Genomic DNA, 121,896 nt, shown 5'->3' on the forward strand with positions numbered 1-121,896 from the left:
GCATTTATGTATCTTAGTTTATCATCGTTACTAATTTGTCTTCTTTATGACTGTTAACTTTTATAAATCTTCTAATATAATATTTTAACACTCTAAATTTATTTATTTATAACTTTTGCATTTCTCGTCAATCATCAGAAATATCTATTTTCAATTCTCATACTTTGCACAAAGGACAAGGGCCTCGCAAAGATCTGTCTGGAGCCTCGCAATCATTAAGGCTGCTGCCGATGTTTATACTTAATAAATTAACATCATCAAGCCGAGTTTCTTATCTGGTCTACACAATCATTATTTTGCAGTTCTTTACAAGATGGTTAAATTTTTAACTTCTATTAAATTGCAATTATTACAAAAGAAATTAATGCATACATTAAAATATTAGATACTTTTATATAAATGAAATATCCAAATATGATTTCTGGAAAAATTATTGACTTTTTTGTAATTTTACATAAATTCCAAATAAAAATGGTATACTTAATTTAAAACAGAAATTAACAATCTAAAAGTTCAAAATTGTTTTAATTATGTAACTCTAAAACACAGAAATCCTTAGAAGAAATTTTTGTCCATTAAATCCAAAATTATAAGGGAAATATTCAGAACCCGTTTCTATTTGTAAATAGAATATACTAAAAGGTTGAGTTCACGAGTATAAATTACTCAATGTACATTATAATTTATTCATATACACAGGTTCATGCACAGTGTTTTTAAAAGCTCTGTGATAGATGTGTTTATTGCTGAATTATCTTTCTCAATTAGCAGGATAAGAAATTTAGAAACAACTATATGAAAACTACATATTAGTTTTGAAATTCTGTTAGTAAATTTTTTTAATTATATGTTCTAATACTATTATATTCTAATGACTATATAGCGAACCAAGCCCAAATCTGGCTTCCTCATTCAATTATTATGATGTAAAGCATCCACCAAACACCAAAACTCCAGTTTGAAAATGTAAATTTAACACAAAACAAACATTTTCAATTACCTTAACCAATTATCTGATACTGTGAGGACTGAACCTTTGCTACTAAAGGAACGTTTTAAGACAATTTTTCTTTATAAATTATAACATTTTTTCTAGTTATTCAAAAAATTATCTGATTAATCCGGTAATTAAAACTGTTTCCTACGGACTTAGTTCCTTGTGGGGAGTGACACATTTGATCTGTCACTCTGACTCAACGGGCAAACTTGTTGAGTGGGCCTAAAATACTACAATTCCAAATGGAGTAATGGGAAAAACCCAAGGAAGACGCCCGTGTAAGAAGAAGGGGGCGATGACGTGTGTCCCACCATCATTGCTCCTTAACCCTACATCGGAATTGTACCTGAAATCAACCTGGATTTGTACCTGAACACAACTTGGATTAACACCTGAACTCGAGCACTTGAACTCTTATCCAACTAGCTCCTGAACTCAACCTCAGAGAAGATCCATCATGGAGGACTCTCTCTCTCTCGAGCTGCCAAGATTTCTCTTAACTCCTTATTAATTGTACTGATAAGCCACCTTGTATGTAGCCTAAATAAATGGGTATTTGTTAAACGAACAACATTGTGGAGTGCACTTCTTCCGGAAATCTTCCGTCTCCATTCCGAACCCAAAATACTACATATGCGACTGCTCGCACAAGAACAGTTTCTGTGTCTGTGCGCAAAGACACAGTGGTGTATCCTGACAGGGTACCAAAGAGGTGCCAACCCTGCGGTCACAGGTACCACACCACCATCTACTTCAAGCTAGTTAACTTGGTATGCTTCAATTTGTATTTTCTATTTGAAGAAGTTGTTTACCATCGGAATAGAGAGGTACCAATGGGAAGCCTCATTTTCAGAACATTGTGTGAGCTAGTAATACATCAACTTGAGGACAAAATTATTCCCTTGTTTGAACAGTAAATAGCCCTGTACACCAGAAACGTTATTGATGATCTTATTATATGGGATAATAGATCACATATCAGGGATTTCTTGCATTCCATTAATTCAAATCTATTTTGGCCTGCAACTGTGTGTTAAACATCTTGTTTGCCTATTTCCTAGACATCAATTTCTCCACAATTGATGGTACTATCTCATCACTGATATACAGAAAGCCCAAATATAATCCATTGTTATTCTAGCTGTATCAAGAGATCCACACTCATATAAACAGATTACTTTCAGGTCATTTATGTGAGCATGGATGGAAGGACACATACACTTATTTCCAACAGTAAGAACAGAATAGTCAAATTAAATTACATTAAAAAATGCTTTAAGAGATGCTATCCTTCATCTATTTCAAAAATTACTCCATGTTGAGCTCCAAAATCATCAATGGTATTTTTAAGTCAGTGGGGTACACTGAACAACTCAAAAGAACTTACAAAGAAATTTCATGAGTCATTAACATCTCTATTGCTTTTAGGTGCAACCTAACAGTATACTCATGAAGAATTCTAAAGATCCTCTAACTACAACTCCCAGGAATTTATTATTTTGATTACAAACAGCAGAGATGGCTAGAATTTGCAGTACATGACCTACTCACTCAACATTTAAAAGGGTATTTAGTATCACTGGAAAAAGAAAAAAAAATCACAACTCTATAGCACTGGCCATATTTGCAATGAATCAGTAAGTTCATGTGCATCTCAACAGAACCAAACTTTTATACCATACAGGCCAATTAAACCAACTCAAACATCTGAAGAAATTTGAAAATTATAAAGCTTAAAGGGAGAAAACATCGATCAATTTTAAGGATAACAACACATTTCAAAAGCAAGTGTTTCATTATTTGAAGTCGGTTTTTAATTTTAACCAATCAAATGTAGTCCAACCTTTCAAATTCATCTGTTCCAAATTTATATTCATATTTAGAGCATTTCTGTAACCTGATGATGATTGCTTAAGGCAATCAAAAACATTTTATTCTTCATGAAGCTTACATATATCTATAATGATTTGCTGAGTGCTTTATAATATTATTGATGTTTTATATTATAATCCAGTTTGTAAGCTGTTTTATTGACTATTATAATGTCTGAAATACCTAGTATCACAATATCATATTGTGATACTAGGTCAAACTATCCATAAAAATCTGAGGATCCTGCCAAGATTTAAATCCAGATATCTCATGCTCATATTCACGACAAATGGTGTAAGTAGAAATTAACTAACAGTAATTAATTATCATTCACTTCATTTTTAACAAGTGAACACTTATCAGTTAACCCTATCTTTCGATCCTTTGTTGAACAAAAGCATCAGCGTGGCTTATTGACACTGGTACTACTACAGACAGCCTAGACAATACATTTTTTAGAAACTCTTTTCACCCTCTGGGCACCAAGATAATCTTTTTAGCAAGCCCACAATGGGTTGGCTGAGTGGTGAGAAATTGGACCCAATTTATCCAGACAGACAACCCCAAAAAAATTCCTGAGGTTTTTCAATCCACCTGGATTCGATCTCTGGTCCCCAGAGCATAGGCTGTCACCTTTACCACTCAGTCATCCAGCCATCAGACAATACATTAATAATCCATAGTGAGATTTATTTAATGATTCCATATATCTTTTAAGGTTAATGTTACCTTAGGTAGCCAAAATGGTGGCTCGTCTCCAATTCCAGCAAGGAAACAGTGGGACGCACGTTCTAACCTAACCTAACCTATTCCTATTCTAATAATGACGGCTGGATGGCTGAGCGGTAAAGGTGGCAGCCTACCGCTCTGGGGGACCCGGGATCGAATCCGAACGGGTCGATTAATCCCCAGGAATTTTTCGGTTGGTGGTCCGTTCGGATATGTCGGGCCCAGTCCCTCACCACCCGGTCGCCCCATTGTGGGCCTGGCCGAACCCATAATGGGCCTACTAAAAGAGGCCCTCTTAGTGCCCACAGGGCGGAAAGAGTTAAAAAAAAAAACCTATTCTAATAAATTACCATAATTATTAGAATAGGTTAGGTTAGAACATGCGTCCCACTGTTTCCTTGCTGGAATTAGAGATGAGCCGCCATCTTGGCTACCTAAGGTAACGTTAACCTCTTTGAACACTTTCTATGCGACCGTCGAAAGAAAATGTTGCACGATACAGAAATAAAATCAATTACAAAGTTGTAGAGCATGATCGATTTAATACAAAAGGACCCCGAGTACATGAAAATCACAAAGTGAGAAATGCTAATGTGTATGTCAAGTACAGACAGTAAAATGTATGTTTCCCATATGTTTATACATATATATATATATATAATGTGTATTTCTCATTTTCCTGTCTTTGGGCTGCACTCCTCACTGTGTTGTATATTGTGCATTGCTCATATATCAGTGTGTAAGGACTTTATTAAGCACCCTGTATAATGTAATCTGTTGTAAAAACAATTAAATGTTACAATATGAGTGAATACAAAATGTCACAAGGCCAAGCATGAAAAGTTTTAAAAACAATTTTATTTTATTTTAAAAATTATGAAAAGTTCTCTTATGTTTAATTGGATCCAAAATTAAAACATATTTTTAATTAATTTTCAAAAGAAAGAAAAGTATTTTAGATTGAAAACATAATAATAAATTATTAAAAATTAACAGATATAAGGAAATTACAGAATATTTTCAATGACATTTTACTTTGTCACAGAAGAAAAATAAATCACGAGAAAGTATTTGGCGAAACTTTAATAAAATATTTTTAAAGTTTACATGGTAAACAACTAACAGAACAATTATAATAATGTGACTTGTGCTATTGTTTGTTTTGAGCCGCTTCTTTTCTGGCAGCATCTTGTAGTAATTGCGTGTCTACTTCGTCTGCTGGTAATTGAACATATCTAATGACCGAACCACGGATGAAACAATTCTTCACTGATAACTAAAAAGATTAAAATTTTACATAAAAGAAGGAAATTATTTCTTAAAAACTTACTGAAAAAAATTCATCTTATAAATGTGGAAAAATGGAAATTAATTAATTAATTAGTTTTTCAAAGTTTACTTACCATATGAGGATATTTCTCTGGATCTGTTACGCTAATATCTGTTAATTTAATATTTAAGTATTGATCCACAGAATGTAGAGTTCCACATATACTATAATTTAAGAAAAAATTTTGAATTTAATATATTAATAAGATTGATAATATACATATATAATGGGTCAATAAAATACAGTACGACATCAATTATCCGAATGTCGATCAACCGAAAGTTTTCCAGTCAGCAAATAAATTTCTGCTAGTGCTGTGGTGCTGCAATCTTCAGCTATGTCTTGGGCTACTGTTATTTCTGTTGGCGAGCGTGTTTTGGCTGGCAGCACTGGCACGACCATGAGAGGGTACTTAAGGACGTGCCAGGATTTGAACGAATTTCAACAAGCAATAGGTCAATATATTTTTTCGTACATAATCGGTTATCTGAAAAATCGATTTTCCGAACAACCCCAGTCCCCAATTAATTCGGATAATCGACGCTCTACTGTATTTGCATGCCCTGAATTTTGTTGTCCGTAATGTATATGTCAAGTCTTAGAAGTTTATTCTGCAGACATGGTTTGCGCTACTGACAGGTGCCACAGCTTAGATACACTCAACATATCATTCACTACTTGCATGCTGCCGCATTAAGGAATAATTGCACACACTTTCCTGACTGCTGGATAGGTTGGGTTGATCTCACTGTCATAACCCTTCTAGATTTTTTTTCTGTGTGGGTTACGTTAAGGAAACTGCAGAGTATATGTCATATGCATAAGAGATGTGGATGTATTAAAGAAGTGAATCATGGAAGTCACTGCAAGTATGACATTGAATATGCTGACAAAACTGAGTATTTTCTAGATCTGTGGTTCTCAATCTTTTTGAAGTTGGGGCACACTAAACTTTGACATTTTTTTCCTGGAACACTTAAAATACATCAGCTTTAAAGTAGGGATGGCAAACATTTTAAAATCAAGAGTGCACTGAGTCAAGTATATGAGGTCATTGGCCTTTGCTGATTACATTCCCATACAAAAATTATTTTACATTGTATTGATTTTTCTTTTGCAACAATTTCTAATTGTATATTTGTTTTTCACAAAACACTTGGGTGCTCTGTGAAGCCACTTCATGTTCCATGAACTGAGAACCACAGGTCTACATATACTACAGGTGACGAAAAGTGCAGCGTGCGGAAGTGTACTGACATGCTGACTAAAACTGTGTTTGCTTACCTTTCGATGCAGGAACTGCATCTGTAAGTTCCACACTGTTTTAAAAATAATTTCTAAAACTTGACATAGACTTTACAGACACCTTGTACATTACAATTGTAAATGAAAAAATGTTTAAACTCTCTTACATTATTATTTTTTTTTAAATATGACAAATAATACTAATTTACAAAATAATATAATTTTTATCTCAAAAGTTTCACAAACAATATGAAGAAAATACAAAAACTATAATCAAAAAAGTCCTTAATACTTTGTATGAAATTCTTTTCTTTCAATCATTCACAACCTTTTTGGCATGGACAAAACTAAATTCACAGTAGATTTTTGTTTGATTTTCCCCATTCTTTTGTCAAATATTTCTCGAGATCATTTTTTGTTAAAAATCTTGTATTTTCTTATGGTTAGATCCAAAATGTGCCAAATTCTCAATGGACTGACTTCTAGACTTTGATGTGGATTAGAAAATTTTTTCTTTTTAACTTATACAGAATTCATAAATAACTTGTAAATGTCAGAACTTATAAATTTAATTTATGTGGAGACCGGACTTGACAAAATTTTTGAGAGAAAATTTTTTGTCTTTCGAGTGCTAAATTAGTTCAAAACCCAGCGAAAACAAAAATTTTTTCAATTTAATTACTGGAAGACGATCGCATCTCTCTCCCCGGAATCACTTCCTTTCCCAGGGGACTCACCGAATGTGTCAACAGGAACTAACAACAAATATTCACAATTGGTTGAAATTAGTAATGTGGCTAAAAATAGGGCATCGAAACCAAAGGGGGAGGACCCCCAATATAAAAGGATTAATTCGAGGACAAGAAGGTTGTCGAGAGTCCAAAAATTTGCCGAGCCACCTCCTTTTGTGAGTGCTCCATCGCCGATCCTTTCGTCCGACCTTCCACCAATCCCTTGACCACCATTCCTGATCGTTTCTGCCGTTCTCCAAATATGACAAGCCAACATAACAAACTTGAATTCTCTCCATGATCCAGGACAATCCCATTTATCTACGATCTTCAATCTACGACCTCGATAATCCTCTCTCCAATCAAAGTATTTCGCATTGCGCATAATATTGTAAGCTCTCTCTCGGCTAGGAACTCTTTAACTTAAATATGAAATCATGTTACGCTATATAGCTTTGTCCGATTTAAGCCGCTCTTTGGAGCTAAAGAGAACTCCCTGTTGTTCTATATACATGTGAATAATTTATATAAATAAACGAGTATTTTTTTAAAAATAAGTTTGCGTGTGCACTTCTTTTGGGTGCGTTGTCTCTCGGTCTGTCAACATCCCAACTCAATCCGCCTATAGACGTGACTGCTCACGCTCAATTGGAATAGCAGCCGAAGGTTTCTGTATCAGTCTTAAAGGATACAGTGGTGTCAGTCCTAATGTAGGCATCACCAGTCCGGTGCCGACCCTCTGGCCACATTTATAAAGACCGGAGTATGGTCAAAAATGTTAGTTATCCATTAGTGTTGTTGTTATTGGACTCCTAAGGTTCTCAAGTGCAAATTATACATTCCAGTAATTCTGTAAGTTGTTTTTAAGAATTCATTCTTTTACAATCTTGGCAGTAGGTTTAGGATTGTTGTACAGCTGAAAAATGAAATTGTTCTCTCATCCTATTTGTCTTGCACTTTCCATTAAATTACGACACATTTCCAGTACTCTATTCATTTGTTTATGAAGCTGTAGCAAAACCTGGACATTTACCCATTCTGCTATGTTCATTTAAAAATAGTTTTACATGCTTCTTTGCTTTTATATCTTCCTTTTCCAATCAATTTTCTTCCTGTTTCTACACATACCTTTTTCCAGATGTTGAAACAATGTCACTTGCCAGTATCAAAGTGCTAATTTTAGGATTTTCCTTCATTTATTTCTCTTCTAGTATTTTTGACAGCATATTCCAACTCATTTTGGTTTTATTTCTTTATAATAGAGCAAACTTTTGGTTCAATTATTTGGTTAATTACCGTTCAGAATAATGCCAAACGGTAATTAACTTTAAATATTAAAAATCAAAGATGCAGTCCGTCAAAACAGAAATCACACTTTATTCAACTTTAGAGTTCTGTAATATATTTTTGACGACCCACCTTTTCTCATAGGCTACTCGGCCGTCAAAATTAAAAACTTCTCTTTAAAAACAACAAAGTAATAATCCAATTAAAAACAGAAGTTTTAAAATTAGAACCGGTGATGCCGCAGACTTCTTCCATCGGCCGCGTTTGGCAGACTCAACGGTTCCGGAGCCATCGAGTATTTTTCTGCCGAACAGTAGCACCATTTAGGAACATGTTCGGTATTTTGATGTAACATTTAGTAGCGTCTTTCATTTACGCTACCCGAAACCGACCAATGACGGCTGCTTTCTGTTCCAACGCACACATCACTCGTCATTCAGCAGACATAAGTACATAACAGCTACCGACCGAAATACCTTTGCTCGGTTACCGCTGTTGACACAACCGAATGCACCATTTTCCATCATTTAAACTCGAGGACCACGTAGAGCTTATACCGACGCTTACTTCTAGTGGATATACATGTCTACCAGGGCACACTTCATGACACTTCCCATGTAAAACTTAAGTATTCATAAATTTCCGAAAATTATCAGTAGAAGTTACTTTTAGGTCGAAATCTATATACTTAAACACGTGCAACTTAACTAAAAGTAACGCCTACTTGATTATCCAGTATTAAAGTCTATAATCAGTTTTTTGTGAAAAGGTATCAATATTTCAGAAATTTATAAAATTTAAGCTTAGAATGTATGATTATAAAGTAAAATCTCAATAATTTGAACAAAATTCATAATTAAAACTGAAATACACACATAAAATGAACCTACCTGAGGTCATTCTTGAGTTCAACTACAACATCTTTACCAACTAAAGACTTGAAAAAAGAATAGAAGAGCTAGAATAAAATTCGATAATATTAATTAACGAAAGATTCTTTCATTAAAAAAATAGTAATAAATGTTAACAAAACGTGCCATTTTGCTTGCTTTCGACAGTCAAAGATACACGCGCTCATTCTCTATAACCAATAAGCCTTTTTTCTAAGAAATTTTTAATTAGAAAAAGTATTACATTTGTATTATAATATTAATGACTACAACATCGATTAAATAAATAAAATAATTAAACAGAATTTAAATATTTAATATTTAACTTCTCGGGTTACGTTCTATTATAACAAGTTTAAATGCGTTTCGGTGCGTACTCCATCGACGGGATTATCATACCGATACGGTTTAACGGAATTTATTAAGTGATACGAATTAAAATTTCGCGCGGATGAAATTAAAAACATTTAAATACGTTTTATAACTTTTATATAATATTTAAGAACGAGTTTATTTTCGTAAAATTACTTTTAACGGGTTATATTTAGAATATGTGATAATTCGGTTCGTTTAGTCGTATCGTAATGTTTTCGGAGTGACGCGCTGAATCGGTGTTTGTAGCTGTCGATGAATTAGCAGTTTACACTGTAGCAAAATGATGTCGGTACTTTCTCAGCAAAACTTTACGAATGAAACGATGCAACATCAGTTTCATCCTTACGATAATAATAGCGGGTAAGTAATGATTTATAATCTTAATATTTAATAATCGTGGAGATTAGACACGAAAAGCTTCGATTAACATTGGAGTAGAAGTGTCTTTTGGGTGTTTCGTGTGTAAACTGTATGTGAATAAATGAATTAACCTTTTACCAAAATAACTTCTGACACGAAGATTGTACTACATAAATAACCATTATTTTCAATAGACACTTGAAAATTAAAGTCATTACTGTAGATTCTTATTAACATTCTGGTTTTATCGATATTACATGAGGATAAGAATTGGAGTTTTGTATCAAGGCTGGCAAATAATGCCCAGCATTGCAGTGGCGTAGTGAGGAGGTGTATCATGCACCGGGTGCCACTCGCAGAGGGGCGCCCAAATGGTCTCCAAGACAAACTGTGTGTTTCTGGAGGGGGGCACCAGTTATGTTTTCTACGCCACTGCAGCATTGTCCAGGAACTGGGGAAGAGAGCAAGTGGTCTTTGTTATTAGGTAGGTACGTTTCTCACGATGGCGGAGAGTAACTGTGCAAAGTTTGGTGTAAATTGGTCAAAGGATTTCCAGATGTTGCAATTTTCAACATTGAAGTGGCGCTGTTGTTGACGCCGACTCGACAGATATGTCGACTGCTACTCTCTGACAAATTATGGGTAATTGGTGTGACATTTGAATGAAATTTGTCTTGTCGAGAACAGAATTATGGGAACTGAGCATTTCGTGCTCAAAGTTGGAACGTCGTCGATGGTGTCAGATTGTTGGTTTCGACACTCGACACTCTTGTTGAAAATTGGAATGTCCTGTTTTTCTGTTGGTGGGAATGAAATAAGGGATGCTTGACCCGTGCATCTTGTGATGGCTGCAATTTCTTTTAGGCGTTTTATTGCCGATGAGACTCGCTCGCTTGTGTATGCCCAAAAAGTAAACAAAAGAACTTGATTTATGTAGGGTAGATATCTTGTAAGACTGATTCATATTTTTATATAATAGTATGATATGATTAATACTAAAACAATGAACACAAAAAAAATACTATGGTCTAGGTACAAAAGTTTGGTTTTGTCTAAGGGAAGTAAATTCGCTCTTTATAGTTGTACAAGTCAAAAGACCTGATGCCGGCATCAGGCCTTTTGACTTAAAGCTCTCCTGGACACTTGCTGGCGTGGTGATTGTTGCCTAGCAGTAGACAATCGGGATGTAATCATCTGCCTTGATATTGGTTCAAGGAATGGAGAGATGTTTGTGCAAGATGATTAACTTTGTGATGTGTGGTGACACTGCTATAATGACATGCCAACAATTTTCCTTTACCCTCTCTTTATGAAGGCTAGTGCTTATTTTGCAGTTGGAAAGAAAATCCTCCCTGCTGACCTCATGAAGCATTTTGTTTTGTCCATAGGATGAAGTTAGGACGTCATCATCATCATCAACAGAGTTTGGCACGTTTGGCAGACTAATTCTTGGTTGCTTCCCTTTGGATGTTGAACACTTTTTTGATTTATATCAGGGATGATGTTAATTGCTGCCATGAGAGTTTCACTCTCCTCTTGGGTACCAACCCGGATACAGATGCCATCGTTTCTTATTTCTCTTATTGATTTGACACTTACTTTAAGTTGCTGTGCTTACTTTAAGTTTACATGCTTTTCATTATGGTGCCTTTAATCTTTTTTTAATTTCTGGCTTGGATTGGGACTCATTGTCACCCTCACATGCCATGCTGTGCTTGTGGTTGCTTGTGCATTCTTTGTTTATTTTCTTTTCAAGAGTTTGATTAATTGCTTTCGTTGTGTTGCTTGGCCAGATGTTATTGTTTTTATTTAATATATCAGCATAAGATAGCTGTATATCACTTCTTTCACTCGGTCTAGAAGTGGATTCCTGCTTTGAGCGTACCTCATGCAGAATCCCAAAGAACTGGCCTACACGGGAATGAAGTTGAGAAACCCTCTCTCTGAGTTCCATTTTCTCCACAATTTTTAAGTTAGGGCGGCAGGACTCTTGAACTAAGTCCAATATTTTTACCAGTTGTAGGCCGGCCTCGTGAAGAATAGTATCTTCAGAGTAGCAAAGTACCTCTTGTGAGGTAGCCTGCTGGTCTGAGTAAGAGGTAATTTGGAAGATGCCATCATGAATGGCAAACCATGCAATCACAACACAAGGACAAATAATTGTAAGAATAAATGATAAATAACACACACCCCAGCAAAACGGTATCTTAAGGACCAGTGATAAGGTGAACGGAACGATAAGAAGCACGAAATAAATCAAGACCGACACTAGGTCCAAAACAGAATAATGTCTCGCTTTACAACTGAAATCTGTGGGCTCCACTTATAGAACACTACAGAAACATGTTAAGGAATATATCTGACACCATTAATAAGAATTCACAACCAGGTACTGTGTGTAGTGGGCACTCTGTAAAAATGTGCTTGTTCACTGGAAAAATCCTGACTATCAGACAATTAATGAATAGTGCCCCCATCTAAATGGTGAAACAATTTTACATACACTTTGTTTCTTGATACTATAATATTATAAATGTGTAAGACTTGCTAACTTTGGATCCTAGATGTGCTGCTGTTTTAGATATGTGCACCACATTAATTATTATTAGAAAACTGCTCACTAGATTAATTACAAACTTTAACCTTTTTGTGCATCTTTCCTGCATACCTCCAATGTACAAATGGTGTATTTGTGCGAGTCCTTTTTTTTAGGCACATATGAGTCCTTTTTCTTTCACATATGACATTGCTGTATGAATATATTAGTATGGATCCCCTTATATTTTTTATTTTTTAGATTGTCATGCTTATATATTTTCTGTACATTTTTTAGTTTTAAATTTTATTCAATTTAATTTTTGCGTAAAAATTTAATGAATATTCTATATGGGCTAGTTGGATAATGGTATTTATCATCATTGAATGTTAGCTGAAGCTGCTGTAATGTAAGAACTTTTTATGTAATGCTGACAGACAGTGGTGTACATTATCGTTTTCTAATAGTATTTGGTGTGTATAGCTATTTAAATTTTATTCTTGACTCTATACATAAGTAGAAAACAATTGTGGCTTTTTTTTTCTTTTTTGCTGTAATTTAAAATTATAATTTAAAGTCCTTAGTAAATTATGTAAAACACAAAATGTCCACTAGTGATTAGGTAATATTATAGAAATAAATATGTTATATTTAAAAATTCAGGACACTAAAAGAGCAAATCTCAATGTACAGTAGTAGAGCATCAATTAACCGACCGCGTTCTAGTTGGCAAATTCAAATGTCCGCTAGTGATGTGGCACTACAATACTTGGTTATGTCTTGGCTACTTTAATATTATTTTTGTTAAATTTTTGCATGTTTTAGCTGGCAGCACTGGCTCGACCATGAAAGGGAGGCTAGTATTTAAACCAGGCCTAATACACTATACTAATAATGTATTTTCTCATACTTTTCAGTTATGCGACCAACCCCAGTCCCCAATTGAGTCGGATAATCGATGCTCTACTGTATTTTATATTAGTTCTTGGTCTAAAAAAAGTAGTAGTGAAGATTGGATAGTCTATGTTCATGGAAATGAAATAGCAGAAAGATATGTTATCGGGACGAGAGAGACATTATTCATAGTGTGTTTGCTTCACTAGGAGTCTTTTATAACTTTTAAGTATGGGACAGGTTGTTGAAAAGGCGTTATGGTTCGTCTGTTGTTTGCATCCATCCTGTTCTTTTTTGTTTGCTTTACTGCAGTTTGTACATTTAGGCTCGTCTTTCTTATTCGGGCAATCTTTGTATTTATGTTTCTTCGCACAGTGGCTACACCTTTCAGACGAGTCACGGACTTTTGCAATATGCCCGTAGCCTGTGCATTTATAACATCTCAAGACTTGGACATAATCATCAACTATAAATGAGCCCCATCCATAGCTTATGAATTTTAATTTAATTAACAGGTTGCGAATATCAGGGGATACACTCAGTACCACGTGCCTGCAATCCTCTCTTTTCTTAGAGGGAATAGTGTGGCTTATATTTGTCTCCTTCAAGAAGCCATCTAGAGATACTCTTTCCCAAATGTCCTCATTTTGTTCGTAGATGTTTGACAGGAATGTCGCTTTTTCCTCCTCTTTAGGAACATTGAGAATGATAATTTTTGGTTTTCTCAGTTTTGGAGTTTACATCTTTACTTTATTATTCATTTCTGGAAGTTTTTCTATTGCTTCCTTTAAGTTTCCTAAATCTCTGGCTGATTTAACTCGGACCTTTAGGCTTCCTCCTGACAATGATTGGATTGTTTTAATTCCCATGTTTAGGCTTTTGGGATCAATGTTTTCCCGCAGTGTGTCCATTACCTCCTCTGGACATAGTTTTTCACCTTCTTCAGACTCCACCGGATGTATAATCAAGTCATTATTTGTGTTGTGTTTGGGACTTTTGCCTACAACCTCAGATATCATGCTTGTAGTTTGGCTACAGTTTGGTAAACCTTTCCTTACTACATTTGCATAGCTTTCGTTACTTGTTTGTGGTTCAGTCTTAAGAGCAAGGAGCATGCCGTACAAACTATTAGCGGCAGCATGCATCTTCATGGCTGCTTCCCTCACACTTTTACGACACTTTGTGTTCACCGAACCTTGTGAGTTGTTTGGTATGTTTTCCATAATCACCTTTAAGCTGGAAGTGATTTGCTCAAATAATTCCTCCTCAGGGAGAGTCATTGTCCAGAAACGCAAGAAAAAATAGCTTACAATAATGAGAAAAACAGAAATCGCCGACCAAATGCAGAAAACGCCGATCAGCTCACTACACGCCAAACGGTTTACAACACGCCGAATGGCTTACTACACGCCGAATGGCAACACTCGGCCGAAACACGTGTATACTTCTACTTTCCTAACTTTTCCACTCTAACCCCTCCCTTCCCCTCCCCCTTTTTTTCTACAGGCTAAGTTGTTAAAACAGCCTCTATCTTTATCCTAAAGTCTAAAGTCTATGTTCATGTTCTTAATGAACTTAAGTGAACACTATAAGACCACAAATACCTTTAAAATCGAGTCTGACATTTAATCAAACAGTGAGAAATATATACACTGATAAATGTTTTCAATCCTGATCGGATCATCTTCAAATCAAAATGTTCTAACCGTTGAATGCTTAGAAAAACAAGACATTCAAACCCTCCAAAATAAGGTCGACTCTCCACAAAATTATATTCTGATGGTGTATGAAGGGAAGACACTTTTAAAATCCATTGAAAATTTTTGTAAATTTTCTAAGTTTATACAGTAATTTTTACAATCACCAGACCCTTCAAATAGGACATCTATTATATTTACCTTTAAATAGCAGACACTAAATAATGAACACTGTCGTCCATAACCAACCTTACAAAACCCCCAATGCCCTGCCTTCAATGTACCGAAAGAATTAATTACATATGAAATATTTTAAAACAAAAACCAATGAAATGGTTCAAATACTCTTTCAGAGTATGAATTTTGACCTAGCTTAAAATAGGAATAGGAGAGTAGGGCAGGTTATAAAAATTTGAATAATAATCTTTATCTAATTATGTACCCCAAAGCCTGTTACCAGTGTGAAATTAACATCAAAAAAACCTCCATATATGGCCTCCAACCACCTTTTGATATTCTGTGTGGTGTGTTGGAGGCTGGAGATTGGAGAAGTGTGTAGGTGAAGGTGGTTGGAGGCCATATATATTTACAAATACAGTATTAACAACAACTGTATTAACCACAAAGAAGAATTAAATCTATCCGTAGCATGGCAAGCACTAGTGGACAAAGAACTATAAATTATCGTCAATTGCTACCTTCTATAGTGCACATGCCTAATGAGACATCATCGGGTAACATATATTCGAATTTCGAATGTTCTTTCTTTCTAATGGCATTCTAACGGAAAGTTGTTGCCACCTGAAGAAGAACCGTTGGAGGTTCAAAAACGTTTGTGGAAGTCTATTTCTTTTTTTTTTTTTAATGTTAATTTTACACCAGTAACAGGCTTTGAGGTACATAATTAACTTTACTCTGGTGTTTAGTGTGGAATTGTAATATTTATCTGTTAGAGAAGTTTAATCTGGTTAAGTTGTCAATCACCATTTATCATTATACATATTGTTATTAAACTTCTGTCTTATTTGGAATTAAGCGTATGACACCAAAAGACTATAAACTTTTCCAAAGTTATTCATTTGTTCAACAAGAACTGTAGTATAGTAGTAATGAAAAAAAATTTAAGATCATAAATGACGTCATAAGTGCAAGAAAACCGAATCTCTTCTCATAGCCTTATAGAAAATCACTTCCATGACATGACCTTTGAACTTTCACAAACAAATGCCGTTGCCATAACTGTTTTAACAGCTTTGTGGTGGCTAAAGTGTAATTTTTAATAAATCACTTACTGAAAAAAAGGCAAAAAGGTTTGAAAAGTTACACCTACTTGATAACTACAAAGCAGACAAATTCCTGTGTCAATTTTTATTAGTCGCTTAGATCATAAATGACATTATAAATGTAACAATTCCGAATATATTTCCCACCCCTTGAAGTAGATAACAAGTTGCCTTCGTAATTCGACATTCGAACGAGATTTCTACAACTAAAAAATAATGTATATTTATTTTTTAATCATATTTGCTACATTTAATTTTCAGTATATTCACATTCCTAATGCAAATTTGATGTTTTCATAATCCATTGTATTCTTCACTACATGATGACCAGATTAAGATAGTGTAGCTGCCAGCACGTACCTCCAAATAGCGGACAAACTTCTTGGTCCTGACGGTGTCCGCTATTCAGAGATCATACAGTATTTATCCAATATCATGCCATAATACAACCACGGTGGTAGATCCAGAAGTACTCAAAGGAGTCTAAATCAAAAATTATTAATTATTCAAATATTTTTAAGTACCTTTTATTAACATTGCACAATGGTTGTATTATAGATTGTCTGGTAAACTGTATTTGTTGTCATAAAAACATTTCAAAGTTCAAACAAATAATTTTAATTTTTTTCATATCAATGGTATCTCCTACTGCAGGGATGGGCAACCCGCGGCTCTTGAGCCACATGTGGCACACAGTAATATTTTTTGTGGCCCACCTTGCATAAAATATGAATAAATATATCAATTTCCCAGCTTAAGGAAGTATGCGGCAAAAATGAAAACGTTATTTTCTATAACTTATGTTCGTGAATAGTTTTTCCGCAATGAATTTAGTAAAAATTAAAACAAGAAACCACGTAACAGACAGAACGAAACTAATTTAAAACTAGCAGTGACTAATATTTAACCAAATATTTCCGATATATTACGTTTACACCAGTTCCAGAAGCTAAATTAAGTATACCTGTGATAATTTATAATTATATATGAATAAATATTTGTGATTTACTGACATTTTTTAAATCTTTTCTCTTGTGTGTGGCCCTTACATAGAAAAAGGTTGCCCATCCCTGCCCTACTGTGTAATGCGTTTGGCCTAAACCAGAGAGGCCAAACACATTATAGACAATGCGTTTGGCCTCTCTGGTTTAGTTGTAACAAGAAAAAAGGCAGACGAGATCCCAAACTAAGTATTTGGGGTCAAATATTCAAATTTGAGAAAAGTGATATTTGCCCATCATTAATATTTATTATTAAAATAAGTTAACTTTCAGAACAAATAATTTTATAACTAGATACTGCAATAATATTTCATTAATTTAAACTATATTATAAGATTGTTAATGCAAACGTAATTAATTTTGTTTCTTTTTTTGGAATTATATAGAAGTATCGTTGCAATTGCTGGAGAAGACTTTGTAGTAATCGCTTCCGATATGAGATTGACAACTGGATATTCAATTTTCAGTCGAAATCAATCCAAATTATTTAAATTGTAAGTTCATTTAGAAGTTATTTTGTCAAAATTTGGTTTAAGTGTTTATTCATTTATTCTTAATTTCTCAGGTCTAATAATGCAGTTTTAGGAACCAGTGGATGTTGGGCCGATGTCTTAACATTTCGTAAATATCTGGAAGCGAGAACTAGTGTAAGTTATATTTAGGATTAGAAAATTGGTGAAGAATATCCCGATCTTAAGACCTAACCTAATTTTAAGTTTAGAAACATTTTAAATTTAAAACAGTGCAGCAATGATGACCAAACTTCAATTGGTGGGCTAAATTGTGCATAAGTTGTAGATCAGAGGCCACAAATGTATATTCCATTTTAATTTTAACAACAAAAATAATCTTTCACTTACAGACAGTTGCATGAGTTTGTTTAAAGGTTAACCCATTTAGATTATACTTCTGTTAATTCCTTTTTTAAATTGAGAGGGAGACTCCCTCTCACCTTTCACAGAAGGAGTAAGTGATCGTGGGCACTTGTAAAAATGCATGTCCCACTTTTCAATATTATGGTCTGTTCAGTTGAATGAAGTTTATTTGATTGGTGGAGATAGCGGCTACGGCTCTTTCAGACAAAGTGTTCGAAGAAAGTTTCATTAACAAAGAAAACAACATAACATTGGCACTCACTTCTTTACAAATATAAATATCCATAAACCTGATTAGCATTAATATAGCCTGATATACTATTAATAATTAAATTATAATTAATTTGGTCTAGAGGTAGGCATTAGGCACCATCTCTTGATAAATTTAATAATTATAATTAAATTAATATTTTAATAATTAATTTAGAAGGTTCTGAAGAAAAGAATTAGCCTGAAGCGGGACTCTAACTCGCAACCCCCCCCCTGCTTACTGTGTGGTTATGCGCATGCTGGTTATGCTACCCAGTATGCTGTCCAATCTTTGCTTCCAGATCATACTGATTACTCGCAGCACCATTGGGAACACCTCCGCACCAACGGTCTATAACTCCCACTATGGCAGTCAGCCAGTCATCACTTGACCCTGGTGTGGTATATATGTACAAATTTAATCTAATAATTGGGTTTATAGACATTTATAAGTTACAAAATGCTTTAAAATTTAAATGTGCCAATCAATAATAGTGATACAATGTAAATTCTAATGTTTCAGTCTTTATAGACCATTCGGAATAATCAGCTTGTAAGTTACTGTAATTAACAAAATAATGGGACATATCAGTAAGGGTGTTGCCACCTTTTAATTTCTACAAGGAGAGAATTTTTGGAAATATGCAAGATTACCACAATTCTCTCCTGAAAAATTAGCCCCTGATAATTTTTAAGTTAAGTTTTTTTTTAATCAGTTCGAACAACGGCTGTGATGCATTTAAGAGTCTAAATAATACTCCCATGCATTTGGTATTGGGAATGTAATCCATGTTGATGCCTGCTCCTCATATGTCAGCCCTATAGATTTCTGCAGCCTCTAATGCTCTTATGAGTTGTCTGTTGAATACCCTGTGTATTAGGGTAGCTTCGTCCCATAAGGGGGAAATTCCTGGGTTTGGTGGCATACCAGGTCAGAGCTGCATTGATATTTCCTTTTGCCACATCATAATTATGATCTCGTAACTGGGCTTGTAATGATCTGTATGTGGAACCAATGTACATTCGTGTTCTGTTGAACCTACCATCATCCTGTAGTGGGATGCGGTAAACTCCAGGTGCTCGTGTCCTCAGTGTAATCCTCCATGTTAGACAAAAGGTGGAACACTGTGGGTTTCCTTTTGTATGCTATGAGTATGTTTAAATCCTTGGCAATCCTCCTGTATATGTGATGGAGGGATGGTTCGTAACTTAGGACTACCCATTTCTCTTCTGTGTTGTTAGTATTGGTGTTGATTGACCTGGCCTGATATGTGGACGTTATATTATTGATAAACAAGTGGCTGTATCCATGCTTGGATGCGATATATTTCAGTTGTTCTAGCTCATTGTTAGTATCTGAGAGTTGCATGCAATGTGAGTGGTCTCTAGCCATAAGTGTGAGGAACGCAGATGTCTTATATGACCAAGGGTCAGCAGAGTTGGCGAGTATGAATGGGGGATGTAAGTGGGTTGTGGTACACTGTGGTGTTGAATTTATTATCCGCTACATGAATCTTGATGTCCAAGAAATTAATGTCCATGTGGCTTTCTTGATCTAATTTTAGTGTTAATCCATAGTTGTTACTATTAAACACTTTTAACACATCTCTCAACATCTGGTTTATTTCTCCATATAATCAAAATGTCATTAACGTATTGGGTATAAATGAGGATATTATGTTTGAAGTTTACTAAGGACCATTCTTCCAATTGTCATACAACCAGTTCACAAAGATTACCTGAAATGGAGCTACCCATCGGTATCCCTCTATTTTGTATGTAGGTACGCTCATCAAAGTAAAAACATGAGGAATAGCACAACAGGTGTGCTAGGTCTAATATCTGAGTGGAAAGATTGAGCATCAGGGGTAGTGCTTAAAAAGAAATCTCTTAAAACTCAAAAACACTGTTCTATACGAATAGATGGAAACATGGATACAAAATCAAATACAGTGAGATATTTGTTCCCACTTAAATTAATAGCAGCAAGTTTGGATAGAAATGCACCTGAATCGGAGATCGTATATGTACAAGTATATGATTGAAGGTGGCACTTTAACACATGATGGATCTGATCTTCCAGCAAAAATGTTGGGGATCTGGCTTTATCGATCACAGGATGCAAGTTTTGACCTGCATTTTTGCAAAGGCGAACAGGCAGGATTGTCAGGAGAACTGACTATTGTGTGCTGTAGGCCTAGTGCCGTCACTAGGCTAGTGCATGTGAGCTACCGACACGACTTTGTAGTTTCATTATATATAAGGTCTCAGCAAGTTGACATTGCATATCTACTATGTACTGCTTTAACAGATGGATGTAGGTGGTCCTTGAATGTTCAAATGTTGAATTTGAGTATGTTGCTGGAAATTTGATGTTTAGGTGAGTCTAAGTAATAATTAATAAACAAAAAATTAAACCTTTCATATTTATTAATTTAATTAATTTTACAAGGTTTAATTTTCTATGTTTATTAATTATTACTTCTTAAAATTTTCATATTTGTGACTTCGTTATTGTGAATTTGTAATTATACATTCTGAAGAACTCAAAAAGCTTGGAACTGATGATCATCAGTAAAATCTGATTGAAAACATTATTATTTCAATAAATTTGTAGCTGGATTTATCAAGGTTTACTTTATTTAGGATTTAGTATATCAGTTGTCTTCTAGAATGGTATTTCTTGATCTTTTTGTTTTAAGAGAAATTTATTTGTTTAACCCCTTTATTATTTTCAGATGTATAAATTTGAGCATAATACTGACATCGACACCCCAGCTTTGGCACAACTGATATCAAACATGCTATATTTCAAACGATTCTTTCCATATTATATAAGCACTATCCTGGCTGGCTTGGACGAGAATGGTATGTTTTAATTTTTGGAAAGTATTATGTAAAATCTTCAAATAAATATATAAAATACATTTGAAATGTCATTTAAAAAGGTAAAGGATGTGTATATCATTACGATCCCATCGGAAATTTTGAAAAAGCAATTTACAAATCTGCAGGCTCGTCTAGTGCATTGCTGCAACCTCTGCTCGATAATCAGGTATTTTGTGTGTGAAATGCCATTTTAATAAATTATTTTTGCATGCTGGCATTAAACTCTACCTTTACAGATTGGTCGTAAAAACATTGAGGGCGGTGTCGAAACAAAACCATCTCTTAGCGATGCCGTTACCATCATCAAGGACGTTTTTCTCTCTGCGGCAGAGCGGGACATTCACACCGGTGACGGTGTAAATTTTGCAGTCATAACTCCCGACGGAATTAAAGAAGAAGTGTTTCCGTTACGTCGTGACTGAACATTATTATTAAATTTTTTTTATGTTAAAAATTCCATTTATAAATAAAAAATTTATTTGAAAATTTACTTTTTTATTTTTGCAATATCGTATTTACTAATAAATTGAATTCCGTCCTTATATTTTCCAATTTGACAATTGAAATTCTTAATGCCTTTCTTGTTTTTCCTCCTCCTGAAATAAAATAAATTCATTAGTTTTATGTATATTTTACAATAAATGTTGTACGATAAACATTTTTGGATATTCTACTTACGATTTTTTATTTTGTTTTGAACCGAATCCCACTTTCTGGTTCTGTAGAGGAAAAAAAAATATTTCTGAATCTTTGCTATTAGTGTGCAAGTAAGCTAAGTTATATTTGATATGGCACTAGAACCACAGCACCAAACCTGTAGCTTGTGAGCCATTTAAATGTGGATCGCAGCTCGTGTATTCAGATTTATCATGTTTTTTAAAATTATACATAAATTAATTTTTTATTAGTGGCCGTTAAGATATTAGAAATATAAAATAACACAGTTACATTTTATGAATTATAAAACAGATTTGCAGACATTTGAGCTGGATAAATGCGGTTCCACTGTACTGTACATGCAATTATATTCAGCATTAATTGCACTTAACTATTTAATATTTAGATATTATAAGATGCTTTTATATAAACCAATCAAAAGCCCAATAAACACAATCTAGTTTAAATATCATAATACCGTAATGTACAAAATACTAACTCTCTTGTTTTGTTCGGTCTCTTCAAGCTTCTGTTTTTTGTTTTCTTCTAAAATTTCCTTATAATTTTTATATTTTCTCTTAGGAGGCTAAAAGTGGTATAACAAGTTTTAATATTAAAGTGATGCGAAACTATATAAATATTAGTGGAATAGCACCAATTTACCTTGGCTCCTAATCTGATGGCCAGAGCTTCTCTGGCATTTTCTGCTTTCTCTTTGTCAAATCCCGAAATGCCGAACCTGTAAACTTCATAACGTGCTTTCTCTATGTCAATGAGCGATTTCGGATCTTCGGATACATCTGGGTTGACGGTTTCTTCTTTGATATCCTATGAAATTTTTAAAAATTATAAAATTACTTAAATACTTTAAACAGTGAGTATTTTATTAATGTACAGTACTTTGAATATGTAAAATACACTCAAAATTTAATAGCTCTTCTGTGTATTTTCAACCTAAATTGGATCTATGCTTAAATTGGCAAATTTAATAATCAATAAATTTATCTGTAGAATTTGCAATTTTTATATTGTGAATACATTGTTTATTTAACACTTCGCTCGTTTGTAACACATTTCCGTGTACGGTACGGTACTTTTGAGTATACGGGGTGCATAGTAAAGTCATTTTATACACTGATGTAAATGACACACAATATATGACAGTAATGAATGCAGCATATGAGAGCACAGGAATGTGAGATGTGCACATTAGCACATCTCGTATTCCTGTTCTCATATGCATTAGCACATTTCATGCTTTCTATCTATGCTATTCGTGTATACAGGGTATACTTTCTTACTAAATCAATTTCTACAACTTTGTAATTGACTTTTTCCATATAATGCATTATTTTTCAGATAGGACTGCTGCAAGCAGGCTCATCTTATAGCACAGATGATGAACATGATGTAAAGTGACTATGTGGTTGTACAGTACAAGGACTTTAATAATATACTCTCTCTCTTATATATATGTATGAGATAGCCCTGGATGCCCCTACTGAGCATTCTCGGTATTCCGTGACAGATATATATAAACCATTGATTCCAGTTTGTATATGATAACATATTTTGGCTTTTCTACAGTTATCAAACTGACAAATTTCTCTTTTTGTAGACCTGTAATATTTAAAGTGAACACTTTTACTTTGCTATAAATCTTACATTTAATTGTTTCTTAATGTGTTCATCTTTTGCATGCTATATACTTCTCACTATGTAACTAAGCCTTTTAGAGCCTAATCCATCATCTCTTGGGGGACTTTTGTAATTTCTTCCCGATTGACACATTTCAATCCATTTATCGTGTGATTTCTTTACTCTTTATATTTTTTGAGGCTACTTGAAACAATCGGAGAGAGCAGTATCGGGATTGTTTGGTGTAACCATTGTGAAAGTTTGATAAATGCAGTTTTACTTTCCTATAGGAATGGAATTGTAGCCTTTGCTGTGTGTGAAGGCACAGTCTTGATGAAATGCAAAGTTGCCATTCAGAAATGGTCTCTTGGCATCTGACCGGAAGAAAGGACACAGGATCTTCTCGATGTAGTATTTTGATGATACTTTTGCCCCAGGTTCCACAAAATTTGGCTTTGTTGTTCCTGTAATTAATCAGGCTAATATCTGGAAGAAGAAAACTAGCCAGAAGTAGGACATGAACCCACTCTGGTCTAATTCTTTTCTTCCAAAATGTTTTAAATAATTTAATAGATTAATAAATTATAATTAGGTGCCATCTCTTATCTAAATTAATAATGTCTTCCTCTAGTACCAAATTACTTATTACGTTATAATTAATAATTAGAAACTATTAGCCTGATTAACTATGGTCATCATTTGGCTTAGTATCAATACGTCGGGCTTTGGGATGTTGATATGTATTTGTTGTTCCCTTCACTGAAATTGCAGCCCAAACCATAACCTTTCGCAGATGATATGCTGAAGTTGATGATGGTGCTTTGGAGTGATTTTGGCTCCTGTAGCCGACCTTGAGATTTAGTGAGAGGGTTCTGAACCAAGCTTCGTCAGTTGCGATTAGGGAATTCGATCCCGACCTTTATTTCTGATTTCAGGATTATAATTAGTCAATCCCGGGATTACTTCGGTATTGAGGGTTAATAAAAAATAAGAAAATCTTACAGAAATCAGCTCTTTAATCAACAAATCAAAATTTAGACATAAATCAATGCATTTTACAGTATACACCTAACTAATTTAACTAACCAGACTTAAAATCACTCAGTTTTCATGTTAAAGTAATTCTTTTTCAAGCATCAGTGAGATCTCTTAAAGGTTTTTTTCAATTTATGTAAGTTTAATGTAACAAAATATGCAAATAAATGTTGAAAATTAACAAAAATCTCTCTCAACATCGACTAAATAGACGGCTTTCGTGTAACAACCTAGTAAGTAGGTAGTAAAGTAAGTTTCTTAGCAAAAAGTATTTTAAAATAATATTAATCAGTCGCATTTTTCTTAAATATAAAGAAAACTAATCTAATACGAACATTCTAATTTGAATTGCAAAAATATGACCTGAGAAATAACAATGTATCCATTGTCTCCTTAATTTGATGCACATATATGCAGCTGCTGAGAAAGCACTTAGAAGCTCAAAATTTTAATATAGACGAGTTCTCGGGCATATTATTTATGTTCATTCTTCAATTTAAATTGGATGCAACGACCAGAGGCTGGTGGGAGTGCTCACTTAAGGGTGATGATATTCCTCCATTGAATCTTATTAGAATTTTTGAAGGGTCAGGTTAGAACTCTACAGCCGACCAAAAGTGCTCTCGACTGCGCCAGCGAAAATTCAAAAATGAAGTATATTCCCAAGTAACCCAGTGAGAACTTGCTTGCCTATCATTTTAGTTCAGAATGCAAGAAGTTTTATATTAAAATGGTAGGCAAGCAATTCTGTTAAGAGCACTGGCGCTGAACGTTTCACTTCATGCAGCCTATTTTGCAACTTTTTTAAAATGATGTCAATCTCAAAAATCCCAGGATCAAATCCTCTAGTTGTGATAAACTTTTGCCACCTATTTTTCTTCAGCATGTAGCAGAATGGACAAGATCTGCAGTATCTCTCCTGGATGGATGCATTTGAAAGCTTATGGCATGCAGGTTTCTCGACGAGTTTAAGGTCGATTTTCTTCATATTATTACTGGCCATAGTCTTTAGTCTCTGTAATGTTGTCTTTGGTGAGATATACTGTATTTTCAATCACCATTGCTTTGCTTTGATCCTTATCTGGATGCTGTCTGCTTATCATTTTAAATGTTTGAAATCTGTCCAATGGAAATGCATTGTCCTTTAGTCCTTCAATTCTACTGAACTTGCCTGAAGGACCACCCAAGTTCTAAAAGAGTCCTAATTCCAACTGTTTCATCACTTATTTTCATATTCACTATTTTTACCTACATAACTGATCTGGACACATAAACTTGCTAGACTTTCTACTATTAAATCATTCTCGCATCATTATCCAAATCACTTTCATTACTGTACAACATTCGCTTAAAAGTGTTAATTTTGATTCTTTGTAGACCTGTAGATGCATCCTGATATTAAGTACAGCTTCCTGCTTTTACAATGATGTAAATTCTTTCTTCTCCATGTCGGTTCTGAAACTAATGAGATCTATGAATCTCCATTAAAAATAATATATGTCATATATTTGTGTGTGTGTAATCATCTGGATCAGAAATCAAACAAATGATGTACATGATATCATTGAGAGGATTGAACATTCAAAATGGCAATGAACCAGACATATTGCTAGAAGACAAAACAACAGATGGATTACAAATACCCTAGACCTGTGGTTCTCAATCTGTGGTCTGCAGAACAGGGTGCTCCATAAAGCCACTTCAAGAAAAATCAATACGATGTGAAATAATTTTTGTATGGGAATGTAATCAGCAAACACCAATGACGTGATATACTAGACCGAGTGGTATAGAAAATGTACAACCGATAAAGTAACTGCCTTGAGAGTTCACATTTGAGCAGTCAATGTGGTTTATTTCACTGATTTCCAGTAATTGTAACGATTTGATTTTTTTAATCATAGTTTTGCATCATATTGTCAATTAATTTTAATGAAAAATATAAAGGTAATGGATAATTTCATGATAAAGAAATCTCATCTTCATATTAATGATGACAATGCCACTCGTAGCACTAGCAGAATTGAAGATGATGCAGAAGAGATAAAAATTGTGAAATCAACTCTAAATGTCAATCGCTCATATGACAAAGAATGCTTAAAATTCGGATTTACCTGGACTGGAAATACAGATTGTCCAACTTCTCTCTGCATTGTATGTGGTGCCCGCTAAATTAAAGCATCATTTTTCAACTGAACATAAAGATCTTTCATCAAAAAATAAAGAATACTTCAAAAGACTTTTGAAAATGTAAGGTAAACAAAGAAGATAATTTGAAAAACAATGAAAGTAAGTGATAAAGCTCAACTTGCATCATATAAAATTGTTGAGATAGCAGCATTAAAATTAATGCCACACACAATAGCAGAAGAATTAATGACATGTCTGCAAAATTGAAAGAACAGTTGAACTTGTGAACATACCATTTGCATTAATATCTCAGGATGGGGAAAAGATTAAGTAACGAAATTTGGCATGGTGGCCTGTATACGAGGGGCATTGATGCTATTAAATTTCGGTGGTTAAAGGTCAAAGGGGTGGAGAGATAAAAGGGATTGCGTGTATCTCCAGTAGGGTCAGACTTAATGACAATTTTACCTTGTTATTAACATTTATAAAACTCATCCATATCCTCAAAATTAAGTTTTTTGCCATTTTACAGTAATTAATAATATAAAAAGTTTTTTAAACAGATGGCACCACACACAATTTTATTGTTATATTATAATTAAAATTATAAAAGTTATTTTCTAAAAATAAGATCTCATAATAGCCAGAAAAGTTATGCAACACACTGGATTTTTTATATGGCAGTTCTGTTCTACTGAAGGTTCTGCAAGTTGCTAAAGTGATACACAAAAAATGATAAGCTTTCTACCTAAGGAAATTATCATTTAAGGCCTTGAGTGCATCCATTACTAGAATTCTGACCATATCTACAGTATATACAGTAGACCCCCCTATAACACGGTAGATACGTTCCGTGTTGTACGAGTCCCTTAAATATATGAGCCAATCACAGCCCGGCACGTGTGCAGTTTAGGGGCTACGGCTGTTTGAAAGGTTTTCTTCCATAAAATTAATCGATTCTAGAATAATTTGACTCAACATTTCTAAATCACGTATAATTTTTTGGGAATAATCCATATAAATTATGCTATAAACAAAAACTTATTGGATTACTTACCGAGTGTGCACCGTTCGAAGATGCCATTGCCTAAGCTTGTTTTCGTCGTGGAGCGACTCATCGAATGGCGGATGCATTTCCTGATAAGTTATTCTTTCTGCAAAGAATTCGCTGAACTTTTGAGACATCATTAATAGAAATATAATTTTTATGGGCGTTGAATAATACTGTTAATGTTGTTTTCACAGGAACTGTATAAAAATTTATCAATACTTTCCCGCCTAAACTCTCTGTATATACGCGTGGTGCTGGACGGCGGCAAGTAGTTCGGCTGCTAGTCCACTATTGGTCTAGATTCGACCAATCTTGTGACACGAGTCAGCGATGACGTTTTACCGTGTTATATGAGTCTCTTTTAGCATGTTATACAAAACCGATCGCAATTTTTTTGCCGTGTTATATGAACCTGTGTTATAGGGGAGGTCTACTGTATATATATATATACTGAATAAAACAATAGGAACTATTTCTGATAATAGCTTATAATTCTTTAAGAAAATTTCTATTACAATTGCCTTAACTAAATTACTGAACTACAAATTTATTACATAAATGAATTTAAAAAAATCTTACCTGTTTTTTCTTTGGACGACTGTCGAAAACAACAACTTCAACTTTTTTTTTCCTCTTTGAGTTTTCTTTATTTATTATATTTTCCATTTTAATTCTATCCAATTAATATCTAAAAACAAACAATTGCCCATTATTAAAATAATGTAAATATGAAATTTCCATTATTTTAACACAAATATTCTTAACATAATTATTTTAAATCATCATAATTCATTTATTGTTAAAAAAAGAATTAATTTAATACATTGATTAATGTTCCGTTTACAAAAGTTACGTCTGAAAAACATTATTAAATATTTGTAATTGATTATCAAATTTTTATAAAAAACTTTCTATAATTTTTATAAGTTTATAAGTACATATAAACCCTTGAGAGATAGATATGTAAAGACGTTTTAAATTCGAGCAAAATTACTTTATCAAAATAAAATAAAATTACTGAATGTTTTTAAGATTTCTAATCATTTTCAGCAATTAATATTAATAAACAGTCACAAACAAAACCTTTTACCAGTGTTGTACTTGATACAAAAACCTACTAACGTTTTCGGCCTCCACCAAGGCCTTCTTCGGGTGCTGAACTGACCGGAATCCCCCTTGGACCGTTAGAACGATGCTTCCCGAGTAATAAACGTTATACGTATCACGTTTCACCCCTCCGCCTGGCTCCGTTCGAATTCTTCGAACAGGTACCTCCACGCACACGCGATCGTATCCTCTTCCTTAAAGTTGATACGGGTGCCCCAAGCACCTGTATCGACTTTGACGTTAGTAGGTTTTTGTATCAAGTACAACACTGGTAAAAGGTTTTGTTTGTGACTGTTTATTACTCTCTCCAGTGTTGATAGTTAGAACCCATCATGTCCAGATGTAAAGCTATTTTTAAGTTTTAAACAGTAAAATACAGAAAAGAAATTTTCATTTTTGCAATACCCCAAAGTGAATTATCCCTTGTTGAATGTCATGGAGGCCATACTATCAGACCCACATACATTGAATCTTTCATACTAACACAAAACTTTTTTTTTGAAGAAAAGAAATTTGACAACTGGATAACCTTGATCAAATATATAATTTAAAGTTAAAATTTAAAATTATCTGTAAATAAAAAAAAAACAAGCTTTTAAAGATATTTGGCAAATTTTCAACAGGTCACTTGAGATATAAATACACTTTTATTTGTTAAATCGGTAAAATATCCAAAGTTAAACGCACACTTGTAGAACTCTCTTGATCTAATTTTAACTTGAAGCCATGTGGCTTTTTGATGACACTGTAAATATTGTTAGGCATTAGGTTTACGTTTCCATGCTATCAATGTTTCATTTGTAAAATGTCTATATTCTAATTTGTATACATAAAATGTGTATTAAATTCTAATTTGTATATGTTATTCTGTTATCCAAACATTTAAACAGGACATTAAAAAAATTGTCCAAGTTTTACATTTGCCCATTACAATTTCTCGATGCATGCACCTTGTGTCACTTGGCAGACATCCAACCAATACTCAAATTCCTATGCTCACGGCAGCAATTCTGTTGTCACTCCTCCTGCAGCAACCACAATTCTACAGATTACTCATGTCGCACGATGATGAGCGATTCCAAATTTATGAACTGCAGAACACAAAATGCCTTCTGTGCTGCTGAACTGCTATTTTTGTTGACAGTGCTTCCTAGAGGTAATAGACTAGATTGAATGTGAATGGAGATGAAACTTGGCAGTTGGTAGCAAACCCTATTGGTTGATGTAGTGGTACATTGCATACTTCACAGACAATAATTAACACAATTACAGTAATTTAAAATGGTAGCATTCATTTTGGAAGATTCAGTATAATCAAAAGATAAGTGGTGAAGAAATACTAGTTCTGTGATGTCCTTGGAAAACATAATGAATGATGTCAAAGGCTATAGCCATACTCTTGAGTTTAAGCTACTTATAGCTATCTTATACTTTCCATTTCCATAGTTTTGAAATAAAAAAAAGTATAGGCAAGCAATACAGCCTATACTTTTTTATCTCATATATTGTACTGTCATATGAACCACATCAAAAAAATGATGACAAACTGGCAATTCGCATCTACTTTGTATTAGTTTGTGTGCCAAAGCAAACCTAGATTTAAGCTGAAACATAGCTGTAATCTCAGATGTTTACCATTCATCCATATTTTCCAAAGGAAACATGGAAACATGAAATGTGATTTCTGAAATCACATTTCTCCATTACTAAGAGTTTAAAAAATGAAGCTGAAGATGAATAATAGAAAACATTTCATTATTAAGGATAGATTTTATATCATCTTTACATTAAATATATTTTTTTAATCTAATAGGACTCAAAAATTTTAAATTCTGCTTATGGCTTTAAAAATTTGAAAACCATTTTTTTTTTTTTAAGTCGGTTTTTGTATAAACCCTAGTAGATGTAGAATGATTCACATTAGCTGCTACTTGTCTTAATGACTTGCCAGATCCATATACAGGTATACCTTGAGTTACGTCGTTCCCGATTATACGTTATACGTTTGTCAAAAAAGTATACGGAAAAATAAAAATCAAGTTTAAGTCAGTTTATTCGACTTTAAATCTGTCCGCCACAAACATTGAAATCGTAATATCACTACAAAAGCGTTGAAAGCACATAAAATCATATTAAAAATTATGTACATTTACATTAAATGTTAATATAATCATCATAAATCCTAGAGAACGAAACATGAAAACATCTGTGTTTCTGTGTTGTCGTCTTATTTAGCGGTCTTTAAGTGCTCATTATTGGCGTTTACTTGTGTAGTTACGACGTAAGTCGTAACTACACAAGTAAATTCGACTTACGTCGCCTCTCCTGGAACCAATTACCGACGTAAGACGAGGTATACCTGTAGTAAATGTATTTTGTGAATTTCTTGTTCTGTTAGACTGCAAAACCACAAGACGCAAGACATTTTTAAAATCCCTTCAAAATTTCTACTGTTTAAATTTCCACCGTATTTGATTTCAAAATTATTATTGCCCTCTATTGTTATTAATAAGAATAGCAACTTAAATTTACATTTTTTAGCCTGTGTTTATAATTCTGTTACAAACTTAAAAGCGGTCAGCAAATAAACACATAAGCACTTAACACCTTAATTTGTTGCTGAGAAGACGATTTGAATACAAACGTTCAAATTGTCTTCTCCGACAAATTAAGGTGTTAGGTGTTTATGTAATTCTGTTACAGTCCAAAATTAAAAAATTGAAATAACTTTTAAACTAGTAATCATTTTAATATAAAAATTTACCAAAATGTAAATTATATTTAAAATCTGTAGCTAAAAGTAATTTTTATAGATTTTAACCTAATATTTAAAATAATTCAAAAAACAGGCATGTTTATACTTTTGATACACTAATTATCCTAGTGCTTTCAAGTTCTTCCAACCTATCTTCAGAAATAGTCAATTACCGTGTAAGCACTAAAATGATCAATGGAGTTTATAACTGGGATTGGTTTTTTAGAAAAAGCCATTTTCTGATAGGTGGTGGCATATTGACCAATATTCTTAGTATGATTTTTAACTGTTAATGTTTTTTTTTTTTATATTGACTGTTCCTCAGGATAGGTTGGAAGAATCCAAAACTCTACAAGTTTTCAAGCAACTTATTCTATTTATCATATCATAAAGATGCAAAATGAATAACTATATTGTAAATTAATGTTATCTCAGTGTTAATCACTGTATCTACATAAATGTTCCAAATATATATCGTGTTAAAGCTAGATTCGGCCTGTTTTCTAGCGGTAAAATCAAAGTAATTACCATCACATAGTGGAAAACTGAAAATGTTCTTCTCTCGTATTTTCAATAAAGATATAATTATTGGCTACATGCAAGCTTTTTATCATTCCACACGATAATTTGCTATAAAGCACACAAATACGTAGAATGATAAAAAACGGTACTATATTTTTCCCTTTATGGCCTAGTTTTTCTATACTAATACAGGTATACCTCGAGTTACGTCGTTCCCGTTTATACGTCGTTTGTCAAAAAAGTATATGGAAAAATAAAAATCAAGTTTAAGTCAGTTTGTTCAACTTTAAATCCGTCCGCCATAAATATTGAAGTCGCAATATCACTAGAAAAGCGTTAAAAGTGCACAAAATCATATTAAAATATGTACATTTACAGTAAATGTTAATATAATCATCATAAATCCTAGAGAACAAAACACGAAAACATCTGTGTTTCTGTGTTGTCGTCTTATTTAGCAATCTTTAAGTGCTCATTATTGGCATTTTTCACTGTAGTTTCGATTTACGTCGTAACTACACAAGTAAATTCGACTTACGTCACCTCTCCAGGAACCAATTACTGACGTAAGGCGAGGTATACCTGTAAATACAACCAATTATCCATTTTATAGAATATGTCCAATATAAAGCTGCAGAATCTAAACATTTGCAACTCTTAATTGAAATTTTTTGAAACAAACTAATACAAACAATTGTATGACATTAAATTTATTATTTATACATGAAATTACATATATTTCATCCATTTACAATTTCATTATTTAAAATACAAATTAATGTCTTATCTTTCCAATAACAAAAACAATCCTTTTAGGAAAATTAATTCATTATATTAGCGAGGTTGAGACCGAAGTTTTAAACGTGAAAACAAGTATGTCGGATGTTCGGCGCCACTTTCCTGTAAGCCTAGAAGTTTGACAATGGCGTTTGGAAAGTCAGTGGAATCATGCTCGACATTCCAAATGCCATTGTCAAGCTTCTAGGCTTACAGGAAAGTGGTACTGAACATCCGACGTACACATTTTCGTGTTTAAAACTTCGGCCTCGACCTCACTATTAATGCATTTAATTTGACTGGTATGTCAAATTATTAACAATATAATAAACTGCAGCAATATATTAAACATAACTAAAATATGGATATGTCTACATTACTACTGTTCATATTGTAAATATTGCTGCGAGAAAGTTTCCAGTTCGCTTCCGAGATAACCGGCTTTGTTTCGGAAAATTCTGGCAGCCGTTCCGGACTTGTCCAACTTTTCTATATCATTATCTAAATCTTTAACTTCTATTCGCATATCGGTAATAACTTCATCAACCAAGTGGCCAAGTCTTGCAAAAGTGCTAGACAGTTCTTGCTGAACCTGATGACTGCAATTTGCGCTTGTCAAGTCAACTATTAGTCGTAACTTGCGTGTTGCATGATTGACGTACTGCTTTTTAAATGCTCTCTCCTTCGCTTTATTTGTCCACGTAAGTCGTTCGTATAGATACAATAATCCATAAATTCCGAAGCTCACGGCTATCACTCTCCAACCCACAGTTCTGACTAACAGACCACCAATAGCTAATGCACCAACAGCTGTTTGGGAAGAAGGTGAAACTAAGGCAAGCTTTTGAACTAATGCTAAATAATCAGGACTGACTTGTGGCAGTGGTTTTATTTCATTACTGGGGGTCTGTGGAGTGGTAGGAATTGGTCTCGAAATATTTCTAAACTGATTCAACGTTGCTTTTGTTTGTTGAATACCCAAGAAACGTCTCATCATATTTGTTAATCCGAGAGAAAAACGAAATTCTAAATCTTCCTGAAAATCTGAGCATAAACTTTCGCAATTAAGGCGATACAAGACTTCAAAATTGTGACGTGGTAACACGTTCATCATTTGTTGACGATGTTCTTGGGGTAAGAGAGTCGAGATTCGCTCAATCATCTTTCCCTGAGAGCTTTCAACCAGACTAGCTAAGGTTGAAGACAGCCTTCCTCGCATATTACTTCCCAAGCCACTTTCGATATGAGCATTCATTTCTTTTTTATACACGCTAGTAACCAAACTATCAGGATGAAAAGGTCTTTCAAACTCATTGACAAGTACAGCTAGTTTTTGTATTTCTTCACTCAATGCACTAGCTACTTTCTGTTCTACTAGTTCGACTAACTGTCCAATCTGGTGTTTTATTTCATCCGTCAATAAATTCAGCTGTTGCTCCGTAAAATCAAGCTTATCCCATAATTCTTTTCTCTGCATCAATCGTTGTTTTTTCAGATCATTGGCACCTTCATAAACACTATCCATAATGGCCCAAAGATTGTTTGTTATAGCCTTCCCTTGTTGGGTATGCTGTTCAAATTTAGTTTTAACAGCAGCTTTAGAAAGACATTCTTCAAATTTTCTTTCAAAATCTTGAAATTCAAAGAAACGATTCTGAAAACCTTCTATCATTGAGGCACCTTTATGAGGAGGAAGACCTTTTTGTTGTTGTAATCTTGCTTGGAGCACCTCCTTTGCCGAAACAAAGAAGACGCGATCCTCCGCCTGCTGCCGACTGACAACCTTTAATTCGTCAACGAGAAAGCTAACGTTGCGATCCATATGTTGCTTTCTTACTTTATCCAGAAATTCGGGCTCAGAAGCAGATGCGTCCCAACGATTATTTAGGATGAAAATATTAGGCTTTGAAAGTCGTTCGCTTACTTTATGAAAGAAATTCTTTTCCGTCAGCATCAGCGTCGATTCCGCATTTGCAACCAATACGAATACATCCGCATCGAGGCAATGTTTATCAATCCATTCGTCTAAATTGGGCGAAACATCTATGCCCGGACTATCGACTAAAACTACGTCATCTCTCAAGAGAGGACACCTATCCTTAGGCCAAAATATTCTAACCAAAGTGCTCTCTCCCAAATTTTCCGAATTGAGAGCATGAGCGAGTTGAGCCACCGACTGCACGTTCTTTTTCTCCACGGAATCTTCGGTCATCAGATAAGCCTCGGAATTATCCGAACCCTCGACCTGCAGGAAGCAATTTGTGGTGTGGCCGAGACCGCTGGGAAGGATCTTATCCTGAAGCATGGCATTGATAACGGAGCTCTTTCCGTTACTCGTTCTTCCAAAGAACGCCACCTTCATGTGATCCCTGGCCAATACTTCTCTAATTCCGCTGACTTTTTCTTTAAACTGTGCCACATCTTGAATGTGCTGTAACGAAACAACGGAGCCATGCGGTCCCAACTCCACCAGAAAATCGTAACTTTCGTCAACATAATCACGGATTCCTACAAAGACATCGTTTATCTTCTTCTTCGCTAGGACGAATATTTTCAGTGGAGAAATGACAACTTCTTGCATTCGTCTTTGTTCCGAATTCGAATTCTGCTTGTTCTGGGTTTGGCCTGGTTGACTCGGCGGGTTAGGTTCGATTGGACTCAGTGACACTGATCTACTTAAATATCCTGCCATTTTCGCATCAGAACATATACACAAATAGCTAATTCATTATTCTTCTTATCTCAGATTAATTAAGAATCTACCGAATTAAAAATACACAAAAAATATTTCTAGAAATAATAACAAGAAATTCTAACCATCACGCAATTTTCTTCCTTTACAAAGACAAAGCGCCCTCTACTGATATTTTTTTTCTGGAAAGTAATTACAATAATAATCGTAAAAAATGTATTTAATTACTCGAATAACGTTTATATATTATATATTAAAATTAAAATTTATATTAAAAGTCCTATATAATATTAATAGATAAAAATTTCTTAATAATTAAATAAATTACGTAATCAATAAAATGATGAATTTACGACGTCATTCCGAAATCATAAACTTTGTGTTAAATGTCTACCATGTTACTCATTTTAATATAAATGTATAAATACAAATGAAATTCTCTGTCCGTTTAAAAGAATAATAGGCTATTTTCGCAGCTACGTGATTGGAAGTGTGGGTTCGAATCTAGATAAGGCGGATCTTCCCCCTACTGAAACTCTTTAATTCATTTTGGAAAGATAATGGCCGCGAAAATTAAAATAAACACACTATTTCATTGTTTTAGTAAATTCGGGAGTTGTCTAATTTAAATTGTAATCAAACGTTGAAAAAATTATTTGTTTATTCAGGCAATCGTTCGCCTTCCGACGGAAACGCGCGAAGCGAAGATGAAGAAATGTTAATAGGAGAAATATATTTATTTTATTCATTTATGAATTTATGGTACTGTACAATTCAAGAAACTTTTTGATTTACAATATTGAAATAAAAATATTGTTTCTTTTAATTTCGATAATTTTTGTTGTAATAATGGATCTTGTATGATAATACAGTATATTGGCGGCCGGATGGCCGAGCGGTCAAGGTTAGCAACCTGCCGCCCTGGGGGACCCGGAATCGAATCCAGACGGGTCGGAAAATCCCCAGGAATTTTTCGGGGGGTGGTCCGTCCGGATATGTCAGGCCCCGTCCCTCACCACCCAGCCGCCCCATTGTGGGCTTCGCTGAACTCATAATGGGCTTGCTATAAGAGGCCCTCTTAGTGCCCACAGGGCGAAAAGAGTTACAAAAAAAAAAAAAAAAAATACAGTATATTGAAGACAATTGAAATTAATAGACGGGTTCATTATTTCACAGAAATTAACTTGCCGTGTATGTTCAAAAAATAAAATGACCACGGACATCAAACGTTTTTACCAAATAAAAGGAGAAATCGATTCGTTCCTTCGGTCGAGTAATTGAAGCCACTGATAGAATTACAGGCAAAGACGTAGCCATAAAAGTTGAAGATAGTAACACGATGCAACCGCAATTGCTCTACGAAAAGAAAGTCTACAATGCGATCCGTACGAAATTTCCGAAACTAATTTGTTACGGAGAGATCGGGATTATAATTTCTTGATAACCGAATTATTAGGTCCAAGTTTATAAGAGTTATTCAAATATTGCAATAGCGAATTCTCGCTAAGAATGACATTAATGCTGGCCATGGACATGTTTAATACTCACGAAGGAATAGAACAAAGTCAAAGAGACAACGTGGAATCTCTCGGATACTTCATCATCTACTATCTGAAAGGTTCTCTTCCTTGACAGGGTGTGAATAAGACGGCCGGATGGCCGAGCGGTCAAGGTGGCAGCCTACCGCTCTGGGGGACCCGGAATCGAATCCGAACGGGTCGAATAATCCCCAGGAATTTTTCGGGGGGTGGTCCGTTCGGATATGTCGGGCCCCGTCCCTCACCACCCGGTCGCCCCATTGTGGGCCTGGCCGAACCCATAATGGGCCTTCTAAAAGAGGCCCTCTTAGTGCCCACAGGGCGGAAAGAGTTAAAAAAAAGGGGGGTGTGAATAAACCTACTAAACAACAGAAGTACTGTCGTGAATTAATTTTCGTAGAGAAACCTGATTAGAAGTACCTGAAAGGGATTTTACAAAGTGCCATTGAACGGAATGGTTACCAATTTGACAGAATTTACAACTGGACTATGAAAAAATTTAAAGAAAACTCACTCTAATACAAAATGGCCAGATGCTAATTGCATATTCGGAAAATGCGGGTATCATGCCCAAACAAAATTCAAACGAAGAAATAATAATAAATTCTAAAAAAGTCAATGGCATCCAGATTATAAATATTCTGTTAATTTTTTAAATAAAATTAAAAATTGAATAGAAAGTAAAAAGATGAAGGAATGCCAATTGATTGATTAATTACACTACATAGTGTTTAAGCAACAAAAAATAAAATTAAAAACTTAGTAAAGTATGGCGAACAGTCTGAAAATGACCCCCTCCCCAAACTTTAAAATTTTTGGACTCAGAAACTTGAAACGTCGAGAAATGCAAAGAATTCGAGGCACAATTTTGTTCACCCATTTTGAAGTTTAACTCTTTCCGCCCTGTGGGCACTAAGAGGACCTCTTTTTGCAAGCCATTATGGGTTCGGCCAGGCCCACAATGGGGCGACCGGGTGGTGAAAGACGGGGCCCGACATATCCGGACGGACCACCCCCCGAAAAATTCCTGGGGATTTTTCGACCCGTCGGGATTGCGAACCCGGGTCCCCCAGAGCGGTAGGCTGCCACCTTGATCGGTCGGCCATCCCGCCTTTTACCTCTTCACCTAATCGTTGCTTACGAGATAAGAAAAGCTATCGCATTCCAACCTTTTCGCTTCGAAAAAAAGATCGTTTAGTGTTGCTAAATTTTGTCGCTAGATGGCGTATTTACACCCCTATTCAGAGAGACGAACGCATACCCAGTTGTTCTATTGGCTTTAGAATTTTATGTAAACTTTTTAATCACATTATATTTATTAACCCAGACTGAATCTAATGAATATATATGATATAATCTTCTGCTTTTTCAATTTAATCATGTCACAATATTATGATAATATATCATGATTCTCAGAATAATATTTTAAAAATTAAATAAATATTATAGAGAACAAATAAACCAGGCGAAAGGAGGATATATCCCGCTTATCCATACCCTTTTCAGTTATTCTGAGTATGAGAAATCGCTTCTTTAACAAAATGATTTAAATAAGCTGATTTATGTGGGAAGGAATGAAGGAATAATCTTTAAAATTTATATCCTGAACTTATTAAAGAAGAAAGAATGTCAAGGATAAGTCAATATACTTGATATCATCCATTTGTTTGTAATAAATTAACTGTGTCTTCTGTTTCACTTATATTTTTTTAATTCGGTAATAATAGAACAAAAAGAAGACAAAGTACCACGCCCCTATTCACTTTCCAACCGTGGTATATTTACACCCACAAGTTCTTTTAAATGAACATTCCTACTAATATAGAAAAACATTACAGATTATAAAATAGGAACTTACTAAGCAAGTAAAAAATTTTAAGGATTTTATATATACCTAACTCTTGATTTACATAGTAGGTTGGTTCCTCAACTTTTGCATAAACCAAGACTGACGGAAAATAGGAGGATAGGTTCCGAAGTTCCACATTTCCCATATTAATGCTAGTCCCGGTTTAAACGATTTCAATTTACACAAAACTTTTCTAGAATTAATCTACTACATAAATCAAGGGTTAGGTGTGTTGTATAATTTGACACAAGGCATCCTAACAAACCTGCAGAACCCTAGTCAGGAACTTCGGCCCATCCCTATTCCATTCTCACTGAAATTGGGTTACAAGTTTCTGATACTTTAATCTAAAAAATATGTATTTCGCTAGACGAAAAAAGTGACACACAAATAATTGCTAGTACTTTATCCTATTTGTCTTTTATAAAGCTTCTGGAATAAAGTGGTGATGGAATGTCAATATACTATCAAGTACGGACAGTCCGTCAATTGCTGTCTTAAGTTTATACATTGCCCTCTGTAGTTTATTGAAATTCGAGTGAAAAAATATTACTATATTATTCATCTATAAAAGATTGAATGTATTTTATAACTGTGATAAAGTATAGCATCTCAATCTTCTGTGTAAAAGCCTTTACACAGTTCACTTTATACAATCTATAATAATGTAAATTTTATACATTATTGAAATAACCATCAAAAATAATTTATAATAAATTTGTATTATATTTGAATTTAAGTAACTTTTTTATTTATTCGTATTTAGTTCTTTATGAAAGATGTCCCGTAAGTCTGGAACCTCAAGTGTTATATTGATCTTTGTTTATTCTTTTACAGGTAAAGTGCGGCACTGAGTAAGGAGGAATTAACATATTATTCTGATAGTGAGAACTCAAATTCGGCGTGGAGTTGCCATAGAGTTTAACAGGCTACATCCAGACTGCTTGTGTGTGGTTGATGAGAAGTCTGGATGCAGCTTGTGTTTATCCATGAAAGAATAAAGAAAGATATGCATAACCCTTGTGGTCTACTGTGTAATAAAGAAAGAATAAAGAATGGTCTTGAATATATATAAGTTAAAAAAATATTCTAATCTAAAAACATTACATGCATTAATATATAATTAAAATTTTTTATTTTATTGAAGATAATATAAACTTTAAACAATAATGTATATTTTACAATTATATATTACATTCTTTCAGCTTTATGATGCCATCTTGCAGATGTTTTGGCTACTAAAAGTGGAAAAACTAATGTAGCATCTGCATAAACCTGAAATTCATAAATAATAAATTTATTTTTCTTAAAAAATAAATCACGTTTTTTATTATGTTGGTATACATATGTATATTATAAAATCTAGAAATTAAATTAATTATTAAAATGATTGATTAGTCATTAGTTTATGCAGAATACCAACACATTAAGCATAAACAGCTACACAATTACACTCGTTACAAGCCAAATTGACCCTTAATGATGTTGACCAGTATAATAAGGGATGATGAATAATGCCATTGCCCATTGCCAATGTACAGGTACCAGAGCATCTTTGTATGGCGACTTTCTCTGGCGTTTTTGAGATAGCCACGACGAAGATCCAAGAAAAAGTTTCTTAATTTCCTCTTTTTTCTTTAGAATTCCCACCAATGTTGTTGTTGGAAGGTTTTTTTGTTTTGCAAATTCGGCTTGCAAAGTTTTCTTACTTTCAAATTCAGACACAAGTTTGTACTTTTCCTTCAGCGTGAGCAGTGTTAGCTTTCGGATACTCATTTCTAACAGAAATGTGAAACAGGTGCTACAAATAATGCTTGACATGAGAAAATGCAAAATCGGATTCTGCTGTGACGTTGATATAGATTGTATATTTTCGTTTTGTTTGTCTGTTATTATTGTATATGTAAAAATACTTAACATGTTAAGGCATTTTTATTACGTATATATTAATAAATAAGTCGACTCCCCTCCTGAAAAAGTCAGTTCACACCACACAGTGCAGTGCAAACTCATTTTTTTTCAGGAGGGGAGTCAACTTATGAGACGTCTAAATGAGTGTGGGACAGCAAAAGTATGTTGACTTAGCCAGTGGTGACGAGTTAAACGGTGTCGTGTAAACCGGAGTTTTTTAACATTAATGCCCATGTAAGTCGTCCAGAACCACAGAAAACTGACTACTTAACCGATGGTGTCAAGTTATACCTATGACGACTTACGCGGAGTCGACTGTATATATATTTCTTACACTATCATGTTTTATTTAAATTGTTTTGATAAATATTTAAAATATTTGTTGTTCCTTATTATCTTTTATGTTCTTTAGAATTTTATGGAGGAGAGCAGCTTCAAAACATTTAATCAAATAACAAAGTTTGATTCCTAGAAATATAAACAGATGTTTTGATTCTTAATTTGAAAAATGTTGTTTTATATCAGAAGGAACAAAACAAACTAAAGAAAAAATGCAAAATTTGAAAGTATTTGAGACTGTACTTTTAGGCTAATGTTAGATGACTGTGATTTTACATCTCTTATTATTAACGGACATCACGGGAGCGCAAAAGTAAATGGGAGCAGTCAGACAGACATGGATGCAGAAAATGACATTGGCATTGCACAGACGGCTTTCTATATCATCTGTAATACTCTCATGACAGAGCGTGATCAGTCTTTGTTGGAAACACACTCGACACCTACAGTAATCAGACAAATGCAAAAACAACAGACATTGTAATGATGTTTCGAGGGAGTGTCAGGTTGGCGCTGTTCCTGTGGAAGGTTGTACAGAACCCGTGTATTTTAAAAATTGGGCATTGATACTAGTAAAATGATTATACAAAATAGTGAGTGGCGGGAATTGTGGGACACTTCATCCAAACTTCATAAAGACAGAAATAAGAAAAAGGAAGACTGATTACAATCAAAGGACTAAATAAAAATGGAATATCACCAAGTGTTGAAATAAGTAACACGACTTGTGTTTGTGAATCAAAAAATTAAAACGACATGGTTTTGGAAGATTAAGAAAACTATTTTTCTTTGAAAGACAGTAAAATCTTAGGAAACTCAAGTCGTCTTTCAACTGTATGTCCACCATTAGAAATCAATAAGAGAAGTAAAGTAATCTTCTAACAACAAAGTGTTAATTATAAAAATAAAACTCATCAACCTTATTGTGCTTTGCACTTACAGTACTTGTTAGTTGTGAAAATTGTTATGTTAGTAACATTTTCGGTCCACACCTAGGACCCTCCTCACATAGAATTCCCTAAATAATCAAATCTTTCCAGTGTTAGTGTTCTATTTTAGAATGCATATAAGACTTTGATGTATTCGAATTTTGAATGTTTTCTTTTTTAAAAGTTTCTCTTTTATTATCCAATCAGGTGTGCCTACTTGTTTGCTATAATATCAGGTCATATATAGCTTGCCATGCATTTGAGATTTGTTTTTTGTCTTTAAAATTGATAGATAGCCCCTGGTAGTCTGCTGCAAATATCTACAATGCTTGTAAATTCTTTATTTTAAGATATTTAGTTGACTAAAAAGTTATGCACCCAGACAGAATTGTCAGATTACTGCAAAACTTGGCAAAAAGCTATGACTCACAGAGCTACGTAAATTATTATGGTTGTGGTCCAATTACATACTTGGTAATGCTACTAGAGTCCTTAAAAGTGCTACTTCAATAGCCTATAAAAAGACTCGCAGAGGCTTATTAGTTACAGAATTTTCAGTGTACATGTTGTTTGAGTTTTCCTTCACCAGACATGCTTCTATGACACAGTCAAAAACATTATGCACAGTTGATGGAGTTTGAGAAAGCAACATAATCAGACTGAAGAAAACAAGATAATTATGTAACTGAACTGCTTGCCATGTGGGCCACTCTGACCTCTGACTCAGATATTCAAACAGTGGATACATAAGGACAGCATTACTCAACTGTTTTAGGTCCAAGGACCACTAAAGTGCCTGAAAAAATTCTACAGACCATCAAGTTATGTAGGCCTAATTTGTTTTAAACCTGTGAGTATTACCAACATTTGGGATATATTGCACCATTTATTACATAATAAATATAAAAATATGTTTTAAATACATAAATAAAAATAATTTATTAAATTGGAAGTAAATAACTATTAAAAAACTATTAAAAGTAAATCATCATTGAACAAAGTTAATGATGATTTACTTTGTTTGTCATTTTAATCTTTATTAACTTAAGTCTGCCTGTGAACTGCCTGTCCCCTCTTTGCAAACATGGGTTAAGAAATACAGCAGAGCGTCGATTATCCGAAAGCTGATCAACCGAAACGTTGATTAACCGAAAGCATTCTAGTTGAACTGTGTCGTGCTGAATCGAACGTTTTTGATACTAGATTAACTTCTAAAGTATAATTGTTTTTGTTTTTATGTTTTTCAATATATTTATTTTGTTTGTGCAAAATAAAAAAAATAATTTTTAATGATACAATAGCAACGATTATTATTACAAAAATATTTGTTAGGCCTAACATGACGAAAATTCAATGCGAAATGACTTGCAATGGAGAAAAATTTTAACATGAGATATATTAATATACTATTTTTGTATTATACTAATATACTATATTAATAATGTAGTCTTTCGTACATAATCGGTTATCCAAAAAATCGATTTTCCAAACAACCCCAGTTCCCAATTGATTCAGATAATCAATATTCTACTGTACTATATTAGGATATCTGTACATAATGAGCCAGGCTCCAGACATACCAAAATTATTGTTCTTATATATGATTAAATTCAATAAGGTATAAAAACAAGCTTAAAAGTGACACCATGTAAATCTTTTATATAATATTTGTAATTTTAAATCTGAAATGGCTATGGTCATCTATTTTTTCTGAGTTTTCAGTTATCTAAGGTAGTACTGGTCCACAATACCTAAGATGATTTGGATTCTATAATCATACACATACAAACACAAATATTAATTTTGGAAAACAATAACATTTTTCTATTTACAGTCTTTCCAGAATGAATGTTACCATTTTAAATTACTGTAATTATGTTAATTATTATCTGAGAAGTACGTGATGTACAACAATCAATAGAAAAACTGTCTGAGTTTCATCTCTCATTTGCATTCAAATGTGTTGTCTACTGCCTCTAGGAAGCACCATAAACAAAAATAGCAACTATGCAACAGAGGTGTTTTGTGTTTTGCGGTTCACAAAGTTAGAATCACTCATCATTGTGCAACATGAATAACCTGCAGGAGCTATAGAATTGTGGCTGCGGTGGGAGGAGTGTGAACTATACTATAGTAAACATTGGAAGAATTTGAGTATTGGTTGGATGTGTGCTGTGTAACACAAAGTGCACACATTGAGAAACTGTAATGAGCAAATGTGAAACTTTGATAGTTTTCCAATGTTTTAATGTATATTACAATGTTCTCAGATAATAATTAACATAATTACAATAATTTAAAATGGTAGCATTCTTTTTGAAAGACCCTGCATTTAGCATACTTTTCATTGATGTTATATAAATAAAAAGTATGATATATACACCTAACTCTTTTTTATATTGTCTTTTTTTACATGCTGTCTTGAGGAACATATCTTTCGAGTAAAACAAATTGGGTGTATTATTATGTCGTTTTTATTTCAGCCGAGCCAAGCAATGAATTATTGCATGTAATAATGTCATATATATTAATATTTACCTAAGTGTAGCTCCTTTTAGTAAGAAATCACCTATAAATGTTGGTGCCATACATTTAATGAGATCTTCAACTCCACCGGCAGTTGTAACCAAGCTAAAAGTTACATTGTATTAAATTTATTAAAATAATATAAAATCTCACAAATTTTCAAATTATATACCATTTTATGTTGAACTAAGAAACGTATTGTATCACGAACACTGGCAGAAGACATATTTGACGTATAACCTAAAAATATTGTACAATTTGACTTTCTTCTGATGAATGGATCCTCATCTAGCATTTCTTGTTTATCTTCTGAAAGTGGTTGATGTCATGTTTTAAACTAAAGAAGAAAAACTCTTTAAATTTCATTGTTCCTTATAAAAAGTAAAATAGAAATAAATTTACCATTTTGTTTACTTCTTCTACAGCTAAGCCAAAATTAGTTGCTTGAAAACCGGATGTTCTGTATGATTGCAAGATGGCATGGTAATCAATACCTTGATTGAAATCATAACCTTTTACTTTTAGAGTATTTTCAGGAATGGGCATACTTTTAACGAAGGTAGCATCAACAGCAATTGATGGGCAAACTTTTAAACTATCTACAAAATTAAAATTATTATTACACAGATTAGAATTTATCTGAATCAAATTTTCAATAAAATTAATTTTTTAATTACTGAATAATGAAAAATGTTTAATTTATTTTGATAGTGATCTAATGATAAATTCGTAAAGTTGAATGAGTTAAATGAATTATTAACAAGTCAGTTATGAAATACTAATCTCTTGACAAACTGAAATAAAACACTTGAGGATAAAGTTTAAAGGATTCGAAAATGTTTATATAATGATAATTAAATATATAATTTCATTTTCTTTTTAAAGAATTAAACTTTTTAAATTTAAAATTAAGAAAATATAATAAGTTATGAGAATTACAAGCTGTATTTACTATTTATAAATATAGAAATAAATAAAAAAAAACCATTTGAAACAATCTAATAATCTGATAACAGAATTTTTATTTGTAATTAAGATTTTTTCTGTTAATGTGCAAGAAGCCTAAACTCAATTAACTTCAACAAAATAAGACGAATTACATTAAACACATTATTATTTTCGGTTGAATTAGTGACGAAAATGCGACACAACATTAATTTCACTTTCACTTTCACGTGTCATACGTTGTAACTTTTAACAAAACCGAACTAAAAATTAAAATAATTTACGAGGATTACGATTATTTATAATTTCGAAAGCTACATAAACTTCTATAGCATATATAATTACCATTAACTTCCATTATCGATCTCGAAACGAATGCACAAGTAAACGAACCCCGCGAAACGATACGATGCGAAACACGTGTGTTTGGTATAGCCTCGTCAGCCGACCGCAATAAACCTCGTGCCCAAACAGCTTAAGCCGAGCGGACCAGCCACTGATTGTTCGGTTGTAGTTAACGATTGGCCCCGAGGGCAAAGACACAGCCAAGTAGCTGGTCCCTCAGAATAACGATTCCGTTCATTACATGCAGAAAATTAAAACCGCGGAACCGAGTTCGAATCTAGCAGAGGACGTTCTATCCCATCATGCAACACGGAGGATGGCCATCATGAGCGAGATCGAGGAACAGGAAAGGAAGATCGTTAATGAGTTCTGTCATCTGTTAGAGAAGTCCAAACAGCTATTTAACGGTCTCAGGTCAGTTGGTAAACCTTACAAACGACATTACGGCACATTAAAGGGTGTAATTACCCCGCTGGATGCGACGAATGTCTTGTTATAGTTAAGCCTAGTCGTCTGGCCGTTTTGACGTTGTTAATGGTAATTAAGCGCGTTTAATGTTAATTAGTTAAACGTTTGGAAGGTAAAAGAACCAATCTGATTCGTAATTGGTCTAAAATCGATGACGTTTCTCGGATAAATAGGGAAATTTACGGTGCATCAATTATTACAGAGTTGGCGATTGGTTTATGTAAACATGCCATAAAATTCTTCACTAGATTGATATTAAACGCGCGTTTGATGGGTTTCTGCATATTTTATGGTTGGAAATGATGGAAAATGCCCGAAATCTATAAAGTAAGCAAGTTATTATTGCTTCAATTATTGTAAATTTGGGTAGATATTGCTTTTAGGTCATTTGTTTACCTGTTTGTGTACATGTACTCAGTGGTGATATTCGGCGGGTTCGCACAGGTTCGGGCGAACCCGTTGTTAAAATTTTCAGTTTCCCGAACCTTATTAAACACACGGAACATTTCTCAGTAGGTTTGTTTTTTTTTAAAAAAATATATTAAAATATACGTATTATACTCTGTAATACTACTAAACTAGGGCCTTATACCCCGTTTGCATCGAGCATTTCAATCTAGATTGTGAGCAAGGTCAGGGAGTATGTCTTGGTGCGATCTCTCTCGACTGTTTCAATTGAGGTTTAATCGCGATCGATTCAAGAGTGTTCTTGAAAGTAGATCCAGTCATAAGAGAGATCCCAGAATGCCACGCGCGCGAGACAATACAAGATGGCTGTGAAACACGTGTCGGGCTATGGACAGCGAAAGAAAAAGTATAATATATCTCGAGAGATGATGACATGTGCCTATTCCTAGAAGCGCCATATTGCGGGGTAAAGAATTTCTCTGCCTTGAAAAAAAATTTAAAAAAAAAAAAAAAAAAGGTCGACAGCTCTAAAATACTATTGTTACCTGGCCTTCTCCCATGGCTCGTTACGTTCTAAATACGCCACTGATTGTTAGATATATGGTTGCAAGAAAAGGTATTGTATTTATTTCTAGCCAAAACTTCCATTTCATTTGTCGGTGATTGTCAGGGAAAAATTTTCTGCTAGCGAACCCCTTGTTAAATATTTCGAATATCACCACTGCATGTACTGTACCATACCTAAAAGCAACTTTAATGTGTATGAATGGATTTTAGGCCCACCGGTCGGCGAGCAGACGAGATGACCGAATGCAGGCAGTCGGTCGGTGGCAGTTCGTGCCTTGCCCGGAGTGTGGAGTTTTCTGGGTTTTCTTTGCTTAAGTAGGGGCCGGTTTCCCATAGAAAGATGTCGCCCACTTGTTGCATTGCCTGGTGCTGGTGGTTCTTAACGAGTGTCGCGCAAACCTACCTCGAGTGTTCTGCGAATGAAAAGATTTTAAAGTTTTTATTCGAATTTATTCCTGTTGCTATATTCGTAGATAATTCCGTGTTTCTATTTTATTCGATATATTAAAGTTTATTAGTTTATTACTTCATTGTTTCCCGAGAAGAGTAAACGTGGAAATGTTTATCAATTTTCGAACGTATTGTTGCTAATGCTCCGTGTAATAAGAAGAATATGAATGATGCTCCACGGTCTCGGAAAGGTCGAGAACTGCCGCCTTATGCCTATGGTTCTTAACCTGTGTTCTGTGAAAAAAACAAATTTTATAAAGTTTATATTGCAAATTTATTCCAATGTATTACTCTATTCATAGACAATTCCTCTTTTACTATTTCATACAATGCAATAAAGTTTTGGTTTATTGCTTCGGTGCTTTGTTAGAATAGTGAACATGGAATTACTTATCGATTTTTGAATATACTGATGTTAATGCTCCACATAGTAAAAAGTGTATGAATGGTGTTCTGTGAAAGTGTATGAATGGGGTTCTCAATTTTTCTGATGCTGTAGCATCAGAAAGATTGAGAACCATTGTCTTACACAAACAAATGAATAGATTTAGGAATATTTAGATGTAATTTCACATGCTGAATCAACTGGTATTAAAAAAATTTACATAGGCTCAATTGTTTGGAAGTTATGAATGATTGTATACTTGTGTATATTTGTTCTATATAAGATCAGCTTTGTTAAAAAATGAATGAATCAAATTTTCTGTTAAGTTCTCTGTATTTTTTGATAACAAAACATTTATATTTAATTTTTAATTGTAAATTATGTTTCTTTAATGATTTTAAATAATAATTTAAAATAAATTGTTATTCAAATATAAAAGTAATATTAACTACAAAGTGATTTTACAATTCAAAAAGCATAGTTTGAAATGTTTTTGTTTTCTTATATAATTAATTTCATTACTTGTATGTTTTAAAGTAGTTTTGTGATAAATATAATGGGATTTTCTGTAACAAAAGGTATACATAAATTTCATGAGTTTTTCATTTGTAAATATTTGATGGTATGTACAGTACATATAGTAATTAATAATATGTAAGGTTCAAATAATGCTTTAAGTTCAAATAATTAAATAATTATAAGTAATGAACAGGAGGGTAAAAATTATCAATTTATTTTGTGTGCGCTTGTAAAAATATCACAGCACGTAGTTCTTTATGTTTACACAATTCTTATGTTGACTACTTGTTTAACAGTTAAAAATTTTTATAGATTTGCATATAAAAGAAATATCAACAAGTTTTAAGGAGAATATAGTTAAAATATTGCAATTAATTTAAAAAAATAATAATAATTCATTTATTACTGAATTTACTAAAAAGTTTTTATATTAATTAAAATGTATTAACTGTATTAAAAAAATTCAACATTAAAAATTATTTTGATATAAGATTTTATGCTGTAAAGACTAGTGCAGTTTCTACTAATATTGTTTGCATGGGATATCTATTTCAAATCCTTAACTATATCAATAAAATGTAAAATTGAAGTATAATAATAAATGTAATTTGGTGCAAATTTTCTTTACAAGAATAGTGGATTTTCATGGGAAAAAAGTGCTTTTAAAAATGTATAAAAATAAAACCATCATTTTATTGTGCATAAAAGTATATATAGAACATGTAACGCCCAAGAAAATGGTAGAAAATTCAAATTAATTAATCACTTTCAAAATCTCATCCATCAGTTTCAGTTTACAAACAAAAGTATTGTATTTGCAAACACATTCATTCTACATTTTCTATGGTCAGCTGCAGATGTTGCAAGGAAAGTAAATTTATGAATTGCAAAAACAATCTTTCAATGTCAGCAGATGTCAGAGCATATTTGGTTTTCACTCAAACTCTAGATTTTGATTGAAGAAACTCAGAAATTATAGTGTTTTGAATATCTAGATATTTATTTGGGATATCACAGTTTCTCTAAAGCAAATCCATCCAACTGGTTTTCGGTTTGTTTGACTGCCAACTACGAGATGACTTGTAGTTTGCGTTATTGCCTAGGACACCAACAACGAGTTGTCTCATAGTTTGTTTACTTGCCATATTTGTGCATCTACTATTAAATTTGTAGTATATCAGTGTAAATATAAATAGATAGCCTCGGGGCAAGAAAAAAAAATCAATATTGGCTTACCTGAACAGAACATTTATTAATATATGAACAGAAAATATAATCATAAAAAGTTTATTCAAAATCAAAAGCAAAAGAATATTTTTATTGTTTGTGATAATTTTTAAAACAATCTTCCACACAAAGGGTTAGCATCTCGGGACAGACTGGACAGAAATATCGCATTTCTCGACGTTTTTTCGCTTCGTTACAAATTTGACATGGCTTTGTCGGATGCTGTTTTTTTCGGTAGATGGGATACTCTGTAAATAATGAAACTCTTGCAGTCTAATTTTTTTTTTAAACTGGTTGAATCTCTTTTCTAATCAACACCTTGACAAATGTTTCGCTAAACTTTATAAGTTTTATTTTAAAAGAAGTTGCTTTTTGAAACAGTTTGTGCTCATTGTGTATATATATATATTTATAATTTGATTATAAAAATAATTATAAAACAACACACTCAAGAAAGACGTAAATGTGTTGCACTCTACTGTATATCCTGTTTGTTACTAACGAATCTAGACGCATATCTCTGACTTGGCTGTAGTGAAGCGACGGATCGAATCGTGTCTGTGCACGAATTAACTCGTAGTTTGGCTTTAGTGAAGAGCTTTCTGTTACGTAAGCCAACTACGAGATAATTCGTAAGATCTGTTTTTTTTTAAAAAAAACACATTCTATATGCTTTTTGATTATTACTATGTACTCTTTGATTATTACTATGTACTTTTTGATTACTACTATGTTAGAGTCTTTAATAATATAATATAATTAAATTAAGTTGGCGTTTTACACTGGAATTCTGAAAAGTAACGTGGCAGTCAACGTGTTAAACATTTCCCACTGCTTCTCACACAAACTCCTTTACTCAGACTTAGAAACTGGATTGCACAGGAACTTATGTGAATAAACAGTGTAGAGTTCCTTTAATAGGGCTTGTTGTTTCAAGAAGAGTTTTCATCTGGTTTATCAATGAATACTCCCATGGATTAGAGATTTTTGGCATAAAATAAGCCATTTGAATCCATATGCCCCACCTGGTTATTACAGGCTGTTTTGGAAGTGGCAAGTAATTATTCCTTTATACAGATGTAAATTTGCAGGACATTTAATCAAAGCCTTTATCCAAAATGAAATCATTGACCCAAGAAAATTCTGCCCTAATTCCTTTACATAACCTGTTAAGGCCATATGCAAGATAAGTGGCATGTCTCAGATTCTAATACATCAACTTTATATTTGAGCATGTACTTAGCATGTATGGTGCCTTTCTGTTATAAGTAACCAAATTTTTTCATACAAAATGGCAGAGTTCCACAATTTGACACATGCTTTATTGAATGTCTGTATAACACTTGTTGAATTTGTCATTTCTAATTTTTAAACTCTTAACAGCATAGATTGTATTAGCCCCCTGTTAATGGACTAATGAGAATGTTTAATGTGTACCTTTTTAGCACATCTATTGTTTCATCCAAAACAAAAATAATAGGTTGTTTCCTACTATTTCCTATATTTTTTTAAAGTTGCTTCATATGCAGGCTGCACGTAGCTATAAATCAACAACTACAAACCTGATGTGCATACATAATATGCCAACAACTACTGGATTATGTCGAGCTATAATATTGCAATTATTATAAATTAATTACTAAATAATTTGTCACTAGAGGAAAGCATTAGGCACCATAATAATCGCAATATTATAGCCCTATATAATCCGGTAGTTGTTGGCATATTCTGCACGTGACTTTTTTCTTAGTGTGTTTTGGTCAAGGATCAAGTGCTCAATATAATTTTCTAGAGACTTTTTGAATACTGGGTGATTCACCTTAAGAGCAATCCCTGACCGTATTAGAGCTGTAGCTAGTTGTCACAAAAATTCATTCTTCTTGCTTGCATTATCCTTTGCAGAATTTAATAATACCAAAATATAACTCTTTTTTCATTTTTCTTTCTTTTCCAGTTTTAAATATGTTTTGCATATTTCATATGAGGTAATATTAATGTAAGGAAAAGTTAGAAATCGTTTAACTGTAGATACTGAAATCGAACTTAAAATTTAAATTACAAATAAATTCAGTTGACAATTTCAAACTTTATTAGCATTGAGCCATTAAGTTAATTAAATGTTTAAGAAGGTATTTAAATATCAAAAATATAAAAAAAAAACTATTAATTAAAAAATGTAATAAGTTTTATTAATAATGCATTTTTGTGCATTTTTCTAAGTTTAAAAAAGGGGGAAAATATCAAAAAAAAGTGCTCAGTGATTTAAAAAAGGGAATTAATACTCCCTCTAGTTGATCATAAACTTAATAAAGAACCGTCCTATGGTACTGTGAAAGCACAAATAACGAAAAGGGTGAACCTATTAATTTAATGTTAAAAATAACTACCGTATTTTCTGGCATATAAGACGACCCCCGACTTTTGAGAAGATTTTCCTGGGTTAAAAAGTCGTCTTATATGCCGGAAAATACGGTAGTTTAACAGAATTGATAATTAACATAATCAAAAATTATTACTATTGACATTTGCAAAGTCAAATTGTTGAAAGCTTAAAAATGTAAATGAAAAATAATTTTTGATTACATTAATTATATAAATAGGTTTTATAAATGTTCTTGAAATATAATTATTATATTTTAAGAATATTTACATTTATTGTTAAAATCCTTAATTTATTTATAAATGTAAATGTTTTCTTAGTATGTGTATTTATAAATATTTCTTAAAATATGATAATTGTATTTAAGAAATATTTATAAACTGAAAGTTATATAAAGTCTAAAGAAGAAATTTTTCCTTTACTTGTATCTATTAATGATTTAACAAAGAATAAATATTTTGACTACAGTAAAAGATGATTTTATATGCTAATTTTTTAAGAATGATGTGAATTTTATCTTTTTTTTTAATATAATTTTTATTGCCGAAAAAGTAATAATTCAAAATTTTACTTGTGTATTTCACTCTTATCAGCTGTAGATGTACAAGGAAATAAAACAGTAATATTACAAAAAGTATATAATAATGTCGGAGGAAAAATTTTATTTCAAAAGATTTATTTTAGATTATTGATATTTTTATGATTTTTTTCTGAATAAATAAAGACACAAAACAAAAGAAACATCAGCCGAAATTTGAAGTAAGCTTTAAGCCATTGCACACTATAATCCATATAAAGATATTATTTTAAAAATTTAATAAAATTCTAAAAAATTGTAAAATAAATAGAGTTATAAATAAAACATTTATGGTAAAATGAATTTTTATAGTTTTTACTGTACTGCTATTTTTATGTTGCGTTGTCGTAGAGAAATGAATTTGGATTTTATTTAGCAATCTGTTAGAATTTCTGTAAAATAATTTAAATTTGATTGATTATTGATAATACAGGCATAATTTTCTTTAATAACCTCATTTTTATTTTTAGATTTGATGAAATTATTGATCTTGTTTTATTGTAATAAGAAATTGACGTATGATTGATTGTTTTGCTTAGAAAAAAAAAAGGAGGAAATCAAAAGTTTTTTTTCTGCGTGTGCTTTTTATCTTTGGAGATTTTATGCTTGTTTAAAATTTATATGTATAAGAAATGTTTGTAAAGGAGTGCAGTTTTTTATTTTGTGTTAGATAATGGTGTAACAAATACATCATTACTTTCTAACAATTTGCTTAGTGTGGTTTTTGTACTGTTAATATCCCTAATGATGGATTGTAGGAGCCTGAAAGCATTAGGATAAAAAATACATTAACTCTGGAAAATTAGTTTTGGGTGAATAATTTTATAAATAAATGCAAAGTCTATCTTTTCGTCTTGATGAAATTGCTCTTTTGTAATCTTTTACCCAATTTTACGCCAAACTAGTTTTGCCTAGGCCAAACTAGTTTAGAATTATTATTCAAGTATATTAATGGTTCAAATAAAATTAAAAGGCAATCAATTAGATGAACAATATTTATTAAAACATAGTCTACTTAATAATTATGGTAATTTATTAGAATAGGTTAGTGTGAATGTATGTCTCTTTAATTCAATAAATAAATCCGGTAGACTTCTGGATTTATTTATTCGGATTAAAGAGACATACATTCACATTACGTATATACAGCTACCACATCTGACATTGAGAAGAATAGGTTAGGTTAGGATAGAACGCGCGTCCCCACTGTTCTGTCTTCTGATTGCTGGAATCGTAGACGAGCTGACACCAGGGACTCACCGTCTAACTCAGTGTTTCTCAACCTTTTTGGACCAAACGCCCCCTTTGTAAGACCCGCTTCTTAATTCGCCCCCTATAAATTTTAACTGATAAAAATTGTACGATAATCCCTAATATAAGGTAGATTACATTAGGCGTTAGTAAGATATATCCAAAGAAATTTGAAAGGAACAATAGTAGAATAACATTCATTAGTTATAAATTTAATTTAATTTACAAAAAAAGTAAGATACATAAAGTAATGTGTTTTAATTTTAACATAACAAAGAAATAATAAACTAAATGAAATTTTAATGAGAACCTTGAGGTTGGTGATCTTGACAAAGTTTAATAATATTGGGTTCTAATTTTGACAGATATAATCTTAAGTCACCTTGTTGGCAAATGTTGAGGCGATTTCTTTGGGTATCCTAAAGCATATCTATATGAAAATAGTACTTCTTGAATAAGTTTATATGTAAGTAAACCATTTTATTCACAAAAATATATCTTATAAAGAAAGCTCAGAAAACTCACCTGATTTCTTCAATCTCTTATAATTCACAACAAAACAATTATTGTAACGGAATTTTTGTTCCTACTTTATCGATTTAATTAGAACTTACAATATAAAGCCTTTGTTTAGAAATAAATGACCTAATACGCATTAGGTGACCAGTATGCATATGGCAACTCTCTCCTATAAGTAGTAATTAACTTACCTATGATATACGGAACAAAATGAAATACGTTTATTTTAAAAATAATGCAAATATCATATATGGCGAGAGCACAACAGATCACATTAAAATTCAAATTTAATAATACTCATTACTGACTGCTCGACCAAATGATTGAAATCGTTACACACGCAAAGCGAATCTAAGACATGCGCACTAGGGATTGCAATACCGGACTGTACGATGCGACTTTGTATTCACAGTCCAATTAATTTTGCCCGTTAGGGAGACATATAAAACATTGAATATACATTGTAGCAATTAAATACCAAAGGATAACAATATTGTTTTACAAAATGTTTTATTCGCTTCTTTCGCAACGCAATATAAAAATGCAGCGGCCCATCACTGCAAGCAGGTATTCAAAATGATTTCACCCACGCAAAATGACTATCGCCCCCCAAAAGCATATAGTCAAATAATCGCCCACTGTAAGTTTTCGATCGCCCCCCAGGGGGCGACATCGCCCAGGTTGAGAATCACTGGTCTAACCTAACCTAACGTATTCTAATAATTTGATTGCTAATAATTATGATAATTTATTAGAATAGGTTAGGTTAGGTTAGAACGCACGTCCCCACTGTTCCCTGTCTTCTGATTACTGGAATTGGAGACGAACCGATACCTTCGATACGTAGGGTAACATTAACCCCGTTTTTTATAATTACACAGACTATGTTTGAATAAATATTGTTGATCTAATTGATTGCCTCTTAATTTTATTTTAACCATTAATGTACTTGAATAATAATTCTAAACTAGTTTGGCCTGACACGCTTACGCCAAACTAGTTTGGCATAAAATCGGGTTTTGCCGGTAACATATACATGTTAATTTTTTGATTTAGGCTACTTGATTAATTTTAGATAGATATGATGGAAAACATTTAATTTTATATATTTTAATGAATTAGTGAGTAGAAACAATACAGTCTTATTTTATTTTGTAAATGCAATGTTTATTTCTTTTATAAGTTAAGCAGTTTTCCTGAGAAATTAATGTAGAACTAATTATTCCAGATTTTTAAGGAAAAAGAAGGGGGGGGGGAATATTGATTTGGTGGAATTATTATAAACTTTTTATAATAACGTAATTAGAATTGGCAAAATTTTGCAGTTGTGATATTAGATATTAATAAGAATGTCTTTATTCTATACATTGTAAAGATAGTTTTTATTTATATTAGAAATTAATACTAAAAAATTATGACAAATTAACATTTTTATCATATGACGGAATTAACTGTACAAAAAAGAAATCATTCATTTGGACGGATAAATGAATAATAGCTGGAAAAATTATTAAACGACAAAATTTGACAAAATTACACATTAAAAAAATCAATAATTATCTTTTATGTTTTAATTTTGTTAAATTTTAAAGAGGATATAAAATTTGATTTAAAAAAATTAAAAGACTGTTTAACGAACAGAGCTGGGCTGATTTATTTTTATTGGAAAAAAAAAAACATTAAATATAACTTAAAGAATATTAAAATATGCTTATGCTCATTTATTCTGAAATAAAAATAAAATTAAATATTTGTATTAATAAATAGTTTGAAGTTTTTGGTTAATATGATGATAGAAAAATTGTTGTTAATTCCTTTAATTTATAAACTAATAAATGTAACGAAATATTTGATATTAGCTTATTTATTGGAGCTGTTAGGATTCACAGAAAGAATAGATTTATTTACAAGAGAAAAGCTGTATATGGCTGTTAATTTTTATTTAGGGACAACACAAGATGATACAGACAAAATGCAGACTGAATCACTCCTATTTTTTCATGACAATATGATAAAATGGAAGAAAACACAACCTGTAACAACAGCAGCACTCGACTGTTCTGGTTGCTTCCTCCTGTATTTGAAGCACCCTTTTTATCTTGTCAGATTAGGTCAAATCTTGAAGGAAAGAACAAGCAGTTTTTCTGTATGGAGAGTGTGACTCTCAGGAAGAACTGAATGAAAAGCTTCCTTCTGCTTTTTTTTTTGTTTGGGGAATATAAAGAATTCTATTTTGGCCAATCACCACATTTCATCAAATTTATAAAATAGATGATTGGTCCACTTCTTTTGAGCGCTTAATACTATATGGTAAGGTACAAGAACGTGAGGAGTTGACCTTCCCCCTTCTCTCTAGTTTCTATCATTCATCCTCAAATTCTGTATTTACACATAAACATACCACTCAGTTTTCAGAGGGGCATTCTTTCTTTTTTATCTGGCACAATCAAATATAAATTAATTCACATTTCATAATTATATGAAAAGGAGGATAATTAAGTAGCTAGGCCAACATTATTCACACAATGTGCATTTTATTTATCACTTAAGTTGTATTCAATAGATTAACATTTAAATGTCAAATTGAATCAATTCTCCTGGCATTCTATATTGTAGTGTTTCATTTAATGTATGTTCTGATGTTTGAACCTAAAGATGATTGATCAAAGCAGCTAAAAAGTTTGCTCCATCGGGGTCTACGAAATTCCGTTAAAACAATCACTGTCAGGGGACGAAATTATCTACTTAGGGGCTACTACCAGAATGCTACGGTCCCACATCCTGGAACGTCAAGAGGATATTAGAAACAATAGACCAACAACGGGGTTAGATAATTTCAAAAGTCCGTTCAAAAGCCAAACATTCGAAAATAATTGTACTCAATTTTTCACCTGAGGATGATAGCTGTAAGCTATTGAAAGTGCTAGTGAAAAAATTGTTTTAGCATTTTCAAAAATAATTACAAATACATCAAATGTATGATTATGTCAGAAATAATATAACTCTATGTCATTATCTTGTAAATTGTAGTAAATTGGATTTTTCCTGTTCTCTATATAAACAGATATTAGATGCCAAATTTTAGAATTTAATAATAATGTAATTTACAGTTATTCATAATTTTCCTTAAATTTACAGATACAGTATCACTTGTGATGTATGATAAACTATTATATTAAGAAATAAACGTGTGCATTTCATGTTTTTAATAATGTTCGAAGTAAATTACACGGTGTCTGAAAAGTTACTGTGAAGTGGAAAACGATTTAAGTAAAGTTTTAATAAAAGTGAAGCTTTAAATACATGTGAGCTTGCTGACTAGAGGGAAGGATCGTTAGTCTCACGTCAGGATGGATAAGGCTGTTTCCTATATTGTGGAAATACATATATGAGGCACTTTTACAGGAAAAAAAAAGCCCATTTATTTGAAATAAAGGATTTGCTTATGTTGTGAAAAAATCTACTCTTCAAAATAAATGGCAACAATCGTCAAAAAGTTTGTTAAAATTGATGTTCCATTTCTCAGAAGAAGTTTCAAATACAGCCCTGGTGTAGTGCCGAGGTGACGCACAAGGCAGGTATCTGCTAAATGGAGACGAAGAAACATTACGAGGACTAGAGTGATGTTGATGTCACTTCTAGAGAAGAGTGACACAGGTACAATCCAATAGTATAATAACAGGAAAATTGCATTTCTGTTGTTGTTCTGCCTCTGTGTGCTGTGTCTTTGAAGTCCAGGGATTATATAAGATTTCTCTCTAAATCTATTCCCTTAATTCTGTCATTCTCAATCTTTTTGAAGTTGAGGAACACTAAACTTTGATATTTTTTTCTGAAGAACACTTACAATACATCAGTTTTAAAGCAGGGTGGAAAAAATTTTTGAAATCAACAGCACACTTGTCTAGTATATGATGTCATTGGCGTTTGCTGATTACATTCCCCATACAAAAATTATTTTATATTGTATCAATTTTTCTTTTGCAGCAATTTTTAATTAATTGTATATTTGATTTTTTTTTGCGGAACACTTGAAGTGGCTTCATGGAGCACCCGCGAACCATGGATTGAGAACCACTGCTTTAATTGGTTCTGACCTACTTACGTCATTTCCTGATTGGTTCCTTTCCCTGTTTCCAGGTGAAATAAGATCAGTTTGGGTCCTGAGAAAAAGTCTATGCGAGACATTATCTGTAGACTCTGATCATTAGACTCTGATCGGGAGATGCTGATGGAACTAAGAAACCTGCACTCGTAATGTAACCTGTTATTTCTTTTTTATCCTTGCCATTTTAGAATGCTAACAATCTATTGTGATGTTTCCTTTTTTCATCAAACTTCTTTTTCTCCCCGACTCAATTTAACCTCAATTATGGTGTATGAGTGTTAGTGTCAAAGTTTGCACTCTGGCTTGATGCCGATCGGTAACTTAACACGTGTCTGACTCACACTCAGAGCTCACTTTACTTTCGCATTGCGTTTATTTTTATTACAATTTCTTGTTCAATTGTTTAACATTTCTATAAAATTAATAATGGGTTCAGTCTTGGTCTGGAACCTCACATACAACATTGCAATTTCTTCTATAGTAAATGCTGGAAATGTCCTCCAGAGGCCTGAAGATGTGTCTTCATACAAAACTGCCTATTCAGACACATTCTGGAGAGTGACAGGCACGATCTACTCAATTTGTTGGATAATTGCCATCTTCAGCTATTCCAGATTGTGTGGATTATTCTTGTACACCCATCCCTCCAGTACACCTCAGAGATAAAAATCTGGGGTGCGAGGACTGAGGCCTACTAGTATGATCTTCAATCTGTACAATTATGCAATTTTTCACTGCATGATAACTTTCTGGACTCCCAATATTACAAGTCAGGAATAGCTAATAACAAATATATCAATTTTAGTTTATTGAATTAAGTACTAGTGTTCCGCTTCAGAATACAGAGTTAAAAGTGAAAATAAAAACATTTAAAATTGAATTAAATGCTTTTTGAATAATGAATTTTATTTTATTCGTGATACGGAATCGTTACTTTAATTCAGAATTAACTTTTAACAGTATTACGATAAAACAAAAAATAAATTTAAGATTTTACTATTTAATGAAATTGAATTAGATATAATATTTAATTTCAAATTCAATTGTATCTAATATTTTTGTTATCATAATGAAAAATTCATTGTTATCAATAATATACTTGAAAAAGCAAGCAATAGCAATATTAGAGTGGTTTTTAGTATAATGGAATTTCTTGTTGTTTCCAAATTCTTATATTCTGTTTATATAAACTAATAAAATAATGTGAAAAGAAGAGAATAATGTAATAAATAAATAAGTGTAATGACTGGATTCAGTTATTAAATTATTATAGCAGTTTGCACTCAATATAATTAATTTAAGCACGAGTAAAAGAAAATAAATAAATAAAACCGAAATTTGTTGTTAAAGCTAAAATATTCAATTAAAAGGGAGAGGTTTTCTTGTACTGACAAACTGAAATATATCCTCAAACTTCGAAAGGAGCAGAATTATTAAAGAAAAATTAAATCGTTGATTATTAATGCCAAAGAGAGAGAGAGAGAGAGAGACAGAAAGTATCGACAAGTCTCTTATAGATTTTCTCTCTCTCTCTCTCTCTCTCTCTCTCTCTCTCTCTCTCTCTCTTTTTAATCTAAATCTATGCGAAAAGCCTAGTTTTATCAAAAGCAAAACTACTGTTAAAAAGAGATTTATTATATTATTAAAGCTTTTGTTTTAAATATAGAAGTGAATCACATCTCAAAACAAATGTTACATTCAGATAAAGTTTAAAATACTCAATTTTCTCAAAAACAAAATAATCCTAACAGTTGAGAATTATAAAATTTATAGAATTCTGTACGCTAAATTTTGTTAAAAATCGAAATTACGTGAAGCATTTATACATTGACGAAATACTTGTTTTTAAAGCATTATATATATATATAATGCATTAAAAACAAGTATTTCGTCATAATTTACGGTAATATGCGAATTAATTATTTATATAAATACAAAATAAATATTTTAATATAGTATAAAAAAATCAGTTGAACTAATTTCAGTTTTATATTGTTTATATTGAGTTTTAGAACTAGATATTCTGAATAAAGATGATTGTTTCATTTGAAATATAAAATATATTTTATTTTCTGAACTGTAAAAAGTAGCAAATGTGTATTTTCTACAATTCAGTAAAACTATTTCAAAAAATCTTACGTATATTCCATTAATTTAACGTATTTTCCGGCAAAGGAGACGACTTTTTAACTCTGGAAAATCTTCTCAAAAGTCGGGGGCCGTCTTATAGTGCGAGTATGTCCCAAACTGTGTATTTTAACCGTAAAAGTCGAGGGTCTTATACGCTGGAAAATACGGTAGTTAATGGGAAAGTTTCTGTGATATTCCGAGACAAAAGTATCTCATTTATTTTAAAAGCTTTAATCAAAAATCAAGAAGAAAATGACTGCATTTTTTAATGTCTAATTATTTATTTCATACTTAGATATTTTAAACGTAATTGTCAATTAGTAAAAGATTTAATTTTGATTACTGTAGTCAGCATGTTATTAAAATATAAATTTGTAATGAAATTTTTTTCTCTCTAAGCAAATATTTTATTTATTGATTCATTACAAGTAATTATAAAAGAAAAATTTACAATAAAATTACTGTATATTTAAATCTTTCTCTTAGTGTTATTGTTTGAAGACACTTTCTGCGCTATAACAGTCATTTGTACTTTTATAAATAAGCAATTTATATGCATTATATACACACCATGCTGAAGTAAAAGCTCCGGAAGTGAAGATCATAAATAATTTATATTAATATGATCTTATTTTCGATAGATTTTACTAATATATTTGTTAATAATATGATAAAAAATAAAAATTATATTATAAAATAGCAAAAAGATATCACATAATAAATTGTTGTATAATAAATCTTGAAATTTTAAGTTAATATTATATTAATATATTCTTAATTTTTATTGAATTAGCTTCTATTATTTATTTGTTGTTTTAAAGATCACAGATATCTTTTAATGTTTCTTATTGAATATTCGAGAGTTTTAGTATTACAAATTTTTATATCAATTTATATTTGTGAATGTAAATTAATTATTAAAGAAATGTCATTCATTGACGATTATTAATTCAAGAGCTTCTGTTTAAACTATAGTACATGTTATTAATTCACACTAAATTAAATAATTTACATTCTTCGTTCAATTAAATAAATTAATAATGAACATTACCATGGTAACATAATTTTCAATGTAACAACATTGAAATTCATTAAAAATAAATAAATGGTAAAAAAAGAAAATAAACGGTTATTTTCTGATTAATTTAATTCAAATCTGTTCAAAGTAACTTAAATGTGTTAATATGAATTATAATTATAATAATAATAACTATAATTGTTTGTTAGATTATAATATACCAGGTATTTGGTAAAATAATGCATCTTAGGAAATAAGAATGCCATTTAGAATAGCATGAAATAGAAGGTTTTCTGTCATTATTTTATATGTGGAAAGTTTTGACTGTTGTGCATTAATACCTTAAAGCTATACACCAACCAAAACCGAATATAATCAGGTGAGAAATGGCTATAATACAAATAATTTAATAGACAATTTGGCATTAGAGGTAGACGTTAGGCGCCATCTCTTAATGCCTACCTCTAATGCCAAATTGTCTATTAAATTATTAGTATTATAGCCATTTCTCACCCGATTATATTTGGCTTTGGTTGGTGTATAGCTTTACATGTATTGGGTGTAGTAAAGATGTTTGATTATTAATACCTTAGGGATTTATTGGGAATTCTGTTGTTGACAATATGGCAGGCATCTCTGAAGTGTGTTGTGCTAGCTGCAGGATAAACACATGCTTATGAAAATATATAATTACATATAATTTATTTTATTATGTTTTGTTGAAATGAAGGAAAATTTAATATAAAACGTAAAAACAGCAACCAATCTAACGGGTAAATTAGTGATTGAGCAACAATTTCCATTTTATTTAAATCAGAAAACATTTTTCTAAAATTACTAAGCTGAAGTATGATAGTACCTCTCTCCTGGTTACTGTTAAGGTAATATGATAATGTAGCATAGATCATGCAAATTTTGTCAAATGTATCTCCTGTGGTTTTTTGCATATTTTATGGTTGTAAAGCTCTTTAAAAAATTGTTGATTTAATCCTGTATATCAGTTTAAATAATTACTAATTAAGGTGTACATCGTAAGTATCCGTACTTACATTAATTACGATTTTTTCCGAGGCAGGCTATTGTTATTCCGACAGTACTTTTGAAGATCAGAGTGTAGATTACTTCATTACTAATATCTTAGGTTTAATTACTGTTAAACACCTTTGGGAGAATTATCTATCCTTCATAATAATTATATATTTGATAAACTTGCAGTTATTAATTTATTCAAAAGCTCTAATTTTTAATTATTTTTATTTTATAAAATATATAATTTCATTAAGCTTTAATAAACTAAGCATTATGTATATTAGAAATCTGTAGTAGGTCTAAACCCGATAACAATGAAAGGATTCAATTTTTTACACTTTTCATCATATAAAAACATTTTTTGAAATCTGAATGAAGTTAGCTCAATCAATGGAATATTGATATTATTTTCTAAATGTTGGCAGTTCAAATCTAGCATTTGGCAGTTATTTTATACTTGATGAGTCAGCTTTATGAATGAAATAATTTATCTGTTATTAAGCAGTTGCAATAAAATACATTATAAGATATTCGTTTGGTGTTTTAAAAAAATAATATTTTAGGTTCTGGAATTTTTGGACCATAATATAATATTTTTTATTTGCAGTTTTTGCAGTTTTTTATTTGCAGTTTGCTTTCCTTGTTGTTATAACATGGGAAAGTATTTTAATTGTGTCAAATTTGACTTTTATATTTTTTCAAATCTTGACATTTTCAGACTCTCTAAACCCAAAAAAGAGAGAATTCTAGGGATGTATATGTTGGTTTCTATTTCATTTAATATCTCAGGTTGGGGTAAAGATTAAGAAGTGAAATTATGGTACCTTGTATTCCTAATGGTTCCCTTAATCCCTGTTTGAGCGCCAGGAAAGTCGAAGAATCCTTGCCGGCCTTTTTACGAAGTTTTAATATTTCCATATAAAAATAAATAAATAAAGTTATTAGACACATCACTTTACATAAATGAATAATAATAGACAACTATCAAAAAACAAAATGATGCAACAGTGATTTATTATTTTAACTGTTTTAAATTAAATTTTGTGTGTTTTGTACTAATTAGTTATTCTTCCCATAAACTTGTCATTCAAACAAAAAATAATTGATTAAATACTAAAACAGTAAAAACTGATCATTGAAAAGAATCTTTCTTTGCATATAAATTTGTTACATTTAATAGGACTTATTATTTGGAATAATGGTAGAAGTTTATGGCATTGCATATGCTGTTGTATAAATAAAAATAAAACTTATAGTCTCATTAAGTTATCGTTTGATATTATAAACTTCCTATGTATATTTGTTCTAAACAGTGTAAAAGTTAATGTTTTCTCTGAACACTGAAATGCCAAAGGACAAAATATTAAATTTATGGTCTGATTCGTTTATTCTGTACAATAAACTGTGTGGTGTGAACTCATTTTTCAGGGGGGAGTCGGCTTATCAGAATTCTAAAAAGTGTGAAACAGAAAAAGTATGTTGATTTATCTGGTGGTGACGAGTTAAACGATATCGAGTAAACCGAGTTTCTAAGGTTAATAACATTATTGCCTACATAAGTCGGCTGGGACAACAGAATATTGACTAATTAACCTGCGGTGTCGAGTTATGCAAAGTCGACTGTATATTGTAATTAAAATTATAAAAGTTTTTTTCTAAATAAGATCCTATAATAGCCGGGAAAGTTATACAACTGGCTGCTGAATTTTTTTTTTTTAAATCTGAAATGTTCTAAAACTGTTCCAGTTTGTCTTAAAATAACGAAGGGCTTAGAATAACGGCTTCTGAATTCAAAGCTGTTATTGACTATTATTTATCGAATGTGGAGCCATTACTTCTAAATTTAAATTTCATTTTAATAAACTGATATTGTCTTTCTATTACAAACTTTTCAATTTCTTGTAATCTGTTTACACTATTGTTTACAAGCATCTGTCACTTAAAAGCACTTTGTTATAAAATTATCCATTAATAGTTTTGGATATGAAAAAGAGTTTAATAAAGTCCGCAATGTATTTTAAAAACGTGATAAAAGTTGGCAAAGTTCTACGACTATTTTGGACTATTTTTATCTACAATCAATGCAGATTTTATTGAAATAAAATGTGTGGATTAATATATAAATTGTGAAAACAGAAAGAAACAATAGTTATTTTACAGTAAGTTTCTACTGATTCTGTGAAATTCATAATTTTCATTTTAAAAATTAAAATTAAGAATAAGAATCAAAGAAAAGTTTGTTCATTTTCCTTGTTTTTCATTCGTAATTTTTAATGTCTTTATGTTTAAATATTTAATGAATTAAAAATATATTTTACTTTAATTATTTTATTATTTAAAAACTGTATTTTTCAATTTAAAAATAAAAATAAAAAACAAAACCATAAGGATTATTTAGCATAATTACTTCATATTTTAATTTATTAAGTACCAATCGGTTCATAAATAAATTTTAATAGTACAAAATATTTTAATGTTTTTTGCTCATTTAATACATCATCATATTTTTATTTTGATAAACTCTTAATGTAAGATATAATCATTTTTTAATTACTTCTATATTATTGATTATCAAATATTTTGGTAAGCATTCTGTTTTCAGTCTGAAAACGTTCCATTCTTTATTGAATTTTTAGGCAAAAATTTGCTGTGATTTTAAGGCTGTGATTTTAATTTGCTGTGATTTGTAGTATATAAATCGTTAATAATGCTAAAATTATTAATGGTTTATGCTATTTTATAAAATATTTAGCATATTATTAGCTAGGTTGAGGCTGAAGTTTTAAACGCGAAAACATGTACGTCTGATGTTCGGCGCCGCTTTCCCGTAAGCCTAGAAGTTTGACAATGGCGTTTGGAATGTCGAGCATGATTCCACCGACTTTACAAACACCATTGTCAAACTTCTAGGCTTAGAGGAGAGCGGTGCCGAATGTCTGACATACACATTTTCGCGTTTAAAACTTTGGCCTCAACCTCACTATTGACAAAATTATTTACTTATTGATTAATGATGATTTCAGAATGGTATATAAACACGTGATAAATATTGAATACACTTTCATTCTAAAATTTTTTTTTAGTATACATGAGTGAAAGCAATGTTTTCTGTATGTCTCCAATGGGTGGAGGATATCTGTGTAGTGTGTGAAAGCTTGTTTAATTAGAGCCCTGAATGCAGCCATTTTGTAATTGTGGGATCAGTGGGAAAAGCTGGAATAAATATTGGTTGATAATCTGGTTTATAATAGGCCTTAGTTCCAATGTGGCCCTCTCTAAATTAGATATTTGTCCAAAATAAGTGCTGCATTGATCAAGTTTCAGAGTAAATTTGTATGCATTGTTGTTTTGTGTTTAATGAGCCCATAAGCATTTTTTTTTCTAAGCTAGAACAACATTGTTTATCTTTTAATTAAATACTTGATATAAATATCAAAAGTTGCATAATATATAAAACAAATATTGAAAATAATTTTTTTGAAGGAGTTAGGCTACAATTTGAAAAAATTGTAGACCTATAAACTCCCAATTTCATCCATTGTCCGTCCTTCCTTAATCTCGAGAACGGAGTTAGATAGATGAAAGCCGAGACCAGATACGGAAAGATTAAGGGCAGGAGGCTCCAATTAACTATATACAAACTTTCGATGCAAACTGGAAGTCACGTTATTTCAATTCAAAAATTTTCTTCCGAAAGGTGTTAGATAACTGGCATGACTCTATTGCTAACAGGAAAAGTGTGATGTACAGGGGCAAGACACTACTAATTTGTAGTGGAGAGCAAATATTTTAAATGAATTTTAATTGAAAAAATATGATAAAAATTGCAGTCTGACATTGTGACAATGTCATAATAAATAAATGCTTGTAAAGTTAACATTTATTTTAAAAAAATTAAACATTAAAGAAGAATATTTTTGCTTAGCAGTTTTATTTCTATAGATAAGAAATTTCTTTGTCATCTGTTGTTTAAAATGAATTTAGTTATTTGTTGTGTTCATATATTATCTTCTGTTAATCATTTAGAATTTTGAATTTCGAATTTCGGCTCTTAATTTTGTTATATGATGCTACTATTAGTTTGTTGTATATAGGTTTCAGATATCATTCAGGTTAGTCATATTCTTCATAGTAAAACTTTTACTTAGCAAATACTTTGATTGTAATTGAAATTTTCTCAGATATTTGATTGAATACATATTTATTTATTTATTTATTTTTGTCTGTTTAAACTTTAATAGTTGATAAATGTTTTTAATCAGACATTACATATTTGGCAAGAAACCAATTTGAACTTTCAAGATAATTTATTTGCTACACTTAAGTAAAGCTTATGTATATTGTACTACAATCAATAGTAAATAGTGTGAAGTAGCCATATGTAGAAAATTAGTTAGTTTGTTTGTTTAGTTAAGTTATGGCAATGCAACACTTGAGCAATCTACCTAGGGGAGGTGCCTTCCCGGAGATCTTTTTGAGGGTACTGGCAAGATGCGAACCCACGACCAAACTCCCAGTTTTCGGGGAACGGAACCGCTTGGCCACTGGTGGCCCAGTAGAAAATTACACTTTATGTTGTGATAAAAGTCCAGTACCTTTAAAAAGAAATCCAAATATCCAGATGGCTCAGTCCAAATTAATCTGGATAGTTTGAGTTATACTGTATTACTCTTATGTATTCATATCAAATATTATTTTGGTGTGTATTTATTACAGTCATTGTGCATTTTTACTTTTCTTTGCTTCTTAGTTTCTTTTTGGACTACGATTTTCAAATTGCAGACCTGTACATTTTCACTGTTGCTGATGTCTGTCTGTTCATCATAATTAATCTCAAACAGAGTTAGATAGATGAAAAATCGAATCAGATATGGAAAGCTTATGGGCTGGAGACCCCGATTAAATATATATGAACTTTAGGTCTGGTCTGGAAGTCACAATAAATAATTGCTCATTTTTTCTTGTGCTGTTTAGAGTTGGTGGATGTTATTGTGATTGATAATTGAGTTTTCTCAATGACAGTAATTGTTATAAAGTATTTTTGATGATGTTTTTCTTATATTAAACATCCTTAACTGCTATTTTAACAGTGATTGCTTGGTAAAGTTGACTGTTAATGGTCACTTTATCTTTAAGTGGGCTAAGAGGATCAGTGATCATACAGCATTCTGTGTAGTATGTGATTCACAAATAAATATTGTCTCAATATGTGAGAGAGGAAAAAAAACACAAAAAGATGTCAAAATTAATTTGGCACTAAAACAGCCCCTTCAGTTCATAGCTGAAGGGCATAGAGTACTGTTTAATTTATGACCGATATGTTTGTTGACAAACTGATGCCATTTTACTGCTTAAATGTGACTACAAGAATTAAACCTCACATATTACTATAGGCATTTGTATACAGCTGACCCTTGATAATCCGACAGGTATGGGACCAAAGGGGTGTCAGATTACCAAAAGTGATTACATATTTGGCATTGTTTTGCTAGCAGTAGCCTACAATATTCCTACATTTTATGAGTAAAATGCTGCCTAGGTTAATATGGAAATGAAACACCCATTTTGGTTAACTAAAACATGTTTATTAAAAGAAATATGGAAGCCAATAAATGTACATACAGTATGCATAGGCATAAATAATACAGTATGTACAGAACTGCTCACGGAAAACACAAGAAATGTGCATCATCGTGTAAGAATTGGGTGGGGAGATTCATGTCGCAGCATCTTTCTGGGCAAGCAGACACGTAACAGGATGAGGACTGCGGTGACCTTGACGGGAGGTGCGTCGGACTACTGAGCATGTCGGATTATCGAGGGTCAGCTGTATTTGAATTTTGCCCTCTCAAATATTATTTGGTGCTTTAATTTTGACTTAACAGACCACATTAATAAATTGCAGTGTGAGTCCTGATATTTTATCTATTTTTCTTTTCCTAAATGTTCTGTTTTTTCTTTGATTTAATGAGAAAATGTTGTAGAAACGAGTAAATTTTTTAAAGATTTAGTTTATCTACAATATGTTGAATGATATGTTCATGATTTTTGTTTTTCTAGATTTTTTTTTATATAATTATTACTTTATCAAATATATTGTTGATAGTTGAATTGGATAGTGTGTATGTGCATATACATACAGCAAAATGATTTTTTAGAAACATATTGTCATTTCAGTAGCTCTAATAATAATGAATTGTATTCCTTGTCTATTCTTGTTAATTAGGTAAAAAAAATACTCCTGATGACTATTAAATTAATGATTTATATATTGGATTTCTTATTCCTATTAGAAATATTTTAATTTGTTATATGCATTCTTAATATATGCGAACCATTCTTTCTTGTAATTTCATAAACTTTAATTTTTCTCTATCTCATAATAGAAATCTACTGCTTATCTCATATTTTTCAAAACAGATTAATAATTAAATGTGTTTTGAGTGTAATAATTTAAGTTTTGAATGCATGCAATTTTCTTTAATGTAATCATTCTAATGAACAATATACTCAGAAATTATGCATTCGAAAGTCATTGGTTTAATATTTGGAATGTGCATTTACTACATTGTGATAGAATTCATAACATAAAAATTTATTTTTATTTAGAGACCTACCGCAATATGGTCATAAACAGTGGCAATCATATTTTGGTCGAACTTTTGACGTGTACACCAAACTTTGGAAATTTCAGCAACAACATAGGTAATAATTCTATAGTATTTTACATAAATAATTTATATAATTATATAAAGTATCTGTGCGTATGAACTCGTGCATATATATATGTATAAAAATAACGATAATTTTAGAGAGATTAATAATTTAAATTATCTAAAATGGAAGAAAATAAAATAGAATTTTGTTTTTTCACACTTTCTTTGGAAATGCTTTTAATTTATTTTTTAATATTTCATGATAATTCTCTAATGAAAAACGCTTTACCAAAATAAATAATGAATTCTGTTTGTTTTATTTCTCTTGGGAAAAAGTTTAATTAATGATAAGTGGTTTTGCTACCAATACTTGTATTCTGAATCAAATTAGTAGAACACACACTTCTTAATTTACTTTGTTCAATTAAAAATAGTGTTTTTTTTTTCCTCATTCCAAACATATATAAATTATGTATTAATTTATTTCTACAGACAAATTTTGGATTCAAAATATGGTTTGAAACGATGGCAAATAGGAGAGATTGCCTCTAAAATAGGCCAACTTTATTATCATTATTAGTAAGAATTGTCATTTTAATTACTGTTAGATTTATGTATAAAATTTAAAAAATGATATGTAATATTCATAAAAATTTTTATTTCAGTTTGAGAACAAGTGAAACAAACTATCTGAATGAGACGTTTTCTTTTTATGCAGCAATTCGTGCCAGAGGTTATTATAGTAAAGCGAGTAAAGAAGAAAGGTAATATTCATTTATTTGCAGTTATCGGAATAGACTTGCAATGCTTATATTTTATTCGATTTTCAGTATGATAGTTTGGAATTATGATTGAATGTATAAGTATATATTTTTAATATATATTTAATATTTCTTTTAGATCAGATCTTATGGTAAAAAAACTTCGTTACTATGCACGTTTCATTGTTGTCTGCCTCCTGCTCAAGAAAATGAAATTAGTAAGGGATTTAGTAAGAGTAAGTTTGTTTTATATTTTCATTGGATGCCTTTACAGGAGATGATCTATATCGGGACATTTCAATATACAACCAAGTTAATATAACTAGAAAATGTCACAAAGTTGAGTGAATTGCTTCAATAAAAATTCTATTATTTATTTATTTTTTCATATTTCTGATTATAAAAACTAAGATGTCTGTTTTAAGGTACTATAACTTTTTATGAAATAGAATAAAATATACTTGCTTTTTCTACATCATAAAAAATGTACCTGTAGATGAACATTACATTCTCAAAAATACAACAAGACAAATAATAAAATTGATAAAACTCCTGAAAAGAAAGTATATTTTATTTTATTTATAGATAATGTATTTTTATGAAATGTAGTACTTATATAAAATTCTTCCATTACTCTAAATAAATTTAATAAATACATTTTGAGTAAAAAGTATATATGTTACTGGATTTTATGCCAAACTAGTTTGGCGTAAGCGTGTTAAGCCAGACTATTTAGAATTATTATTCAAATATATTAATGGTTCAAATAAAATTAAAAGGCAATCAATTAGATGAACAATATTTATTCAAACATAGTCTGTGTAATTATAAAAAACGGGGTTAATGTTACCCTACATATCAAAGGTATCGGCTCGTCTCTGATTATAGTAATCAGAAGACGGAACAGTGGGGACGTGCGTTCTAACCTAACCTAACCTACTCTAATAAATTACCATGATTATTAGCAATCAAATTATTAGAATACGTTAGGTTAGGTTAGACGGTGCATTCCCGGTGTCGGCTTGTCTGCGATTCCAGCAATCAGAAGACAGAACAGTGGGGACGCGCGTTCTAACCTAACCTAACCTATTCTTCTCAATGTCAGATGTGGTAACTGTATATACGTAATGTGAATGTATGTCTCTTTAATCCGAATAAATAAATTCGGTAGACTTCCTCACAGCTATTGCTGTGAGAAAGTCTACCGAATTTATTTATTCGAATTAAAGAGACATACATTCACACTAACCTATTCTAATAAATTACCATAATTATTAAGTAGACTATGTTTGAATAAACATTGTTCATCTAATTGATTGCCTTTTAATTTTATTTGAACCATTAATATACTTGAATAATAATTCTAAACTAGTTTAGCTTGACACGCTTACGCCAAACTAGTTTGGCGTAAAATCGGGTTTTGCCGGTAACATATATAGTGCAATAATGTATATATTATACTATACTATATTTTTATTTAAAATGCAAAGATAAAAATCCAGCAACAAGTTGCATAAATTTCCTAGCAAAAATGTTTAAAATTGTGTGTTGTGATATTTTATTAAAAACTTTTTATATTATTAATTATTATAAATTGTCAAAAATCTTAATTTTCAGAGTAGTGGTGAGTTTTATAAAAAAAAATTATAAATGCTAATAATGAGAAATTTTAAATCTGATCATCACTTGACATATGAGACATGACCCCCCTCTATTTCCTCACCCCGTGATCTTTAATTACCAAAATTTAATAGTATCAGTATGCTAATACACAAACCTCCCTGCAAAATTTCAGAAATTTTTGACAAAAGACACAAGTTGTTAAATTTCAAACAGGGTGAACAAAATCATACTCCCATCACATGCACACTAACATTCATACATACAGAAAAAAAAAACTTCAAATCTTTTGCATTTCTTGACATTTCAAGGTGTCCATATAAAGAGTTTGGTTATTTCGGCCTGCCATTGTCATGGTTATCTCAATACTCGGATGATTCGAAATGGCACAATTTCATTGGTCAAGTATACAGCATTTTTTTTTAATGTTAGTTCTAACAAATTGTTTCATTCGCAGCTGAATATCAAATGGTAATCTACCAATGAATTTTGTGAAAAATGGACCAAATATTTAAACTCTACCCTCGAAAACCACTTAAATCATATTTTGTGCCTGCCGGCAACCTTGTATTATGTAATTTTCCTATTTGAATACCACCATACTTCTGGTCTGATAGAAAGAAGGGAGTGCTGCGGAAGGGGGTTGAAGTAAATTAGACCAAAAGTAGTAGTTGACCTCCTGGAAGAGAGGATGGTCAATGACTACTAATTAATACCGGTCTACTATTAATATTTGAAAAGTGATTTGTGTTGGATAGGTTGTGATGGCCCTGCATGTGATCGAAGTTGCTAACCTTAACTTCCAATAGACTTCATGTAAAATTTGTTTAAATAAAAAATCTTGTAAAAATGCGAGAATAATTGCTTTTATATGATCCCATAAAAAACTAGTGAAACTAGGTTGAAAAAGTAAAGCTCAGCAAAAATATCTAAGAAAAGAAAACTTGTGGCATAAGAATAGTGGATGCAGATTTAATAGTAAGACTCAACATATGTATAAATTGCACATTACACAGACTACAACTACAGGAAATTTTGAATGAAGCAATGCCACCATTATTATACATAGGAAAAATAAACATCTGCACATAAAAAGACTACTTTTGTATGAGTTTCATGGTAGTTAAGTATATCCTCGTAAATATTGCATTTATAGAAAAATTATTAAAATTGGTTTGGTTTATTTGGTTATGGCAACATGACACATGAGTGATCTAGTAAGGAGGATCCATCCTGGAAAGACTTTTATGTAAAGCTGGCCCCTATTTAGGTGTTATTAACATGAAGAAAACCCGGAAAATTCCACGTGGCCAGTGCATTGGTGATGTGTGAACCTGTGACTGACTACAGGTGTTCAGTGGTTTTTAGACTCAGTTATTAGAGGATGCTTATCAGGCAGCAGTTTGAAAAAATTGTAGACCTATAAATTCCCATTTTCGTCTATCTGTCCTTCCTTATTCTCAAGAATGGAGTTAAATAGATGAAAGTTGAGACCAGATATGGAAATCATAAGAGAAAGAGGACCAGATTAACTATACATGAACTTCTGATTTGTCTCTCAAATCACATCATTTCAATTCAAAAATTTTTCCCTGAATGGAGTTAGATATATAATCGGCATGACTCTATTGCTGAAAGTATGATATACAGGGGGAAAACACTACTACACTCCACATAGGCAAGTGTTATGTGTTATCTGTCACATAATAACATAATGGTACATCAATTTTTCGCTATATCATTGTCATGTTAATTCAGTGAATATAATATATACATTTTAAAATTATATACTTTTTTTATAAGAATTGTGTATAGTTTTATTATTTTTTGTCAATAGATGATGCTACATGTAAAGCCAGCAAATGAATGTAGACGGAAATTAATTGATATATCACGTTAAGTTAGAAATATGTGATGAACATAACTACCAAATTTTGTAGCAATTGGTCAAACAGTCTAGGCATGCGTAGCGAACAAACAAACATCCTCATTTATGTATACAGCTTTATGATTTGACAAATACACACATTTTCAAAATTGAAGCAAGTAAACTGTTTTATTCTACTATTCATTTCAGTTAAATAAATCTTGGAATTGTTTGAATAGAAAGTATCTATTTGCTTACAATTATTTTATTAGCATCATTTAATTTTGTTTCAGAATGTATTGGGTTGTTCGGAAAGTTCGTAGCGATTTTTAAGAGAAATAAAAGAAATTGTTTTAATACTAAAAATATACTTTTATTCCACTATGTATGCGCCATTGTTTTTAATGACGTGTTGCCATCTATGGGGCAGCTTCATGATACCCTCTTCGTAGAACTTTCCAGTTTTTTCCGCGAAAAACTGATCCACGTGGTTTTTGCAAGCTTCCAAACTATCAAAGTTTTTATCATGAAGGGAATTTTGTAGAGAACGGAACAAATGGTAGTCCGACGGGGCAAGGTCGGGTGAGTAAGGGGGGTGGGGTAAAACATCCCAGCCTAGTTCCAATAATTTTTGGCGTGTTCGTAAAGACGTGTGAGGTCTGGCATTATCTTGGTGAAACACAATGCCTTTTCTATTGGCCAGTTCCGGACGTTTTTCTTTAATTGCCATGTTCAGCTTATCCAATTGGGAACAATACTTATCAGAATCAATTGTTTGATTCTGTGGAAGCAGCTCATAGTACAGGATTCCTTTCCAATCCCACCAGACAGTGAGCATGACCTTCTTTGGATGAAGACCGGCCTTTGGAGTTTTTAATGGTGATTCATTTTTCTTACCCCACGATCGTTTTCGGCTGATGTTGTTATAAATGATCCACTTTTCATCACCTGTCACTAAACGCTTCAAAAAAGGGTCATTTTCATTTCGTTTTTCAAGAGAATCACAAATGGAGATGCGATCCAGTAAGTTTTTTTCCGTTAAGTCGTGAGGTATCCAAATGTCATAACGATTCACGTATCCGAGCTTCTTTAGATGTTGAAATACAGTACTGTTTGATGACTTCACTATGTCTGCAATCTCTCGAGTTGTGTAATGAGGGTTTTCATCCAATAATGCTTTGATTTGGTCCTCTTCAATAACAGGAGGTCTTCCTGAGCGAGGAGCATCTTCAAGGCTGAAATTACCCGTTTTAAATTTTGCAAACCACTTTCGAACAGTTGATTCTGATACAGCACTCTCACCATAAACATCACATATCTTTTTTGCTGTTTGTACAGCATTTTTGCGTTTACGAAAAAAGAAAAGAAACAAGTGTCGATAATGCACGTTGTTCGCATCCATTTTTGCAATGAGCCAAATTAAACGCTATTTGAATAATCTTAACGGTTTTTTTGTAACGGACGCGTCTCAAGGTCATTTATCGTAATATTCATTGGTTTGTACAATTCTAATCATTTTCGCGTCAATCGGTGTCTCAACTGTCGGCTATCAAAAATCGCTACGAACTTTCCGAACAACCCAATACCTAGTTTAATTAATTAATTCTAATATATAATAAATAGGAAGCAGTATTTGGTTTCTTAAATTTAGTTTTTTAAATTTTTTTAGGAACTTGCAAAGCAAATAGATGATTATACAGCTACTTATGAACCAGAAGATCAGTTAGAATGGTCATTGGTACTAGGTGAAATCAGATCATTTATTGAAGCAGATAATCTTGTAAATGTCATGGACATGGATTCTTCTTCCATTGTATTGTCACATCGTCTTAGTCCTTTGAATACACCTCCAATTGAAAAATTGCCATCCAATCATTTAACTCTTCAAGAAATTCTAATTGTAGGCAATTGCTGTGACCAGGTATAATTAAAATTTCTTAAAAAGTAACTATTCATATTATAATGAAAATGATTTATTTTAAAACAAAGTTGTATCAAAATATTATTTTCAGTGAAACAAGAATTTTAAGTCTTAAAAATATATAGTTGTTTACCTATTTAATTTTAAATTTGCACTTAAAAACATATTATTCAATTATTATTTTCTCTTTACAACTTTAACATTGATTTTAATTTTTTTCTTACGTATATATAGATCATGAAGTATAATTTTCATTAATTTTATTTAATGTGCAAGATTAGTAATATTTTTACTACAAGTATCTGTTGATTAACACGGTTAATTAATCCCTCAGTGTTGTCGCATATATCAAAATTGCATTAATCAAATATGGTATATATGTTATGTAAAGATGGCTGTTAAAGCTGCATTAATTAAAACTTCTGCCATGTGTATAAAGGGATTGCTGCAATTAATTTTGCGTGTTAATCAAGTCTTCCATTAAACAAGGGATACCTGTAAATTGATGTTAGAGAATCCAAAAAAGAAGTTATAATAGTGTGGGAACGCTGGGAGGTAGGACAGAGTCGTACCTCCTTTTTTCTCGGCGAACAGGTCGGCAAGACCCACCCCACTGTCAAGGATGGCTAAATTTTTATGATATCCCGACTTGTCGGGATGGGGTAATTATTTGTCGAGTGGAGGAAGTGTGTGGGTTTGTCGATAAGTTTAAGGTGATATTCAAAATAACTGAACCATAGTGAAAACAAATAATGATTTATTCAGACTGATAAACAAATACAAAAATCTAACACGTCTAGTTCCTAACCGCAAGAGAGAGAGTTTACAAATTTAGGGGTCATACCTCTTTCTAGGGTATATCGATGTTAATCGCAGTAGTAATCGTATCGGTTGTTCGGACGTGAAGGTAAGCTGGCGGATCGGTCGGGTCGGCTCGTCGCGGCGGGTTTCGTTGACTTCGGGTTTCGGCCCTCGATTCTCGGGGCGGATCCTACGAGTCGGGCGTCTTATGCGGACCTTCAGTGACCCTGTTCTCAGCCTTTTCCCCCCTTATATACTACAGGTCACGTTATCTTTGATCACCAATCGCGATAGTGGGTGAATTGCTGATGATTCGATCTACGTGACTCGGTTTGGATCCAGAGGGAAAGGAAGTGCGTTTCGACGGCGGAAGGCTGTACATCCTTAGAATTTTGACCATTTCTCCACTTTCTCACGAGGAGATTTTAACAAAACAGATTTTGGGCCGGGTTAAACCCGGTCCTCACAATAGCATTTTGAAAGTTGGTTATTTATATATTTTGCCCTGTGGGCACTAAGAGAACCTTTAAATAAGGCCATCTTGGATTTGGACACGTCCACAATGGAAAGGCAAGGCTTGATATAGCTGGGACTGACTACACTCAAAAAATTCCTGGAAGGTTTTTTGATCCATTCAGATTCATTTCTGGATCCTCAGAGTAGTAGGCTGACATCTTAATCACTTGGCCATCCAGCTATCATAATTTTGAATTTTAAAAGCTCGAAAAGTTAATTTTGGATTGAAAATTGCAAATTTTATACAATTTTCATGTTTTTCATAATTATTATTTCAGTTTTTAAGAATATAATTGTTTTTTATGGAAAATTTGCTTTTAAAGAATAAGGCAATTTTTTTTCTTATTAATTTAATTTTAAAAATTATTTAATATAAAACTTGTCAATATAATTGTGTTAAATTTAACTATGTATTTAAACAGAAAATTTATCTAAAAAACTTTTAAGATAAATTTGCCCTTAGTGCTATGAATTTCGAATTTAGTAATACAATAGAGCATCGATTATCCGAACACCGATCAACCGAAACATCATTTAACCGAAAGCGTTCCAGTTGGATTGTGTTGGGACATGTGTTGTGCTGAATCAAACGTTTTTGAACCAACATAGTTTTTTTTTAATGTTATTTGATGATAAATAAGTTATAGCATATAAATTTAAGTTAATTATTATTATAATTTTGTTTAATTTCACAAGAGTTAAATAAATTAAAAATATAAATTGACTTTTCAGGTAAAATTTAGCGAACTTACTTTAGATATGTTTCGTATGCTACAAACTTTAGAAAGAGAACCTCAAGAAGACACTACACAATTGTATGATGCCTCTCCTGCACCTGGAAGATTGCCTTTTGTAATGTTATGCTTATGATTAGTCAGTTTTAAAATTTGTTTGTGTAAATTTATATAAATTGTTGTTGTTTACAGCCAGAAAATGGTGAACAAAGACCTCTGAAGCGTGAAAATCCACACAAATATCTTCTGTATAAACCAACTTTCAGTCAATTATTTGTGTTTTTGGCATCAGGATTTAAAGAACTTCCGCCAAATGGTGTATTATTATTATATTTATCAGCTGATGGAAGTTTTTCCAATATAAAACATCCTGATGACAGTATGTATTTAATGTTTTTAAAGCTTAACAAATCTTATTGTCAATTCAACTATAAAGAAATATTTTTTTAAATTTCATTACTTTATTAGTTTGTATCATTATTACATTTATAAATATTAATCTCAAACTTTTTTAGTGGGTTACGATTACGGAGGTGTCGCCACCAACAGTAAGCGTGAACCAGATCATGCAAATAAAAGAAATATTCAGTTGAAAGATATGCATTGGTAAGGATTCATTTTTTTATTTAAAAAATTTTACAAAAAAGTACTTATTTCAAAATTTTTTTCCCTCTAGTTTATTCCCAGGCGATCTGTATCCTTATACCCGTAAACCTTTATTACTGATTGTCGACAGTGATAACAGTCATGCCTTCCAACACATACCTCGTTATTTTGGACAACCTGTGGTGGTACTGATGTCACCCGAAGATGTACCAGCTGCCTTCCGTGGTAATTGCTTCAGAACACTACTTTAATGTATTTTTTGTTTTTTTTTTTAATCTTAAATGTATAATTTTTTAAAAAACTTTAAAAACTCTTTTAGATCAACAGCACAACGGCAGTCTGTTTACTCTGTTTCTTCATAGTCCATTAACGGCATTATGTTTTATATGCAATATTGTGGATATTCCTATAACACTCTGGGAGAAAGGTCAAAGCCATATGGATCGATTCATGAGTGAAGCTAGTCGTTTACTCACTAGGTCTCGAAATATTGGTAAATTTCATTAAATTATTTGTTTTTATCATTTAGAAAAAATTCAGTTATTAAGTGATTATTAGTTTAAAAATAAATACAACACATCAACAATTACATAATCATAATTGACTTTAAAATAATATAAATGTTATAGTGCTTACAACATATTTTTACCTGTTTTAGGAAACTTTTTCAAAAGTAACTTTTAATATTTTTGAAGTTTAAGACCCGTGTTAAGATTAACTAATCCAATAATTACTGGATTAGTTAATTAGTCTACAAATTAATAAATGTTCTTAAACTTAAATTTTTAGTCTTTGTTATTCTTATTTATTTTTCAATATACAGGTAATTAGGAAGTTAAATCTCTAAATATCTATCTTATCTGTAATTGATCCAATGGATATCATAATTTTTTTTCAATACTTTGGATAATCTAATTTTTCTAAATCGGTTATAAATAAATGATATTTAAAACTAACAATAGTGAAATAAAAACAGAATTGCCGATATTTTCATAGAAATTTAATAATGTAAAAGAAGTTTATTAACTAAAATCAAGGATTGGTTGAAATTTATTACAAATTTGTTCAAAAATATTATTGTGATGGTATATTACAATTTTTTTTAATGTATTATAAGATTACATTGAGAGTTAATGTAAGAATAATAAGAATTAATTATATCGAAAACCAAGCCCGAATTACACTAATAATCAAATGATAGAACCAGATTAACTATCAGGCTAGAACTTGGCAAATTAATTATATAGATGATATATGATTAATTATGATACAGATAACTGTATAATTAATTAGACAAGTTTTAGTATAATATGTAATCTGGCTCTATCATTTAATTATTAAAAATTAATAAAAAATAATTATAATAATAGAAGTTTTACAATATTATTTATATGCAGTAGAACTCCTATTATCTGAGGTAATGTGGGTCAATGCTATCTCAGATAACAAAAGTTCGAATAAATGGAGGACCACAAATGTTTGGGATTAAAAGTTATGAATATAACATTTATAACGTATTTCATTTTTAAATATCTTTTTATACACTGGGGATTTTAATTGTATATAAGAACAACAATTCTTACATCATTTATTATACAGCTAATATGTAACATGCAATAGTTTTAAAAATAAAAAGATATATCATCTCAGTTACCTTTTAATACGGATCTGGTTGTCTCATATTGAAGTTAAGTGGAATACATATTATTGTTTTAAACTTTTTTTATGAATAACAAAATACAGAACTTGCACAAACGTCATCTCGTGACCAAATTGTCATCGTTCCGCCTCCTGCACCATATTTGTGCCATGCTGTTCTTGGAGGTGTATATAGTTTGACTTGCATCTGAATGTTTATTGCGTGTAGAAGATGGCAAAACATGCATATTACTTTTATATCTCTATTATATATAACAGAGGAAAAACTATGAGAGCATTTTTGGACTAGAACCTTAAAACTTGGAGAAATGCAAAAGAATTTCAAGGTTTTTGTATGTATGGATATGTGTGTGGAGTGGCAGGATTTTCTTCTCCCAATTTCTAGATTAATAATTCCCATGACTTTTGCTGACTAAAAATGTATGTTTTATTGACCATTGCATAGCATCATTTCTAAGAGCTGTGTGGTGGTTGTTTTTTTTTGTAATTGTTGAATTTGTTTTATTCTGTTTTAAAATTTGCTTACACTGTGTCTCTTCATTAGGTGAACCACTCAAAGTTTACACTTTCTCCCATTTAAAGTTTGATTACTCAGTCATGTATCAGGTGAGGTTAAATCGGAGTGGAAACATCACAAATATGGTTCCGGAACATCACAAACTAACATGCACAACACGTATATCTGGGACCCCACAATATACGTCACATGCAAGTTGTCTATAAGAAAAGTAGTGTATTTGTGTATGGATTTATCTCAGATAATTGGGGTTCTACTGTATACATCCTAGCCTTGTTCTGAAATTTGCTATTTCTTGAAATTTTGCAAAAATTATTAGTATAGCCTGCATCTACTTTTAAATTGACTTTAACAGAGATTACCCAAGATTATATTCAGGAAATTATGGCTATTAAATTTATTAGTAACCAGACAAATTTGTCACTCGACTGTTGTCAGATTAACTAATTAATGATTTATCATTTGTAATTTAAATAAACTTGATTTATCTTGAATTATATGTATTATACGAAAGCTGAGTATCTGTATTATTAATGTACAGTACATATAATACGTCATTGTTTTTCCAGATATAAATTGCGTCATCAAAATTAGACTGTTGTGAAAGTTTTTTTTATAAATTTTTAAGTCAAAGAACCGAGATGACGTAAATTGACTTTACGAAATAATATATATTCTTTTAGAAATGGAATGAACTTTTATATAATACCTATAATGAATTTCTTTCTTGTGAATCTAAATTAAGTCTTGAAATTGTAATCGATTTTACTGCAAATTAACATTATGCATGATAACTTCATTTTAACCTATCAAAATTATTTACTTAATCATCCAAATTATCATCTAGATTGACGATAAAAAATTTAATGTGTTGATTTTGTGTAATAAGTTGCCTTTTGAGTATCTTATCTTAACTTTTATTTTAATATTTCTTATATTTTATTACTGTAAGAGCGTTAATTTGTTTTATTCTGAGAAAATTGCTACAAAATAATCATCTATTTTTTATATTTGGTCACAATTTTTCAGGCACAATTAGCTAAATTAATAGTTTAAAAATCTGTAACTTAATCCCTACTGGAATTGCTAAAGAATCCATTGTAATTTCATATTAGAAATGGTTCATTTTTTAAGTTAATCATAAAAAAATCTAATTAAACTGTATTTAAAATAATCTTTATCATTTTTAGATCCAGCTTATTTACAGTTTTATGGAGATGACTTCTTGCGCTTGTTAATTTTAAGATTTATATTTTGTCATATTGTCTTAAGGTTACATCGGCTCTTTAAGGTAAGTGGACGAGATTTAATTCTTAAAATAATTCAAATATATTAAAATTAAAGCTAAAATATATTGCAGGGTCATGGCTTTTCTCCTCGTTCACATCCTCCTTTGCCTGAGAGCGAGTTGCTCGATCATCCCAGTCTAAGACGAGCAGTGTTAGAATTAGCAGCAGCTCTAGACATGCGATCTTTCTTTGTTGAAACAGACGATGCCGACTGACAGGTGGTGATGTTTACCCTCGCTTGAGGCCTATTTGGTTTCCCTTATATTCCATTACAAGGAATGTCATTTTATGTAATATTATATAGAGAATGAAACGGCAAGAGTTATACCCTTGCTTATGCTCTCTGATAGCAACATATTCCCGAATTTTTTTTCTAATGTGACATCATCAGTTACTTAAAAGCCAGCTTTGTTTTCATTTGCATTTAATTAACAAAGCTAGCTGAATAATTATGGAAGATAATCTATCACTATATTGTTTCATAATCATAATTACATCCATTATCCCCGGGGACCAAGAAGCCTCAGAATGTCGACGAAAAACTGAAATAAGATTAGGAAAATCGATGTTATCAAATTTTATTTAGACAAACGATTTAAGACGGGACGAAATGAACGTAGGGAAGGTAAATCAAACATAGATCTTTTTTAAAAGAAAAGCAATAGTCGAAGGTATCTGCAATGGAAAGACGAATGTGGATTTTTATTATGTTAAGTTCCAAAAAGTCTGTTCAGTTGTTGCATTTATTATAAGTCGTTAATGATTAATTAGTGCTGTTGAATTTAGGTATTGAGAATTTACATATTTTTTAATAATGTTATGTGATTCATTGCCGTTCAGATGATGCTAGTCAGTATTTTTATCAAAAGTGGTATGTTCACTAAGTTTAAAGTGCTCAATTTAATCTATTGTTTTTTCAATTCTTATTGAGTTGTTCAAATATATTTTTTTTTTAATTTAAAATATTTGTTATTTTTTGGAATATTAGATTTTTTTTATCATAATTTCATTTACTCTCCTTTTAAAATTAGTTTTTTTTATAGTAATGTATATATTTTATTTTAGTTATGACAAGATTATTAGGTTTATTATTAATATTTTGAATGTTTTCATTCATTTTATTTGATGCAATAACTTTAATTTGTACTTAAGGAATATGTTTTTTAAATGTTTCATGAATTTTAACATTGAAACATTTGCACAAAAGTTGTACATTTTAAGAGTTAAATAATTACGTTTGAATTTATAAGAGAATTTATTTTATAGATTCTGATTGCTCTTACCGAAAAATATTTGTAGTAAAAACTTGCGTATTTATTAAGATGCATTCCTAAATAATTAATAATTTGCATTCCAAATTTTAACGTTTACCTGTCGAGTTTAAAGGTTATCTGACATGAATTTAATAATTTGGTTTCTTATACAGCTCAATACTATCAAATTGCACACCAATAAACATAAGCATCCAAGATTAAACAATTTAGGTAGAGTAAAATCTGTTTATAATGATATTATTATTATTACAAAGACTTGGTATTTCACATATTTTTGCTGTTCTTATATTATTTTAAATAAATATAACAACATTAAATAACAATAATTTAATAGAAGAATCTCACAACATTACATAAAATACTTGTTGAAATTTAAAAGGACTCAACCAATCCTTATTACTTTTTAGAAGTTCAGCTGATGTATTATTATAAACAAATTTTCCTGTCGCCATTTTAAAATATATAACCTTCGGTGGCTACCAATTAATTTGTTACAAATACTTTTTTCAGAAAAAATTAAGTAACATGATATTTTGTTAAATTTGAAAATTTTTATCCATGTTATTAGTTTGTTTTTTTGTAAGAAACGATAGCAGCTGTTAAATATTTATTATAATTTAGTATTGACATTATTTAAATTGTAACAGCATAAAATTGCTTAAAATCTGATTGTTCTAAATTGATTAAATTTCCAAAATTTATATTATAATAAAAATAAAACAATTATATTAGAAGGATGGATTGATCAATAACAAGTTAAAAAGCCTGGCAGGTTGCTCTGGCTGGTTATTTATTGATCCACTTTATATTTAATCAATATTTAAACACTGGTTATATATTTCAAATCAAAATGAGCTTTAAATAATAATCTCATAACCAAAATTCACTTTGAAACATTTAAAAAATTAATAAATCACTAAATTGCTCACTCTTGGATTTGAATATGCTCAGTGTAGTTTGTCTGGATATCAGTTTCTCAATTTTTTTGCTCTTAACCCTATGGGCCTTTTTTCATATCTATTTGGGTCGAACCTGGCCCACGGTGGGGTTGGGGTGCCAAGGGACGGAGATTGACGTATCCCGAACGGCCTGCCCGTGAAAAGTTTTTAGGGGTTACTCGCTCAGATTCAATTGTAGATCCTCCAGAGCTACAGGCTGACGCCTTAACTGCCTCGACCATCAAATTAAAGTATGCTAATAATAGTACCTTGATGTCTAGATGGGTTGAAACATGAGAGACTTCTCTTAATTTAATTACCACAAAGGTTATTATACAGTCAAACCTGTTTTTATGCGCTCTTTTTATGTGCGATATTTTTAATGCGAATTTTTAATTTGTGCGGTATAGTTGGCGACTAGTCTCGTGCAATTCGTCATGTCTTACGTTGACTTATTATAGCTAAATAAACTTATTATAGCATAAATGCACTTATTATAGTAATATTATTGCATGAATATGCGAAAAATGAAATAATTTACTTTTTAAGTCAACAAAACACCACCTGGACAAAAATATGTAAAACAGACGATAGACCAGACGATGCAGTCAAGTGCTGACATCTGTTGTCAATAAATTCTATTTCGTACGGTTTTGAGTTATTTTCTATGTGAGACTTTTTTTATGCGGTTCCTGTTGACCGCATAAAAAAATATTTTTTAATTGTGTTGCGAAAACTATTATTTACAGCCATTCGTGAAGTTTCGTGAGATTTTTTTTATGCGTTTTTTTTTAATGCGGTCCCTATCCCCCGCATAAAAACAGGTTTGACTGTATTGTTTAAATGTGTAAGAACAATACAGATATGTATGAAATCTTTGTTTCATTTTAGAAATTTGTATATAATGACATAATACATTTATCACTTTATCTTTTTAAGAATTATAATCTCGAAATTAAAAATTTATTGAACTGTAAGACGTCAAGTTGCCGAAACTTAAATTATCTCATTTGTCATTCTCTAGTTTTACTCAAAGCATCTTAAATCATACAAATCATAATTTTTTTGGAGATTCCAAATATAAATTTTCATGTCAGTACACCTTTAACACTTGGAAAATCTTGCTCCGTACTTTTTATTACCGAAACTTTTATCCAAAATAAGGAAAAAAAATGATATATACATACAAGGAAGTGGTGCAACTACTTGAATATATCTGATTTCTAATTTGTAAAAAAATAAGCAATAATCCAAAGCTTAATTTTTACATTAGGTTTTTCTGATTCAGGGATATTTGAGCTTAAGTAATGATTCCATTTTGAGGTGCAAGAACGTATTATATTCTTGTGATGCAGAATTTTTCTTGGTGTAGATTTATTTCAAGTCAAAACTAAGATTATTTTAAAATTTCATCTCATATTCTCATTTTTATTTTTAATGGATATTGTCCAAAATAACACATATATACGGTAGGATCCAAAAGTTCAGGTACTTAGCGCATAATTCCTTGCCTTGAATAGCTTAAAACACTGACACACAACCATCTTCTAGAGAATCCCCTTGAATGATGATACACATTTTCTGACACTTGTACAGCTTCTGGAAGCATTGCTGTAAGCCATCTTTTGCAGTCAACTGTAATGCCTCTTGCAATGCTTCTCTTACCTTATTTGATGACTTTAGACATCAAAACAATTTCAGGCCATTTGTGATGCCGTTTTAAGTCATCGAGTGAGGTAAAAGTGGCATTACAGGTGATTGCAAAAGATAGTTGACAGTAATGCTTCCAGAAGCTGTACAAGTGCTGGTAAAAAAATGTATTGTCCCAAGGGAATTGTGAAGCATCGGTGTTTTAAGTTATTCAAAGAAAGGAACTATACACCATGTTAGCGAGCTTTTCGTATCCTAAAATGTATATATTCAGGTGAAGTTATTTGCAAACCACAAAAAATAATTGTAAGTTTTTTATATTATTGTTGTATACTGTACATTAAATATTGCTCATAATACTCAACTAATATTCAGGGTCTTCCAAAATGAATGCTACCATTTTAAATACACTGTAATTGTGTTAATTATTATCCAAGAAGTATGCAACATACACCCAGTTCAATAGAGTAATTGTCCAAATTTCATCTCCCATCTGCATTCAAATCTCTTATTTACTACAGTAGAGAGTCGTTTATCTGAATGCTTTCCAGTCGGACTGTGTCGTGCCGAATCAAACTTTTTTGATACTAGATTTACTTCTAAAGTATAATTTTTGTTTTGTTTGTACAAAATAAAGAAATAATTTTTAATGATACAATAGCCTCGATTATTATTATAAAAATTTTCGTTAGGCTTAAAATCGACGAAAATTCAACGACGCAACGGAGAAAAATTTCAACATCGGACAGGTTAATATATTTTTTCATACATAATCGGTTATCCGAACAACCCCAGTCCCCAATTGATTCGGATAAACGACGCTCTACTGTATTACTAGGAAGCACCGTGAACAAAACTGATGATTCTGCAAAAGAGAAGGCATTTTGTGTTATGCAGTTTGCAAAGTTGGAATCACTCGTCATCTGTTTTGTTCAATATCTGTGGATGGAGTAATGATGAAGAAACAAAATTTGGCCTAGTAGCTTGTGTATAAAAATGGCCTTTATGCTATTAAATTTTGGGGGTTAAAGGTCGAGGGGGTGAGAGGAGATAAGGAGAGATGGGTCAAACTTAATGAAGACGTTATTTGTTATTAGCATTTACAACGTTTTATGAAACTCGTCTCTACCCTAAAAATTAAAAATATGAGATTTTGTTACAAAAAGCTTTTATAACAGATGATGCCACACACAGGCTGTTAAAAAACTTTTACAGTAAGATATGCAACTCATTAATGGATTTTTTGTTCATGGTACTTCCTAAAGATAGTAGACAAGACATTTGCATGTCTATGGGAGATGAAGCTTGGACGTTTACTGTATGTCATATACTTCACATGTAATAATTATAGTAGTATTGGTAGCATTCATTTTGGAAAACCATTCCCAGAGTTCTAAAAGATTAGAATAAACAGAAGACAGACACAATAAAAACATATTTTCACAAATGATTTTGCTGGTAACAAAATCAAATTATCGTAGCTCAAAATATACAAGAGTTCAGTTTTAAGCATAGAAACCTCTAAATTGCTTTTTGTATTACATTCCCAAACATCGAGGACCCATCTATAACTATTATATTGTGAAAAAGATTCCATACTTCAAAATTCCTACAGAACTGCCACACGTGTCATTTCGGGCAATTTTCCTTCCTTATTTATATCTCCTTAACATTTTTCATCTATTGCTTAAGGTAATTTAATTACCGGCGATCATTATTCGGACAAGCAATAACTTTAAAAGATCATTCCGATTATACATTTCACGTACAGTACGTACACGACGTGCCAACCATTTTATTATTAAATTACCGGCGGTCGCTCGAGTAGTCGCACCACTTCGACGATTCGGAAGAAACTTTAAGTGCCCGAGAATCGATCGCCAAACCAAATTTTATTCCGTGCAAAATCACGCCAGAGTCCGTTTCGGATCTTCTTCTCTCACGTTACCTTAATTGCAATAACACGAATCGAAATTTCATTTTACCATCAGTATCTAGAATCCTTTAAACAAACGAATGCATATTGTGCACATTTTTAAATTAACTTTCTTTATAAAAAAAAATGTTTAGCGTAGTTAATAATTTACATTGTGTTTTGCTACATTTCTTGCATGAATATCGAAAAAGGAAAAAAAACGTAGTAGTGTTTTAAAAAAACTCTTTCACTTGGTGTTTTGTATTTAATACATTATAAATTCTTGGTGTGATTAAAACTCATTGCTGTCAGATAATCGGAACAAATTCGAAGATTTTACTCCGAAAAATATCTATGTAATAAGCACCGATTTCCCCAAAAGCTGTTAATAATAATCGTTGGCAGCTCTGACGAATCACTTCTAAGTGCACTTGCTTTCGTTTTCTTCTCAGTTTTTATGTAAGGCTTTGCTCTTATAAACAAACTGTAAGCTTATACTGAATCTCTTTGTGCTACAAATCAAAAAAAAAAAAAAATTGTAATTATGTCATTTTCTTGGACATGCAATTTTGAAAGAATAAAATTATGTTTGATTTTTCCAATGAGTTTTGTAGTTAAATTTTAAGTATTATATGTATATATGGGGTGTGATCCGTTTTTTTCGAACTAAAAACATTTGTAAAATTCTAATTATTATTTTACATGCATATATGATGTGTGTACTTTTTATTTTGAATTAATATACAGTGGAACAATCCTAAATGGGAAAAATTATTTAGTATCGTTCAATTTCAATGAACAGGTTTTACCGTACTTTAAAATCTCATTTAAAAATCGTGGTCGTGCTGTCAAACACCGGTACGGCGAATCCTCGCTTAATGTCGTGAATAGGTTCTCGAAAATTGCAACGTCGAACAGAATCGCGCGCAACAAAATGGCTCTTGTTTATACAATTTAGCTGTGGGCTAATTGTATAAACACAAATCAAATTTCCTACTGGTAATACTTAACACTCCTTCGAGAACATCAACATTTCCCGTACAAACGTGATTGATCTAACGTTGCATGTGTCAAAGAGTACAGTTGACATCAGATTTCACCATCTTCTCGTTGTCCCAGGAACACCTCCGACCCATCACCCGCAGAGTCAACCTTCGTCTTCGACAACGCTCGATCGCACGACCATTCTCCAAGACCGATGCACCCCCTGCAGAGTAGCCTCTTACTGGAGCACTTTCGCAGAGACACCGATCTTCGTCGCGATACCGCTCGGAAAAGGCAGATAACCGACAGTCCTCCAGAAATGTGTGTGAAAGAGGTACGATATTATCCAAAATATTGTAAACTCTCTCTCGGTCCCTCAAATTGTATGCGAGAGCTCGCTTAGTTCGAATACCCTCTCGTTAAAAAAGGTACATGAATAGCTTAACCGACGTTGTCTTTGATTTTTATTTTTAACAAATTAAAATTACAGAATTATATTCATTAAATTTTTGATTTTCCTTGTCAATAGTGTCTATTACTTGTATATCACGTACGACTTATCGACGACCCCTCTCGCCTCTTCCACTCGACCTAACAAACCGATCTTGATACCACCGGATCAGAAAACCGAAATCACCATCCACTGACCCAGTGAGCAGTTTTTACCAAACTGTTGTTGATAAAGGGGTAAGACCAAGGTCTTACTCCCCCGGTTACTCACAAAGGTAAGAGCCTAATTATTACTACAAAATATTCAAAAACAGAAAAGTATTTAATTAAATTGCTCGAGATTGTTTACAAATGATAAAATCATTTTACCACAGGATCATTGAACATTTCACTATAAATTTATCTTGTACTACACACAAATAATTATTATATACTCCTTACAGGATATCTCCTCTACTAGGAGGGATAATGCATTTAAAACGTTTACAGGACATTTCAAACCTAATTCAGATCTAATAGCAAATGTCGGTATCGATCTCTCGAGACCAAACGGGTGACGAAAAAAGGTCCCCATAAAGGTTAGCTGCCTCTCTATTTGTGTCGAGTTGGTCGTACGGCTTATCTTTTAAAGAGGCGTGCAACTATTCGTCACCTTGCATACGATGTCAATTGCTATATTTACCCCGAAGAGAGCTTTACCCTTGACAAAGGAAACATAATTAGCAAAGGAATCCAATACCATTAAATGCATGCCCAAGTATGCCACTTCATTTAATATGCTGATCTCTCTAACGTGGACGAAAAGCCTATCCATTTCTCTTAGCCATCCTCCCCGTCCGAAAATTGAAATTTTGGATTTATAGAAATTAATTAATCCTTAGACTCAGAGACAACGAATGTTCTGATATTAGATATGGCTTTCTCCGAAAGTAGACCGGTGTTTCGACAACAATACCGTATCGTCTGCAAACCGAAGTAGTTAGACGTCAAAGCCACCTAATGTAATGGCATCTTCTCAAGTCTGTACTCGTGACTCTGTATGACATCTGTATGTAAATGACTTGGTGTCATTTACATAGACAAACAGCAAAAGGCTAAGGGCATTTCTCCTTTGTGATGGTTATGCCTAAAAGTAATTATGGTTCCGTTTTAGAGATAATGTATATTTCATAAAAAAAGTCATCGCTTGAAAATTCAAATTTAAACATACTGATGGCAACATTTTCTATCAAGAAACCTGCCTCCCCCATACATCACTCTCCTTTAACAATAGAGTTGTGCCGGTCATCTATCTAATACCTTGCCTAGTACACATATTTAAAGATAAATAAGTGGATAGTGTTAGTCTCTAGATATCTAACCAAACCTGTTAAAGACAAGCTTTGGAAACAGAGTAAAGCCACCTGTTTCCTCGGTGGCTTTAGCCAAATCAAAAGAAATGCAACATTGGACAATCCACCAATGATTGAACCGGCAATTTGGAATAAGTTTAGTCAGACTTTCATTACCAAAATTAACATCTTGTGGGTATATACCAGAAAATTGCCTTTTGGAGACAGCCCCGTTTGAGAATTTAGGTGTGGACAAATAATCGTCATGTAGTATATGGGTGTTCAATAAATAACCAGCCAATAAGCACAGGAGTAAGCAGAAAGTTTGTGTGCAAATACACAGTGCACCAAAGTGACACCCCATTGAGGCCACGGATGTTTGCCCTATGTCATTTGTTTATGTGATTTTGTTGGACAATGAAAGCCTCCAAAGTTGAATAATGTGGAGTAATCAGGTTCCTTGATGCGGACCCACTGCAATTCATCACTGAATGCATCAGGTGTATGGTCCATACACCCTATGGCCTTGCCCAGGAGAAGGTGTGGGCCAAAAAAATTTCGGGAAGGATGTTCAAGCATGAAAGACAACAACCGAGACATCCGCAGCATGCAGCCACACCACAGAATGTGCAAATGGTGGAAGACTTGGTGCTAGCGAACATACAGATAATGGTCCATGACATTGCAGCTGCAGTAGACCCGAGTGTTGGTACTGTGCACAAAATGTTGCATTTCAGGAAGGTGTGCACACCGTGGGTGGCCACGTTCACTAACTGAAGAACAGATCCACAACTGGATGAGCATCTAACATGTTTTGCTATGCATGGTAATGGTTTTCTTCACATTGTGATGGGAGATGAGACAGTGTTAACATTATGATCCAGAGCCAAAGCATGCCAGTATGCAGTGGAAATAACCACATTCACTTCCACTTCACCTAAAAAAGAGCAAAAGTGTGCAACCATTGGCAGGGAAGGTGATGCTCACCCTGTTTTTTGACCATCAGAGGCCTCTGCTTGTTCAGTTTATGTAGCATGACAGCATCATCAATGCAACATCCTATTGCAACACCTTGCATGCATTATGCACACAAATTCAATGCAGGTGTCCAGGAAAACTCAAGATGTCAAGGGTCATCTTGTTGCATAACAATGCTCCTCACACAGCCAACATGACAAAGGACCTGCTACAGCAGTTTTGTTGGAAGGTACTTGAGCACCCTCCCTATGATCCTGACCTGTCACCTTGCAACTTCCATGTTTTTGGGAAACTCAACGGGGCACTTAAAGGCAGACAATTTTCCTTAGACACTGAAGCGCAAGATGCTGTCCGACATTGTAGCAGGAACACTGACAGAGCAATTCTTCGAACGGGGCATAACTAGACTGTTAACGCACTTATCCCATTATGACACCAATCAGGGCAATTATCGTTGAAATAAATTGTTTCTGTTTCATGCTGTTGTGTTTGGCTGATTATTTACTGAGCACCCCTTATGAATTGACATCTGCATTTTCCATGGGCTTTGCATATGCATACTTGTGATGTAATTTTGGTGCTCTGTCAGATGAGATGTCATCATTGCTGTCGTCAAACTTCTCAAAAAGGCTACTAGCCTTACAAGGATTGTTTAGATTTGAGAAATGTCTTTTAAGCAATGAGGCATAAATTTGGTAACTGTTAGTCATTGTCTCAATGCACTGTTCACGGTCCTATAGTCATGTTGTAATGCATTATTATTTTTGGTTTGTTTGTTTCATCATCTAAAGGGAGAGTCAAAAGTAGGTACAAAGTTTTTTTTATTGTTTAGTTACTGAAAAACAATGGCAGGGAATCTGAGTGAACAAAAAAAAAGTGGATTCTGAAACATTATTGAAAGATAAAATAAATAAATTATTCCACAGTTTCAGAAACACTGATAGGTATATTGTGACTAGATACTATAGACATATCCTTTTGCATGTTTATGAAAAAAATGACTAATGTTATGGGGTCATAGGTGAATGGAAAACGGTATAGAAAAAGTGTATTTATCACAGGGCTTTCTACATTTTATGTCGTCACTACATTTCCAATGTGGATGCCTAAAGGATTTAGTAATCGGTTTAAAAATCAATACATATTTATCAAATTTACATCACACACAAAATAAGAAAATTTTTACTTACTTCCATAACAATGTATTCTGTCTCTGTACTTACAGGATTATTGTAGAAGGTAAATTAAAGAGACCGACGCCTTCCGATTTTTGGATAACTTCCTTTATTTTTGAATATTACTAATAAATTCTCGTACATCAAAGAAACAATTAAAATAAAACCGTGCAATTTTGCCTCGCTGCTTCAAGATCCAAATGTTATGTGTATAGTAAAAATGGAAAGTCTTAAATATGAATAAGATTATCGTCTGCTCTATATTTTGCTGTATCCAGTTCATTCTCTGTTGAAATATTTTTCAGTTTTTGGAAATCTTTCGGGTATATAGTCCGAATCGTTGCGTATGCGATCCTGTATGGCACACTTTACTTGTTCTCTGTAAGCGCTGTGTAAAGACGTGTCTTGCACGGCATCCCGGCGCAACTCCTCCATACTGGTAACGGGCTGCACGTTAACCGATCTAACCGCTCTCTGTATGGCTTCGGGCAAGATGGTCTGAATTGCTCCGATTGTGTTATTTGGCATCATCTATAACAAAAATATTTAAATTTAGCATAATTTATTACTAGTTGAGTAACGCTGTATCGGCGTGTAGTCGGAACGAAGCTGCTCACACCTTTATTTTCTAGATCGACGGTGGGCAACCCCCCGGCCCGCGAGATCTTTAGAAGAAATTATAAATAAATATTTTTTGATGTAATTCGTCTAGTTTAAATTGAATATTAAATGCGCATAATATGTTCATAATTTAGTACTAATGTTGAAACTAACATCCATTAAAACATCTTTCCCTTCAAATGCTCCCACTCATAGCAGTATATTTGTATTCTATATATGCGTATGATCAAAGCCGAATATCTAACGTAATTTGTGGTAACCGAGTGAGTTGTCGCCGGGTTTTAAAAAGAACTATTTATTTGAAATTGAAATTAATTTATTTATAGTTAATAACAAAAATTTCTTTAATAATTTTAATAAGAATATTTATAAATATTTATTCAGTTTTTAGAACAAACTGGCATTGAACAACAGTAAAAAAAGAAAAGTTGATTCTGAAAACAGATCTTTTCGAGATAAATGGATGTCGCAATGTTTTTTTGCGGAACATAATGGAAAACCTTTACATTTAATTTGCAATGAAACTATCTCTGTAAAAAAAAAAAATTTAATATAAAAAGACGCTACCAAATGAAACATGCAAGTTATGGCAGGTATCAAGGTACTGAAAGAGTAAAGAAAATTGAGAACGGTTTTTTTAATATGGTTGCTCTCAAGAGCAACCGCATTAAAAATATTTTATAATTTGAAACAGGAAATTAAACTATTCATGGATATGAAACGAATTCCCATTGAAGTGATGAGAAATGGTCGTCAGACCTAGCATTCTTCATTGATATTACAGGACACCTGAATGTTTTAAATGAATCCTTACAAAAGCAAAATCAAGATGTGACACAATTATATGGACATATTAAAGCTTTTAGAAGTAAACTCCATTTGTGGCAATTCCATATAGAGAAAAATAATCTTTTTCATTTTCCAACATTATCTAATTATCATGACAAATATAATCCTCAATTTTTCGTTAAATAAATCAAAGATCTTTATTCAGAATTTGATCGACGTTCGTGATTTCGACAAGAAAAATATTTATTTTCGTTATGTAACTCTCCCTTTTCCATCACTGAAATCGAAACTGTTCTAGAAAAATTTTCAAATGGACTTATTGGAAATTAAAATAGAGGGTAAGTTTAAGAGAAAATTTGAATTTTACACTTGTCCACGAGTTTTGTAAAAATCTGTCGGCTGAAGAATTTCCAAATTTAGTTGATAATGCGAAGTATATTTACTCTTTATTTGGCTCGACATATCGACGTGAACAGGTGTTCTCCGAGATGAAGTAATTGAAATCGAAGTACAGAACCAAAATAACCGATACGCGTTTGGAAAACAACTTGCGTTTAAGCACCACACAAATTGAACCAGATATTGAAATGCTAACAAAATTTTTGCAGCACCAGATGTCACATTAAATAAATACTTTTTTCACTTAATCATAAAACAATAAATATATATGTATAATAGTTATTTTTCCAATTCTTTGTAATTTTCTGAAAACGATAAGAGAAATAAATGTAGTAATCAACTTCTTTTTTAATTTATTTTATATTTGCAGACTAAAAAACTACAGGTAACAAGAAGGCGTCAATTAACTACTACAACCCGTGGAAAAAACGTAAAATTTATTCTGGCCCATGTTATAGAAAAGGTTGCCCACCCTTGCACTAGATGACACTTCTATACCTGTGCAGGAAGTGACTGACACTTGACTTCATGCATTTCTTGTCAACATTGTAACTCTAGAATGAGTTGTCCGATCTTGATGAAATTTTCTAGGATGACTCATCATTACTCAAGGATGAAATGATTAAAATTTCAACTCTCAAAAATGATCCATACTGAAGAAAAATGCAATCTTCATTTTGACTCCTATCTCCAGTTCTACAAAAATGGATCATTTTTGAGGGTTGAAATTTTAATCAGTTCATCCTTGAGTGATGATGAGTCGTCTTAGAAAATTTCATCAAGATTGGACAACTCATTCTAGAGTTATAATGACTTCTTGCATTCCTTGTCGACAAGTATTAGTCGTCACTTCGTTCTGACAATTATGTATGTTGAAACACATTTACACTTACTCGTCGTCGTTTCGAAGGCATTCCGTTCAAATAGGCATCACTAAATGGAGGCTGAGGAGCCTGCCGACGTTGTCGCCTAATGTCACGAGTGATGATTGGAACCCATTCCTGAATACAGACAAAAAAGTAAATGAATTGTGTTATAACTCAATATAAATTCTAGTCACATTTTACCTTTGGTACAGATGCATGCCAAGGTTCAGAACCTATTGTAACTTCACCCAATTCATCATCTGATAACGAGCCGTATAAACCCGTTGCAGATGTTGCACCCTCAAAGTTGTTTTGATGTATTTCTTGTATGCTCTCTGCTTCCATTAACTAGAGAATATTTGAGAAATAAATTTATTACTACTTCATATTCCAAAATTTATGGAAAAAAAAATACTGAACCTCCGGTGAACTTTCTTTGGTGGCCATTTCTACGCTTCCAGATGCCACATCACTCTGAGCAACTTCATTGGATATAGTATCATCTTCCATCATCTCCAAACCGGAATTATATGCATTACTTTCTGCATTCGCTGCAAGAAGTGGTGTTGCTTCATCTCTTGTTTCTCTCGACACATTCACTACATAATGTTCTACTTGTTCTGCCGTTATGCTAATGTTGGCCAACATTGTATGAAACTCTGAGGCACCTAACGTAGTCAACCAGTTCAGAACTGGACGTAGATGATTGGCGTATTGTCTCTATAAATAGTTATAGTTTAATACAATGACATATGACTATTTTTGTTAAGAAAAAGTACTCACGACTCTGCCTTCAAAAATACGTTGTAGAGATGTTATGCCATCTACCGAACAATGTATGGTAAGAATGATGAACTCTGATATTATGGTACGACACATGGTATAAAGGTACACTGCAAAACTGGACCCTTCTGTAAAATAAATTTTCTAGTGTCTAACATAAAGTCTTTGTAGGGAGACAGACAATCAGAAACTTACCAGGTGGATGCAAAACAAAAGTGATCAATTGGCGCAAATTTTGCCTCAAGAAAGTGTTAATCGTTGCCACAAAATCGATGTCGGGTTTCACATTAGCATCTCTCTAAAATGACATAATTAGCAACAAATTATTTAATATTAGAATTATTTACAATAAAAACTAACTTACAGCTGATCCCTGAATTAGTTCTTGTAACTGACTGATCACATTGTCAATTGCTGAATTGATGTTTTCATTTGTTTCTTCCTGACCATTTAATAACCTTTGCCGAATAAAATCTTGTAAGCCAACTCTGACATGTTCCAATGGCTCTGGACGACCAACAAATATTTCAATGAGATCGTGTTCTGTTAGTGAATTGACCACTCTAGCAAATAAATCCCAGATAATATCTACAGAAGATTAAAATTTATTACATAAACTTGTTATAAAATTTAAAGAATGCTTGTATTTTTGCCATCTTACTCTGACTAGATGCTGCACTACCATCTAATGAAAGAGAGGATAACTGTCCAATAGTCATCCTGTTTGGTCGAGGACCAGCTGCACCAGCTACCATCTAGAAAATCAGATGAATGAAAATTACAGATGTATCCGACAAACGGTATTTATCAAATAAACAAATCCCTAAAATTTACTTGTAACAATGACGTAAAAGTCTCATCAGTGGAAGCCTGGTGACGTCCCATGTTTCGAAGTTCCGATTCAAACATTTGGACATTCGAATGCCTCTCTTGCTCAGATTCACGCTATAAAAAGAAATTATTAGAGGACAAAGCAAATTTAAATCATTAAGCTCTTCACGTACAAAAGACGAACATACCGGAACCATTCGTGTTCTTACAGGTCTGAATCTTCTAGATCTGGGAACAGAGGGCAATGCCCAACAAGAGTTGCAAGGAAGACATGGATCAAATAGGGAAAAGCCACCACCCATATTAGAAAGAGGCATGGAAAGTGATGCGAAGTTTCGGACAGAATTGATACCACTGTCTTGGGATATGCGAGGACCTGTAGTTCCAGAAGGTGTAGTGTTAGTTGTGGCACCTCTGTGTGACTGTGGTTGACTGCTTTCAGTTGTAGCTGTAAAAAAATAATAATAAAAATATTAGTTTATATCTATTATATGGAAATTTACATGCGACACTTACAGGTTGTGCTAGTCGTAGAACCAGTTGTCAAGCCAACATGTTCGGCCTGACTAACAACAGTGGCAGATATACTGTCAATGGTAATAGAATTTGGTCCAACTTCCATAAACATCAACGGACTCTGACTACCAAATAACGAAGATGCATTGGAAAACATTGATGGTCCTGAAAAGGAATTTGTAGTGGTGGAACTAGAAGTTGAACTTGTATTAGCAGTTGTGGTAGTGTTTGTAGCAGTAGCAGCAGCAGCAGCAGCAGCAGCAGCAGCAGAAGCTTCTGTTGTGGCTGAAGCAGGCTAGAAAAAATACTCTGTACTTATAATAAAAAATTTCAAAATTTTTGTTAACTATTTAATAAAATTTGTTCTGTATATTAGTTACTTCTTTCAATAATTGCAAATTGTGTCAAAGCAATTTTTAGAAATTACTACCGCCCACTCTGCATATTTTCCCCCATTTCTGGAGCATATAATTTCCATGTAAGAATTTTTGAATGATAAACTTTAAAACAAGTTAGATTTTATTTAATTTCATCCAATTTTTGCTAAATATGTGAATGATGTACAATAGCCATGAAAAATAAGATGCGTTTCAAAAAGTTTTACTGACAAAATAAATAAAATTAATGGATTTCCACTGTATAAAATAGAATGTTGAGAAAAATTTGAATTAACATTTCAAAATCATATCTCCACCATTGCAGTACATATTTAATATATGAATTCATGGAAAGTTTTACCAAACATTGCAGATTACTTTAACATGACAGCTTCAAAATATCTGCAAATTGCACTTATGGCAATATCAATAGCAACAAGCATTATTTTTTTCTAAAATATCCTATCATTAATACTGACAAATAAGACAGATGACAATGATACCACTTTAAGACTGTACAGATGCCAGATACCGCTTTAAATGTCTGTACAGATGAGAATTCTAAAATTGTCAGAAAGGTCGAGGGTTGGTCTATACGGCATCTCGTAATGACACTTTCAACTATAAAAGATCACAACTTTGTTCCAACACCTTCATGGTAACTTCTGTAAAGCATCTATTACTTAAAATGTCATCTTGGTGTTCTGTCAGATGGTCAGTAAGCTTTCTGGTGGTGACTCTTACGTCATATGACTTTGAACTTGTCTGCAAATATTGTAAGAGAATCAAATAAATACCAGACCTTTCTAAGTGCAAATATACATCCTTGTTGTTAAAGAATTCTGCATATGGATAATTGTGGTTTGACAGGTGAGATCATATTTTCTGAAAATACAAACTTCAACATAATGAAACAGGTCCTAAATAAAGGATGAAATACCCATTCATTTCATAGATGAAGGCTATACTCTGTCTAATTATTTTATGAAGACCTTCATGGCAATTATTCAACAAGTTTGCAGAAAAAGCAAGAACCTCTAATGGAAATGGATATAAACAAACAACACTCACTTTTAAAAGAAACTTTAGATTTATTTTCTGGCAAGTTACCAAAGAACCATTAAGCCTCATAGTAATACCTGTAAATGCATAGTTGAAACGATACATTATAAACATGCAGTTTGATATATATTGATGATGATGATGATGTATGAAAGAACAACAGAAGAGTATCTAAAATGCAGTCAAAACTCACATTAATATGAATCACTAGGGAACAGTAGTTATTTTGCTTTATCAAAAATTTGTATCAATGATTTTCAGGGTCAAGTTTGTATAATTTAGGTTGTTAAAGCTTAACAGGTAATTGAAATTTCTTAATTTTAATATTTTGAACTAACTAAATAAAGTCAAATAAAATTTAATTTGTTTTTTTTAAATAAATTTATGGTCTAAATGATTTCCAAACCACTATGCACTCTTCAATATGCAAACTAGCACGTGTTTGCATGGGACCACATCCATTTAGACACGGCATCATTAAACTTTAACCCGTTTTCCGAGTACAAAAGAATGATCCACTGAAACCAGATGTTCGAATTGCTCTACTATCAGAGATTTGTTATTCTTTTCATTTATCAGTGATAAATGGTATGCGAATTGTTTACAGTATTTTGTTAAACAGGAGTGATGTTAATAAACTTCTTGCATACAATCCGAGATTGAACCCATCTTTACTTACTAGAAGAAAACCTCTTCTAAGCAATATTTATCGTAGTACTACTTTTTATTGTTCACATCAAAAAGTGTAAAAAAACCACGATTATTGGAAATAAGGTTATTTCTTAGGGGTGACTAATTTATAGTTTGGTTTAATGAATTCTGGTAAAATTTTTGTTTGCTTTATTGCATGAAAATTAATGTTGTGATAATGACAGATTGCCAGGGCAAGGGCAAAATTCACTTAATCAGTGTTTGTTTTAAGGCAAGTTGATTATAATTGCTTAAAGTTACTTACTAGATATCACCATAACAGTATATTTAAGAATGAAGAGCAATGTAATCTATAAATAATTTTCAATTATTATTATTAAATCATGTTTATGTCGGACATTATAATAATATGCGCAACTACACTAACTCTGTAATTTTAATATAGTTTGTGACTATTAGTGAAATTATCTCCCAGTCTATTAAATAAACATCAATTCCTCTAGCTATTCATTTAGGAACAGAAAAATAAAAACTATCATGAAACTTGGGAGATGAAGAAGACATTTTCAGAAAATTATGTAATATGAAGAAAAAAAAATTGTTACAAACTCATTAACTAATGAAGTAAAGTAGAATTAAAGTGTTTTTTTTTTATACATTACTAGTGTGTATAATTATTTTAGTCTGAGAGAAATGAAAAAGTTGCAATTATTGAAATAATAAAGAGGTTTAGAGTAAATCAGAAATAGATATATCACAATTACAGCTTAATGGCAAAATCATTCAATGATAGTTTCCTTACTTCACTGGCTGGTGTCGAAGATGACGACGACATGCCATTTCTAGTTCTCCCAGCTGTAACATTAATCTGAGCCTATGGTATTGTAACAAAAATAAATAAACTTTCTTTGGTAATGCTTTATTGCTTTTACTGTACTAAATAAAGTGACAAAAGGATTTAATTCAACTAAATTAAAAATAAAATTTTCAATGTATATTTTTGAACTAATTCTTACTACTTAATAGTAATTGAATTCATTTAATTAATATAAATATTGCATCTATCTTTGTTTACATTTTAATTTATTTACACAAACACAAGATACTTAATCACAATTCATTTTAGATTTGCTTAGATTCTTACCTGAACTGGTACCGTTGTATGAAATACTGTAGTTGGTTGCGACGACGGCATCACCTGGACACGGAGTGTGCGAGGTGGCGCAAGATTATAATTAACAGTTAGATCACTAATGGAATGATAAGCGTGACTTATATAGTGAAGTACTCTAGAAACTTTATTAAACATATTGTGTGTTTCTGCTGGCTAAAATTAAAAGTTGTAAATATATATAATTTTATAAACACAACAAATATGAAAGCTTAAATTTGGTCTAAAATATTTCTTACATTGGAGCCAACATCGGGATCATCTCGCAACAGCTGAGAGTAATTCTGCAGAAATGGTTGGAATCTGGTATTTAATCTATTGAGATCATCCAGTAACGAAGCTAATGCTGTCGTAGGAGGGTGGCTAAAAACAAACAAAATGCTAGTTAGTTAAGTTTCAAAATATTTTTATAATACAGACAAAAATGCTTTTCCAAATGCACTGTTTACTTGGAATCAAGTGTTACTAAAACAAAAAATATAAATTTGTATTAAAAAGATTTTTCATATACATAAAATCAAGCTTTACACGAAAATTCTTAAGGGATAAAAGCATAATTTTAAAAACTGATTTAAATTCCTAAATGATAAGATAACAATCTGTATTAATTAATTTAGTTAATTACCTATAATATGCCAATCCCAATAAAAAAAGGTTCCTACGCTGGGAATGGAAAACCAGAATCTGTGCTATGTCACTATACAGTGAGTGAGTGAACTGCTTTGAAAAATTAAATGTCAAGACATTTTAGTTAAAAAATTCACTAATAGGAATATTACTGTTTTAAAAAAATGATTGACTGACAATAGTTTTTAATGTGTAACATCACAAAAAAGCATTAATTGTACCAACTAAAATCTTTTATATTAAAGAATAAAGTACAAGATGTGAAAGTTTCTCTTATGTAATATTTGTTTTTATAATAATTATAAAATCTGTAAATTTATATTCTAAGGAATGTATAAATTTGTACACAGTTCTTAATTTTAATTTAAAATCTATTTTATTAAATGCATATTCTAATCTAAAATAAGCTTTAAATCAAAAAATGTAATGTGTTTCTTTTAAAGAACTTTTCAGTCTGTTTTCTTTATATTATTGATAAAATTGCCTCGCTCTTAATTTTAAGATTGTAAGTTTTATATTTTATACGCAATATCATTATATGTACACAACCAATTGTATAAACTGAAACCTCTACCAACACAATTTTTTTTAACACAGTTCACAAAAAATATTCAAGCACTTGTCATTACTTGTGATGAGCTTACCTATTTTGCAGTGACTATGTTTCACCTCCTTATAACATGTAAATAATCATCCAGCCAGCTACACTGATCAGTCTGTCAGCACATTTCCTCCCTTCTGTTTATATACAGCTCTGAAAACTCGGGATAAACTGCATTTTTGGATGGACGTTTCTGTCATCTCCCATACAATCAAAATGAACAGTCTGACTTCCAATGTCTTTTGTCTCTTTCCACATTTGAAAGATTACTTGGACAAATGTTATTTCAAATCAAATAGAGACAAAACATGCAGCTATCGCATGGTTAAATCATTACAGATGGGAATTTTACGTTGATAGAATGGATGTGTTTATTGTACATAGTAGCAACAACTGTCTGAATATTTTTATAACTATACTGGAAATACTCTATTTGTCGAAGTTCAATTCATACACCCAATTGGTTGCCAACATTAAAAGTTACTGCTATTGATTTTTATTTTTACTATGTTTTAACTTTCATAAATCATTAATAGTGTTAATTGAAAAGAATAAATAAACATAATTCACATCTTTAGTATGATTAGCATTTAAGAAAATGCATTTAATATTCTGTGATCAGTCATAGGTGATGAGGTTCTGGCACATTTGCCACACTCCCTGAACTTTCAGGATTACCTCCACATTTCGTGATTTTTCTCTTCTGTGTTTGAAGAGAACTTTAAAAGAGAAACACTTTTTGCATGCTGTCAAAAAGATGATTTCTAAGACTAGTGCATGGATACAATGCTGAAGAAAGTATGAAGGATTCAAGAGAAAGTATTTTGAGAAAGACAAATGGCCAGATTTCAAAAATAATATTTAAGGTACGGTTTTTTTTTCTGTCCACAAATTAAATGAGCATTACTTTATATTGTTAAGAATGATAAAACATCACATTTTGGTAAATTAATTATTGCCTTATCATTCTTGTATATGAATATGGTATAAATCTAAATTACAGAATTAAATAGAAAAATACACAATAAGCCATACATAATTTCACGACGTGATCTGCCACTGGGATTCGGTGCTGTTCCACTACTTGAAGAGTCATTTGTTTGGTTTTGTGTAGTACTTCTGTTAGATGTCTCCGTTGACTCTCGTAAATTTGGCTGAACATCTCCATTTATATTTCTGCTTCCATTTGAAGTAGCACTTCCAGTTGCATTTCGTGTGCCAGCTAGTAAAAAAGTAAAATTTCTCATACAGTTCTCAATTCAATTTTTATTGCAAAAATATATACTGTTTGTTTCTTACTTGAAGTAGTTGATCCTTGGGTGAATCCTGCAGCATTAGTAGCTGCCCTAGCTGCAGCTGCTGCAGCACCTGCTGCTGCTGCTACGGCAGCCGCCACAGCTGCACGAGCAGCTTGTGCCAAACCTTCTCCATATCTCAAAGAACCGCCAGATGAGGTGTTTTGATTCGATTCTGTTGCATCGGTGTTAGTCATAGGAGCAGCTCCTGTTGTAATTGGTATACTACCACTTTGAGATGAAAGAATGGCAATTCCAGGAATCTGAAATAAAAAATTAAAATTTAGCTTAATTTAAAATAAAGTTTAAATTTTTTAAACACTTACACAGCAACTCACATTAAACATTGAAGAAAGACCAGCAGTAAGAGATTCTTCAACTGAAGATGTAGTTTCACGTGAAGCTTCAGATTCTTGTTGTTGAGCTTCCTGTTGTGGCGTCTCTCTCATTTCTGTTTCACCTCCTTGATCTGTTTGCATAGGTGTATCAGTAGGTTCAGATCCTGTAGAACCACTCTGAAAAAGGTTCAAATTATTAAATAAAATACACTTATTTCAGAGTATTTCTATTCTTACAAATTTTGTTTTAAGAACTAATCAACTGCAATTATTAAAGCTAAAATTATTTGCCTTGTCAAATTTCCACCATAATGTTTTTAATCAAAACTGATATCTTTTCAATATATTATTTTACATTTTCTTCTTTTCATAACTGCATCATATTTATAATTGAAACAGAATTTCAACTAAACTACTGCCAATTTCTTTAGTATATATATAAGAAAATATCTTATTTTCCATTTTATTACTCTTCCAACACACTAATACATATATAAGTTTTAATTCTTGAAATGTAGGAAAATCTATGGAAACTATATATGGATATAATGTTTCAAGCAAGAAAAAGCAACATTAGAAAGTTAAAAAGCATAGAATTATCAGACATGAAACTATTCTACACAGATTAAAAACTAATAATTAATAAATATTAAAGAATGAATAAGATAGACTAGTCAATACAAAATCAAGACTTCTATGCTAAGATTCTTAACATACACTCGACTCTTGCTAATTTGGCCATTCCTTGCACAGAGTGGGTGCCAAATTAATGACAGTCAGACTATCAAGAGTGCACAGGCCTAAAGCCTGTTTAAAAGCAAATGTATCGTGTGACTTGTTGCTCTTCAATTTGATGTGATGCAATTGTTTTTCACATTATACTGTTTTTGTTATTGTGAAATCACACACAGTGATATAGTAATTTAAATTTCATATAGAACTGAACTTACATTTTACAAGTTTACTGTTTGTAATAAAAAAAAGAAAACAAACATAACTAAGAGAAACACATTAGATATCAATGATTATCATTGCGGTTATAATAATAAAACAAAAATCATATTACTGAAATATTAGCAAACATTTGATGCTTTAAACCTGTACATTACCAATTAATCAATTCCAATGTTGAAGACAAACATATTCTAATTTATAATTTTCTTTAATTGGAAAAATGGTCGACATCCATTTGTAGGAGGAATGTTTGTGTGCCTTCCAACATATTTTACATTTTGAATGGATATAATCTCTCTTATTTAATATTTATTTATAAACTTAAATATTTTTTACGTTGGCAATTTTATCATTTTAATTTTACAAAACAAAGTTGAAATAGAAAATAACCTTATTCATACCTCTAATAAATCTAACACTTGATTAGCTCGAGTGATCATAGTTTGTGCTTGATTTATTCTCAGCTGGGCTTCACTTTGAAGCGGTACCTGACCCAAGTTTATGTGTACATCGACAGAAGATCCATCTTCCTATATAAAAAAAAAACAATTATTATTTATTAAAACATTTTTAGTTAATTTTTAAAATTACCAAATTTTTATTATTAGATAATTATGACTAATTACCGATGTTCTAGACATAACAGTAGCATTTCTTCCTATTTCACCCATTCCGGAAACTAAATCTTGTACTATTTGCTGTAAGAAAATAAAAATTCATCTATTAATAATTACACAAGTTAAATATTTACTATACTCTACTGTTATCCATAATTATAAATAAAATCATTATTGTTGTTTCAGTTATAATTACAAACAAAAATACAAAAAACTAATCAATCAAAACATTTATTTGTTATGGCTTTCATCTTTACAAAGGGGTTACAGAACTCATAGCAACATTACTAAATACAAACATTGTTATACATAATTGTAAATAGATAATAAATAATATAACTTTAATTAGTACGTCTATGTTAACATGTTTAATGAATAACAGAAAAATTTATAAATTTTATATAACAGTACAGAACTTAAATTACCATCACATAAACAAAACATATCCTTTAAGTGTTCGGTAAATTCACAAGATAAAAACAAATGATTCTTAACATTTTTAAAAAATGTGTTACAGAGAAGACAATTAGAGTAAGCTAATATATTAATTCTACACCCATTTAATACAATAGTAAAGTTATTAAGTTGTAATTGTATTATTAAATATTTAATCTTATAATTTAAATTTGATAACAGATAATATTGAGGTGTCCATGGGGATGATAGAGAAGCTTCAAAAAAACTACACTTTTGCTCAATATAAAGAATATCTTGAGAATATTTATCTTTTAATAACTGGAAAAGTTCAGCTAAAAAGTTTTTTCTCGGGAAATTGAGTGTAATAAGTAATTGAATAACCTAAATCAGACAATAAACATTCCATCAAGGAAAGCCAAGTTACAACCAGAGAATTACGACCTGTTAGTTTCAATTTATTACAGACCAACTGTAAAGGATTTCTTTTAACAGAGTAGGGACAAAAGTGACACAACCTTGTGAATTGGTCCCAACTGGAGTTGTATTTGTAAACAGGAGGGGAAACAAAAGGAACATCGTCTTTGTTTATTGGACTTGTTTGAGGTCAGGCAATGTGTTTGCCACATGTTAGCTTGCTAGAAAAAAAAAAATGTAAACAAGTGACGGATGTCACGGTGAGCTTGTTTTGTAGGGAGAACAGTCGACGTCTTGGGAAGCTTCCGACGAAAGGAAGAATTATGATTTGCCAGAAGTTGTCATCCAAAACTCTTTAAATAGTAAGACAAGCAAGAGAGAACAGAAAAAGGGCGAGAGACCGAATACGTGGTAGTCCCTGACACTTAGGAAGCCCGCAGAGTGTAGAGTGTGTGTTCTCCTCTTAGAAATTCCTCTGGGAAGGGTTAGTGTAGACAGGACAGCCATGTGGTTGAGCCAACTCCCCAAGTGACTACGCCTCTTTGAAGTTGTGTAGTTCCAGATAACTAATCCATTATATAAGACACCACCTGTTCTTATCTCGTAAGTACTATGTTTGCAAACTTGTATATTCTACCTATTGTAAATAAACTGTAAATAAGTGTATAATTTGAGTGTGGAGGTATGCTTTTCTACGAACCAACGTAACAACATTCTTGAGTCGTAAGAACCAACTCAAGATGGTTTATTATAAGGATTTTCATTGACACAGTGGTAAACAGTAGCAGCATAGGGGATCTTCACTCCAATCTTCTGAGATCAAATTCTGGTAACTCTAAAATTTTAAACCAGTATCTAAAAATAGCCAATGCTAAACGTATAGCACTTGGTGGTCGACCCAGTCCTCTTAGTCCAGGTACCGAATGATTAATATGAAATATCAATCTGATAAATCTCAGTTGAGTCTTCTCTAATTTATCAACAAAAGATAGATCCCAAATGGAAAACATAAATCCGAAACTTGAGCATATCATCAAGGAATCAAATAATCGAAACTGTGACTTAACACAAAACTGCTCCATTCTAACCATGATCTTTATTAGATTAGTAAGTTGAAGTTTATATTTCAAAAACAATTTGTCTAAGTGCAAAGAAAATGGGCCCTGTGGAGTAGAATAGATACCCAAATATTTGTAAGATGAGACAATCTCTAACTCAGAATTAGATAAATAAAATTTATCAGCTTTTCCCAATCTGCCCCCTCTCCGAAAAACCATTACTTTGGATTTAGCCTCATTAATAAGTAGTTTATTAGACTTACAATAATTCTGTAGAAGGTTAAGATAAATTACAATAAATACAAAGAAAAAAAAATACTATTATATCTAAAATGATTTTGATGTAATTTAGTCATTTGTATTAATGTGTCTTTATAAAGTGATTAAAAAATAAATTTCATCTCATTCACAAATTATTTTATAAGGAACAAAATTATTATTAATGTAAAAAAAGTGACAGATTTTCTTAATATCTTTGAAACAGTGAAAACAATCAAATTACATGATCTTCGTGAAAGATTTGCAGTAAAAGACCACATTGTGGTATCAGATTAGACTGATGGAATAAGACAATCAAACACTTGTGGCCAATTTGCCAAGGAGAAGCCTACCTCCCATGCGGCATTTGTGGGAAAACTGGCCCTTTTTTGTGTTAGACACTTGAAGAAAACCAGAAAACTCCACAAGCCAGCTTATATTGATGAGGTCTGAACCCAAGACCAACAACCTGTGTTCAGTGTTTTCATTCACTCAATCACTAGTGGGGCATATGATATCATTTTTAACAGAATCAGAACCACATCTGTATATCTTGATTATAATCACAAAACTTTTAAATTGTAACAAGTCCACCATCTGATTTAAGATTAAAATAAATTACTCATTTTAGATAAGAATAAATTATTGTTTTTTTTTTTTAATCAACTGAAAGTTAAAAATAAAAATTTTAATATAAACACATTGTAACATCTTAACCAATTTCTAACAAAGCTTTTAGAGTCTTCAGTCATTCAGTCATTAAACTATAAATATTAGATTTTGTAAATTTGACAAACTTTCAAAAATTTAATAGATTTTTATTTTAGAGGAAAAAAATCACTCCAGTAATTTTCATTTTATTTAGAGAGGAAAATGTTGAACTGATGCTAATAGTTGCTTTCAGCAAATTTTCTTACTTCTTAATTCTAGTAAAAAAACAGTAATAAAGTAGAGATCATACATTTGTCAATACCTGGACATGTGCTGGATCGATCATGTCCTGTGGCAATGTAAAAGCTCCCAAAAGAAAACTTCCATTTTCTCGACCTGAATGAGTAGATGATCTGTTTGTTGAAGAAGAGGAGGATGAGGTAGATGGTGTGTGAGTCTGAGGTGGAGGTCTTTGAACAAGATGAATTACTTTTCCATTTACATCTATTAATGAGATAGTACAAATTAGTTTCATTATAACATATTTACAAGTTTTTCTAACTTCCTAACATGTTATTAAATTTAATTGTATTAAATATAAATTTTAAAAATTCATAAGTTAAATGAAAGTAATGCAATATATACTTTCTAAACTGATCTCTGCTTAATTAACTCACTGGATTGATATCAGTTCAATTGAAAAAGCACAGTGTGTATCCGTATGTTTGTATCATATGACAAATATGATACGAAGCAAAGGATACAGTAGGTATGATGACAGTTAAGATTAGCAACATAGTCAATTTCCATTGAGATAACTACCATTTAGCTATCTCAAACTTTGCCACAATAAGAGTTGTCAGAGCTCTAATATCAAATATAACATGACAGCCACAAGCTGCATTAAATTTAAATTTATAATAAAAATAAAACATGACTGAATGAAAATAATATGTTTATCATAAAAAATTTAAATGGCAGCATCTCGTAATTCTGTCAGCACTGCCATCCCACTATCCCAGAATGATCCACCATTATTAATTTGAAATTTGTTGAATATACAAGTTCTCCTCTACTTGAGAACAGGTTAGGTTCCCAAGGTTTTGTTTGCAAGTCAAAATATTTGTATGTCAAAAACTGACCTAGAAAGTACATTTGTACACAGAATAACCATTTATTTTTAGAGTTTGACCATTTAAAGTATTTAACTTAATAGAATACATTACACTCGTTTACCCACTACTAAGCAGTAGCAGGTGTTTCAAACAGTTTTTTTTTTTCATCTAACGCACTTAGTTGTATAATGTAAAGTTTAGTTTCCATGGTAAGACCAACACTTCTTGCATTTATCTCCATTGCTAGATTTACTATTATGTTTTAGATGTATTTTTGAAGCATCTAATCATAAAAATTTATAAAAGTTGTAAAAAATAGCAAAAAAACATTGTTACTCCAACATTACCAACTTCAACGCCACTTCACAAGTAGTGATGGAATCTCAATCTGTACAACAACAAAAAATGATGATAAATAATTAATGTGGGCTTATTGTGTATTACAACTTGCTTAAAAACTGACTTCAATGCCACCCCAAGTGGCAAGAGAACTAGAATCCACACACAATTTAAATTTTAGACATACAGTCAAATTGTTTAAGTTGAACATTTGTAAATAGGGGAGCTCCTGTATTTTAAAACAACTGCTAATAATATAACCACAGTTCATAATAATACTATTTATTGTATAGCGTGTTCTAAGTAATGTATATTGATCTAATTTGTATACTGATTTTCAGTTAAATTGTTTATTTTAGTCCTACTTTTAATGATATATTATTACAAAATGTCACTGTATCATGATTTACCATAATGCATATGGTGTGTAACTATTATACAGTATATAAATTTTTAAGATTCATTCTTAATAAGAAATACTGTGAGTAGACTTCAACCAAATTTTAAGAAATCTTACTAGAATCATACAAAGGGGCCAGTAAATTAAAATTGTTCTATGATAGTTGCATTATTTTGGATCTAAAAAGTATGGTGTAGACACTTTGTTGTTTCTGTCTGAAACTAAAACGAATAAACGATCGAGTTGATTTTCAATAGCTTGGTCTTTAATTATCTTTAACACAGAATGACAAAACATAATAAGCAGTGTTATATTAGCAATCTTTCAAAACTGTTCTGAACAGAATACAAAGAATAGTGTCAAAAGTTAGATATTAATCCTATATATTAAGCTAATAGTGACAATTTTATTTATTGGTATTAGTGACTTTAGAATTTTCCTGCTGTGAGACCGTCAACCAAAAAGATTTTTTGAAGTGACTATATATATATAAATTGAATATACAGCATCCATATTATTACATTAATTTAGAATTTTCATTTAAGATTTAGATCTAATCATATTGAACAATTGACTACACACAGCATTTTATGTTATAATTCTAGAATATAAATATAAATAAAACTTGTAACTAATCAGTTGTAAAAGATCGCATACTATAAAATTTCATTATTGCAAGGTTTGTAATAATTCATTAAATATGGAAAAAAGAAATTTCAGCAAAAGTGTAAATTACTACTAAAAATATCTTTACAAGTAATAGTTAATGTTAAACTGATTCAGATTTAGCATTATCTTCTATTATAAAACGAACAGTCCTTGTTTTGCATAGACCATTTCACAATTTCTTACACAAATGAAAAGTAAATGTTTACACCTTATATTCACACGGTCACACCATATGGGAAGAAAACATACTTAGGCTGAGATTTTGTCACAAAATAGATCATATCGAAAGATGATTGCGTGTAGGTGGCAAAGGCCATCTCTTCACAAGAAAGTACCGATTGTTTTTTGAGTTGGCAATAGAAAAATACTTCTATGGATTTTTGCAATTTTTGAGAAAAGTAAGTATTTTTAAGCACCACAAAAAATACTAAGCATCTTCTAAGGATGTTTACAGACTGAGACATGATTTCAGTTTTAAAAAAAGTAAAAATTTAAAGCTTTTTACGCTAATTAAATTAACTTTTTTTTTTGCATATTTAACTTATTCTTAAAAATTTGGTCAGTAGAAATAGCTAACAAATCCATAAATAATCTACAAACCATATTCCAGTAATTTCTTCTCATCTTGAAGAACTCTACCACAAAAAATTAGTCTTTGTTTATCAGCAGGAATGCCCTAAAAGAATAAAATTATTAAGCTTATTTGAATTCAAACCACTTACTTTTCATAAATACAATAAATTCAATTTTCTCTGAGAAGAATCTTTTTTAAATTTTACTTTTTCGTAAAATACGATTTCTGTATTTATTAGTCAATATCAATATACATTACAAAAATGCAATTAAATTGTTGTTATCAATTAGATAAAACTTATAATCACGTATGAAGTTAAATCATTTAGTTTTTGTATGCGGTATAAGTAAGAAAACTTAAAAGAATTTTTATGCATTATTGCATTAGTAATATTAGTAATTAGTAAGATTAGTAATGCATTATTGCATTACTAATCTTAGGTATTTTCATAAAATACTTAAGATTAGAAAAAAATTGAATTTGAAGTAATTAATTTTGTTATTAATACAGTAAATTCTGTAATCAGTACCTTGTTTTAATGTAGTATAACACAGAACTTAATTTATTTCTATGCATTTATAAAAGTGAAAATTCAACTATTTGCTAAAAAACAAATATTTTTATATTTCTTTCAAAATTAAGAATTTTTAAAAATTGCCTTTAATCAAAATTGACAAGTAAACATGTAGAATTAAGATTAATTTAAAAAGTTTAAATTTATAAATGTAATTTAACTTCATCCTCGAGATTGAGTTATCTTTTTCATTTATAAACTTTCTTATCAATCAGAACACTACATTCACTTACATTAATGTAAATAATTCTTTAGAAAGTAATGTAATGTAAGTGCTCACAAAAATTTTTATATAGAAATTGGTAAAATTAAATTATTAGAAGTTTTGTTTGAATAATTTTAGGAAATGTTTTCAAGAGCACATTTTAATTGCCTTTTTAAATTCCTACTATTAGTTCACACTCTCCCTATATTTATTTATTTATTTATCTTGTTCAAATTTTCAATCGTTAATAAAACACTTTCTATTCATCCACTCAAGTTCGAATACATTTTTTTAAACTTGTAGTGGATGACACTTGATATTAATACAGTTTTTTTTCAAATATTAATTAATTAATTAATTAATATTTCTTGCCTGTCAGCAATATGCCGATTCCGACCGATAGAGAGTGCGAGGAGAAAAAAGCGAACTCAGTAATTATTCATGTGAAAGTGAAGAATGAAAGTTCAATTCTTGCAAAAATCAATAATTTTTTGATAAATTTTTTTAATAAAAAGTAACTAAAATAAAATTTTTCTTTGTTGACCTAAGTAGGAATTTACTTAAAAAAATTTCTTTTTATATTACTTGTTTTTAAGGAACTACAATTCTGTATTTTCCCCCCCCCATCATTATAATATTTACATTTAGCTTCAGGAAGTCTGTTTAGATTAATTCATTAACCTTTACATTCAAATAATTATACTTTATACTCAAAAACTTCAGCTTAGAGGCAATTTTTTGTAAATTATTATTTTTTTTTAACTCATTTAAGATTTTCAAAACTGATTAATCTGTATTCAATATTTTGACCATATTTTATTCTTCAAATACTTCCATGGAGTTCTCTACTGATAACTCAGCTTGAGAGTTCCTATTTGTGTTATTTGCAATATGGCCCTTTCTAATTTTTGCCTGGATATCTCCAAAAAGGTTCTTTCATCGCACATTCATCAATTTCAGACAAATCAATGAACCCTTGTTTTGTGGTTTCTGCTGTTTTAAAATTCTTTGTTGTCATTTTGCCTATTGCTTGAATTAAAAAACTTAAATTTATTTTACATCACATTTATTAATTCTTACATATTTTTGTATTCTATTTATATTTTCATTTAATATTTTAGCACCTTCCTATTTCTAATTTTTTTTATTTCACTTTACTGTTTTTAATGGCATTTTTTTTTGTTTTTGTAATGGTATGTGGTAATCCCAAGTCATACATAAGTTTACTTTTATAGCTAATAAACAAACATTAAATACTGAAAAGATTAAGTAATTACAGTTGTAGTGCAGGATTAAAGGTTTTAAAAATAACTGATGAACAAATGATCAACAAATTGATATTTTACAGTATTTTGAAGTATTGTTTTAATAAGCATCTAATTGAAATTTAAGGTTTTTTTGATCAATTCATTTTGACTCGAGCCAAAGTTCTGAATCTGCATATTTGGTTGTGATAGTTAAAACTTTCTGTAAAATATCTCAGAGGTCTTATTTAACTGGATCTCTGAAAAAGTTTAACACCCTTAAAAATTAACTAAAAATGTTACTTATGTCTATGAAAAATTATAAAAATTTCAATTAAGTTATCTATATAATATTGAGAATTTTATGTATCTTCTTCATGCATAAAATACTAATATTTTAGTTCATCTAAAATGTATTATTTTCAATATGATAAATTATAGTACATAAATATTTAACAAATATAAATAAGATATATTTACCACTGAAGATGCAATTTTTTCTTTAAATTCTTTGACTGTAATCTAACAAAAAGTGAAAAAATTTTAATAGAAATATATATATTTATATTGTACTGTACATATTGAAATATCTTTAAAAATTTCTGAAACTTACATCATCAGGAACAGAATAACTATGATTCTGTGAATCAAGTGTTTTTACAGTTACTTCCAACATTTTTATTTCTTAAAAGTTTATTTAATAATTATCATCTGTAAAATAAAAAATAAAAAAACTGTTTATTTTAACCTTACATTACTTGTGACTTAAGAATATTGACAAATAATTTTAAACTTGCAAAATTTTTTTCAACTTTTATCTTGTAATTATTATTAATTTAGACTATGATGTTAAAAAACAAACAATAGTTATCATATTTAAATTTCTAAATTTTCTGAAATGATAGTTATTTATATCATCTATTTGATAAAGAGAATCATTATCTCATCATTTGCATCATTACAGAAAAACTAAGAACAATATATCATCATTGCATCATACTTATGCAGATCATTTAGTATGTTCTTGAAAAGCCATCTGAATTAAAATCTTTCCTTTAGTTGTCATTGTTTGTATAATGTAACATGACTTGCAGGTGATCTCCAGGGGGAGATGCCTCCTGGGAGGACTTTCTATGGAAAACTGATCCCTATTTAGGTATTATGGGTGTTAAGAAAACTTGTAAAGCTCCACATGGTCAGCTCATTGATGAGGCATGAACCCACAATCAAATAACTGTGTTTAGTGGTTTTATCCACTTGGCCATTAATGGATTCATTTTGTTGTTTATCACTGTTCACTTGTAACATTATAATATAATGACTGATCTATATTACTAACACATTTTATTTGTTCACTATAGAAGAGGATAAAAATTAATTACAAAATGAATGTTTATTAATCATTATAAAAACTTTCCAGACATGTTATTTCTATTGCTATCTATTATGCAAATCATAATTTATTAATACACTAAGTGGCCACAAAAAATTACACACACCTCTTATTTGAAAGTAAATCAGTCCGACAGTGATGTAGAGTGACGTAACAACAGAGTTGCTTATATAAGGTATGCTCAGCTCTGGACGATGTAGTTATGGAAGTTAATGTCAAAATGGGTAAGATGAAAGATTTAAGTGACTTTGAATGAGGAATGATCATCGGTGCAAGAAGAGCTGGTGCCGTATTCTGGTCATTGTCTCGGGTCTCTTACAAGCCGGTTGCTGATTGGCTAATCATTCGTTTACGTCTCGAGAGATCATCGCGTCTCTATAAACGCAATTCTGGACAACTTTTTCTCTCTTCGCTTCTCTCATTTATCACAGATGAGCAGATAGTTGTCTTTCGACCAGTCTATCATCTTTTGCCTCGATTTTGTTATATTTAATATGGGCAACTGGATGCTATTTCTGCTGTACAATCATATTAGAGAACACTCTCTATATTGGGAAAAAGTATTTCAAGAGAGAAAATGCTTCTGATTTTTTCCAGTACCTACATTGACTCCTTATTTTTTTATTTTTAATTGTCCCACATCAATTACTGAACTATCGACTATGATGTTAATCTTACTTAGATAGTTAAGGAGAAATTAGATGGTAATATTTCAAAAAATATCTAAGTATGCACACTTTTCTAACTTAGGTTATTAAAATTTTTATTTGTTAAGAGACAAAGTGGCATTACAACTGTAAAAACATTATAAAACAAAAAACAACTTTGTCAATTACATGCTTTATTTGAACATGTGCTTCCTTGCCACGTGACGTATGATTACATACAATGCATTTTCGAAAACTTTACATTTTCATTGGTTAAAATTCTGTACCGTGTTCCATGCGCAGATAACCCGAACATGTATAATCAACTGAAAAGAATTGTGACGTCAATGACCAGAATTGCCACTGTGTATGATAGATGAATTTCATCTCTCGCTTTCACGTCATTCATCAGTGAAAGAAGGACGAAAGATAAGTGACCAGAATATGGCCCCTGCAGTCAGCATTTCTGAAACGATAATTCTTAGGATTTTCTCGTCCAACAGTATCTCGGGTGTTTAGAGAGTGGAAGTTGAGAAAAAAAAACTTAAAGCGATAAGAACAATTCTGGTCGAAAAAGGCTGGTGAATGAGAGAGGTGAAAGGCAATTAGCATGCATAGTCTGCAGAACAGAAGGGCAACAACACAACAAATTACAGCTGAATTAATGCAGGTGCATCACAAAGCATATCCCAATGCACAACAAAACACACTTTGCAAAGGATGGGCTTTAGCAGGAGACCATCATGAGTGCCTTTGGTATCACAGAAAAATTGGAAAAGGCGCCTGTTGTGGACCCAGGAACGACAAAATTGGTCACCTGAGGTAGCCTAGTCCAATGAATCTCATTTCCTGCTCCATCATGCAGATGGTAGGATCAAAATATGGTGCAAACAGCAAGAATTCATGGACCCCTCCTGCCAAATGCAACTCTTCAGGCTAGTGGCAATGGAATTATGGTGTGGGGAATGTTTTCCTGGAGTACACTAGGTCCCTTGATATTTGTGGACACACCTCTGAATAGAACAGCTTATGTCAACATCATTTCCGATCAAGTACACTCGTTTATGGCTGTAATGTTCCCTGAAGGAGACGGTCACTTTCAGCAGGACAATGCACCTTGTCACCATGTTCGACTGGTCTCAAATTGGTTTGAGGAACATCAATCATAGTTTAACCTGTTTCCATGGCCAGCTCATCCCCTGACCTCAATCTTATGGAGCATTTCTGAGATGAAGTCGAAAGATCACATGAAAGCTTGGAAACGTCACCATCCAATCTGACCCAACTTAGAGCTGCCATTATGTCAGCATGGGCCAACATTCCTCAACTTGTTGAGTCCATACTAAGAAGAATATTGGCTGTGATCAGAGATAAAGGTGGACCAACTCATGTGTGTCTAATTTTTTGGCCACTCAGTGTATATTTTCAGATCTACATTCCATTATGTACACTTAATAAAAATTGATTTTACATTAAAAAGTTGATTAAAAAAAAACTAGTTTTCTAATTTGAAAAATGCCTCATTTAAATCAAGCAATTTGAAAATAACTCAAACATCCTAACATTGTAATAAAATCTTAAATCTAGCACTTATATAATTATTTTCTTAAAACTTTTGTAAAATTCTTCAATGACAGACAACTAGCTATTCATCAAAATCTTCTATATCAAGAAATGTGTCAAAATTTAATGTGTGCAATATTTCATAAATAGAAACTTCAGGTAGTGTTATAGCCATATTGAATCATCCTATATAGCCATACACTTTATCAAACTATCATGTTTCTCCCATCATTTACAAGGTGAGGAAGTAGAAAACAATAAGGTTAATAATGATTATACCTACAATAATGTTTATGCAGTAGTTTTGTTTCGCAAAATTTCAGATTACTTCAACTGAAATGTCACCCACTGTTACCAAGGTTTTCACCAGGTCAACAGTGATGCTGCAGTTCCATATCTATCCATGATCGGGTAAGTTATGATCTTTTCAAAACAACAAAACTTACCTGATCAGGGACAGATAACAGTGTTTAATGTAAAGGAAGTAACTGCAGAGAGTGACAATTCAGCAAAATCTGTTCTTAGAACACCGATCTCTGCAGATGCAAAATGTTGTGAGTCAACAGGTTCAACACATGTTGGGGAGTACAGAAGTAGCATAGATGATCACTGTAATCACAGTGCATTCATTGTATGACTTGATCCAGACAATGTGATTTGATAGGTCAAAAGTAATCTGGAGCACAACATTACATGTCTGCACTGAAAATTGCTGACATGAAACAGTTATTTGAAGATGACAAAATAGAAATTTTTGCAATAATAATGAATGATTTACCTTCAAGAATACATAATAGTTTATTTTAATTTGTGAGTTGTACAATTAAGCAAAAAATTTGCTGACAATTCACCTTGAAAATTACATGGAAAATTTAATTCCACATTACAATTTTTTTTATAAATTCTGGAGAAACTTTAACTATGATTTTTTATTTCTGTCTAAATATTTAATATGATTAATTCGTTAATTCATTCAAAGCACCATCCTCTTGAAAGAACTTTAGGATCATCTTTTCTAACCAAATCAAAACTTGTGAAACTGGTCTGCCACTAATTGTTAGTATTGTATTGTTTGATAAAGCAGATCTAGAAACTTTTTACGGATCAGGACATAATCAGCTTTGGTGCATTCAGTATGTATCTTGCAACATATTCTGACTATTGATGACACATGATTAATTTAGGCCTGAGACAGTTCAGTGAGGCCATCCATTATTCCATGGCTTGCAAACATGCAGAAAGGGACAAAGACCAGGTTCATTCATAGATATTATCTGGTTCTGAAGAAAAAAGGGAGCATAAGATGAAAGATGGTTATAGATAGTTGGTGAAATGGGAAGTTAGAGCTCATGGGCATCTACATTGCATTTATTGAGATTTAAAAAAACATGCAAAATACAATTACATTATACAAGTGGAAAAGTTAACAGGCCACACCAATAGGCATAGCCTTACAGAAGGGAAGAGATAGTGGGTGAAATAGTGTTAAGAGAAGAGTGGGTGAAAAGGAGGAAGGGTATGAGGGGGGAAGGAAGTCTAGAAAGATGGAGGAGGAAGTGGAAGTGAGACACATCAGTGCCCTGCCAGGTACCATTTATCAAGAGAGGAATATAAATTACAAAATTTCCCACATAGCTATATTCCTTAACTGTTAAATATGTTACTCCTTAAGCTACTTGAGTCTTCTTCATAATACAGTATCTTTCTTAGATAAGATTGAACTGCAGCCTACTATAAACATGTTCAATCCATACTGCACAGCAACATCAGACATCTGCACTTTCTATACCTTTGCTATTGCTTTTGGAAAATTGGCTATTGAAAAATAAAAGACTGGAATTACAAGGGAGAGTTTCAAAGTTCTGAGAATACTATCTAATCAGTATATACCGGGTTGAGCGATGATGTCGGTGTCTCCTGCTCTCTGAAAGGTTTCAAATTGTTGCCCAAAGACGAGGGAAGACCAATTAGTATTCATTATTTTACGTCACTACTTCTTGTGTTTGTTCTGTGAGGTGTTCATTGTCCGAAAGCAGAGTTCTTTAAGATAATCCTTAACCCTCTCCCCCTCCATGCAAGGATAATTTCCAAAAATTCCTTTTTAGTGTGCATTCTCATGACGTACCCTATTAAAACGCAGTTAAAAACAAAAAAAAAATTCACATCTAAAATAGTACAGTAGAAGCCATTCTTCAGGTTAAGCCTTAATCCTCTTCCTCTCCCCCATGGAGGAATTTCGAAAAATCCCTTCTTAGTGTGCGTTCTCATCATGTACTGTAACTGTGTATCAAATTTCAACTCCTAACCATTTGGGCTTTGCAATTATTATTATTTAATTATTATTGGATTTAGCAAATGAAAACTCAATGCCATCCCAATCACTTCTGGAAGAAGTTGTTGAAGAGAGCCAAAAAATAACACCATCAGAAGTTCATCAAGAGCAGAGTAGCAGCTAGCAGATATTAAACGAAATTCCTTCTGATCCTGCATTATGGAATGCTTTCTGCATGTCACCTGAAACTTGCCAAATACCAGTGGAGAGGGGTCACATCAAATTAAAGATTAAAGTATTAGAGTTTCCTATTAATAAAGGAAGGCGTAGATTTTCACTCTCGCATTATTTGAAAAAGTGTTGAGCAATGGTAAAGTCATTGAGAAATGGTTGATTTACTCTGTCACAAATGATGCTGTTTTTTGCTATTGTATTTTATTTGATAATTCATCTACTGTTAGTGACTGGCCCAAAAAAGGCTATTCTGACTGGGGAAATCTTCCAAGAGCCCTCACAATGCACAAAAAGTCTGTAAATCACAGAAATGCTTTTAGAGCATGAAAAGAATTGGACATTCAATTAAAACAGAAAAAACTATTGATGCTGAATATCAATGAATTACGGATATAGAAATTCAGCATTGGAAAGGAGTTCTAAAAAGAATTATGTCAATAATTAGACTCAGCTTGACAATGCTTAGCTTTTAGTGGAACAACTGAACATTTGTTTCAGCCTAACAACAGAAACTTCCTAAAGTTGGTAGAATTAATTTCTGAGTTTGATCCAGTTATGGAAGAACATATCAGGAGAGTTCAATGCGAGTCTGATAAATGGTCTGTGACTTATCTAAGCAATAATATACAAGGTGAATTGATAAATTTGATGGAAAATGTAATTTCAAAATAAGAAAAATTGCTAAATATTTTTCGATAATTGCTGATTGTACCCCAGACATAAGTCATATTGAACAGCTCTCATTAACAATAAGTTGTTGCTTTTAACTCCATTCAAAATAAATATGAAATTAAAAAAAACCAATAAAAAATTCTTCAAAGCTTCTGATTCAACTAGAAAGAACTTATTCTGACACATTTGGAAAAGTTAAGTTTTGAGTTGAAGTGGAGGAGGCTTAGAGGACAAGGCTATGATAATAAAGCTAATATGAAAGGAGTAAGAACAGGTGTACAAAATAGAATACTTGAAAGGGTGTTTTATGTGCCCTGTGCATGTCATTCTTTAAACCTAATTGTGAATGATGCAGCGTCGTCTTCTACAGAAACAATAACTTTTTTTCTATTGTACAAGAACTTTACACTTTCTTTCCTGGTTCTACAAAGCATTGGGAAGTGCTAAAAACATATGTTTCACAATTAGCTCTAAAACCATTGAGTGCTACTAGGTGGTCAAGCAGAATAATGTGTTAAAACCTTTACGATTTCAACTTTGCAAAATCTATGATGTATTATTCCAAATAATAGAAGACATCAACAGAAATGCAGGAACTAAAGTTAAAGCAAGAGTGTTAGCAAAAAATATTAAAAATTACAAGTTTATATGTGATGTAATTCTTTGGCATGATATTTTATTTGAAATAAATTCAGTCTCGAAGCTATTTCAATCTGTAACTAAATTTGTCACATTGTGTATGTCAAGGATGGACAACCTTTTTCTACGTAAGGGCCGCATTTCAAAACTTTTGAACTGACGCAGGCCGCACACAAGAGAAAAGAGGGGGGAACTGTCGGTAAATCACAATTCTTTATTCATATATAATTATAAATTAGCATAGGTATACTTAATATAGTTTCTGGCACTGATCTAAACATAATATATCGGAAATATTTAGCCAAATATTAGTCACCGCTAGTTTTAAATTAGTTTCCACGTGTCTGTTAGTCGGTTTCTTGTTTTAATTCTCACTAAATTCATTGCAAAAAAACTATTCACAAATATAAGTCGTAGAAAATAACATTTGAATTTTTGTTGAATATCTCATTAAGCTGGAAAATTGATATATTTATTCATATTTTATGCCACATGGGCCACAAAAAATATTACTGCGGGCCGCATGCGGCCCAAGGGCCGCGGGTTGCCCATCCCTGGTGTATGTTATCAGAAACCATACAAAAAGTGAAAAGTTGTAGACAATCTGGATATGATCAGATGCAAATTGCTGCTAATGACATTGCAGAGAATCTTGAATGCAGTACAGAATTTCCTGCTGAAACTGAAGTTAGAGCCAGAAGGAAAAAGCATCAATTTGACTATGAAGCTGTCGACAAACCATTAACAGAAGAGAGTAAATTTAAAATAAACTTTTTCAATTATATTCTGGACATTACCCTTAATTCTCTGAATGAATGATTCACGTTTCTGGAAACCCATGTCATATAAAAACTGAAAATTTTTGCTATTTTAAAATTCAAGGATTTAGATGAAAAAACACTAGAAAATTATTGTACCAGTCTCTAGTCAATATATTCGGTTGAAAATGAATCAGATATAAATGCAATTGATCTTCAAGAAGAATTGCGTGATATATCCCGAATGCTACCATGTTTCTATGAAACGTTTGGAGTGTTAAATTTCTGCCAAAATAACTTAATTACTTAATATCCAAATACTGTTGTAGCTCTGAAAATTTTATTAACACTCCCCGTCTCTGCAGCTAGTGGGGAAAGAAGTTTCTCCAAATTAAAATTGATAAAACACTACTTAAGAAGTTTGGTTAATGTTACCTATGGGTAACAAACATAGCGGCTCATCTCTGAAGCAGTGGGGACGCACGTTCTAACCTAACCTATTCTAATAATTTGGTTGGCAATAATTATGGTAATTTATTAGAATAGGTTAGGTTAGAACGTGCGTCCCCACTGTTTCAGAGACGAGCCGCCATGTTCGCTACCATAGGTAACATAACCAGAAGTTCAATAAGCCAAAC

General features: G+C 31.9%; 6 protein-coding genes and 1 long non-coding RNA gene across 9 annotated transcripts; 2 read left to right on the top strand and 5 right to left on the bottom strand.

Annotated features, from left to right (window-relative positions):
* Window positions 1–4,666: 4,666 nt before the first annotated feature.
* Window positions 4,667–9,375, bottom strand: LOC136981638 (U6 snRNA-associated Sm-like protein LSm2). Its single transcript, XM_067277969.1, has 4 exons — window positions 9,229–9,375; window positions 9,082–9,149; window positions 5,002–5,092; window positions 4,667–4,874 (listed from the first exon to the last, which is right to left on the bottom strand). The coding sequence occupies exons 1-4, from the start codon at window positions 9,229–9,231 to the stop codon at window positions 4,749–4,751; spliced, it is 288 nt and encodes a 95-aa protein (XP_067134070.1). The 5' UTR covers window positions 9,232–9,375; the 3' UTR covers window positions 4,667–4,748.
* A 282-nt stretch (window positions 9,376–9,657) lies between these two features.
* Prosbeta6 (proteasome beta6 subunit) lies at window positions 9,658–21,726 on the top strand. Its single transcript, XM_067277985.1, has 6 exons — window positions 9,658–9,816; window positions 17,614–17,721; window positions 17,793–17,874; window positions 21,090–21,219; window positions 21,300–21,406; window positions 21,477–21,726. The coding sequence occupies exons 1-6, from the start codon at window positions 9,737–9,739 to the stop codon at window positions 21,660–21,662; spliced, it is 693 nt and encodes a 230-aa protein (XP_067134086.1). The 5' UTR covers window positions 9,658–9,736; the 3' UTR covers window positions 21,663–21,726.
* Window positions 21,715–28,434, bottom strand: LOC136981655 (uncharacterized protein C1orf131). The gene is made up of 5 exons (XM_067277986.1): window positions 28,331–28,434; window positions 22,561–22,725; window positions 22,397–22,483; window positions 21,919–21,959; window positions 21,715–21,836 (listed from the first exon to the last, which is right to left on the bottom strand). Exons 1-5 carry the CDS (start codon window positions 28,415–28,417, stop codon window positions 21,728–21,730), a joined length of 489 nt encoding a protein of 162 aa, XP_067134087.1. The 5' UTR covers window positions 28,418–28,434; the 3' UTR covers window positions 21,715–21,727.
* Window positions 28,435–32,829: 4,395 nt separating this feature from the next.
* On the bottom strand, window positions 32,830–35,751 carry Marf (Mitochondrial assembly regulatory factor). Its single transcript, XM_067277984.1, has one exon. It carries the CDS (start codon window positions 35,602–35,604, stop codon window positions 33,292–33,294), a length of 2,313 nt encoding a protein of 770 aa, XP_067134085.1. The 5' UTR covers window positions 35,605–35,751; the 3' UTR covers window positions 32,830–33,291.
* A 4,276-nt stretch (window positions 35,752–40,027) lies between these two features.
* Window positions 40,028–45,170, bottom strand: LOC136981639 (uncharacterized). Its single transcript, XR_010881751.1, has 4 exons — window positions 45,099–45,170; window positions 44,869–45,033; window positions 44,709–44,801; window positions 40,028–40,266 (listed from the first exon to the last, which is right to left on the bottom strand). It is a non-coding gene; the product is annotated as an uncharacterized lncRNA (long non-coding RNA).
* Window positions 45,171–46,086: 916 nt separating this feature from the next.
* On the top strand, window positions 46,087–83,428 carry LOC136981649 (protein SCAI). Its single transcript, XM_067277979.1, has 13 exons — window positions 46,087–46,400; window positions 69,632–69,727; window positions 70,171–70,257; window positions 70,344–70,442; window positions 70,579–70,675; window positions 75,596–75,847; window positions 77,897–78,016; window positions 78,091–78,277; window positions 78,414–78,504; window positions 78,575–78,729; window positions 78,824–78,997; window positions 81,871–81,971; window positions 82,041–83,428. The coding sequence occupies exons 1-13, from the start codon at window positions 46,228–46,230 to the stop codon at window positions 82,182–82,184; spliced, it is 1,776 nt and encodes a 591-aa protein (XP_067134080.1). The 5' UTR covers window positions 46,087–46,227; the 3' UTR covers window positions 82,185–83,428.
* Window positions 83,429–92,754: 9,326 nt separating this feature from the next.
* Window positions 92,755–113,791, bottom strand: LOC136981650 (large proline-rich protein BAG6). 3 transcript variants are annotated; one of them, XM_067277981.1, is made up of 23 exons: window positions 113,694–113,791; window positions 113,561–113,602; window positions 111,084–111,159; window positions 108,283–108,464; window positions 105,172–105,243; window positions 104,947–105,075; window positions 103,592–103,768; window positions 103,258–103,516; window positions 102,994–103,180; window positions 100,970–101,093; window positions 100,704–100,886; window positions 100,362–100,433; window positions 97,470–97,764; window positions 97,142–97,401; window positions 96,957–97,067; window positions 96,784–96,877; window positions 96,487–96,710; window positions 96,318–96,420; window positions 96,123–96,250; window positions 95,760–96,059; window positions 95,541–95,687; window positions 95,367–95,474; window positions 92,755–93,195 (listed from the first exon to the last, which is right to left on the bottom strand). In XM_067277981.1, the coding sequence occupies exons 1-23, from the start codon at window positions 113,754–113,756 to the stop codon at window positions 92,944–92,946; spliced, it is 3,588 nt and encodes a 1,195-aa protein (XP_067134082.1). In that variant the 5' UTR covers window positions 113,757–113,791; the 3' UTR covers window positions 92,755–92,943. The 3 variants fall into 3 exon arrangements, with proteins under 3 accessions (XP_067134082.1, XP_067134081.1, XP_067134083.1); XM_067277980.1 differs by having other exon boundaries at window positions 97,464–97,764; XM_067277982.1 differs by lacking the exon at window positions 100,362–100,433 and having other exon boundaries at window positions 97,464–97,764.
* Between the last annotated feature and the right edge of the window lie 8,105 nt (window positions 113,792–121,896).

Source organism: Centruroides vittatus, unplaced genomic scaffold, assembly GCF_030686945.1.
Source record: "Centruroides vittatus isolate TY-2023 unplaced genomic scaffold, ASM3068694v2 contig_786, whole genome shotgun sequence".
Classification (NCBI taxonomy): domain Eukaryota; kingdom Metazoa; phylum Arthropoda; class Arachnida; order Scorpiones; family Buthidae; genus Centruroides; species Centruroides vittatus.

What these genes read in the sequence shown, in the direction of transcription:
- LOC136981650 (XM_067277980.1), bottom strand. Translation starts at nt 113,756, where the DNA reads ATGTTGGAAGTAACTGTAAAAACACTTGATTCACAGAATCATAGTTAT. An exon ending in CTTCGACACCAGCCAGTGAA is followed by an intron (nt 97,765 to 100,361) that starts GTAAGGAAACTA and finishes TATTTTTTCTAG; the next exon opens with CCTGCTTCAGCCACAACAGA. An exon ending in AACTAATTCAGGGATCAGCT is followed by an intron (nt 96,421 to 96,486) that starts GTAAGTTAGTTT and finishes ATGTCATTTTAG; the next exon opens with AGAGATGCTAATGTGAAACC.
- LOC136981638 (XM_067277969.1), bottom strand. An exon ending in GAACTCAAGAATGACCTCAG is followed by an intron (nt 5,093 to 9,081) that starts GTAGGTTCATTT and finishes CTTAAATTATAG; the next exon opens with TATATGTGGAACTCTACATT. An exon ending in CAGAGAAATATCCTCATATG is followed by an intron (nt 4,875 to 5,001) that starts GTAAGTAAACTT and finishes TAATCTTTTTAG; the next exon opens with TTATCAGTGAAGAATTGTTT.
- LOC136981655 (XM_067277986.1), bottom strand. Translation starts at nt 28,417, where the DNA reads ATGGAAAATATAATAAATAAAGAAAACTCAAAGAGGAAAAAAAAAGTT. An exon ending in CCATCAGATTAGGAGCCAAG is followed by an intron (nt 22,484 to 22,560) that starts GTAAATTGGTGC and finishes TACCACTTTTAG; the next exon opens with CCTCCTAAGAGAAAATATAA. An exon ending in TCAAAACAAAATAAAAAATC is followed by an intron (nt 21,837 to 21,918) that starts GTAAGTAGAATA and finishes ATTTTATTTCAG; the next exon opens with GAGGAGGAAAAACAAGAAAG.
- Prosbeta6 (XM_067277985.1), top strand. Translation starts at nt 9,737, where the DNA reads ATGATGTCGGTACTTTCTCAGCAAAACTTTACGAATGAAACGATGCAA. An exon ending in GGCTGGCTTGGACGAGAATG is followed by an intron (nt 21,220 to 21,299) that starts GTATGTTTTAAT and finishes TCATTTAAAAAG; the next exon opens with GTAAAGGATGTGTATATCAT. An exon ending in AACCTCTGCTCGATAATCAG is followed by an intron (nt 21,407 to 21,476) that starts GTATTTTGTGTG and finishes CTACCTTTACAG; the next exon opens with ATTGGTCGTAAAAACATTGA.
- LOC136981649 (XM_067277979.1), top strand. Translation starts at nt 46,228, where the DNA reads ATGCAGAAAATTAAAACCGCGGAACCGAGTTCGAATCTAGCAGAGGAC. An exon ending in TAGTAAGGGATTTAGTAAGA is followed by an intron (nt 70,676 to 75,595) that starts GTAAGTTTGTTT and finishes AAATTTTTTTAG; the next exon opens with GAACTTGCAAAGCAAATAGA. An exon ending in CACCTGGAAGATTGCCTTTT is followed by an intron (nt 78,017 to 78,090) that starts GTAATGTTATGC and finishes TGTTGTTTACAG; the next exon opens with CCAGAAAATGGTGAACAAAG.
- Marf (XM_067277984.1), bottom strand. Translation starts at nt 35,604, where the DNA reads ATGGCAGGATATTTAAGTAGATCAGTGTCACTGAGTCCAATCGAACCT.